The sequence below is a fragment of the Microtus oregoni genome, unplaced genomic scaffold, assembly GCF_018167655.1.
Source record: "Microtus oregoni isolate MIOR12 unplaced genomic scaffold, Mior012 000005F_ref0000423, whole genome shotgun sequence".
In the NCBI taxonomy this organism is placed as follows: domain Eukaryota; kingdom Metazoa; phylum Chordata; class Mammalia; order Rodentia; family Cricetidae; genus Microtus; species Microtus oregoni.
The window spans coordinates 1255859-1391791 of record NW_024543064.1 but is presented as its reverse complement, the minus strand read 5'-3'; the positions used below and the strand labels follow the sequence as shown (position 1 = coordinate 1391791).

The 135933-nt window shown below is 51.1% G+C and overlaps 2 protein-coding genes and 1 pseudogene across 3 annotated transcripts; 2 read left to right on the top strand and 1 right to left on the bottom strand.

Annotated features, from left to right (window-relative positions):
- The first annotated feature begins 11554 nt into the window (after positions 1–11554).
- Positions 11555–17301, top strand: LOC121448634 (Fanconi anemia core complex-associated protein 20-like). The gene is made up of 4 exons (XM_041652773.1): positions 11555–11626; positions 12113–12257; positions 12358–12638; positions 16369–17301. Exons 1-4 carry the CDS (start codon positions 11565–11567, stop codon positions 16439–16441), a joined length of 561 nt encoding a protein of 186 aa, XP_041508707.1. The 5' UTR covers positions 11555–11564; the 3' UTR covers positions 16442–17301.
- A 3119-nt stretch (positions 17302–20420) lies between these two features.
- LOC121448043 (protein kinase C zeta type) lies at positions 20421–125260 on the bottom strand. 2 transcript variants are annotated; one of them, XM_041651642.1, is made up of 18 exons: positions 125041–125260; positions 121246–121367; positions 120086–120172; positions 118379–118429; positions 58228–58313; positions 51873–52004; positions 51143–51224; positions 49148–49200; positions 48134–48322; positions 44509–44606; positions 31719–31805; positions 30080–30215; positions 29841–29928; positions 28249–28368; positions 27730–27809; positions 26966–27055; positions 21009–21124; positions 20421–20878 (listed from the first exon to the last, which is right to left on the bottom strand). In XM_041651642.1, the coding sequence occupies exons 1-18, from the start codon at positions 125109–125111 to the stop codon at positions 20791–20793; spliced, it is 1776 nt and encodes a 591-aa protein (XP_041507576.1). In that variant the 5' UTR covers positions 125112–125260; the 3' UTR covers positions 20421–20790. The 2 variants fall into 2 exon arrangements, with proteins under 2 accessions (XP_041507576.1, XP_041507577.1); XM_041651643.1 differs by lacking the exons at positions 118379–118429; positions 120086–120172; positions 121246–121367; positions 125041–125260 and adding an exon at positions 105374–105398.
- On the top strand, positions 73011–73617 carry LOC121448044 (annotated as a pseudogene).
- Positions 125261–135933: the final 10673 nt, after the last annotated feature.

The window sequence follows — 135933 nt, the reverse complement described above, 5'->3', positions numbered from 1 at the left end:
GGATTGCAATCTGCTTGCCAGGAGAGGAGGGAGGGAGAGGCATAAAGAGAGGACAAAGTTGAGAGGAAGAAAGGAGGGCAGGAAGCAGGGCATAGAGACAGGGCTCCATGGACCGCTCGAGCCAGGGAATTCAGGGCTGTGGTCTGAGTGTAGCCAAGGGCCCAGGGCCACAGGATCATTTTACCTCAGGAGTGGGGAATCTGAGGCCAGCTAGTGGTTAGACACACACTGGACATGTGGCTGAGCCTCCCAAGCCTTAGTTTCCCCTGCAGAAACCACCGTGGATTAAAGAGAAGTCTGGGAAGTTAATTCTGGGCAAAGACCACCATTACCACCACCACCACCACACACACACACACACACACACACACACACACACACCACACACACACCACGCACCACACACACACTACACCACACACCACACACACCCACACACACCACACACCACACCCACACACCACACACACCCACACACACACCACACACGCACACACACACACACACACTACACCACACACCACACACACACACACACATCACACACCACACACACACCACACACACACCACACACACACACACACCACACCCACACACACCCACACACACCACACACCACACACCACACACACACACACACCACACACACACACACACCACACACACGCACACACACACACTACACCACACACCACACACCACACACACACACACACACCACACACCACACACACACACTACACCACACACCACACACACACACCCCTGCCTGTAACTCTGAGGCTTCAACCCAAGGCTGGAAAAATCCATGAGGCTAGAACAAGAATGAGTTTCCACCCAGAGGGTGGGGAGCTGGGAAGACTCAGGCTAGAGCTAGGACAAGCTGCTGCAGAGGACCAGGACTTTCAGGGTTGATGGCCACAGATCTGGCGGTGCAAGGCCATGGCCATACGCCCTCACTTATCACAGGAAACAGTACGGATATTCCTGGGGGGACCTGCCTGGCATAATGTACCCCCCAAAACATGGACGACGAGTGAAAGTCGGAAGCCAGGCCAGTCTGCTATCACGAGTGTAGGGGGAGGGGAAGGCTGGGCTGGGAGTCAGAAGAGCCAAGCTTTTACGACTCCAACCAAACTCCCAGAGAGACCCAGGAGCTCTTTCCTGGCACTGGGGTGCTTTCTCACTCAGAAAAGAGGAAAGAGGCCTGTACCATTTTCTTGCCTCCAGAAGATTTCAGCTGCTCGTGCTGAAGGCCTTCCCCAGAGAGCCAGGGCAGGCCGCTCAGGACTCTGTGCTACTTGGGGCTGGACTACCAACCCCTTCTGGTAGCCTCGGAAGGCCTGGCTCCATTCTGTCTCAATTTCACACACACTCACCTCTATTCCGGAGCGTGGTGTGGGTTTTGTTTGTTTGGTCGGTTTTTGTTTTTTGAAACAGGGTTTCTCTGTGTAGCCTTGGCCATCCTGGAACTCACTCGGTAGACCAGGCTGGCCTTGAGCTAACAGAGATCCTCCTGTTTCTCTCCCTCCTGGGTACATCACAATGTCTGGCCCTATACCTAGGTTTTTGAATGATACTGTTTTTCAGTGATGTGTACTTTCACAGGGAAAAGAATTTTTTTCCCCACTCTTGGGGCTGTTTGAGATTTGACAGTGACTGTTGGGTACGGAGTAGAAATGGCATCTTTATCCAGGCAGGGCACACTCTGAGTCGCTCCCAGAGCCTCAGTGTGACAAAGTCACACCCACAAAATGGGAGATGCCCTTCCGACTCCTTTACCACTGCCCTCTGCAACAGTTTGTTTCAGAAAGCTGACCTGGAAAGATGGCTCAGTGGTTAAGGGGTTCAGGGGTCCTGAGTTCAATTCCTGGTAACCACATGGTAGCTCACAACCATCTGTAATGAGAGCTGATGCCCTCTTCTGGTGCATATGAAGACAGAGCACTCATGTACAGAAAATATGTAAACAAATAAATCTTAAAAAAAAAAAAGAAAAGAAAGCTAAACTGTTCTGTTTTTAACTGTTCTGTTTTTCAGCTCCATGGCCTGGGATGGATGCGTCTCAGCCACAGCTTTCCAACTCATAAGAGAAGAACCTTCCTCATCTTGAAAAGGACTGGACAAATAAAGCCTTTCCTCTCCAAGGAGGCTCTTGATAGGGGAAGGGCAGGGTTTCACAGGTCTCCCAGGGCCCTTCTTCATCCTTCACACTTTATTTCTCAGGGGGAAAACCAGCCACTACCATCCCAATACACCCACAGAGGACTAGCGCCCAGGGTAGGTGGGCTGCAGACCTACGGCGGCGTCTGTGGTCCTGAGCAGAGTCCTCACATGTTAGTGTGGCACTTCTGGGGACAGAGAGACACCCCAGACCCTATAGCATCCTTGGACTAGAATGAGCCCATACTGAAGACCGCTTGCACCCCAGTGGGAGCCCCTCATCTTTCTGGTCTGTAGAGAGGACAGGTCTTCTAGCTGATGGTCACTTAGTGCCAGCCCTGAGGGTCACACCCTTGAAATATGTCCAAGCCAACATGAAATTCACTCTGCATGCAAAACACACTGCATTCTCAAAACCTAGGGAGAACAGAAGCGTACTGAGGAGCAGGCTTATAATGTGTGTGCCGGCTGCTTCCATGTAAGGCACTATGTTTAACATGCACACCATACTTGATTTTAACTTCACCTACCTCCTTCTTTCTATAGGAGGTTATGCTAAATTTAATGTGACCTATGTGTGCTTTCTGTTTCTACCCTGTAAAGTGTATTGGGATCCCTTCTGACTGGGAAGTGTCTGAGCCAGAAGACTTCAGACTCAGGTGTTGGACCTAAAGGAAATTAGAGCTAAGGAGGCCTTACAGTATTGTAAACTGCCCCACCTGGTGCTCTGAGGCCCACAGGGATCCACACCGTTGAGGAAGCGTGGGGCGTGGGAGAACTGAGGTACGGCAGGCTCTGGAGAGGAGTTAGGTGTGGGAGGCACAGGGCAGCAGATGGACAGAGGGCTAGGAGTGAGTGCAGGTCACAGGAGAGGTTGACCGGGGTGCCAGCCAACAGAAGGCAGCGCCGGCAGGTGACCGTGGGTAGAGATTGGCCAAGACTGCTCTGCTCAGTGCCTCTTTCCGTTCCCCAGGCCATTTTAACTGCTAGTCCAGAAAACTGGGCAGTGGGCACAAGACCTTCATGCCTACTGAGTGCCCACCAACTTCTGGTCACACTGGGCAGCGGGCAGACCCCTGAGAGGAGGCAGGGCCTCCTGAAATCCTGGATGTGCGGGATTTCTAAGTCCCTGCTCACGTGGCCTAGTGCTCGTCCCTGGTGCTCCCACCTCCTGTACCCATGTGAACTCACAGTCGGGCAATGGTGGCACACACCTTTAATCCCAGCACTTGGGAGGCAGAGGCAGATGGATCTCTGTGATTTAGAGGCCATCCTGGTCTACAAAGCAAATTCTAGGACAGCTAGAACTCTGTTACATAGAGAAACTCTGTCTTGAAAAGCCAAACCAAATCAAATTAAAAAAAAAAAAAAAGAAGAAGAATGGGAAAAAAAAAACTACTTCTGGAGCTAATTGTCTCCAAGGAATGGGGTCCCTCCAAAGAGCTGAGCAGAGGAGGTGCAGGGGTGGCTTCCACAAGTCCATTCCGGATGTGCCAGGGTGACAGGCTATGGCCAGAGCCCAGCACGGGATCGCAGCACTGGCAGAATTAATGGCATGCCAAGCACCCAAGCTTGGGGACAGCGAAGGACACCAGCCTGTGACCTGGCTGCAGAGGTGGTAGACTATGAGCATTTGGATCGGCTTAGTTTGGCTGTCTGTGGGAGATGACAAGGGGTGGCTAGGCACAAGAGCAGAGTGGAGGTGCACAGCCCTCTCCCAGTAAGTTTCTGGGGTCTTCCACAACCAGGAAGGCAGCTCGTAAAAGATGTAAGGAGACCAGATGGCAGGATGCAGCCACACAGGCTACCTAGCCTTGTTTCTGTCACCATGTAAAAAAACACCATGTCCAAAAGCAGCTTGGGAGGAAGGGACTTATTTCACTTTACAGCTTTTGGCCCATCATCCAGAGAGTAGGAACTCAAGGCAGGACACAGAGGCAAAACTGAAGCGGAAGTCATGGAGGAACACTGCTTACTGGCTTGCTCAGCCTGCGTTCTTATAACATCCAGGACCACCAGCCCAGGGGTGGTGAACCAGCCCACAGTGAGCTGGACCCTCCCACATCAATCATCAATTAAAAAAATTGTGTCGGGCCAGGAAGTGATCATGCACACCTTTAATCCCAGCACTCGGAGGCAGAGACAAGTTTCTCATAGATTTCTCACAGATCTCTGTGAGTTCAAGGCCAGCTTGGGCTACAGAGCAAGTTCCAGGACAGGCTCCAAAGCTACAGAGAAAAAAGTCTCATAGGTTGCCTATCTGGTGGGGGCATTTTCTCTCTTCTCAAATGACTCTATCTTGTGTCAAGTTGACTGAAAACTACCCAGAACACCTTGGTTAGGTCTTCCAGGATGGGGACTCCAGTCTCAGGTCCTAGAGAGGGCTACTTCATCCCCTGACCCCTGATATCCAGATGGACCTCACTCATTGCTAATAAGCAGGGAAGACTTGGCTTCAATGCCAGCTTGGTCAGTCACTGTCATGTGTCCCGTGACATTTGGTGCATGCCTTGGGCCTCAGTTGGGCTCATCTGTACATGTATCAATCCACAGTACCTCCACCACACACAGGTCATGGAAAGCACACATAGGTCACAAGGTTGGATGTGGCGGGGAACAGCAGTTCTTAGGAAGAGGATCACATGGCTGTGGTGAGGGTTGAGATCCCAGGGGGCAGGGCGTATGGGATGTGGCTTGAAGAGGATAGACCCAGCAGTCACCCTCAGCTTGACATGTCCCCTCTGCTCAGGCCCCAGGTGTAGACTCTTACCTGTTGCCATTTTGAGGAATCAGGGTACTGCCCCTACCTCCATCCCAGACAAAGTCTTGGGGCACAGGCCGGCTCCAAATCTGGAAAGTGAGACACTGCTCCTACCCAAGCAGCCCATCCTGGCTGAAGGGGTAAGCGGGCCAGCATCCGGTTGACCCCAGAGAGAACAGCCATGCTGAGTGGAGCTGACTACAAAGAGAGGAACACCTGACTCAGCCAGGTCTCAGTCAGGCAGATTAGCCTTAAGTGCGGAGATCTGTAAGGAGAGTGACCTCGCCACAGAACGGCCCACAGAAAAGAGGCAACAGAGTGGAAGGTAGAACATGAGGTGGGGTGTGTTTCGACTCCACCCTGAGCTGTGTGTTGGTCGTAGTTATGGGGCAGAGCCGTAGATTCAGCCAGGTATCAGACACTCTCTGTGGACAGAAAGCCCCGCTGAGGGCGACTCACAGTCCCTAACCAGCTCCGCACAGGAGGCCCCTAGCGAGGAAGACAAAAGCTATCCATCCCATAACTACCTTACACAGAAGTGGGGTAATGTAGACCTGATGATACTCTTGGTGCTGGGTTTCAGGGTGGCACATGGTGAGTAAGCTGGGAAAAGGCACCTCCTTGGGCACCAGGGAAAAGATGTGGCTGAGGGAATGCAGGATAGTATCTGGGATCAAGGCCTGGGAGTCACACAGTGCTCAAGTTTACTGGGACAGCCCTACTAAGCCTGCTTCTCCAGTCTACAAGGAGCACAAGGTGGGGAAATATAGAAACTTTGGGTCAAGGGGCTAGGGAGACTGCGCAATCAGAAAGTACTTGCTGTACAAGCATAAAAGGACCCGAGTTTGATCTCCAAAACCCATCTAAGAAGATAGCCACATTTGCAATTCCAGCACAGGGGAGGTAGAGACCGCTGTATTCTTGGGGTTCACTGGCCAGTCAGCCTAGCCTAACCGGCAAACTTAGTCCCACCGTCTCAGAAAATAAGGTGGACAGCTGCGAGCTCCTGTAATTGACCCCTGACCTTGACAAGCACATACACATGTGGAACCCACAACACAATTATGAATGTACACTTGCACGTGCGCACACACACACACACACACACACACACACGTGTGCGCGCACACACACATTAGTTGAGCTGAACGCATTTCAGATAATTTTTTTTCCCTATAACATACAATTCTTCCAGGTGAGCAAATAAGACAGACCCCTAGGCAATGCCTTTTCAATTCCCTGCTCACTGGGTTCTGGTTTCTTCTAGAAAGTGCTATGAAGCCCAAAGAAGATGCTCTTGTCCTTGTGTTCCTGGATCTCAGGAGCCTGAGCTTTGTGCCAAGCCCGGATGGCTCACCTGCTTGATTTTCTAGCGCAAGTAGTAGTGTCCACGCGGTGTCATTCCAAGTCAGACTACATGCAGGGGTGCAGCTCAGCAACACAGCATTCAACTAGCATGCCTTGGGTTCTATCCCCAGAAGCAAGGGCAGAAAAAAAGAAATCACAAAAAAAACCCAAACCAGAAAGTTAGAGTGTAGCGGCCACAGCCCGAAACTGATGGCGGAGATAAACACCACCCATGATCTATGCACTTCAGATGCTGCTGGAAACCTGAACCCCACCTGGCTGAGGGGCCCAGAAGCTCGAGGGACCTCCAGCATCTGGGTCAAGGGCCTTCCCATGAGCAGGTTTCCTGTAAATGCTCTTGGATCCGGGTCAAGGCTGACTCTGTGGGAGCTGAGAAACCACAGCCTCCCTGGGGAGTCCCCTGGGGTTCCCACTCACCCCTTACACCAGGAAAGCTTGGTTTCTGCTTGACTTGTTGTCTCCACAGGAGGGGCCCCCAGTTTTCCCCTTCTGCTGCCCCTGCTCTGTAGGGCTTGGTCCCTATCTCTGCTGTACCCGTGGTCCCGCAGTTCCTCTGAAGCTCCGGACACAGCTGGGGCACAGCATATAGGACTGCCTTCTGGAAATTACCATGCAGTAATTCAGGAAAACCTAGAAGGGCAGGGGGGGGGCAGGGCTGGGAGGCTTCTTGTTAAGGCTGGGCCTTAGGGCTGCAGGAGGTAGCCACCTGGGGAAGGGCTGACAAAGGCACAGGCCCTGGACTGAGCGTGAACTGGGTCATAAGAAGGTTTTGTAAAAGTGCGTCAGAAGGACCGCCGTGAACAGACAGGAGTGGCCAGGTAGAAGCATTGGCCAGAAGGGGGGCCAAGGAGTGAGAGCTGAAACAGGCAAGGTCTAGTCCCCCAGTGCACTCTCTCTTAGCATCTCTTGGCATTTTGGGTAAGGTTGCCCCACCCTTGGCTTTGACCCGCCGACCACATGCAGGTTCTAGCCATGATCCTAGGCTGGAGGCATGAGGAGGTACCATATGGGAACTGTAATGTCTGAGCCTCCCCCTTCCCCGCAAACCCTTGCCCCCACACCCCATGTGCAGGCCTGAACAACCACTCTGCTGCCTGACGGATCCTGCGATGTTTCCCAGGCAACTGTCTCATACAGCCTGTCTGCCTGGCATTCCCACACCCCATAAATGCCACCGTGCCTGGCTCCAGGCAGCTTTGCCTGCTTGGCATACACAGACCAAATGCAGCCCGCTGCCTGACTCTGTTGAGGATGTCTGTTGGACATCCTCACACAGCCGGTGAGCATTGCTGGGGTACCCCATGCAGCGAGTGTCCTGCCGTTCTGCCATACAGAAGAATGAGGATAGCTGAGTGGCACCAGCAAGTACCCAAGCGTGCTCGCCTACCACGGGTCCCACTTGAAAGCTAGAGCCCGTGTTCCTTTCCGGGCTCAGTCACAGACAGATGCTGTCATGGCCCACATGTAAGGTAAATTAATGGTAAACCTGTCTCCAAGAAGGCAATGAGGGTATAGAGAGCCGAGTAGGACTCGGACTACCCAGCAGCTGAAGACTGGGGCCTGATGGACCGCTTCATCTAGTCCAGCAGCTGAGAAGCCCCTGTTAGTGGCAGAGACCAACTCTGGGACCAGCCTAGCATAGTGAGGAGTTAGAACCCTGTTAGCACCACCCTGAGAAAACGGCTGTGGAGACACCAACCTCAGAACCTCCTCATTTCTGAGACTAACTTTGGAGGGTGGAGTTTGGGCTCTTCCTCCAAAAAATATGGTCTGCCGGGGTTGTGGTGGCGCACGCTTTTAATCCCAGCACTCGGGAGGTTGAGACAGGTGGATCTCTTTGAGTTTGAGGCCAGCCTGGTCTACAGAGTGAGTTCCAGGACAGGCTTCAAAGCTACAGAGAAATCCTGTCTTGAAAAACAAACAAACAGCCGGGCGGTGGTGGCGCACGCCTTTAATCCCAGCACTCGGGAGGCAGAGGCAGGCGGATCTCTGTGAGTTCGAGACCAGCCTGGTCTACAAGAGCTAGTTCCAGGACAGGCTCCAAAACCACAGAGAAACCCTGTCTCGAAAAACCAAAAAAAAAAAAAAAGAAAAACAAACAAACAAATAAACAAAAAAAAACCCAACAAAACCAAACAAACAAAATGTCTAATGGTGGACAAAGCCCAGGAGATGGAGGTCTTCACCGTGAGGCACTTTTTGGATGCAGGAGGCTTCATTGCTTCCCACACTGGAGAGCACTTTCTGCTTCCCCCGTGTGTCTCCTCCAAAGGGCTGAAATATCCTTTTGTAAATGTGAATTTTCATCTCAAAGTTGTTTCTGCAGTGCAAGGGTCATTCCCAACCAGAAAAATTATTTTCCAATAACATTAATCCCTTTCACCACAGCACATGGCTCAGGAGATGGGTCTTCTCATCAAGTTCAACTTTTACTCTTTAATTGCTCCCCTCTGTGGCGGTGTGAGGATGGACATGAGCACCACAGGGCGGGCATTGAGGTCAGCTGACCTCCATTGGTGGTCCTCACCTTCTGCCTTGTTTGAGACAGTCTCCTGTTTGGCACTGGATATACAAGGCTAGCTGGCTCAGAAGCTTTAGGGAGGGGCATGGATCTCCTGTCCCTGTCCCTGTCCCTGTCTCAGAGCAGCACTGGGATTACATACATACATACATTTCATACATACATTACATTACATACACATACACTCATGCTGTCATGCCTGGCTTCACGTGAATTCAGCTCCTTACCTTTGCACAGCCAGAAAGGATTTACCACACCGCTCCATCTCTCCAGACCCAATTCAACTCTTTGTTTGGTTTAATTTTTGAGACAGGGTCTTTCTACAGAGCCCGGGCTGTCCTGGAACTCACTCTGTAGACCAGGCTGGCCTCGAACTCACAGAAATCCACCTGCCTCTGCCTCCCAAGTGCTGGGATTAAAGATGTGAACCACCACTGCCCAAATTCGATTTTTAAAGCCTGTTGTGATACTTTGCAGACAGCTGGGACAAAGTAGGTTTGTTGGGGTTGCCCATCACCCCTATTTCTGCCTCCTCAGGTTCTAAAAATGGTTGGATTGGGCCTAGAGAGACGGCACAGTGGTTAAGAGCACTTGCCGCTCTTGCAAAGAACCTGGGTTCATTTCCCAGCACTCACATGGTAGTGCACAACTCACCCCACTTCTAGGGAACCAAGACCTTCTTTCGACCTCTGTGGGCAACAGACACACTTGGCATAAATACATGTATGAAGACAAAACAATGACACAGATAAAAAAATCAATTTTTTTTTCTTTAGAAATGGCTGGATCCTATAATTCCTGGGTGAACTCAAGCCTCAGGGACAGTGGTCAACAAGAGGGATTCAGATGTGGGCAGAGCTTCACTCGCTCGGCACAGAGCAGCAGACCTCCCTTTATTCCGTCCTCTGCTGAGGAGTTCCAGGTTGCTGGCCACAAGGCCTTTGCTGGCCCCTGCCCTGGTGGCAATGAAGAAGGACAATCCAGGGGATGCAGCAAGTCCCAGAAGAACGGCGTTTCACACCTGCCTGAGTGTCAAACCTGGAGGACCTGTGTTCTGCAGCTGGGGCAGGCTATCCTGGGGTCAGTGCCCCTTTCTTCTAACAGCCAAACGTCTATCAGAGCGGCCAAGGCCGAAAGATAATGGGGTACCCTCACTCTCTGTGTCCTTAGCCTCAGGGTGCTTGAAGAGAGAACTCCTTCAGGTGTCCGCAGTTTGGGGGTAAGTCTGCCTGGGTAGCCACACAGGCTCCGCCCCTGCTTCACGCTGACCCTCTGGGCCAGCTGGTGTTGCACCTGTGCAGGCAGGCCGGCCATCTGGGCTCTGTAGAGGGGTACGGAAGAGGCTGGAATGCAGAAAATCTCAGGGAGGCCCCTGCGCTCTGGTTTTAGGGTGTGCCCGAGCTGGGCCTTCTTGCCCACACAGGGCCCTTTCAGCACTTGGCTGGGCACCCTCCTCAGGCCTTCCTCCTGCTTGGAGGTTGGAGCCAGACCTCCTAGAGTCCTCAAGGTTCCCTGCAAAAGTACAGTGATACTTTCATCAAAAGCCTAGGAGCCAGGTCAGTGGGAGCCAGGGCCAGGCCGACTGGAAGTGTTCCATCAGCATGCGCTTCTTAGACCTGGGACTCCTCACAACTGCCTTCTCACCTGGGTGGCCCAGTCCCAGGTCACCCCTGATGGTTCAACACCCCACCCTGGCCCTTTCTGCGTGGGCAGCCATCGGCTGCACCTTTGGCCATCGCTCTGGGTTCTTCAGCCTAGTAGAGGCAGGTTCCCAAGATGGCCACTCTCTAAAAAGACCTCAGAACAGAACCTGGTGTGTGATCTGGGATCCTTTAGAGATTAAACTTCTCATCCTCTTCAAATCTGCAGAGATAAAAAGCAACCTCAGTCCAGAATCCATCCCCTGCTTCTAGGCTGGACCACACACGGGGGTGGGGGTGGGTGGGGGTGGGGGGTGACCTTGCCTAGGGATGGGAGGCAAGGTTCTGATGAGGGGAGAGCGGGGGGGGGGGGGAGGGAAGAGGACCTAGGAAGAGGGAGGGGTCAGGGAGTCAGATGGTTGCCAACGGGGCTTTTGGAACAGCCCTGACCCCTGGGGGCTGTGGAGAAATAGCCACTAGTGTACGCCAATATAAACACTAAAGTCCCTGGGCGTCTGCTGCCACCAAGTGACGGACTTCAGAATTGCAGGGCGGGTTTATTGGCTGGATAGGAAGCCCGGGTTTCTGTGCTTGGTCCCCTGAGCTTTGCGGCTCCGTTGCCTCTTTGGTGGAGAAACCCAGGTCCTTCCATAATAAGAAAAAAAATGGTGGTAAAGTTGGATCTGGAAGTCCTGTCCTTGGGACCATCCTGGGAAAGGCTGCAGAACTGGAAACTGAGGCAGAGCATTGTCTAGTACCGCCGGGAGGTGGCACGGGCAGGGCAAGCCTGACAGCTATCTGCACGTGCTGTTAACAGAAGGGCACACCAGGCTCCAGAGTGGCCTGCACAGGGTCGGGTGGGCCCAGCCTCGCACGCCTGCAAGCTGGGGGGGGGGGCAGCTCTACCGTCCCGCCCCTCCCTCAAGGCGGCAGCGTAGCGCCCCCCAAAAGGTTAGGATTCCGGCGCCTTAATTCTCAAGTGCCACAAAGGGGAGATGGCACTCGGCAGAGTGGGCAGTGGGGGAGTCTGGAGGCCAAGAGAGCTGGTCCGGGTCGGAGGGCGGGTCGGGTTGCACGTCTCACTTCCGCCGGACGCTCTTGGGAGAAGGATGGAGGAGGAGCAGAGGCTCCGGGGGAGGCTGAGCCGCCGCAGGCCGCCCGCAGGGGGCGGGTGAGGCGGGATGGAAGGGAGAGGGTGGGAACGCTGGGGATTCGGGCAGGCGGTGGGGCCGCGGGAAGACAAGGGGGGATACCGCGACTTTCCCGTCGAGGTGCGGGGTTCCTTGCACACTTGCACCCCGCCACTGTGAGGCCTGCCTCCAGCAACGCTCCGCCTTTCTCCGGGCGCGGTCGCTTCTTCCGCCCAACCCTGCGGTCCCCCCCCCCCCCCCCCAACGCACACACAGCCCCTCCACCCCTCTTCCCGTCGCCTTTCGAGGCTCTCCCTGAGAGCCAGCCCCGGGCTCCATCGCCCCTAGAGCCCACTTAGCCTCCAACGTGAACTGCACTCCTGATCCCTTACTTCGGACTGCCCCCCTCCATGACTCCACCGTCGTTTCCTTCCGCTCCCCTCCCCCAGTCTTGCTACCCCTCCCTGTAGAGCCCCTCGTGACCTCCCTTTCGGGATTCCCTGGCTGACACTTCTTGTGCTTCCCAGGGCCCCCAACTGCCCGCCCTGGTTTCTCTTGGAGGACCGTCAGAGAGAGCCATGGGCTGCCCTGCTGCGTAGCACTGTGAGCGGGAACGTGCATTTGACCCCGAAAGTCGAGCCATTGCCAACACTGCCAGCTTTGCCCAGCCAGGTGTGTCCAGAAGCACTGAGGGAAGTCGTAGGAGAGGGTTCCCAGGCCCTGGGAGGTCATGGTGGCGGCGGCTATGACCTCATGGGCTTCTGTTTTTCAGGAGTCTCTGCCTGACCCAGAGCCCACAGTGCCTCCTGAGGTCTTCACTGTGGGATCCAAGACTTTTTCCTGGACGCCTTTTCCGCCTGCCCTTGGTGGTTCTGGAAACTCCTACGAGTTGTTCCGCGGGATTGGAGGCTCCCTGGGGTCACCCACTCCACCCCTGAAAGGATATTCTGCACCAGATTCCCGTCAGACTCCCAGCACGGAAGAGTGTGTGTCCGTGCAGAGTCCACCCGTGTTGCTGAACTGCCCATTGTGCCAGAAAGCATTTGACCCGAAGTGAGTGTTCCACCCCAGACGTTAGGCTTAAGATTTAGCCCGAGGTAAAACCTCCTGCTTGGGAGGCTGAGAGAGTGCCTGGATGTGGCTCTTTTTATTTATTTAACTAATTTTTTTGTTGTTCTTTGTTTTTTTTGAGATAGAATTTCTCTGTGTAGCCCCAGCTGTCCTGGAGCTCAGGGCTGTAGACAAGGCTGGCCTCGAACTCACTGAGATCTGCCTGCCTCTGCCTCCAGAGTGCTGGGATTAAAGGTATGGGCCACCACCGCCAGGTTTATTTAATATTTTTTTTAAATATTTATTTATTTATTAGGTATACATTATTCTGTTTGCTTGTATGCCTGCAGGCCAGAAGAGGGCACCAGACCTCATTACAGATGGTTGTGAGCCACCATATGGTTGCTGGGAATTGAGCTCAGGACCTTTGGAAGAGCAGGCAATGCTCTTAACCACTGAGCCATCTCTCCAGCCCTATTTAACTAATATTTAAGTTAAAAATAGTTACATGTATGTGTCATGGTGCACATGCATGTGGAGGTCAGAGGAAAGTTTGCTGAAGTCTGTCCTCACGTTTCACCGTGTGACCCTCGGAACTGAATTTACTACTCAGGCTTGGCAACAGGTGCCTCTTCTTGCTGAGCCATTTTGCTAGCCCCCCCCCCTTTTTTTTTTTTGGACTCTCGGTGATGCTCTTTATTCTGCCTCCCAAATGCTGGGATTTCAAAAATGTACCACCACATTTGGTTAGCTTTGGTTACTTAAAGTGACCCAGAAACTTGCAGAACTTGAGCCCACTGTTGCCGGCTCGCAAGGCAGTGTGTTTTAGATGGTATTTAGCTGGGTGTACCTGTATCCCCTGTGTGACGTAGAAACAGCCTGGGAAGGAAATGGATTCTCCCAAGTTCGCTGCTAAGTTGACAAAACCAGAAGTGAACCACAAAGTTAGCTTGGTTATCAGAAGATAAGGCAGGTGGAACCCTAGTTCAGAGCCCAACAGGTCCGCCAAATATTCTTTAAAAGGATTTGTCCTGAGCCGTGAGTGTTGCCCACGTCTTTAATCCCAGCACTCAGGAGACAGACGTCTGTGAGTTTAAGGTCAGCCTGGTCTACGTAGTGAGCTCCAGAACAGCCAGTGATATGTAGAGAGGCCCTCTCTCAAAAAAACAAAGCAAACCAAAATGTTCTTATTACTGTTTGTGTGATGTATGTATATGTCCATGTAGGTTTGTGTGCAGACGTGCCCATGTATATGGAGGCCACGTCAAGTGTTTTTCCTGATCACTTTTAACCTTATTTTTTTATTTTTAATTTTTAAAAAAATATTATTATGTATAGTGCTCTGCCTGCAGGTATGCCTACAGACCAGAAGAGGGCACCAGACCTCATTCTGGATGGTTGTGAGCCACTGTGTGGTTGCTGGAAATTGAACTCAGGACCTCTGGAAGAACAGCCAGTGCTCTTAACCGCTGAGCCATCTCTCCAGTCCCCTTTTGAATTTTATTCTTTCTTTCTATCTATCTGTCTGTCTGTCTGTCTTTGGTTTCTTGAGACAGGGTTTTTCTGTGTAACAGCCCCAGTTGTCCTGGAACTAGCTGTGTAGACCAGATTGGCCTCGAACTCACAGAGATTCACCTGCCTCTGCCTCATGAGTGCTGGGATTAGAGGTGTGCGCTACCACTGCCCAGCCCCACCTTATTCTTTGAGGCAGTTTCTCACTGAACCTAGACTCATTGTTTTGGCTAGGCTGGCCAGATGAGTTCGAGGGACCCACCCCTGTCTGCTGCCACCCCCAGTGCTTGCCCTTTTATGTGGATGATGTTTGCCCAGCAGGTACTTTATCAAAGGAGCTGTTTCCCCAGCCTCCAGACTGTGGCTTTTTATCAGAATCAAGTCTTTATGAATTTGGGAGGGGCCCCAATCCCAACCCTCAGCAACAAGTATCTCTACCCATAACCACATAGCTCAGACAAAGGGATGTTGGGTGTGGGCTGGCTCGAGGCAGGTTGTGGTTATCCCTGAGTGGGTCCTGTTTATGTGACAGTGAACGGTTTGCAAAGTTGGCATCTCCATGCTTCTTACCCATCAGGAGAACCAGGGGCAGAAGCTGGGGTTGGGAGCCCTTTTGGGAAATCCATTCTCGCAGAACCCGTGTGATCTTGCCAGGGTTCCCAGCCCCTCTCGTTCCAGGAGGGCTTTTTACCTGTGCCGTCTTTGCATTTCAAGGCTAAGACTCCTGAAGACAGGACTACTGAAGGGGGAAGCTCTGCCCACTGGGCGCCTCTCAAGTGGCTGTCCAAAGTGGGTATCAACAAGGCAGGCTCAAGTCTGCAATGACTATGACAAGCTGTTACATCAAACTGTACAGCAGCTAGGATGTATTGGGCCAGCCTCACTCCTGGAGGTGGCAGCCACATCGTCGGGCTGCCTGGGGGGAACTCATGTCTCATGCTCTTGAAGGAGCCCTCTTTCATTTCTGCCCCTGTGCAGGATGTTGTCACAGTGGGCAAGACCCAGGCCAGGAGGCAGACTGGCGTTGGGTGGGTCAGCAGCTAGACCCAGAACGAGCTGTCCTGTTGTCCCCTGAGGGCAGTCTGTGCAGCCATTGCTGCCCACCCTCAAATGAGCCTGGGATGCCCTTCAGGGAGGCCAGGCAATCTTCTTGCTCAGCCTTCAGAGTAGCTGGGAAGACAGGTGTGTACCACGCCTGGCTCATAGCTGTGACTCTATAGTTTGTTCATATTCCGATTCTGGGCCTGACATCCCTGAATCCATGCTGGTTAGTCATAGCCAGGACTCAGCTGTGGCTGGGAGTTAGCAGAAGCCCCGCTGTGAAAACAGCTCTGGAGGAATCCCTGAGAACCCACTTGAGGGATGCTGCCTGGGAACTCCCAACAGATGGCTGAGATGCACACGGAACCTTGACGTTCCTTGGAGAAAGCCAGAGGGAGGAAGTGCTAATACCTTGGTTAGATTGGCCGAGGGGCTCTCAGGGACTTCAGAGACCATTTGCCGGGGACTGCCAAGTTAGGGGGCCACTGGACGTCACGGGAACTGGGACTCAGGCGAGGGACCTTGCTGTCCGTCCATTCTCTGTTGTTCATCTTAGGGGAGGTCTGTTTCCATTCTGGCATGGATCCGGGTGGACTAGGATGAGGTGAGCAGGCCAAGGCCTGGGGTGCCGTGACGGCAGGTAACGGGCATCAGGTTGGCCAGCAGGATGTCCAGAGGATACTTGGGACTCCTGTGGGTAAGCTCACCAGCCTCAGACATTCAAGCTGAGCTGGCTGCTGCGAGAATTCTTTTCTTTTATTGTGTGGGTTCTGGGATTGAACTCAGGTCATCGGTCGCTATCTTGCTAGCTCCAGAGAGTCTTTGGGTCTAGCTTTTGGCATGGCCAGGATGAGTGATCCAACAGATGAGGTGGGAGCTTCTCAGACATTGGTTAGGGTAGGAGTCTGTAGGACCAAGAATCTCTGGTGTAAAGAAGAGTTCTCAGGCAACAAGGCCTAACTCAACCCTACTGACCATTTCCTCCAACTGACTAGCCATGGAAGAGTCCAGGATTCTCCTCAGTGGTTCAGAAATAGGTGGAGTTGCCAGGCGGTGTTGGCACACACCTTTAATCCCAGCACTCGGGAGGCAGAGGCAGATGGATCTCTGTGAGTCCGAGGCCAGCCTGGTCTACAGAGCGAGTTCGGGAGGCCTTGTGACTGTTTCCTCCCTCTTACAGGCTAGCCCAGCTGGATGTGGATAGCCACCTTGCTCAGTGCCTGGCTGAAAGCACAGAAGACGTGGTGTGGTGAGCAGCAGGAGATGTAGCGTGGTGATGTGACTGCTGGGACGTGTTCGTGTGGACATCCGAGCACGGGCGTCTTCTGGTTTCGCTCGTGGGCACTGAGAATAATGCTGATCGCTGTGGTGCAGACAGCAGCAGGTCCCTACCATGGTTCCTCTCATTGCCGACTTAACTGGGTTTAGAATCACCTATCAGACAGACCTCAGGCTGTGTCTGTGGAGCTGTCTCCAGGGATTAACTGAGAATGGAAGACCCACCTTGGATGTGGGTGGTGCTGTCCTGTGGCCTGGGGTCTCACTGAATGAAAAGGGAAAAAGGAGAAATTGAGCTGCTTCCTTACTGGGGACGGATGCTCTTCTGACCTGGCCACCAGAGCTACAGCAACATTTGCTGCTGTGCCTTCCCTGCCGCGATGGACCGCACTTCAGCCATGAGCCAGAATAAATCTTTTCTTAAAAAATTATTTATTTATTAATTATGTATACTACATTCTGCCTCCATGTATGCCTGCAGGCCAGAAGAGGGCACCAGATATCATTACAGATGGCTGTGAGCCACCATGTGGTTGCTGGGAATTGAACTCAGAACCTCTGGAAGAGCAGCCAGTGCTCTTAGCCACTGAGCCATCCCTCCAGCACCCCCAAGTAAATCTTAAGTTGCTTTGATCAAGTATTTTGTCATATCAAGAAGAACCCCACCCAGGCAGGGGAGCCAGGCTCTGTCACGAGGCAGAATTGGGTATCTCTACCCAAGTCAGCATTTATACACAGGTAATGCCCTTCTCCTGACTAAGAGTGACATACTGGATTACATTCCACAGACATTAATAATAATAATAAAAAAAAGCTAATGATGTGTATTCGTGTGTCTATGTGCATGTGAATATGGTTGCCCAGAGGCCAGAGGAGGGTGTTGGATTCCCTGTAGTTTTATGGGCAGCTTTGAACTGCTGGGAACCAAACTTGGGTCCTTTGCGAGAGCAGTGTGTCCTAACCATTGAAGCCTGTCAGTAGCCCCAGTCACGCTTTTACTTCCCCAAATGCACTCAGCTCTCCATTCAGAAACACAGTGCTGCAGGCTGAAAGCTTCGCTCTCACTGACTGTGCTGAGGTCCTCACCCCTAGAGACAGTGGTGTGGAGATGGAGCCCTAGGGAGGTGACAGGTCATGAGGGCCAAGCAGCCTAGCAGACAGGAACCCCAGTGGACATGGACCTCCACCAGAACTCAGTTGGCACCTTGGTTTCCAGGACCAACCATGTTGGAAGCATGGTGTCTACCTATGGCACGGCATTTGCTCAGCCTGAACCAACCCCTGGTTCTAGTAGGGCACTGGGCGGCAAGGAATGTGTCCTGGGCAGCTAGATCTGACTTCCACAGCATGTAGGGTTTCTGCAACCCTACCTACCGCTAAGGGGCGGGGCTCAGAGCACTTCACATCAAATCGGTTCCTGAAGAATGGAATTTAAGGGAGCGCTATGGGCCACATCTTGCCACCCACACGTGAAATGTGGCTGACATACAAAAGCAAATTTAGTTTTGTTTTTTTTTTCTTCTTGTGCTAAAGCCCAGATTCTAGATAGGGGCTCCAATACCAGCCTGGTACCCTTCCTTCCCCCTTTGTGTTTGAACTCATTGTGTGGCTGAGGACAACTTGATTTTCCTGTTACTACCTTCCAAGTCCTGGGATTACAATGTCCACTACTAAATTTGTTCGTGTCTAACCTTCTTGTCTACGGAAACTAGCGTTGGCCTGGGGTTAGCGGTAGGCGTGGCTTGAAAGCTCGAGTTAACCAGAAAATCCGTATTTTCCTTTGAAGAACGGTTTCCATGAGTTGGATATGGTGGCCACGTGGAGTCTCAGCACTTGGCAGGGGAAGGCAAAGGAGTTCACGTCTTCAGTTTTGAGGACGGACTCACTTCATGGGGATGTTGACAGTGGCACTGAGTATCTGGGACACTTACTTGTTCTTCTGTTTTGTGTTGTGAGCCTAAATGTCTTCTAGGAAGGGACTTCTAGGGAACAGAGTAAAACCCTTCACTCTCCCCAGACGCCTACGTCGAACACAATAACAGTAAGGGCGTTTTCATCAAAGTTTTTAATAGATGTGCAAGAATACGAACGACCTTGGCCATGGAGGGCGAGAACAGCATCCACAGAAGGAACGCCGGCCGGCGATGGGCTCCACCGATCAATTGTACAAAACCACATGGTCATGGTTACTGCTTTACAATCGTGAGAGTCACCAGTGTTCGCGAACCATTGTTAAAAGACACGCGCTCTCTTGCCCGGAGCCGTTTGCAAACGTTAGGGTATTTCCCACCCCACCCCCCAGTCACATTTCAATACATCCTTCACTTTCTTTAGTTTATAAAACAAATTACTATATATAAAAATCTCCCCTTCTGGTGGGCACAATATTATTCACACATTTGTACATGAGCAGCCGAACCAGTAACCAGTAAGTCATTTGGCAATAGGGCAGTATCCAAGTATACACCCCCATTTCTAACAAACCAAGGGCCCCTGTGCTGTTTGGGCAAAGGAGTTGTTGCTGTCCCTAGGCAGCACACTGGGAGGAAAGGAGCTAGCAGGAGCCAGTTTGCTCTTGGACCACTTGTGGGCTCTTCATCATAGCAGTGTGGCTCATAGGCAAGTGTGACCGCACAGCCCTCAGATTGGGGCTCCAGCCACTTGGACATCCCCAGGCTGGGCTGGGCACCACTGGGAGGCCCAAACATTGGCTCTTAGGCTGTGTTTGCATTTTTTTTTCTGACCGGTTGCTGGGAGTTAGTCTTACTGATGGACACTAGGAGTGCTGGTTGAAATGTGTCCACGTTCAATGGGTGTTACAGAGCCACCCAGAAGCCTGGGCTGTCTGCTCTGTCCCAGCACCTGGGTGTGGCTCTGATGTGTTCAGCGCCAGACATGGCGATGGCCTGAGAAACCTGAGTGCATTGGGGCGAGGGCTGCGGGCGGCTACGGGGCAGCATGGCAGACAGCGCCTCTGAGTTTTCATTTTCTCTGACTTCAATTTTCAACAGGGCCGCCAGCCCCCGAGGCCTGCATGAAGCAGCCATGACTGGACTCCACCCTGCCTCGTGTGGAGATGCCAGGTCTCGCTCTGGCAGGGTTGGGGGGTATGTAGCCTGTTTGCTACCTGGGTCAGCCTGGCTCAGGGAGACCTGGGGTACTCCGTCACTGTAGTGCGGCGTCTGTCTCCGGCCCACTCCCAAGGTGCTTAAATGATGGCTCCTGACCTGACCTGACCTGAGGACTTAGCTAACCTCTTTCCAGAAAGCCTTGGGCTAGCCTCCTGACTGCCTCTAATCTGAGGAGGAGGATGGCCGAGCACAACAGTTATGGAAGCGGACACGCTTCCTCAGTAAGAGTACAGGATTATGGGTATTCTGTCACGTTAAGGCTAGGGTCCGTCACACAAGTCTTTAAATTTTTCTAATCTGGAGTATTAGTGATAAAAATATTTTCCAAAAAATCTAATGTATAACACAAGACATCTTGGAGGCACTGGCTAGTGTTTTCAGAAATATATTTTTTTTTTTTTGCGGATTTAGTTTTCAATTATTCTTTCCCTTTTTATTTATTTACCTATTTATTTGGTTTTACTGGTGCTTTGGTAAGCAATGTTTTAGAATCGCTATAATCCAGTTTCCCCCATCAGAGTCCACGGGGCTGGTGGGAACAGCATCACCAACCTGGCCAGGATGTCACTGCAGCCTTGGACTACCATGGCTAGCTGCGCTGGGTATGAAAATACATGTTAAATATTAACAACAAAACTTACCGGGATTTAGAAAAAAGTTCCGAATCTGTAACAATTCTCGTTGCAGTGCATTCCTGCAGGCACTTGGGTGCCCGTCCCCTGCCTACGTTCTGCCTGCTCGGAACACGCAGCTCCTCCTCACGTGGGGGCTGCGCTGGGGACATCAGGCGGGTGCCACTCAGAAAAAAGGCAGCAGAGGAAGCTTCGACATCATCGGTACATTTTATTCCTCAGGGCATTACACGCTAACTTTCCTGGAGCGGGTCAGTGCATCGAGTTCTGTTTCTGTGGAAAATGTGCACCTTCGAAATGGCGTGACTGTCTTGCCCTCTGGTAGGGCTGCCACGGGCACAGGAAGCTATTCCTCCAGCACAAAGCCAGCCTCTGGGGCCTGGACACAAGAGACTGCTCTGTCCAGAAGTGCCTGCTGGGTGCCCCTCTGCGGTCTCGGTGGCCAGCATCCCTCCTTGGCTGCTCGGAGCCTCGTGCCCAGCCTGGCATGCATATGCTGTGGTTAAGGGTAAAGTGACAGGGTCATTCACAGGCGTGTCCACAAGGGAGACGCTCATGGCCTCACACGGACTCCTCAGCAGACAGCAGAAGCGGGTTGATGTACTCAAAGCCTTCAAACTCAGACTGGTCAATCCTCTTTATGACGTCCCTAGGAGCACAGGGAGGAGGTGAAGAGTGGCACCCGTGTCCCTCCCTCGGGTACTATCCTTCCCACCAGCCCACGCAGCAGAAACAGGAACCCAGGTCTGGAGCCTTGCAGGGTCGTGCCCGGGACTTACTCGTCATCTGGAGTCAGCTGCACGGGCTCGCTGGTGAACTGCGTATCAAAGTTATCCAGGCCATAGTCGTCTGTGATCTGGGGCTGGAAGGGAGGCAGGGCCTGCTTCTTTTCCAGCTGAGAATATCGACAAGGGCGTGTCAGACAGTGAGATGGTCAGATGGGTGTCAGCACCCTCTGCCCTCTTCTCGTCTTTGTATGCACATAAATCACGGAATAAAACGGGAAGCTCAGCTTTTCAACAGGCCTGGCATTTCAATGCCAGTCCCGCCCCCATCAAAGTATAGAATCTAGGAGAAAATATCCAATGCCAGGAAAAGTCTACTTCAGTTAAAAAGTGATGGATGTACAGGCCCTGGAGACATGTGCCAGGGGAACAATGTTACTGCCAGTGGCTGGAAGCTTGCTTGCTCTCTCTCTCTCTCTCCCTCCCTCTCTCTCCTTATTCTTCTCTCTCTCTCTCTCTTTTTTTTTTTTTGTTTTTTTTGAGACAGGGTTTCTCTGTGTAACTTTGGTGCCTGTCCTGGAACTAGCTCTTGTAGATCAGGCTGGCCTCGAACTCACAGAGATCCACCTGCCTCTGCCTCCCGAGTGCACCACTGCCCGGCAGGATTGGTTATTTATAATACAGCTGTTCAACCAGGTAGTGGTGCACACCTTTAATCTCAGCACTCGGGAGACAGAGGCAGGCGGATCTCTGTGAGTTCGAGGCCAGCCAGGGCTACATAGAGAAACCTGATCTTGAAAAACAAAAATCAACCAACTAAAATATATAGCTGTTCTTCTTTATCAAGCAGGGTCCTTGGGCCACACAGGGGCAACACAGGTAGGGTATTTCTCAGCATTCGGTGCCCAGTGCGAGAGCTTTCTTTCCAGCATTCATTCGGCTCTTCCAGGGGAAGGTGGGTGACAGCTGGTCCCAGAACAATGTATGTATCTGTCCTATGAGCCCCACTGCCCTGCCTGAGCTAGGGCTGCAGGCCTTGAAGAGACTGCATGCATCTGCACTTGACCTCACATGTGGCTGGCATGGGAGCTGATGTCTAACACTCCTCTAGTCTATCTGATGCTGGCTCAGTGTCTTGGTTATAGCTGCATCTCTGTATTCTTAGAAACAACAAACCTCACCCAACAATGGCGCACAGCATGCATGGGTGGGTGAGTCAGAGAGTAAGCGAGAAAAATGGATGGAGGTGTGGAGAAGGGCTGGATTCATGGCTGAATAAGAGACTAAGAGCAAGCGAGGGTCCCAGCCTGCTAGGACAAGAGAAGACCCGGGACTGCGTAGCCTGTGAGGTTTGTCCTTGTGTTCAGAGGGCGACTCTTTCCCAGCACTGCTGTGGGCAGGGAGATTAGCAGAGAGTACATGGACGGCACAGGCTATGCTGACTTTTAGTGTCCAAGCAAAGAAATGCCCCGAAGGCCAGGACAGTGTTGCCACCATTGCCTTCTGAAGGCTGGGCAGTGAGGGGAGCTGGTCCTATTCAGTCTTAAGGGCAGAGAGGCCCACAGCAGCTGTGACCCCATTTCTGATGCCCCCACCTGGCTGTGGTTCCCACAACTGCCTGTTTGTCCCTGGAGCCCCGTGCCTGGGCCTTCAATGGGTGGCCCTTTATCCTATCCCCCTAGATCTTCCTTTCTTTTCTCTCCTGGCCACAGGCACACGCCACGACCAAGGACTCAGTCCTTTCCTTTTTCTTTGGCAGGTTGCCTGGGAAACCAGAGGGTTTTGTGACAGTCTGTCCTCCTACTTGCTTCCCTCTCTGGAGTCTTTCTCCTAGAAGCCTTGGACCTATTATTTAAACTTTAAAATATTACATTTATTTAACTGTGTGTGAGTGAGTGGGCACACATGAGCCAGAGGACGACTTTTAGGAGACAGCGCTCCCATTTCATCCTGGAAGTCTAACCCAGGCTGTCAGCTTGGTGGGAAGTACCTTTACCCGAGGACTGGTCTGGGCCCATTTAATTTGCCCGACAGAGGGCAGGAGTGGAGGCCATCAACTTCCTGTCAGCTCTCACAGGTCAGGTCTCGCTGATGTCAAGAAAGCTTGTTTTAGCCACACTCTGACTCACTCCTCAGGGTGGACTTGCCATGGCACCTGCCAGTAACCCGGAACACAGTAGGTTTGATGGCAGGGGGTAGCAATGCCCAGATGGCTTCTTCAACTCTGTCCGGTTCATGGTGGGTCAGGGATTTGCAGCCATTGGAAAGATCCGACATGCTGTCAAACCATGTCTGACGGAGCACCAGACAGAGGGTCTGTGGACAGACCCTTGTGGTAAGTAGCCTAGTCAAGTTTCCAAAGACTTTGCTGTATAGACTCATTTCTCTCAGAACCAATCTACTGACCAGTCACAACCCTGCCTGGGACTGTGTCCAACAACTTTCCCACGGTCTTCATGCTACCATCTAAACCTTCTGGTGGAGACTTGGCAGCGGAGGGTGTGCCGGATGGCCCGTGATGGACTCTGTGTGCTCAGTGGAGCATATGCTCCTATCCTCACATCCCAGAGCGGGGCAGGAGGACTGGCCCCACAGGCCATCCCTGTACCCCTAGAGATAGATGGCTGGCAGGTGACTCCCTTCTGACTGTCTCTCTCTCCAGAGCAGTGGAGGGGGATGGGAGACGAGCCCACGGCTAAGGTCCAGGGAGGACCCTGAACACCAAACTCTAGGGTGGGTGGCCGCTGCTGTGAGGCTTAAAGGCTCTGGTAGCGCCAAGGTCGCTATCAGGGATGGCTTGCCATGCAGACAGTAGTTCTCAGATCAGCCAGCCACTGGAGTAGGCAGATGGATCTCTGTCCCCAGAAGAGGGTCTCTCTCTCTCTCTCTCTCTCTCTCTCTCTCTCTCTGAGACAGGGTTTTTCTGTGAAATAGCCCTAGCCATCCTGGAACTAGCTCTTATAGACCCGGCTGGCCTCGAACTCACAGAGATCCGCCTGCCTTTGCCTCCCAAGTGCTGGGATTAAAGGCGTGCACAACCATTGTCCAGCTGAGGGTCTCATTTGTATCTTTACCCACTTACATTCATCAAGACCACCCCCCTGGACTTGTCTGAAGCAGAAACCTTGGATTCAGGTGGAACCTTCCCTCCCCCGGTCTGTGAGGACAGCCAGTGTTATGACGATTTGAGCCTGCCATGATGCCCTCTACCCCATGGCACTCAGGATGGAGGATGGTCCTGGGGGACCTTAGAACAGGCTGTGCCATAAGAACAGTGTTAATTCAGGGAGGAGGCAGGTGTAGTAGGCTGGCTCCTGCCAGTCTACCAGGCTACTCACAGGGACCTTACCCCATAAATAAGCCATTCCAGAGCCTGGATCTCCTCAGCTCTGGCGTCCCAGAGTCTCAAGTTACAGGAGTTTGGGTGTCGTTCCTGTCTCTCAAAACCCAAGCTCACAAGGGTCAAAAAAAAAGGCGGGGGGAGGACACCAGGGACAAGCCTGGCTTTCCTCTGGCCACATAGCCTTTAATCCCTGAAGGAGACCCATGCCAGCTGGCTTTGTGCAAATCTTAAGAGGATGGCAGAGGTGGCCTCAGGTCCAGTTACCACCATGGCCGCCCTGACGGTGCTGACAGGAGTGGCGCTGGGTCAGCTAGGGGAGGGCTGGGTCGGCGAGGGGAGGAGGGCTGGGATTAGGAGCCTCTCCAGTGCTGTCACGGGGGGCTCACGGCAGGGCCCAGTTCCGATTCTCCTTGCTGTCCACATCTGTCTCCTCCTTCACAGCACCAGACCTGCACCAGGGACCAGCATCCTGAGTTCCACGGTGACATCTCTAGACCTGAGCTCCCCCCTCAGACGAACAGTCCTGACACTGTAATCCCTGGAGCTGTTGCTGGGCTGTGCAGTCCTCAGGTCCTAAGAAGTCATGGGGTACAGCCCCTCAGGAGGTGGGATACCCAGTGACAGCCTGGACAGTGGCTCATCTGGAGGAAGATCCCCCAGAAAACTAGACAAGAGCCCCAACAGACAGGCTACGCAGGTCGCTCAACAATCTAAGAACCAGAAGTGGACCCTGCCCACGTGACCACCAGTGGGTGAGTGGACAAACACGTGGTCCATCTGCGCAATGCAACACCAGATAACTGTGAAGGCATGTAACATGTTTATCACCACGACAAAGATGATCCTGGAAGATGCTTCACCGAGCGGAGCGTGCCATAATGCAAGGTCACCTCCTGGATGGACGTCCTTTCAAGGCAGAGTTGTGAATCAAATCGCAAGACAGAGCACAGTTGGCTATGGTCAGGGAAGGGGATGGAAGTATAGACGTGATGACCCATGGCATGAGTCCGCTGGGCTGGGGTGGAGAGGCTCTGTGACAAGACTCCAGGCCCACAAGATGTACTAAGAACCACTGAGCCATGGGAATGATGCAGAGGAAGACCTCCTCCGTCCTCCCCTCTTGCTGCTCAGAACCACTTGGCTGGCCGGCCTAGAGGCGGCTGGGCTGAAATAAGACACTATTTATACCATATCCACTCTCTTACGGTGAGGCAAGGGTGGACAGCTACTGATGCCATGTGGGAGGCCAGGGCCAGGGCCAGGGCCAGGGCCAGAGGAAGAACTCAGATTCTACAGGCTCAGAAGAAGGCGGATCATGGCAAGGCAGGCTCAGAGGAGGAACAAGGATGCAGGATTCTCCCTGTACCCCACTCTTAGATCTGACTCCGTGTCCGAGTGGGGGTAACAGGTTTCAAAGACTGGGGAGTCAGTGAGCCTGTTGGTAACATTTGCCACTACTGGGCCTGGGCCAAGACTGAGTTAGAAAGAAACCCAGGCTTCCCTCTGATGCTACCAGAGCTAGAAAATGAAATTAAAAGCTGACAGAATTGGTTCTTAAGTATCAAGGCGAGTGAGATGGTTCAGCAGATAATGGTGCTTGGTGCCAAAACTGATGGCCTGAGTTTGTCCCTAGACCTATATCGTGGGAGGGGAGAAGCGACTCTCAAAAGCTGTCCTCTGAGAACCAACTCTCAAAAGCTGTCCTCTGACCTCCATATGTCACACCCACACCCACACACCACACACACAGACGCCCCCCAGATACACACACATACACAGACACCCCCCCAGACAGACAGACAGACACACACACACACAGAGATACACACACACCCCAAGTTAAAAAACATCAATGCACCGAATAGACATTTACACCCAAACAAGGGAGTGAACGAGAGGTTCTGGTTTTGTGGCTCTAGAAGGGCCATGGGTTGTGGGCATCGCCTGTCCTGACCACCTGCTGCCCCTGCAGCCTGGTCCCTCCCCATTCCGCACAGTACGCTAGACACAAACAGTCCTGTAAATAGAGTGACTGGTTGTACCGGGTAGTGGTGGCCTACACCCTTTGATTCCAGAAGCAGGCAAAGCTATGAGTTCGAGGCCAGCCTGGTCAACAGAGAGAGAGAGAGAGAGCTGCAGGACAGCGAAACCCTGTTTTGAAAAACAAAAACAACAACAAACACGTGGCTGGTTAAATGATAAGATCCTTCCCCGGGGATTAGACGTTAGTGCTGGTGGGGGCCATCTGAAAAGGTCAAGATGGGTTGGGGAGGAGGGTGTCCAGTGTGCCACAGCCAGGCAAGTTCCAGATTTACTCAATGGGTTAGCTTTTATATTTTCCCTCAAAAGGGTGTATTATTTCGACACAGGGTTTCTCTGTGTAACAACCCTGACTGTCCTAGAAATCTCTCTGTAGACCAGGCTGGCCTCAAACTCACAAGAGATCCGCCTGCCTAATATCAGGAATGGACGCGACTCAGAAGCTCAAAGTCTGTGCCTGCTACCCTGCCAGTAACTAGTGATACAGATGGGGTTTGGGCAGCTTTGGGTAACTAACCACACCAAAGAAAGTGCCCTCGGGGCCCAGATACCATTACCAGGCACCCAAGTGCACACGGGGCCACTCTGACTACGGGCACAACCCATCTCACAGACCCCTGAGGCTTACCAGGTCCCAGTCTATGCTGCGGAAGAAGGCATGGGACTTGATGTCAGAAAATCCAGTCTGCGGCCGGCAGCCAAGCCTCTCTTTGGGATCCTGGGGGGTCAGAGTGCAAATAACGGTGAGTCAGGACTCCCAAGAAAACCCCTGATTCAGCCCCTACCCAATGGGATGACCCAGCTTCCCCCACGGGAGCTCACTGTCTCCAGCCGCCCTCCTGTCCTGCGGGGTGTGACCGTCCCTCTGTTGGGATCCCTTCCCCAAAGGGCTACTTTCTCACTGTTTGTTATGCTAAGTATCAATAAAAATTAAACTCACTGGGCAGTGGTGGCACATACTGTTAATCCCAGCATTCAGGAGGCAGAGGCAGGAGGATCTCTGTGAGTTCAAGGCCAGCTTGGTGTACAAAGAGAAACCCTGTCATGAAGAAAAAAAAAAAGAAGCAAACTTTGGACTCTCATTCTTTTGGGGTTAGAGATATGGCTCTCGGTGGTTAAGAGCACTGACTGCTCTTCCAGAGGACCAGGGTTCAATTCCCAGCACCCACATGGCAGCTCACAACTGTCTGTAACGCCAGTTCCAGGGGACCAGACACATCCATGGTACAACATCAATACACATGAAACAATAAATAAATAAGTAATAAAGTCTCTGAGTGCAGAGAGCCCCAGTGCCAACGCCTATGACCAAACACAGAGAACAGCTTCAGTAGGGGGACTCTGCCCACCCGCTCCCTCCCAGAGTATTCTGTCACCAAGGCCAGAGCATACCTTATTTAAAAACCCTTTCAGGACGTGTGAGGCCTTGACGGACAGGAAGCGGGGGATCCGGATTGGCTTTTCCAGGATCACTGTGTGGATAGAACCCAAGTGAGATGACCCTTGGCAGTATTCACTCTTCCTGGAAGCCTACAGGACTCCTGAACTCTGTCTTTTGGTCCCAGACACGTGGAGGCCTCTGCACCGGTCACCAGAGGGCGCTGAGGGACAGCCCTGAGGGCATACTAAAGGCCATTAACTCTGGGCAGGAGTAAGGTGTGTGTGGGGTGTGTGTGTGTGGGGGGGGGGTGGCTACCAGGGGCCACAGGGAATGAACCTGGCTGGGCAGAGGGGGGCTCTGGCTACATCAGAGCATTCTCCCTCTAGGTGACTGACGGTGAACTATGGTCACCTCACCACATTCTCTGCCGGAGGAATGGCTCTGTGCAGGCTTCACCAGCCTGGGCACCGCCTCCCAACCTCACCTTTGACGAGGGAAGAAAGGGGGTGGACACGCTGCGGGCCACCAACCTTGGAAAAGGTAATCTTCAGTGTTCATGTCCGGGTTGTCCGTGATGATATCAAAGGGGGAGCGTCCAGCCATCATCTCAAACATGAGGACGCCCAGCGCCCACCAGTCCACGCTGAACCCTGGGGAAAAGTGGGTAGTCACTAGGCGGGAGGTGGCTGGGAAGCTGACACACTCAGCCCGTGACTGTGAATGTGCCAAAGGATGCGGCATCCATCTCTGCGGGCGGCTGGACCGCCGGGCATCCTTTTCCTTAGAAGCTGCGGAGCTGGCGCGTGGCTGTGACTCCTCCAGCTCACTGTGGGTTACCCTGGCTGTTACCCGGCCCGCCAGCTCTGCTGGGATTGCTGCACAAACATGCAGAATGGGTCCAAGAACGAACCCTGTTTTGCTCTGGTTATTACTGTTATTATTATTATTATTATGTGGATCTTGCTGGCCTTCAAACTGTGACTGCTGCCCCAGGCTCTGGAGTGCATGCCACCATAACCGGCTTTCTTCTTGTTTTCATTTAAGGTTACAAAGTCCCCTTCTCACTGAGGAGCGCAGCTCAGTGGGAGAGAACTCTAGCTTCAATCCCCAGTGCTGCCCAAACAGAACTGGCCGGAACCCACTTTTCTGAGGTAAGAATCAGTTTGCTATAGTCCCTTCTGCCTTCACTACTTTGTCTTTCTCTGCTTTTTTTCAGCTCTGTTCTAGACAGCCTGGCCATCCCTGTGGTCTCTGAACATCTGCTCCACCACACATAGAATCAGGTTGGAACCATGGCTGGTTCTAGACTGGTTTCTGGCTCCAACCTGCCATCTTTCCTTCTCTGGTTCCTGAGCAGCTGCAACTGAAGCAGCTTCTAGGAGCCCAGTCATTCTCTCAGGTCAGTGATCTGCACACGCTGCTGGCACACTCGTGCATTTATGACTGCTTTCACCAACGCCACCAACATGAGTCAGGGATAGACAGCACATGTCTGTAATCCCACCTGCGAGACAGAAAACTCTAGGATGCAAAGGTGTGTAGGTGCACAAGCACATACATACCATGTATGTGTTCATACGTAATGCACACACACACACCTACTGCATGCTCTATACTCTCCCCTACCACGTGGATGTATATGTACCTGTATATGTGTGCCACCCCATCTCCACACATGGAGAAAGAGGAGGAGCAGACGTATACCATTGTGTCTACAGGGTTTCCCAGATCGGTCGCCCTCTGCTTTGGATCCTGACTGGGGGCACTTCTACCATACCCAAGGATACTATGATTCTTCTACACACGCATGGCCAGTGGCCGTCAACCTGGGGGCCTGTCTTGTCTTTGTTTCAGGCTCCTTTTCATCCTCCCCACCCTGGCTCGCCAGGGAGAGGACATTGTTCAGGGTCACCTGGTGGGCTTGAGAAGGTATGAAGGGGGTAACAGGCATCCGGGAGACACCAAGGGGTGTGGTGTGTTGTCTCTGGGTGTCACATGGCCATGGTGCTCTCCCTGCCTATTGTTGACAGGGCGGGTTCCTGCTCCGGGTGAACATGCCAGGTGGCAGCGACTTCTGTAGCGTGTCTGCCTACATTTACCTCCTATGGGTCCCTGTACTCACCGTATTCTTCTCCTCGCAGGATTTCAGGGGCAATATAGTTCGGGGTCCCACAGAAAGTGCTTGTCGTGTCACCGGGGCCTAGGCCTTCCTGTGGGGACACAGTTATCAGGAGGGTGACCCTCGCGTGCAGTGGCGCCCCTTAGGAGTGAACGGTTACGGGCAGGGGTGCCTTGGCTGAGCTGTGCCCAGTTGGGATGACAAGGGCAGACAGGCAAGGCGGGGGAGGGCAGGGCAGGCACCTTGCACATGCCGTAGTCTGTCAACTTAATGTGTCCGTCAGCATCAAGGAGGACGTTGTCCAGTTTCAGGTCCCGGTAGATGATCCCTCTCTCATGTAGGAAGTTGAGAGCAATACAGATCTCAGCAGCATAGAACCTGAGGTGGGGGCATTCTGCAGTGAGCAGAGGGACTGTGGCAGCCAGCCAGCCAGGGAGCTGCCACACACAGAGCCCCACAATGCATCCTGGTCACCAGGGAAATGCAAATTTAAATTATAGTGGGAGTCTACCTCCTAGCCACCAGAATGTCTATTTAACACGACCAGAGTAAGTGGTGAGGACATAGGAAACTGGAGCCCTGTGTACCACTGTATGGAATTCAATGAATGAAAAATGTGACCCTCAGAACATGAAAACTGGGGCTGAGTGCAACTCGATGGGAAAGCTCCTGCCTAGCTTCATCAGTATGGTCTACAGCACCAGAACAAACAATCATGAAAAAGAGAAAGAAGACGTGCTAAACACCTCTACTAATGCACATGTGTCCAGGGCTGGAGACAGCAGGACCAATAAGAACAATGTATATGTGAAAAATGCCATTATGAAGTCCATTACTTTGTATGCTAATTTAAAAGTAATTTGAAAGTAAAAAAAAATTGTAAGCAGGGCCTTAAACACGTATGTTTAATACTATGTCCACAGCGACCCTATTCATAAAGAATAAAATGCGGGAGTAAGCACTGACGGGGGAGTGGATAGAGGATGCATGGGTGGGGAAGGATGGCTCATGGCTGCAAGTCTGAGGCCCGTCTAGGTAACAGGAGAAAGAGATGGCTACACAGTGAATCATGGAGACCTTGTATCCAGTCATATAGAAAGACAGGTAGCCTGAGATTCCGCTCAGGGAGGACTCTGGAATCAGACAGAGGGAGGGAGGTGCCAGGGCTGGGGATCAGGAGCCTGGGAAGTCACAGGGTACAGGTTCCGTTGTGGGAAATAAAGAAGGGCTCTGTGCATTGCGGCTGTGTGGCAGCGTGGTCAGCTTTATGGCTCTGAACTACCCATATACTTAAAATGTCTGAAATGGTAACACCAATGCTGTGTGCATTTTACCATGAGTTTTATAAAAGGCAAGTGGAAAGGCAATAAATGGTTGCTGCTTCTGCCCACTTCCCTCGGAGGGAACCTAGGTGATGATTCACAGGACTTCATGGGGGGATAACTAAGGTGGATAAGAAGGGACCACCCAAATTTAAATCTCCCCAGCCTTCCTTCAAGGCCTGGGCTGCAGGGGAGGTACCAGGACAGTGGGCTGGATGGCAACCGTCCAAGGCCAGAAGCAGGACCAGTGGGTTCTCTCCTGATGCCAGCAGAGACCTGCTGTGCTCTGCCACTGAAAGAGTGTGGGACTTAACAGAGGGAGAAGGGCAATGCCAAGATGTCACGACTGTGAAAACAGCCCAGAGGGCCTGCTCTCCTGAGTGGGGGCTTCTGCTCAAGGTCTGGGAGGGGTCAGCTTCCCCAGCGGTTCGGGAATCCCTTACACCATGGCAAAGTCCCATCTTTGCCACCTTCTGCCCAAACTCCACCCTGCTCTTTTCACTGCTGGCATGAGGGAGGGGGGTTCCGCAGGCCATGCTCTCCGTGGACCTGGACCCACCTGGCGTGCTCCTCTGGTAGCTTCCTCTGCCTCTGCATGTGGAACATGAGGTCCCCGCCATTGACGTATTCTATGACCAGGAACAACCTAGGAGGAGAGAAGGGCAAAGGATCAGGGACCGAAACTGCCCTAAAGCCCGTGCTAAGTTCATTCCAGTCAAAGGCACCAGAAAGGTGGCCAGAGTGAGTGGAACCTCCACAGGGGGTCCCCTCTGGGTGCTAGCCTGCTGCCTCTCAGGGTGATTCCTAAGTACCTACAAGAAGGGGGTGTGGGCTACCTAGGAGCTTAGGGGGTCAGCAGGAAAAAACCTAGGGTGAAAGGGAAGGTGAGGCTGAGTTTGGCATTTGGATCGGTGAGGCATGAGGCATGGGTTCAGATCCTGACATCTGGGATCCAATACCATGTTGGATGTGAGTTTATCACAGATACTAAGGTAGGACACTGTTTTTATGAAAGAAGAAAGAGACTTAGGTATTTGTTTGCCTATCATTTGTCTCTGTGTTTCCAATGGTGCTAGGTCTGTTTTAGGGCGCACGCAAGGGCACATACACACAAAAAGGCAGAGATGTGGCAGTCCCCGGGGTTAGGGATGGATGAGCAGGTGACCAAAGAAGGAGCAGAGGACTAACAGAGCCTGAGGTAAGGAAAGAGCAAAAAGCTGGGGGCCGTCCTGGAGGTGGGACAAGTCTAGCTCAGATGGTCTAAGGGCACCCACGGGGCAGGTGTGGAAATGTATCAGGGGACATGGCTTAGGGGTTGGCTGCTCTAGTCTCTGCATGCGGATGGACCTCAGGAACATGTAAATGGGCAGGGCCAGGAACCACAGAGTTGCCTGTCCACCTGGTGAGAGAGGGTCAGCGTGGATCAGGGAGAAGAGTGAGGAGAAGCCAGGCTGAGCTGAATGGATCTGCCAGTAGCTGGACACGGGGAAGATGGACAAGAATGGGCTTGCCTCAGGGGTGCAGCCTGGCTGCTGGGGACTATAGGTAAGAGGAAGGGCAGCAGGGGTCAGGCAGAGGTCAGGATCCAGCACACGGCCCTCACGTCTCCTCACACTGGCCATGTGTTTTCTTTCACTAATGAGATCTTTGCTGCATTTAATAAGACTTAATTTTCAAAATCCAATTCACAATAATTTCCCGAGATGCCCCGCTGAGGGCACCTTGGGGACATCTGGGCTGGCAGCTCACATGTGCCTGGACTGTTTATCTGCAGTCTGCGGCTCACGGTTTGCAGGCCCACCAGCAGAGGGTGGGAGCCAGTGTTGGAAGGAACAAGCAAACCCTTCACCTCCTGGCTCCTGTAAGGGCTCTCAGCACACACTGGACTGAATGAACCTCGCTGGCTAACTGTGACTCTGCTGTGGGCAGATGCCAGCATTCAGCCTCCAAAGCTTGGGCAGGGAAGATGGCAAGTTAAATGGCGATAAACCACTCGCCAAATTTCAAATTACATACTTAGATGAGAAACAATTCCTAATATGTGGAAATTAAAACAAAAGACCTCGGCACCAGATGAGGAGCTATATAGTTCCCCTAAGTCAGCCCTAGATGTCCTGATCCCAAAGAAAACCTAGTATGCTTGTGTTAGGGCTGAGGACACCTCCTTCCTCCAATCGTATTCAATATTCCAGCCTCTATGGAAGGCTTTTCAGTCTCCTATGGAACCCCTTGCTTTGCCCCTGGGGATTCACAGGCCTGCTGCAGACTACTTTGAAAGTAAAGTTTTACTGAAACATTGTCATACTGTTTATGTATATAGTCGGCTCTTGGTATTTCCGGGGAACTGATTGCATGACCCTCTTCAATGGCAAAATCATTGTTGCTCAAGCCTTGTATGTAAAACGGACCCTCTGCTACAGTGTAAATCAGGTCTGCATTGCTCACAACCCTCAACACAATGAGAAAACCATGCAAATTGTTACCTTGTATTGTTAGGGAATAAAGGCAAGGGAAGTCAGAACCTGACCTGGGGTGCCGTTCAGCAGTAGCGTGTTGCCTAGCGTGTGTGCAGCCATAGCTCCACCCCAGCACCACACGTGCCAGCACATGTTCAGCACAGACACACGCTCCCCACAGGGACTTCTGACACCGCGGCTGAAGCTGCAGAGGAGAACCCACGGAACACGGCAGAACCAGCGCGTGCCAACTGCGGCAGCTTTTCTGTTGCTGTTCACAAAGGCAAAGGTGTTTGTGCTCTGGCCCTTAGAGATGCAGCCTCCCTGGTGCAGACAAGCAGGGCATGCAACCCTGAGCCGCAAAGAAGCGTTCAAGTGTCAACTCTCATAACCACCATGGCACCATAGGAGGCGGGTCCCGTGATGCTTGTCAGACTCTGCAAGACGCCTAACATCTCAAAACTAGTAGGAGGGATCTCCTCCAGACTCTCTGCACGGCCACAAAGCACAGCACAAGTGTTTTTCCCCCTACTCGGAATCGCAAACGTGACAGGTCCTGCCATCAGGGAGGGGCCGAGCCCTTCCCTTGGGTGCCAACACTTCTAGCAGACATTGGTGATAATGGTGTCCCATAATAGGGAGAAACTTCAGTCACTTCCAGGAAACACAGGCAAACATCCTAGCCTGGAGGATGTTAAGCTCCCCAAAAAGCGGAAAGGCAGAATCTCTGTCTAGAGAGGCCACGGTGGATTTCTGTCTCTGTGCCGGGGCTGTGTCTCTCTTCCTTCCCTCCCTCTCGAGGAACTCACAACACAGACCAAGACGCTCTCTCTGTTCCTCCTGCCTTGGGCTCCTGAGTGCTGAGATTACACCACGATGCCTAACTTTCTTTCACCTATTTGGCGGGGTGTATGCGGTATTTCTAGGGGTGCACTGTCAACAACATGCATGTGAGGGCTGGGGACAACTTTCAGGGGTCGGTTCTCTCCCTCTACCTAGGCTAACAGCTAAGCCATCCTGCTGCCTCCCTGCCCCCTTCTTCCCGTTCCTGTCGTAAAAGCAGCTGTGACACTAAGGACTCTGGAGGGGAGGGTTCCGCAGACGAAACCTCAGTACTGTTCTCAACATTTTTTCACAGCAGAAATCCCCAGGAGTACCGTGTGGACTGCCCCGTCGGCGACTTGGGTTGGTTTGGGTGTTTGTGGCCATGACAACACAAGGTCCTATCTGCTCCCACAGCTCGCTCTGTATGCCTGGCAGGTACTTCCTGCACCAAGTTCTTCAGCCTCAGATGCTGTCTTGGGCCATGGCCATGTTTCTCAGTCAGGTTGAGGTCAACACCTGAACACAGGCACCTGTCACTGTCCACAGTCCCTTGGTCACACAGCCACACCAACCCTCAAGGGAGAGGTATTAGGATGGGCAGGGGTCTGTTGAGGGCACTGCCCTCAACACTCTACAGTCAGATCTCTAACGCTTTTAAGGCCACACCACTGTAGGAAGGAAGCAAGTAATGGCTCAGATGGTGGATATTATCACTTATTCTTAGCAAAACGTGCAAAAGTTACTAACACCCAGTAGAAACGGATCCGTCCGCACAAGCACATGGGGGAAGGGTATAAAGAGAAGCAGTGAGCGCCCGGATCCTGGGCCAGAGAGTGGCAGAGTTGCAGGCAGTGGCCAAGTCCACTGCTCCCCTCACCAGGAGAGGACCCAGATGGGACCCTGTTCCCCAGCAACCTAAGCACCCAGCCCTGACTTGGTCTAGAGGGAAAACCTGATGGCACAAGACAACGTGGGGACAATCAAGAAGCACCTGGCTGGCTGTTTACTGCCTTGTGTTTTATCTGAACAAACCATGCACATTTTCTTCCTTTCTTCTTCCCTCCCTTTCTCCCTCCCTCCCTTCCTTCCTTCTTTCCTTCCTTCCCTCCCTCCCTCCCTCCTTCCCGGTGGTGGGGAGGGGCTTAAAGTAGCCCAGGGAGGTCTTGAACTTTTGATCTGCCTCTGCCTCCAGATTGCTGAGATTACAACCACACACACCACCGTGTCTCGCCGTGCCACTTCTTAACATTTGTCTGTGGCTTTTGGGCCGGAACAAGCAGCCACAATGAAGACTATATGGCTGAGAAAGTGAAATTGGTCATGAGCCACAGCTGTCACCAAGTGACGTCACAGCCTAGCCTGTATAAGCTATGACAGTCAGGAACACACTTGTCTAATGACAAGTTCCCCAGATCACATCGCTGCTGTCAAGATACTGTGCTACGCTGATTAGTCATTTGAAAAAGGCTGCTAACTCTTGGTATAAATAGGAACAGCGACACAAAAGTTTCGGGGGCCCACACTCTATGGAGAATTCATTTGTTCCCAAAACTATGAGATAAATTCTGCCATTTTCCTGATTATATGGAGAGAGACACAGGCACCAAAGGTTACACAGTCCTGATATCAGACAGTCTATTCATGGGGACCTCATGGTCTGGCCTCTGTTTCCAACAGATGAGCCATGCAGATGACAGAGCAACGGCAAGGGGGAGAGGGACGTGGAGTATCAGCCTAGAATCCAGCCGGTGTCTCAGAGAACAAGGAGGAGAGGGATGTGGAGAGTCAGCCTAGAATCCAGCTGGTGTCGCAGAGAACAAGAGGCCTAGAGAACAGAGGTGAGGCTCAAACTCCTGCCACACCAAAGACAACCCCCGAGCAGCACAGTGGGAAGGAGGCGTCAGATTCCACTTCCCTGGCCCAGACAAAGCTCTGTGTTCCAAGAAAGATGTGGACAGACAAGGAAACCCGAAACGGCTGATCCAACAAGAGGATTTTAATCTTGTGCAAAGAAACCGAGCAGGGTGGGGAGCGGGCAAACTGACTTAGGCGTCTACAGGGACAGATGCAGGCAGAGCGTGCCGTGAACTGTGACTCAGAGGGGCTGGTATCCTCAACACCACAGGATACAAGACACACACTCTTCCCAGGGTCAGAAACAGTGTTTGACAGAGAAACTGAGGGACAGGAGAAAGCAACCAAATGGCTTGGGAGAAAGCCGTCATTTAGAAACCCCCAGATAGCAGGGGCAAAGGCACTGAGGAAAATTCCCACAGTATCTACCATGAGGTAATCCTGGGCCTGTGGTTCAGAGTGCTCACCTGTCATGTATGAGACTCTGGCCTCTCAACCCAGTACCAAAAAGGGATGGGGAGGGGGTTGGCTGGAAAGGTGACTTACTGATTATGAGTATATACTGCTTGTGCACAGGACCCAAGTTCAGTTCCCAGCACCCACATCAGGTGGCTCAGACTCTATAACTCCCGCTCCACAGAATCTGCTGCCCTCTGCTGGTACCTGTATGTACACACACACACACACACACACACACACACACATCTTAAAAGCAGTTGTAGCTGATAATTGCCATTATTTAAGATTTTCTAAAGAATAAAATATTGAATCTAATAAAGATTGCCTAAAAAAACTATAGATCAATTATACATCACGATAGATAGCAATGAAAAAAATCCTTAACAACAGCAAAGTTTGAAAGCATGTCAGACTAATACCGGGCATGGCTATCTCTGAGCATCCAGGGACAGCCTAGCATCAGAACCATTTTTGCAGTGTTTAGGTGACACAGTTCATTTCAGGAGGCTCCAGGGAGTCAAAATTCAGCCATCTTCAGAACTGGTGACCTTCCAAGGAAATATGCATTCTTTTTCTTTTGCAGGGGACTCCTTTTCATGTGTATCCATATGTGATGTGTTTATACATGTGTACACATGCTTGCATATGTGTGGACACATGTGTGTTTAGAGATCTTAGACTGGTGTTGAACGTCTTCCTCTATTCCTCTTCCACCTTATTCACTAAGGTAGGGTCTCTCAATCAAACCCAGATTTCACTGATTGATACTGCTCCTGTTGGGTCTCTCAGTCAAACTCAGATTTCACTGATGGACACTGCTCCTGTTGCTAGCCAGCTTGCTTCGGCCAAGGCTTGAACTGGAATTGCAGGTGAACGGCCCCAGTCACCCAGCATTTACATGGGTTTTGGGGATCCAAACTTCAGTCCTCTTGGCCTGTGCAGCTTTAACTGCTGAGCCATCTCCCCAGCCCATAATGCTCTCCTAACAGGATATAATCTCCCTGACAAGATATAACCACCTTTCTGAGCCGTTCACAGGTTCCTCTTCTTGCCCACACTGCCCTCTTAGTGTCTCTAGAACATTCTACCACCTGCAGGACTTCAGGTGGCCGGGTCTAGGATCGGAGGGATGGTTCCTCGTCTCTTACAACTACTGCTGCAGCTCTCCTGGGAACCAGAGCCTGGAGCAACAGCCGAGGGTGGAGCTCGCTATTGTCCCTTCCAGTCTCACACTCGGTGAGCACCTCTCACCCCCTTTCTGTCTGTCTTTCTCAGTTGTTTTTTCTGATGGCATGTGACTGATGCTTGGGGCTAGCACTGTACCGTCTTAGTCTTCTATCCCTGGCAGAGGACAGTGCTGTCGTTCTTGCCAGGCACCTGGAAGGAGGAGAGCCCAGTTGGCACCAGCAGCCTGAGGGAGATGCCCTGTGGGGGAGGCAGTGTCTGCCACCCAAAATAAAAAAGGAGGGGGCGTGGAAGTCAATTCTGGCCTTAACACGCGCGCACGCACGCACGCACGCACGTCTACCAGCGTATACACACATACGCCCCCCACCCCACAAGGAATCTGAACTAGGGTGTGGCTCAGTAGTGGAGCACCTGCTCTGCAGGCGGGTTTGACCCTCTGCACCAACCAATCCACAACACAAGGAGCTGAATGCTAGGCAGGGTAGCACATGTGTGTTTGTGAACCTAACACTCAGCAGATGGAGGCAGGAGGACAGAAAGTTCCAGGTATAGCCTATGCTTCACGGTAAGACTATGGGGAGTGGGGGGAGAAACTGACTTTCAGGGCTGACCCTGAGAGTCACATTAACAAAAGCAAAGCCTGGCACTGTCCCCAGGGCAAGGCGGAACACTGCAAGAAGAGTGTTCAGCTCTGAACGGAGAGAGAAGCACACTGCAATCTCATATCCACCTGGGTAGCAGGACCACCTTTAGGTCTGTCAGTCAAGGCCACTGGCTCAAGGGCGGGGCTGTGGAGAGTGTGACCTCACTCCCACCCCCCAGCAATACACCCAAAAGCAGCCAGTCACTTCCTAGCTGGGAGCAGACCACTAATCTCTCTCATAGATGGTGGAGGGCATGCCCTAATGAGAGAAACACCTCTGTGTTGTTCAGTGGACACATGCTACATCACAGGGTCCCAAGGGTCCCTCTGCTGCCTGGAGCTTCATGATGACTCACAATAAGCTACCCCATGTTCCTAAGATGGCAGAGAAAGCTAACATTCAACAAAAACTTCCCCGGAACTTCTATATCTGGGTGAGCCGCCATTCATCTGCCTAGTGGCCTGGGCTGTGTTCTACAGTAAGGGGCTGCTGGGGCTGCCCTAGAACCACTTCAGGGCTTGCGATGTTACACCGTCGGCATCAAGGCTGCTCTAGAACCACTTCGGGGTTTGCGATGTTAGACTCTCGACATGAAGGCTGCCCTAGAACCACTTCAGGGCTTGCGATGTTACGCTCTCAGCATCAAGGCTGACGTGGCTCCCACGCTCAGCTCCACGGCTGCCACTCAGCACTCATTCTTTCTATTCTGGGCTCCAGTGTGACGACAGCGAGTGTACAGGAGCCTGACAGAGCCTGAGTCACCACCTGCCTGCCCTCCCTCCCTCCCACGGCCTCTGAGTGATGCTTGCCCAGTTCACGGGAGTGTGGGCCCTGTCCCTCCAACTTGCAGGAGGAAGTGGTTCTGAAGGCTGGACCTGGTCCGCCCTGCCCACTGTCACTTCCTGGTTCTTATCACGACGACCTCATCTGCTCTGTCTCCCACACCCACTGGGCTTCTCTTTACATCCAGCTCAGCCCTGCCCAGGGATCACTGGGCTGCTTTGCTTATTCCTGGGGAGTTAGGTAGGCCCAAGTTGGGGGACTTCCTCTCTCTCCACTGTGGCACGGGATAGGTACCTGAGGCCCTGTGGCTGCTCAGTCCCAATGTGTCACCTAGCCAAGCTTTTCCTCCTTCCCAGGCATACCTGTGGACCCATAGGCATCTTCTTCACTCCTATGTTCTCGTCTGGATGCCAATCTCTGTGCCCCCGCCTCCTGATACATCTATGACCTATTCCAGGGGGATTACTTCCTGATCTCCTAAGAGAAGAATCTCTGTCCTGCTTTTGCACCGTGGCTGATTTTATCGTTATCCATAAATACACACAGAGGATCAAGTGGTATTTAATACCCAGAAGCCACTTTAGGCAGAACGAGTTTCCTCAAGTATGGAAGACAAGATACCTTTGGGGAGCTTCTCTAAGAACAAACAGTGAGCAGGTCTGTCCTTCCTTAAAAGTAAGAGCTGGGTGGCAGCAATAGGCTTGCAGAGCAAGCCTGGTGACCTGAGTTTGAACCCCACAACCCACATAAAGGTAAACGGAAAGAAACAACTCTCTAGAATTGTCCTCTGACTTCCAGAAAGGCTGGCACACCCCTCCTCCCACACACAATGGTAATAAAAAACTCCACAGCAGGCCAAGGAACTTTTTTTTTTTGTTTTTTTTTTTTTTGGTGCTCAGAACTGAACCTAAGGCTCTGCCCATGTTAAACCTACACTCAGCTGGGCGGTGGTGGTGCACTCCTTTAATCCCAGCACTCGGGAGGCAGAGGTAGGTGGATCTCTGTGAGTTTGAGGCCAGCCTGGTCTACAGGATAGGTAGGACCCTTACACAGAGAAACCCTGCCTTGAAAAACAAAACGACAAAACAAAAACACACACAAAAAACCCCTATTCTCTGTCTCAAGCAAGTCTGTAGCCAGCAACAGACACTCCAGTGGCGGCCTGCATCCCTGTCCCAGGCCACACTTAAATTGGGGGCACATACCAAAGGGTTCAAAAGGTGGCCTTTTTGGTTGCCATTTTTCCTGGAATAGTGCCAGCTGAAAGGATTTCCCTGTTTTTAAGAGGTTTTGTGGCAGATTTTTAATTTTGGTTACTGTTGGAAAAAACCATGGAGCCATGGGGTATGGTTCCTCGTACACAGATGCTTAGTGTTACAAATGCTCCATCCTTGTAACCCGCGTTACACACATCCTGGAAGAGGAGCTGGCCTATGAGAGCAAGGGTTCTGTGAGGCCCACCAGAACAGGCACCACTAGATCAGGGAAGGGAAGAAAGAAATCCTTATCCCTCGATCCCCCAAGCCTGAAGAGGCCTCTTTATAATCACCAGGCACATGTGGAAACCATTGTCTTTTATTTACTAGATTTCCACTCGCGGCTGCCAGCGAGTGCTCGCGCGCATCCTGTCTGGAGTTTCATTGGTTTCCTGTTGTGTGTGATCTGCCGGGATGCAGAACACACTGACATTCATCCAGCCCCTAGCAACAGGCTCGGCGAGACCTCAGGCTGACTTTCTGGGAGACGTCTTTATAAGCCGCGTGGTCACGAGGTGGGTGAGGCAGGGCAAGCAGGCATCAGGTGTATCCCATACCCAACTGCAGGCACCAGATTTTCTGTTCCTGGAAGCTCTGCCTCACCTTGTGACCAGAAGGAGGACCTGTGGTCAGTGTCTCTGAGGGAGAAGCTGGCTTCCCTTTCCTTGGGGCTGGCTCACAATGCTGCCACTGGCTTGTGCAAAAGACACAGCGCCAACCGGGAGAAGGGCTTCCCACATCAAGTACCTTCCAGAACTTTCCAGCTTTGTTCCCATTGGAAACACATGGGTGTTTGCGCAGGGCAGGAACCAAGAACTAGGAAGGGTGGGCTTCGGCCTTGACTGACTGCTGTCAGCAAATCTTCAGGGCAGACCAAGTGAGGATAAGACATCTTAGGGGATCAGGAACTGTGTGGCTGGTGCTGTCTCTGATGCCTGTTTCTAGAGTTTTGTGGCCTGTGACAGAGGCCAGTCTGTGAGAGGGGCTTCATGGACAGTAACACGAAAGAAGTGTTTCCTAGACCTGCCAGTTAGGTCTGTTGAGTGAAGGAGCTTTGTCAACCCTGTTTCTGAGCCGTCGTGAATCCGCTGACATCCTAGCTGCCACTGTGCCAGGGCTGGCGGCAATGTCTTGCTGGTTCCCTTACAAGTCAGGAAATCTTGGTTTTGTTTGTTTTTTGAGACAGGGTCTTTCTGTGTAACAGCCCTGGATGTCCTGGAACTCTCTCTGTAGACCAGGCTGGCCTTGAACTCACAGAGACCCGCCTGCCTCTGCCTCCCGAGTGTTGGCGTTAAAGGTGTGTGCCACCACACCTGGCAACAAGTCATGAAATTTATGAGTGCACATTTTATGTTTGTACAGGAAACATGATTTTACCTTAAGTCTTCCCCACTTGGACCATCACAGTTTACTGAGAGGCACCCAAACGCTGGAGGTATAAAAACACATAGCAAGCCCTTCTCTGAGGGAGTTCACAGCAAGGGAGACATACATACATATACATCCGCTGAAGGTCAAAGTAGATGGACCCAAAGGAAAACACCACGGGAGAGATGCAAACCCTAAACAACCCAGGCCAGATGCTTCCAGGGTCAGTGAGGGAGCCAGCACAAAGAAACAGGGGCAAAGAAACTTGACAGTAGTGCCCGGGCGTTATTCCTGGGACCAGGCCTTACCGCTGTGGGTGCTGAAGCTGCTGTATGGCCATTGTCCCGGCATCACTTTCTGCACTGAGGTGACCTGGGTGGAGCTGCTGGGACTCCCGAGCCCTGCAAATGCTGACTAGACCAGACCAGTGCTTTGCGGTCTCACCCCTTGAGAGCTCCAAGGCTGGGCTGGGCTGCCTTCCCTCAGGCTTGTTCCCACTCACAAGAGACGTGGTCAGGGCCAGGGCAGTGTGGAGACAGGGCCATCGGGGTGCACAAAGGGGACCATTGACTGCTGAGCCTTTTTGGTGGCTCTGGCTCGGGGGCGGGGATGGAACAGGGAGAAAGGGCTCTATGAGGCAAGGGCAGGGGATGACTCTGGAGTGCGGAGATGGGGCCTGGGCACAATGTCCTTTCTCCCATGTACAGGAAACCTGCATTTCCTCCCAGTGGTGACTACAGAGTAATCAGAGCTGCCCCGGTCAGGAGACAGATCTCAGAATTCCTTGGTTCCATACCATGGAAGTAACAGTGTGGGGAGCTCAGGGCCTGGGCATCCTGAGGCAGCTGTGGCCAGGCTTCAAGCAGGAGAAAGGAAAGAATATCAGACACATTCAGGAGTGAGAAGCAGGGAGGGGATGACAACAGAATTCCCAATAGGTGACAGGAATGCTACCAGTCACAATAGACTTATACCCAACTGGTCTGGGAAAAGACCAGTTCAGTTCAGGGCTTCTCAGATAGAATCACACCAAAGGCCAAAGCTGGGGAACTTGAACCACAAATTGGTCCCTACAAAATGTGCCCTACGGCTGGGCAGTGATGGTACATGCCAGCACTCGGGAGGCAGAGGCAGGCGGGTCTCTGTGAGTATGAGGCCAGCCTGGTCTACAGAGCGAGTTCTAAGACAGGCTCCAAAGCTACAGAAAACAAAAACACACAAACAAAAAGTGCCCTATGTAGGCAGCATGGCTCATTGTGCCAACTGCACACAGCGAGGGCTTCAGCTTATGATTTTATATTAACTGTGCTGACCTAGCTAAGCAGTATCTGTGAGTGTATTTCTTAGTATGTTTCTATGTCACATGTGAAAACACAGAATAAGCAAAGCAGAGGTCCTTCCCTGAGTGGGGGAGATGGGAATCAGTGAACACCCATCCGCAGGGCTGAGGGGTTGGGCAGTCTGTCCTTGCCTTCCACAGCTGGCTTTCCTGGTCTCGAGTTCATGGTCCATGACAAGAATACTTCTAGATCAGGACTTTTGGCCTTTATAACCAGTCTGATAAAACTGCTGGAGGGCTGGGACAATGTCCCGAGATTTGTGTCTAGCTTCTTCTGGAGTTTGCCTTAAGCACCATTTTCCCTTTGCCCAGTTGGTTTTTAGATCGGATTTTATTATTTAGCTCAGGCTGGCCTCAAACTCATAATCCTCCTGCCTCTGTTTTCTGAGAGTCACATCTGGCTCAGCTTTGCCAGTTTTTATCCTTTTGGTTCGATAAATCCTAGCCTTGAGAAGGGGCTGCAAAGCTCCCACGAGTCCTGCTAGCGACAGACCGAGTGGGGGACGGCTGCAGGGACATTGTGGATAAACACGTTAGTCCAAGTCAGCTGGTCCCCAGATTCTCCACAGCGTACGGCTGTGCTCTTAGGCCACGGAAGTTCAAACTTTTTTTTTTTTTTTTTGGTTTTTCTCTGTGGCTTTGGAGCCTGTCCTGGAACCAGTTCTGTAGACCAGGCTGGTCTCGAACTCACAGAGATCCACCTGCCTCTGCCTCCCGAGTGCTGGGATTAAAGGCGTGCGCCACCATCGCCCGGCAAGTTCAAACATTTTTAAAGCAGCAGAATTTCAGCATATATCGTAAAGCTCAGAAGTGACACCTGTAGTGCTAAGTAATGCATGTCTCTGCTCAGCGAGCAGCAGCACAGGATATCCGCGATTGCTCCGGCACCCTGCGTCGGACCTACGACCTGCACTTGGTAGGGTGCCTTCAAGAAGGTCCCACGAATGGTGTCACATACACTCGGAGACGTGAAGTCTACTGAACATAACACCGACTAATGGGAACCACAAAATAAGTACGATGATCTAAAAATAACCCACGCTCGTGGTCGGAGGAGGCCCGTGTGGGACACCTGGGACTGCACCTATGCGGGACACCTGGGACTGCAGTTCAGCTTGGCTTCTGGGGGGTCCGTATCAGAAAGCAGCAGAACCTAAGGAAACCCGTTTCTCCTTACCGGCTTGTTGTCTGGAAACAGGAGTGTAAGCCAACCAGGAAGGGGTTGCTGGATGCCTGCTCGAACACGTGCTTCTCTGTCTGCACCCAGTCGATATCCTGAAACAGAGACCAAGCAGTGCCAGTGAGGCTCCTGAGCGCCGTGCAGGGTGCCCTGGAGAAGGCAGGGGTGAGACGGGAAAGGATTTCTTCTCTGAGGTCGAGAAGACAGTTTGCAGATGGAAAAGAAATGCATCACAAGCAGGTGTGGTGGCTCACACCTGTGGTCCCAGCACTGAGGCAGGCAAGGCAGGAAGATTGTTGCAAGTTCAATACCAGCTTGGGCTATACAGTAAGTTCCTAGGCAGCCTGCAGTCTGAGAGAGAATGATGCTGTCTCAAACAAGCAAAACAAAACAAAAAATACCAAACTATCACCATCACTACCATCATCCACCCTGTAATCCTCATCCTGACACCATCGTCCCTCAGGGTCATCGCCACCATCACCCATCCATCCCCGCTTCTGTCATCACCATTATCACCATCTCCACAGCACCTCCATCAGCCTCCCCCCGTCAAGATGCTTGCTGGGGTTGGCTCTCCATACCCTGGCTTGCGTTCCCCATCAAAGTTCTTGAAAGGTTGTTTCGTAATCAATTAGGACACACCAAAGGAAGACTAAGGAAGATTCCTAAGGCCCACGGTCACTGAGTCTGCAGACAAGCAGCAGTTAGGTCCAGGGCTCAGCTGCTGCCACAGGGCCATCTCCCCCAGCTCTGTGCAGCTCGGTGGGATTCTGCAAAGTCTGAGACTACAGCTTGGCTCCACCACAGCCCCAGGGAACAGAGTCGGGTGAGGCTCCCAACCCCATCTTGATATGCAGAAAAGTGAGAAGGTAGACATGTTCAAATAGTGCTGTCTTCACTGGAAGGTTTTTGGAAAAGAAGATAAGCACCCAATTAGTGGGCTGGAGACAGCCATGGTATGCCCTCTGTTGCTCCTGATCCCTAGAAGCTAAAGTATGAATATCAAAAACCCGGAGATAGACAGATATTAGGGTTCAAGCTGAAGATCAGAAGAGTAAAGCAGCCAGGCCACTAGAGTGTCTCAGTCTGCAGTCACTCTGAGAACAGGATCGCCCCTTTATTTGTCCAAGTCTTGGTAGTAGTAAGAACTCTCTAGTGGTTGGCTGCTTTGCTTTTCTGATCCTCAGCTTGAACCCCAACATCTATCTCTGGGCTTTTATTATTTGTGCTACAAGAAGATCCACCTGGTGGAACAGCTTCGGCCTTTCTCCACGCAGAAGACACCTAGGCATACTTCGTCCGGACTCTAGACCTGCTCACCCGGTGGCTACCCGACCTGATTGTCACACTCAGGCAGCCCACCCAGATTCCTGGGTGGAAACCCAGCGGGTTGGCTGTCTTCCACCTCTCCCAAGCCTGGGCCACCCTGCCCCAGAAGCTTCACTATAGGCTCTAATGAACACCTGGCACCATGCAGGGCTGACGCTGCCGCACAAAAAGAGGGGGCTTGACAGCAGCTTGGCAGGGAACAAGCTGGAAGGGCACCGGGAGAACCAATGCATTAGGAGATGATTTTACTTGAAACCAGCCAAGGCTTGGCAAACCAGCACCGCATAACAATGCCTGGGGCCAGGCGGGACAAAGCTGGTGAGTTCCCCTGGAGAGAAGCTGAGGGGCTGTGTGTCCCAAGAGTCTCAGCTCTGTGCAAGCAGAGACCAGGTTCAAGGACACCAGGAGCCACTGGGTGTTTGTCAATGGGGGACTCAGGCCTTGTTCAGATCCCAGACAAAGCAACCTGGGAAACGCAAGACACTTGGGAAGCAGTGGCTACGGTGCAGCCAGGGGCAAAGGTGACTCAAGAAAGAGAACCAGTTTTAGCTCAGGAGGGAGAGGTGACACCTGGTGGTGAGGACAGGCTTACGTCATGAGGACACCCACTCACTCAGCAGTTCAGCATCCAGGGACAGCCTGACAGGCTGTTGTAGCACAAAGAATAAAAACTCAGGGACAGATATTGGGTTCAACCTGAAGATCAGAAAAGCAAAGCGGCCAGGCCACTAGAGAGTTCTCACCTCTCTGACATCTTCAGACTGAAAGAGAGCGAGTTCCTGTCATATTCCACCTTACACTCCTCTCTAGTGCGGGGATTAAAGGTGTGCACCACCACTGCCTGGCCTGTATGGTTGACCAGTGTGGCTGTTTTACGCTCTGATCTTCAGGCAAGCTTTATTTAGTAAAACACAAGTTAAATATCACTACAGGCTGTGCACTGTACAAATGCACCCTTCACATGAAGGTCCCAAAACAACCTCAGCCCCAAGTCCTGACGGCCGGGGTGGGGGTGGAGATCCTTGATATGACCTGACAAACACGACACTGCTTAGTGTGGCAGCAGCCAATGGGCAGCATCACTGATATCACACACTGGCCTTTCTCTGCCCCTGAGAGACAGAACAGGCATTCAGGATAACAGCACAACAGCAAACAGACCTGAAGCAACAAGCAGACAGCAAAGAGTCAGCCCAGCCATCATCAGAGTTGCTGCAAGTCAAGGCCACAGTGGGTACTCACACACGTGACTGACACACGTACTGGGAGGGAAGGACACACAGTGGGTACTCACATACGTACTGGCAGGGAAAGGCACACAGTGGGTACTCACACACATACTGGCAGGGAAAGGCGCACAGTGGGTACTCATGTACGTACTGGGAGGGAAAGGCACACAGTGGGTACTCACATACGTACTGGCAGGGAAAGGCGCACAGTGGGTACTCACATACATACTGGCAGGGAAAGGCACACAGTGGGTACTCACATACGTACTGGCAGGGAAAGGCGCACAGTGGGTACTCACATACACACTGGGTAGGAAAGGCGCACAGTGGGTACTCACACACGTACTAGAAGGGAAGGGCACACAGTGGATACACACGTACTGGGAGGGAAAGACACACAGCGGGTACTCACATACGTACTGGGAGGGAAAGGCGCACAGTGGGTACTCACATACGTACTGGCAGGGAAAGGCGCACAGTGGGTACTCACACACGTACTGGGAGGGAAAGGCGCACAGTGGGTACTCACACACGTACTGGGAGGGAAAGGCGCACAGTGGGTACTCACACACGTACTGGGAGGGAAAGGCACACAGTGGGTACTCACACACATACTGGGAGGGAAAGACACACAGTGGGTACTCACACACGTACTGGGAGGGAAAGGCGCACAGTGGGTACTCACAAACGTACTGGGAGGGAAAGGCGCACAGTGGGTACTCACAAACGTACTGGGAGGGAAAGGCACACAGTGGGTACTCACATACACACTGGGTAGGAAAGGCGCACAGTGGGTACTCACACACGTACTAGAAGGGAAGGGCACACAGTGGATACTCACACACGTACTGGGAGGGAAAGACACACAGTGGGTACTCACACACGTACTGGGAGAGAAACAACAAAGTCAGAAAGTAAGTGTTGGTGAAGATGGAAGATGGAGCCCTGTGTCCCACTGGCAGGAACATAAAATGATACAACCATGTTGGACACAGTTTTGGAATATCTCCAGAAACTGCACCCAGAATTACCACGCGACTCTCTGGTGGGCCTGCACTCACCTCGTCGTCATGGACTAGTTCCTTCTTCACCACCTTCATGGCATAGATCTGGTCGTTCTTCTTCAGCCGCACCAGGAGGACCTTGGCATAGCTCCCACGCCCGATAACTCTGATGAGGTCGAAGTCCTGCAGCCCCAGCCCCTGAGAGATTTTGATCCCATCTACCCCGTCAATGACAGGCTTAAGGTCCTAGGGAGACCAGAGAGGGCAGGGGACACCATTGGCCAGAATCCAAGAATTGTTCACCCTCACACGGAAGGCAGCAAGGCCTAGTCTCCAGCGCGGAGTCAGGCCCATGCTCCAGCACCCGGTCCCATCTAACTCTGGTTAGAACAACTAGAGCCAAGACCGTGGGCTTCTAAAAGAAAACCAGAAACATAGCTGTGCCTCCGTGAGGGTTCTGGGGGACGCAGGGGCTGTTCACTAGGTGAGGCTGTTTAGGCTGTGAACCTGGGCGTGTTCTGTAAGAGTAGGAAGTTCAGTGACCTGGCTCCATGAGGGTGGGAGAGTGGGGACTTGCTTCAGGAGCATAAGGGAAGCAGCATGTGTTCCCTGAGGCTGAGGCAGGTGGAGAGAGCAGAGCCCATGGCCCCACTTGGTTCAGCGAGTGAGGGCAGAGAGGGTAGGGCCTGCTCTGTGAGGTGATCAGCAGAGGCCGTGAGCACAGCGTGTTCTTCTGCTACCCCAAACAGATTCATCCCCGGAGCTGCAGGTATAAGGCTGGACAGAGACAGATGGAGTCCGTGGGTCAGATTCCGGGAAAAAGTCCGACTGAGGGAGCAGCTGAGGGCTTGCCAGACCAGGAAGGACAAAGGAAGCCACAAAGAGGGGCAGCTTAGGAGCAGACAAAAGTGTGGCAAATTCATGACTGTCATCAGGCCATTGGTCTCATTGGAGCCCAGCTCAGGAACTTCCTAATATCCCTCGGCCATACTGAAATCCATGTAACTGCCCCAGAAGCAAACTAACAGGCTTCCTGAAAAGACCCCGGCAACACTAATTTTATTCACTTACCTCAGAATCATCTTTGATATTGTCATGTTTCCGAGATGAAGAAATATAAGCAACTAGGAAAGAGAAGGAAGGAAAGAAGAGTATTAAAAGGGTCACAGGAGCACAAGGACCCAGAGGACCCTCACCCCAGTGCAGGGAGCTGGGGCCTCAGACAGGACGGCAGCGCTCAGGGGCCAATCTGTCACACCAGACCCCAGTTTAAGGAGTGCTAGGCTGAATCAACATGGCTGTGTGACCATGGGGGAGGGTAGGATACTGGGAAGAAGCCACAAGTTCCTTGGCTTAAGACGAGGTCACGGCCTGATAAATCCATCAGGCTGGAAGTCCTAGGTGCTGAAAACACAGTGTGCATGGTTCGTTTAGAGCTGGGTGTTGTGGGGCGTGCCTGTACTCCTAGCACCTGGGAAGCTAAGCAGGATTGTACAGGGTCACGTAGTAAGACTGTCTCAAACAGATAAAGGGGGCTGGAGACGTAGCTCAGTTGGTAAAGTGCATGAAGCCCTGGCTTAATCACCAGGGCCACAGAAAGCAAGTAGGCATGACGGCAAATGCCTGTAATCCCGGCGTTCCGCTTGGGAGACAGAGGCAGGAGGATCAGACGCTTATGGTCATCCTTGTCTACATACTGAATCTGAGGGCAAGCTGGGCTACAGAAGACCTTCCCCCAACAAACAAAACCATGGGGTGAAGAAGATAGTTAAATGCTTGCCACACGATTCTGAGGCTCTGGGTTTGGATCTGTAGCACACCATAAAAGCCAGGTGTGGTGGAACATGCTTGTAACCCAAGCACCAGGGACTGGAGACAGGAGGATCCCTAGCAACAACATATAAACATACACACACACACTCTGTGTGCATACACATGTGCACACACACAGAGAAAGAGAGAGAGAGAGAAGAGTATTGAAGGAGGAGGAGCAAAAGAAGAAAATACATTCAATATACCATCTAATAATGACTGAACATATACCCACAGTGGAAATACGGATGTGTGGGTAGACTTTTGCACTACCGTAAAGTAAAAAATCTTAAGTAAAATCATTGAACGTCTGGGACCATATGGAGGCACAAGGTTTTGGTGCATCATCTTCCAGTTTTTCTTAGGAGGGTGTGGATAGAGGGGACACAGGTCAGTTCACGGCAGAACGGGGGAGGGCAGATGTGGGAAAGGCAGACAATGGATGGACAATGGATGGTGGTGGGTGAGGGATGGATACGTGGGAGGGGAAATGATAAATAGATGGACAGACGGATGATAGACGGTTACAGGAATGAATAAGTGAGTGCTAGACATGATGGACAGGTGGACGGATAATGGGTAAGTAGAGAGCTGATGGACAGTGTATGGACAGTGTGTGTGTGTGTGTGTGTGTGTGAGAGAGAGAGAGAGAGAGAGAGAGAGAGAGAGAGAGAGAAAATGATGTATGGATGGGTGGGTAGGTAGGAAGAGTACCTGAAGGAACAATCTCTCTCTCTCTCTCTCTCTCTCTCTCTCTCTCTCTCTCTCTCTCTCTCTGAGACGGGTCTCACTATACAGCCCTAGCTGACCTGGAACTTGCCAGTAGACCAGGCTGGCTTTGAACTCATGAAAAAATCTACTTGCCTCTGCCTCCCAAGTGCTTAGACTAAACGCATATGTCACCGAACCTGACTTTTAATTTTTTTTTCTTTTAAGCAGCTACGTGTCATACAGAGCCCACCTCCATGGAGGTCAGCTCTGTGTGGTGCCCCATACGTGGGAGGTGCCTGGCCTGGGGGGGGTCACATATCAAGTGCTGTGCAGAGCAACTGGAATCGGCACAGAGGAAGACGCTCTCAGCCTCAGGTTCCCAGCGATGAGGGGATTACTGCCCAGTAGCTACCAGGGAAGGCCGGCAGCCTGGGGACAGAGGGGTGGCTGCCTACAGTGCAGCTTCCCAGCCCAGCCCACCCACACTGACTGTCGGAGAGCAGGAAGAGGGGGACCCGCTCAGCTGGGGAAAGGGGCACCTACTTCCATCGGTTTCCTCTGAAGGAAGGTCTACACCATCGTTCTTGTCATCTACTGGAGGCTCTTGGGAAGGCATGACAGAATCCTGCAAGAAAACGGCGGTGTTGGAGTGATGGGGCAGGAGTTCCAACCCCGCTTTGATGTCATGACTACAAACGGCACCGCTGTGCGTGTGAGTGTGTGTGCGTGTGTGTGTACATACAATGTCTGCCACCTGTGAGTCTACAGGGTGGCGGTCGAGGTGGTCACTCAGTCAGGCTCTTAGGGTACTGCCTTCCCAGCAGTTGTTAGATAGAGGGGATGCTTTTCAGCACTTCTGGCAATACCCCCTTGTTACACCGTGGACATCGTGCTGGCAGCCAGGCTCCCAATCATCAGTCTAAAGGCCCTGGGACCCCGCGTAGCTGAAGTTATATCAGAGACAGCTTATAGTGATGGCCCTTAGGGTCCAACCGCTGACCTCACTGAGCTCTGATAGGTCATATTTCTGGGTTCATTTCATTATCTTAAGGTTAATGTGGTCCTGTAGGGTCAAAGGTCATGTGTGCCGTCAGGATTTGGAGCAGACGCAGCAGAAAGGAGCTCTAGGGAGAATGGTGTTGTGGGACACTCATGCCCCAGTCTGGATCCTGTTCTTACTTTGATACATAAAATACAGATATGCCACCTCGGGGGCATCTTTCTTCCTCACTCTGGCAAGATGAAGATGAGCCCTCCCCAGGTCCCGACTCACCATATGCTTCCTGCAGGTCAGCGGGACGAGGACGTGGCAGCGTTTATGGACCAGCAGCTTGCAGTTGATGCACCTGTAGCCCTGCCTCGCGAGACCCCATATCCTTTGGCTGCACTGGCCACAGTAAGCTCTCTGCGGACGGGAACAGCAGTGGTCAGGCCCAGCCGGCCCTCCTGGGAGCCCAGGCCACACTTAAAACTCAGGCAGACAACAACTTCGCTGGGAAGATACTACACAAGAGGGGTCGGACGCCTCCTTTCTGAGTGCAGGCCCGGCCTAGCCCAGTAGTTCCCTGAAGGTCAGAGGCGGTGAGTGAGACCAGGCTGTGGTGCCTGCCACAGTCAAGAGGAGCACAGTGGAAGCCCCTATGACTCTCTTTCCAACCGACTGTCACCACCCCAAAGGGCACCGCTGACATTCGGACTTGGGAGAACTGTGAATGGCTGCGGCAAATCCTTTATTATTCACGATTTCAATGAATCCGAAAGCAGCGACTGTTGGCTCCTCTGGTGGGACTTCCATGACTTTTGTAATTTTATAAGCTCTGTGCGAGAAGAACCGTGTTCAGAATCTGGCCACACTCTGGCAACAGGACATACCTCTGGCATCTAATTGTGGCCTCTGCATCTACAAATAGAAATGTGGGTCCCCTGCTGTCCCAGAAATAGCAGCTCCCTTAGCCGCTTTGACTTCCAACCTTTTTGAGACAGGGTCTCACGTAGCCCAGGCTGGCCTCAAACTGCTATGTTACCGAGAACAACCATGACAACCCGCCTCCCCGCAGCGCGTGGTGTCTGCACTGGTGTCCACCTCTATCGCTCTCTGCCTTCTTCCTCCGAGGCAGGGTCCTTCCTGAACCTGGAGCTCATTTGGGGGGAGCCCAGGGACCCTTCTGTCTCTGTCTCACTCAGAGCCTGCATGACCATGCCTACCTAGCTTGTCATGCAGGTACTGGGATCCGGACTCAGCTTCTGAGCGTTGTGCAGCAAGCCCTTGCCGTCGCAGAGCCATCTCTCTACCCCAACCTAAACTTCTGCTTCTCCTGCCTCCATTTCCTGAGTGCTGGGATCACAGGCATGCACAACAATGCCCCGTCTGTCATGTGCTGCTGGGGTGGGACTCACGGCCTTGTGCATGCTGGGCAAACATTCTACCAACTGAGCTATGTTCCCAGCCTCTGATCATTCTGAGAAAAGGTCTTGACGTGTAGCCCAGCCTGGCCTCGGCCCCCCCCAGTTCGCATCACCTGTAGTCCAGCCTGGCCTCCCCAGTTCTGTGATTATAGCTCTGCCTCACCGTATTTGGACAAGAGCTACTCTGACCAGGGTCAGCACAGGCAACTGCTGACCAAGGGCAGCATGGACTTGTCAACATGAACTGGACTGAGACCTCATGTATGTTTCTCAGGGGAGCCACCAAAACTGTACCAATGGCTTTTTTTCTTATTTTATTTTCTTCTTATTTTTATTTTTTTCCCCCTGAGACAGGGTATCTCTATGTAGCCTTCCTGGCTTGGAACTTGCTATGCTGAACAGGCTGATCTCGAAGTCACAGCGAGCTGCTAGTCTCTCTGTGTCTACAGTGCTGGGATTAAAGGTGTGTACCACCACACCTAGCAAGGGGCTCTCTATTAAAAGAAAGCTATACTTAAATCATCAACGTTTCTGAAAACGTGCCATTGAAACAATACAGCAAACCCAAAGCCCCAGGCTTCTATTCTCAGGAACTCACAGGAAACGGATTAATGGGATAAAAACATTTTAAAGTCTGTCTCACATGCTGCCAATTTGTTCCTTGTTCTTAATTTTTAATCATGTGTTTTAATTTTTCACAGATATCAAGCGCTCGTTTTTTGCACTGGGCCAGGCCGCGCCTTCCAGCTCGGCTTCCGCTGGCTTCTGACCAGAAGGACCAGTCTCCTACGAGGTTTTTTACGTTGCTGATTGTGAGCCCAGATGTCCAATTTACTATCTGTGGGAATCCTTTCACACTTCCTCAAGAGGGACGGTGCTTGCTTCTGCCAGCCGCCTGGGGACGCTGCTGGGCTGGACCCTCTGAGGGGGCATAAATCTGGCTGTAAGGATGCGTGAGGTCCGGTGTGAGCCTTCAAATTCCCAGAAAGAGAATCCCTTCTCCTCTGGGTTACTCGACCTGGGAAGGGTGGGGCACATGGGGGGGGGGGCCCAGATCTGTTTCTCTCAGGGCCTCGATTCCAAGTTCCTAGCGAAAGGGTGTGCAAACCACAGCAGAAGGTGAACCCTCGCTCATGGCCACCACTCCCCCCTTTTTCGGTACATGAAATTTTACCGGAATATAGCTGCACCTATGGGCACACGTACTATCTGCAGCTCTTGGGCCACAGCGGCAGCACTGAATGCTGCAGTAGAGGTGTGTGTGTCTTTAAAAACGGAAAATACAGACTCCGGTCTCTTACAGGAAACGTTTGCGAACCATTTTAGTTTCTTCAGACAAAAGATCTTAGAAGAAACCTTTGACGGTCCTACGGGTGGCATGTCCTAAACCTGTCTTCCTGCCCACTCCGAGAAGCTTCTTTTCTTGAGATCCCGGAGACAGAGGGCAAGGTACATGATCTCCCCAGCCTGCCCTGTAGCACGAGGACCCATGTGCAGCGCACAGGGCCATGTGGCCATCACAAGGAAGGAACCATCAACGGCCAGGGTTTGTGTGCAAGAACAGCGTGGGCTGACTGCAGGGGGTGGGTCCTCTCGGACAGAAGCAGGGCAGAAAACATCCTACAAGGCAGAGTCCGTTTCTGCACCCCACCATGGGGCTATCCAGACCCCACTGCAGCTCACACAGTGAACCCTAAGCAATGATTACATTCAGTTCCCTTGACACTGTCTGAGGAAGATGTCTGCCTTTAAAAGATGTTTGTAAGAGTCAAGCTGTCTGTATTTATAAGCAATTACACTCGTCAGACACCCACAGCCCTGCTCTGTCCTGACATTTATCAAAGGCTGACTTGAAGAGGGTGGGGACTGGTCGCTCTGGTATACCTCCAGTTCCAGAGGATCCGACTCCCCCTTCTGGCTTCTGTTGGCACTGCATGCCCAGGTCGCATAGGCATACAGGAAGGCAAAACTCCCGAATGCAAAACATTAAAAATAAGTATCTCAAAGAAAGAAAGTCAAAGAAAAAAGGGTAATTTGCAGGAAGTCCAAAATGGCAACCATTTGTGTTCCTTTGATCCTAAAGGGATAACTTTAGGTTTTATTTGTAACACGCATTTTTCCCCTAGGACCGGGAGATGGCTCAGTTTGTAAAGTACTTGCCTTGCAAATACAAAGTTTGATGTCAATCACCTATGTGGGGAAAAATCCCAACACTGAGGAGGTAGAGGCTGGCAGGGTCCTGGGATCGGTGGCTAGCTCGGCTAGCCTACCTTATGAATATTACCCTGAGAGTCCCTATCCCAATAGATGGGCATCTGAGAAATGACATCCGAAGTTGCCCTGTGGTCTGAGCGCACAAACACACAGATTTTCCTATGCGGTTTCTGCATTTAGTTTGTTTAGAAACCAAGGAAATCTGAATTGTCTAATGTGGCTAAGTCTAAAAACCCCTTTGGTCCCCGGTGCCTGCTTTTTCCCTGGAGGATGCGTCACTTCTGGTTTTTATCGTTTTCTTAACCTCGCTCTCTCTGCAACTGGTGGGCAAGAGAGCTCGGATCTTCCATTTCCTTAACCAACATTCTCCGCATAAGGGGCAGGAGAGTACGTCTCCCATTGCGTAAATGCTAGGCCTCGGGTCCACAAGGCAGGCCCTGCCTTCTCTGTCAGATGGCCAAGATGTCACTTCTAGATCCTCCTTTTGAGTCTCACAGAGGAACGTTTTCCTTCTGAGAGCCAGAGTGAGGTTGGAGGGCAAACACGGGGTGGCACAGCTCCTAAGAACTCACACCACATCCCTCTGGTTTGCCAATAAAAAACACGGGAAGGGGCGAGGGAGATGGCAGAGTCGGGAGATAAAGAGCGTGTGATATAAGCATGAGGGTCTGAGTCTGACCCCCTAGCGCCCACATAAGGAAGGTAGGTATAGTGCATGCCTATAATCCAAGCACCGGGAACAGACACAGGAGGGTCCTTGGGGTTCACTGGCCAGGCGCTCCAGGTGAATTGAGTTCCAGGCTTACCAAGAGACCCTGTCTCAAGGATTAAAGTGGGAATGACAAAGGGATAACTTGATGCCAACTTGAGGCCTCCACCCAAACCTGTGTATATGTATATGCATATCTGTCTGCACATGGACACACACGTGACCACACACTGTGGGAAGAGGCTCCTGGTGCTGCCGGAGTTCTGGCCTGTGTGCCCGGTGGATGGGCGAGTGTATGGGCTTCGTCCTGGCCATCGGTCATCCGTTAGTGAGGGAAACACGCACAGGTGACAACAGCACTTTCTGATCCTCTCCAGTGCCCTGGGAGGAGGTGGCTGCCTGAGACTCCTGCTCTGGTCCGTGATAGGTTCACAGGAGAGAGGGCACCTGGCTGTCCAGATGGCCAGTTGCTTGTTTTGCAGACAAATGCTGGGGCTGGCACTGGATGCTCTTAGGCCAGGTGCCTCCACTTCTCCATATTCCCAGAGACAACGTGTACCCCGGCTATCTGGTTGGCTTACTGCAAAATCCCATGAACATATTCTGCCGGGCAGCATCATTCCAGCCCCTGCTGTCCTCTGAGCACCTGGGCTAGCATGCTAATACTCGACATTTGGAACCCCTTTTACCTCTGTCCTGATGACACCAGGCCTCTCCGAGGTGAGCGGCTGTCTGTGGTCTCTCTACTGCCCATGCTGGCTCCCAGAACTCTGCTCATTCTCAGAAAATACAGCCTATTTTTTTGTTCCCCACTCTGCGTCTGCCCAGCTGCCCAACCCCAGTCTCCCTGAATAACCTTCCAATCGTCGGTCACAGTAAAGAGCAAGGCAGTGTGTTCAGTAGGCGCCTACTACGTGTCAGGCCTAAGGAGTACCAGGAGCGTCTTAACGGGATAGCAGAGACGCAGGGTCATTGGAATCGTCCCCAGCCTGGGTCTCAGTGTACCCTGATACTATTTGGGTTCTACTGTGCCTGCTGTATCCTGGATTCTCAGCATCTTCTCTGGGCTGACTTCCCAGACACCTCCTTCCAGGAAGTCTCTAGGATCTCTGGGCAGTATCTGGCTGTCTTCCGAGGCACTGACCCATGTCTCTCCCCAGCCCAGCGCTGTCTGAGGTCCGGTTCATTGCTTCTCAGCCTTCTGGCCGAGATCAAGTGTACATACACTCCCGAGTGGTTGTTCAGGAGCTTTTCCTCTGCCCCATTACCACTCCAGACTCACTAGCCACCAGGGGAGGGGGGCAGCCCCAACTTCTTGAGGCATGATGGGCGCAAGAGGTACAACCCACACTCCCAGGATCACCCGGGAGTACAGCTATAGCCTTGAGAAGAGACCAGAGAGGTGCAGGTCAGTGGCTGCCCTGAAGATGCAGATGACTCTCACACCATGACAAAGGTCGACTGGACCTGTGCTCCTTCCTCATCCCTCCCACCGGTGTTCATAGGTCACAGACCAGGAAACAAGACAGAAGGGAGCTCTTGTCTAAGACGCAGCAGCACTGGGGCTGACCCCACAGCTCACTGTTAGGCCTGTGGCCACTCAAGGCTAAAGAGTCGTTCCAGCCTGGGAACAGAGAGTGGAAAAGTACAGGGCTGGCTGGGCAGTGGCACTTGAGCATAATGGCTCCGTGCTGTCCCCGTGTGTTCACAGGACCTACACTCCTCTAAAGTATGCTTCCTGGGCACAGCGGACAACAGGCACTGCCCTTGGTTGTGAGAGGGAGCCACCACAGAGTCACCCGGTCCCTGCACACTCGAGAACAAAGAACCTCTGTGACGAAGAGACCCGAGGGACTGAGCCAAGTGTCACTGGGAAAGGACTGGCCACTGGAGTAACAGGAGACAAGAAGGTAGAGGCATCTGGGACTTTTGGGGTCCAAGGACACCCTTAGAGCCCTCCAGAAGCACCATGTGTCCAAACAGGCAGGCAGGCCAGGTCCTCAGGGCCAGAGACAATGAGCAAAGGCTACATAATCAGGAGCAGAAAAGGATACCCAAGACACAGCCGCGTTCTCATGCAGCCGCTGCCATTCAGCGGACTGGCTGGAGAGGATCCGAGCACATCTCCACGGCCCCGCAATACTGGTTAGGCTGGTGGCTCAGGACTTTTTTTTCCCAGGGCATGGCATTAGCCCAGACCTGCACAGCAGGAGCAAGGACCCTTCCCCCTTTTTCTCCACTTGTACAAGCAATAAAAACGACCCGTGCAAGGGAGTCATTGTTGGAGGGACACACTCACCCGGTTAAAGCGCTTGGCTTGGAAGAGGTGGCCGTTGGCGCGGTATAGCTTCCTCCATCTTCTGGCCCCGCGGCGGTAGATGGATTCTACAGAGGATGTAAAATCGGGTAAGGAAGTAGTATTGTGATGCAGGAGCCCGTGCCCCGAACCCAAGGTATAGATGGGAATGGGCCATTCCCGTCCGGGTTGGCTAAGGCTGCAGTCCTGGCTGGGGGATGCCAGAACTGAAACGGCAGCTTTTCCGGGTAAAGGCTCCTTTCACCTTTCCTCACATGACTCTCATGTTCTCAAAGCTGTGGCTGCTGGAGCCGGCCGCTCAGGTGGGAGAGGCCCCACACGGTAGCGGAGATACCCGGCATCCGGCGGTCAGGATATCAGGTCCTCCGTCCTGGGCCACTCAGTTCCCTGACTGCTTATTCCCTGCTGGTTTTCCTTCACCCTCCTTCCCTCTGGGCAGCTTCTAAAAACCAGGCCCTTTTTTCCACACAGGGACAAGGTTCAAATGGACCATGATATTTACATACGACCATCCAAGGAGGGAAAGTGGAGGGCTAGGCTGGAGGCTAAAGTCAGCCCGTGTACCAGTACGGTGACTCACGCAGGCCCAAGGTCCCTCTAGCCCAGCAGACCTCGGGGCAGAGGGAGGTCCAGTTTCCTTGAGTATTTTACTTTGTGACACACAGAACAGCTCTTTTTTTTTTTAAAAAAAAAAAACTCCACTAAGGTTCCAACCAGAACCGTACATAGCCTGATGGTTTCCATTCCACGACCCCCAAGTGCCACAAGGGCCAGCATACAGAGACAAAACCTCCAGAAACACAAGGTACAATGGGAAGCTTTGTGCTTTTATAAAATCCTGCAGCAAGAGAGACTTTCAGGAGCCGAGTCAAAGTGCTGAGAATATTCCAGAGTGGAGAGTGTAACGGAATGTTTTTAAAACAAGCAAATTACCAGCTCGAGCTGGAAACGGCTGAAATCAGGTCACAGGGACTGCAAAAATATGCTTCTCTCACTTTAAAGGGGAGATTCAGTGAGGAGCCGGAAGCCGTGGTTGGTTCCTCTGGGAGCTCAGGAGGAACGAAGGCTGGCCCACCACACCCAAGTGTAGCTCCCTCAGAGGCCCGACTCCTGGCTCTGAGGCTCCCAGGGAGCAGCGTGAGAGGTATTTGATAAAAGCCAAGCACTGACGGTGACCCCTGCAGCCCCATAGGAGACCAGGAGAGAGGCAGCCAGGCTCTGTCCTCTCCCAGTTTAACCACCTGGTAGCGTCAGGTCCACGGGAAGGACGTCCAGGCGGGAGGGGCACAACCAGGGTCTGCCTGCCCCACAGTGACAGGGCATGGCCTGTCCCCCCTGGCCCACCCACATTCCTAGGGAAACCTAGTCAAGGGAGCCCAGGTCCACGCTCCAAACAGCCAGGCCTTGCTGTGCTCCTGTATGGCTCCCACCCATCTCATATCTGAAGGGAAGGGGAAGAGTACCAAGTGACCAGAGAACAGAGAGGTAAACTCAGGAGGCAACATGAGGACAATCTAGGACTTGTGGGTCGGGTCCTCCTGTCCTGTAGTTCCCGTTACAGCACTGAAAAGTGAAGGACCGTTTAATACCACCCCGGACTACACAGAAACGAGAGGAAATTTAAGGCACCCTAGCAGAGGCCGAGGCTGACCAGAGCCCCTCGACATGACAAACTTAGCAGTGGGGCAGGAAGGAGGACACTGTATTAGCCCCGGGGTTGAGAGCACAGAAATGACAAATGACTAGGGTTGATGGCAGTGCCTTGTCACCGACAGCAGGGAAGCCCGGACTTTACTGCTGAGGGATGGTGGAGTCCCGACTACCAGCGGGGTGGTATCTGGAGACAAGGCTGAGAAGGTGATTGACGTGAGAAGAGGGCGTGGGGGCGGGACCCCAGTTAGTGCCTCCCCAGAAGGGAGCAGCGCTAGCTCTCTGAAACATAAGGACACTCAAAAATGGGCTGTCTGAGATCTGGAAGCAGACTACCATGTGCCGGCTCCTGACCCCGGGCCCCCAGCTTACACCAGGGGAGGACGAGCTCCTGCAGTCTATGTCCTTGACAGGGGCGTCTCATCACGGCAGTCAGAATGGACCAAGACCCTTGCCTTCCGCCACGCATACACCTGGCCTTTTAGAGAATAAAGGGGTGAGTGTGGACAGCAGGATGACAAAGAGCTTATGGAGGAGGATGTGGGGAACACTCTGAACCTGTGGGGAGAGTCTGAAGATCCTAAGGGCAGGGGTGAACACATGTGGACACATTTACACACGTTTACAAGCGCGGGTCCAAGCAGAGATAGGGTCCCTGGGGCAAGCTGGCTAGCTAGACTAGATGGAAGTAGCAATTCATATATGATATATCACGCTATATGTATAATATTATATACATTATTTACTATAAATTAGAGAGTAAGCTAGATGACACAAAACCCAGCCTTGATACACATGTACACACGTGTATCAAGTGTGTGTACTCCCACATTCACATGTACTTCCGCACACGCAAGTGCACACACACACACACATACATAGGAGAAACAGAAATCCACAAAAGGTTCACTCTATGTATGAGGGATCAGACAAATTAGTATCACACAGCCTGCCAGGGTATCAAGGAAGAAGGGCACCCAGGCTATCACTCAGGCTCCTGAAGAAGGCTTAGGTTGGCATAAAAAACCAGGTCTGTGAAGAGGAACACTTGCTCCTGTGGTGCAGAAATTCCATCACTCCTTGATCAGCCTGTGGAGGGGTCCCACAGTGGCTTCCCAAGCATCTGAGAATGCTGCAAGCCAGGTGTGGGATGGTGCACACCTATAATCCCAGCACTGAGGAGGCAGAGGCAAGAGAATGGAAAGTCAGGGCTAGCCTGGGCTACAAAAGGACTCTTTAAACAAACAAAGAAACAAAAACCCAACCAAACAAAAACAACGATTTTCTTGGTTTTGTTTTGTTCAAAATAGGGTTCTCTTTGTAGCCCCCTGGCTGTCCTGAAACCTGCTCTGTAGACCAGGCTGGCCATGAACTCAGAGATCCACCTGCTCTGCCTCCCAAGTGCTGCAGTTAAAGGCAGGTGCCATCACCTCCTGGAAACAATAATGGAGCATACCTTTAACATCAGCACTCAGGAGACAGAGGTAGGCAGATCTCTTGTGAGTTCAAGGTCAGCCTTGTGAGTGCAAGTTCTAGGACAGCCAAGGCTACACAGAGAAAAGTGCCTCAAGGAAACAGGAAAAGAAAGAAATAGATTTATTTATTTAGTATGTGCATAGGAGCATGTGCACGCCACGGCACACGTGTAAGCTGGAGGACAACCTGAAGGAGGGGGTCCTCTTCTGTCACCATGTGGATTCTGGGGATCAAACTCGGGTCTTTAGGCTTGGCGGCGAGTACCTTCACCCTTGCAGGCCCCTTTAATGTGCATGTTTATGTGCTTGAGTGGACACATGCGTACCACGTGCATGCAGGAGCCCACACCCCTGGGACTGGAGTTACAGACAGTTATGAGCTGCCCTGAGGGTGCAGGGAACCAAACCCAGCCCTCTGCCAGAGCAGTGAGAACGTTTAACTGCTGAGTCAGCGCCAGCCTTCCGCCGCACTTCTTAACTTTAAGGATTTGCTATGGGTTGGGTTCGTCCCCAAAAGCTCAAGTGTTGGAATCTCCATCACCAGAGTTACAGGCTGATGGCATTTGGGGAGGCAGCTGGGGTGAGGTGAGGTCAGGTGTAACTGGGGCCATCTACACTAGGGCATTAGTGGCTTCACAGAGGGGAAAGACAGGCTAGCAAGCTGCTCGGTCCCCCATGTGGCCCTCACCGGAGGCTGACACAGCTTTCTGCTGACACCCTCTAAAACTTCTGAAATAAACTCTGTTCCCTGCAAACCACCCCGTATCAGGCACTCTGAGCTGCAACGCAAAAACGAACCAAAACTTGTTGTGAATGGCAATTGTGCAGGTCTTGGAAGCACACCCTGCACCTGCAGGCCAGGCCAGTGTGCTTCAGGTCGCTCGGGATTCTGTCAGGGTGAGTAGCCTCTGGGGGAGTCACAAGCACTTATAATGTTGGCCCCTTCACCTCAGAAAGAAAAGTTGAAACTGAGAGAAAAGAAGGGAGAAACGGGGGATTGAAATGGTAGGGAAACCACTGAGAGGCCATGACTTTCTGTTGGGGGTTGACCAGAAGGCCCAAGATGACCGTGCCCTTTCCCGAGGAAATGGGCCAGTGCCGGAAGATGTCCACACAGCTCAGTCCTGCTCGGTAAGGGGGAAGCCTTGTTATTGTCGTTTTTTCAGGCTGAAATTGTTTTAAGGAGTTGCATATGGATGTCAACTTGACGAAAGGTAGACCTCTAGAGTTCCTGTGTCAACTCTGTCAGATCGAATATTGTTCTGGATGTTTCCATGAGGGTGTATAGGGATGAGGCTAACCCTCATTAACTCTGACCTTGAATATGGCCCTTCTTATTGGATGGGCCTCCTCTAGTCAATCAAAGCAATGAAAGACTGCTATCCTTTAATAGATGTGGGCTCTGAGCTTGACATGAAGTCTACATTGACTGCTTTGGACTTCCTAGCCTCCATATTCCTGTGGGCCAAGCCTTTTCACTATACGCATCCTGTTGGGTGTCCCTAGAGCGCCCTGACTTACACAGGGCCCTCTTGGACAGCTATACACCTTGGAGTTCCACAGGAAAGTAATTCACAGTTGTGGCAGTGGGTACCCCAGTAAATCACGGGTGCTGGCCCATGCCTGGGTCACTGACCAGGTGAGTAAGAAGGAATCACAGTAACAGCCAGTGATCGTCACGTAAAAAAATAAACACTTCAAATATTTTTTTTTACCATACTCTAAATTTTCTAAAAATTTATTTTATGTGTGTGTGTGTGTTTTGCCTGAATACACATACATACACACACACACACACACACACACACACACACACGTTTGATGCGCATGGAGGCCAGGAGACTGAGTCAGACTCCCCTGGAGCCACAGTTAAGACAGTTGGGAGACAGATTGTGGGTGCTGGGAACTGGACCGGGTCCTCTGTACTAGCATTAAGTGCCCTTAATTGCTGAGCCATTTTTCTAGCCCCTGGTACATCCTAAGGGGCTGGAAAGGCAATGGGATAATTCTTGTGCTGTGGAGGTTTGAATAAGAATGGCCCCCAGAGGCTCACACACTTGAATACCGAGTCCTCAGGGAGGGGAGGGATACTATCTCAAAGGATGAGAAGGTGCTGCCTCCTGGAGGAAGGGCAGATGGGCGTCACTGGGAGGTGGGGGGTGTGGGCCCTGGGATTTCAAAGCCCAAGGCAGTCCCAGTGTCTCTCTCTGCCTGTTGCCATTGGATGAGATGGAGATTGTTCAGCTACTTCTCCAGCACCATGCCTGCCTGTGTACCACCGTGCTTTCCCCAGTGATGATGACGCACTAAGCCTCTGAACCGAAAGCCAGCCCCAAGAAAATGCTTTCTTGTGTGAGTTGTTCTGGTCATGGTGTCTCTTCACAGCAACAGGACACTGGCTAAGAACACGTGCTGCCCCCTCATCAATGCCGACTAAGACTGGGGTCAGCATCTCGTCTCTCCTGATGGTGCTAGTCAGGCCCCCTCAACTTCTTCAGTGAGCAAAGCTACAGAGGATATCGTGTTTCATGGGACTTTTTGCCTGGGCTCTGTCACACTCATCCCCTTCTGCATTTCACCTTTGTCACAATCGGTGAAGGAAAAAGAATGTCCATACTGTTCAGATTTTCTTAATTTTCTCCAATGTCCTCTTTCCTCCCAGAACCCCACCTAAAACTTACAGTATATAATATAGTCCCCCATTTCCTTGGGCTCCTTGGGGCTGGGACTGTATTTTAGAGTTCTTGCCCTTAATAGCCTTGCTGGTGCTGAGGATTCTGGTCAGGAACCTACGGAGCATTTCCTAGTAGTAACTGCCTATGGTTTCTTAGGGTAACAACTAGGGTTGTGACATCCTTGGTTCCTGAATCAACAACGGAGCCTTTCTGGAAATCCTCGCTCTCACAAGGACTACAACTAAAACCCAAACTTTCAAACTGTACAGATTTACTAAAAGATTCCCTAAGAGCAATGTAGCCCTCTGGACAAAGCCACACCGAGTCCCTTATGGTTTTCTAGGCCTGTGGCCTGGGACCCTGGAGGCCCTGGGGGAATCCAGCTGCCTCTGCCACATTCAGGCCAAGTTGCACTTTCACAACCTGGTTTTGTCTGAGAAATGAAAACTCTACTCCTGACCTAAGCGAGGGTCACCATTATACGCACAGGATATGAGCGAGTCACGTTGCCGAAGAGGGAGGGGTGCTCTGGCGAAGGGGAACAAGTATGGATGGGACTCTAGCATAAGGAAGCCCTGGAGGGTAGGGATAAAGTCTGCTGGGACTGTGTGATGCTCCCAGCACAATGTAGGAGCTGTCCTTGGTAGTCTGCCGCTTCTGTCACGAATGCAGGTGTCAGAGCTGAGCTCTGGCCTGGTGAGAGTTGGTGGTGTCACATGCCCACTGGGGACTCAGCTGCCAACCTCCCTGGTGGCTGGCACACAGTGAACAGCAAGTCCCGGAGAGTGTGTGGGCTGCCTTCCTGACAACCTCAGGGAGCTCTCTGCTTGTCTTTGAAATTCTATAATTAGGCTGGTCACAGGAATCTTAACAAGCTCTGTTTCCATGGTAATCTAGCATCTTGAGCACTGACAAGGTGGGGGAAAAAACCCTGCTTTTTAAAAAAGCTAAACTCTGATCGACTTGACTGTGGACAAACCCGCCTCTTCCAGGCTTGGGGATGAGCAGGTGGGCTGGACTCCGGCAGCAGATCAGAATGAAGCTGGGGGGCTCCTCACATGTGGGACGTGGAAGGAACAGTGTAACGAGCACAGGTCACACGGTGCCAAAGGGTGACCCCGTGTTGCCAAGGACGGAACATGTGCTAGCAATTAAGCCTCATAGAGAGCCTTGGGTCTTCGTCGGCAACCCCAGGCCAGCGGCCAGCAAAGGTAAGAAGGCAGTTAGAATCCTGAGGCTCAAAGAGGGTCCACAGAGCTTGAGAAAGATGCTGTGGAGGGCAGGGGTACAACAGACATTGCCACCTCTACCTCAGGGCCACAGGGATTTCTGTTGGGATTCTATCTGTCTCTCTCCACCACACACATATGCAGACCAGCTTATCCCAGGACCTCAGATGTCCAGCTGGAGGGTGACTGTGCCCTGGGAAGGCAGCATGGAGGAGCCAGACTGCTTCATTACAGCTGTAAGGCTGCAGGTATCCAGGCCTACTATGCAGCACGGGTAACAAAAACCCAGAGATAGATATTGGGGTTCAACCCGGAAACCAGACAGAAAGGCAGCCAAGTCAGTAGAGAAGAAGCCTCACCTCTATCAAGGCTGGGTGACCACGAAACTAAGCAGACTCAGCCTCTCTCTCCTCCCATTTTATATTCCCTCTCCCTAGTACTGGGATTAAAGGTGTAGGCCACCACCACCTGGATTAGTTTCTACATTAATATTGTGTAGCCCAGGGTGGTATTGAACTCACAAAGATCCATCTGGCTCTGTCTCCCAAATTCTGGGGTTAAAGGTGTGTGTCACCACTGCCTGACCTCTAGTGGCTTTAGCTTTGCCTCTGGTCTTCAGGCAAGATTTATTTATCAAAATACAAATAATATACCACTACAAAATTCTGTCTCTTTGTCTTCAGAGCCAAATTCTCTCTTTAGTTCCTGAATCTGGACCCTCACACTACTGTACTTTAGAATGTCCTGGATTCGCCAGGGCTCCCAGAATACTGTGAGAATAAGGGTCTTCATTCCTTCTACATTGCCAGGTAGGCACCATCCCAGTGGTTGGGGGTGGAACGGCCCTTCAAAGGTGGGAAAGCTGGGTAGGTAGCACATCTGAGTGTGTAGTCACCTCCTCCCGCTAGGGACTTTCCCATCCCAGGCCTGCAACTCAAACTTCCTGTTTCTAACCACCGATCTATTTCCCAGCTGAAAGGATGACTTATACATGCCACACTTTGAGAGGTAAGTGAAGAATAACGTTGAAATCACAAAAGCAGGCCTGGGTAGAGGTATGGGAACTGCTGCCGGGGGAAGTTACGGTTGCGTGGGAGATGAGGCTGTTTGTGAACAGCAGGCACAACCGTGGCTCCCACGCGGGCTTTCCACCCTTTCAGCTACTCCATCGTACACTGTCCAGGGAGTGTCCCTGTGTAACCACAGCGCACCAGAGACACAGCCAAACAGTTGGCCCACACAGGGGAGCTGCCCCGGTCCCCTCGTCTATATGGAGCCTTGGTGTATCAGTGACGGGTGAAAACCACACGAGCTGCTGCCCTACAGACGATGAGGACAAACACGCAAGAACGCGGGATTGCAGGCTCCCCAGGGTGACGCACGAGCCTCAGCGGAGACTAGCCCAGGCCACACACACTGGAAAGAGACCCAGACGGTGTGTGTGTGTGGGGGGGGGATAAGCTGTAATACCAGGCATGGTGGCTCACACTTGTGACCCCATTTCTTAGTTGGCTAAAACAGGAGAATTGCTATGTGTCCAAGGTCAGCCTGGCCTGCACAGCAAGATCCCATCTAAAACAAAATGAACAAACAAAAAAGCAAATCAAATCAGACAGAGAGAGGGTAACAGAAACAAGGGGATGGACACGCACGGAACACACTATGCACACGTATGAAAATGTTATAATAAAGTTCATTACCGTGTATAACTGATATGTGCTAATGAAAACACTTAAAAAGCTAAAAAATAAACCCAAACAAACAAAAAACAAAAAAACTGACCCAGGGTTGGTGGATTTCTGTTAGAGGGCCTCAACTTTCTTTTCTGAGCAGAACCCCGGGACAAGGCTCCTGCCTATGGATTCCAGGGTTCTGGTGGCCCCGCCCATCCCAGCCTTGACATTGCTCACTAGTCAAGAGAAGGGCATTCTAGTGACCTCAGAGGCCAGCACACGTCCCCAAGAGAAGGACAGCAAGTCAGGCTGGCTGATTAGGCATGGTGGGCCACCCTGTGGTCACTGCTCTTTGCCCACAGGCATGATAACCGGTCTGCGGTTTCTGCATCTATCCGCCATGGTGCCCAAACTGCATCAATGCCCCCATTATCACAGACACATCACTGAGGCAGCCTGTCTCACGGGGAAAAGGACATGGGACTTGGAGCTTGTTTCTTAGGTGCTGGTGCAGACACAAAAGGACCTCTGACAGTAACCAGGCAGCAAGGTCCCTGTGCCCCGGGAGGTCTACCTGCAGGAAGATACCAGATGCCCTTCCCAGCAGCCAGACACTGCCCACAGGCTGTGTGGGGCCATCGTAGCAAGGACTGGGGAAGCTGTGCTGCCGTCTGGGGCGGCGGTGAAATGAATTCCCCCGACAGCTACCCCATGGCACCGAGGGAAAGCAAGGGAAAGGCTTACACTGGTGTGAGACAGTGGGCGGCTCCTTCCAGAGGAAAAATGGTCCACGTGGATAGTGGTGCTGTGGCTGGATCTTGGGGGCCCCCTGCTGGACGGTCATGTCTTGACAGGGTTTCTCAAAGTGCCTGGCTAAACCTTGCAAAAGAGAAAGGCCCCGCCCATGTCTGAGCCCCTCCCAAGGAATGGGGTCAGAAAGCAGGCAGCCAGAGTAGGGGTGTGAGTGAGGAAACCGAGCTTTGGAGAAACTGTGTGGGGAGCTGAAGAGACCGAGCAGCTTCTATGTTAACAGTGCCCCACACAGGCCCAGGGGATGCAGGAGGTGTGAGAAGAGGAGCTGCCTCTGGATCCCAGGAACCCTGGTACTTCTGTGTAGAAGCATCCTCTTGTGATCAGTGATTACAGTTGTTTGTGAGTCAGTGAGAGGCCATCTGAGGAGACAACTGCCTTACGTCCCTCATGGTAGGGAGTGAGGGGAGAGCAAAGTCTCTCAAGGTCTCTTCATGTAGGACATCGACCTCCCTGCGGACCCACCAGCACGACCCGCATCACCTCCACAGGCCTCAGCTCTGAGCCCTGCCACAATAAAGTACAGTTTCAAAATATGAATGAGGGGCCCACAAACCTTCAGTCCTTAACATTCCGCCCCTGAGACTCCCAAAACGCATGTCCTCAAAGGCGGAACATGTCCACTCCATCCTGCCTGATCCTTGTGTTAAGGTTGATGAAATGGAAGGGCACGGGAACTGGAGGAAAGAGAGAGCAGCCGGAAGGGAAAAACAGCGCTGTGTGAGGGCATTTCCAGGATGAAACACGCGGCGTAGGCCCTCCACTGTGACAGGACCTTGTCCCAGTAAACCCACCAGAAGCTGAAAATGCTGTAAGCCGAAAGGTGTTGGGCACCCCTGACCCGGCGAACTCAGGTGGAGACAGATCTGAAGCTGGGAGAGGGAGGCGCAACCTACTAGGAGCCCACACTGAGCAGGAAACAGGGTTCGTTCCTACAGGAAGGGGAATGCAGATCACACTAACAAAGTCCAGATAATTAGCTGTCTGCAAATCAGCGTTTTTTAAAAAATATTACTCATAAGAACAGTCCAGGCAGAAGGAAGACTTTCACAGGCAGACAAGATGAAGCAGAGCACACTGGAAGGGAAGCTCAGCCTGAGGCGCATGGGGGAGGTTTGGGTGATTATGTACAAATGCTAGGGAGTCTTATACGTGGGACCAGAGCGCCCGCAGATCCAGGAGGTGGGGAGTGCACTCAGGCAGTAAGCCCCCCTTCCTCAGCACACACAGCAACCTGAGCAGTCATCTTTTATGGGACAAGGGAGGCAAGTGTGACTTTAAGGACAGTACACACAACACCCTCCAGCTTACAATGGGCTCACTCGGGACTTTCTGACTTACGATAGAGTGAGATCGATATGAATTCGGCAGGAAACCTGGTTTGAACATGGTATGCCCCCCTGGCTAACAGTGTATGTATAGTCCAATCCTCTTGTAACACTTGACGTGGCTGAGAGCAACAGTTCCCAGTCCACCTGAGCTCCCGAGGTGAACAACTGGTCAGGCGGACCACCTCAACTTAGAGTAACGTCAATTTCCGGTGGGCTTACTGGGACAAGTACATCGCACTGGGGGGGGGGGGGGCATACGTGACATGTTTCACCTTGAAAAGGGACACTTTCAGGAGGATGAAAGTGTTCAAAAGGAAGGCACAGAAGCCAAACGTGGGGGGGAGGGCATGTATGGAACCCCAGCTCTTAGGAGACAGAAGTAGGAGAATGAGAGTTCCACGCCGGCCTGAACTGCAGAACGAGATTGGGCTCAAAATTTGAAAAGGGCTGATGATGTAATCTGGTGGCACAGCACTTGGCTAGCATACACGAAGCCCTGGGGGGAAATGCGGGAGATGGGGATGCCGGAACCACTATACTGCTAATACTAACACAAAATACCCAAGCGAAGAAACAACAAAAATCATGGAGAGAAGAGGAAAATTTCAGTTAAACTTGGAGATGTGCAACACGTTGTTTTCAATTACACAAGATGTAAATCCAAAAGGGGCAGGGCAGATTTGAACCAAACTGATCAACTCCATTAGAATACTCGGCCCGACGTACGCACCTCGTACTGCTTTGCAAACTGAACACGTCAAAAGTCATCCATATGCTGGGCCTTGACAACGGTCAGGAACGGAATCTTGACTTCTCTACCCATAGCGAAATAAAGCTAAGAATGGCGGGAGAACAAATGGCTGTGGATCAAACAGCAATGCATTTCTGGTTCTCGAAATATGGTTTTGTTAAATTGGATGGGCTGGGCTCTAACTCATGGCAATTCCCCTGCCACAGGTGTCTGACTCCCTGGACCAAGCAGCCACAGAGTTCTGTACATTTTTGTGAACCTAGGGCCTGGCACACGCTAGGTAAGCACACCACTACCTAGCAGTGTCCCAGCTTCTCAATAACCCAGCTGGGTGTAGTATTTGAAGGAGAATGGTCCCATCGGCTCACGTGTTTGTGTAATTGGTCCCCGGTTGATGGAACTGCTTGGGAAGGACTAAACAGTGTGACCTTGGGGGAGGTGTGTCACTGAGGTTGGGCTTTGACGTGTCAAAAGATTGGCACCATTCCCAGTGGATTCTCTGCCTCCTAATTTTGGATCAAGATATGAGCTCTCAGCTGTTCCTGCCACCATGGACTCTAACTTCTGAAACTCTAAGCCCAGTTAAATGCTTTCTCTTTTAAGTTGCCTTGGTCACGGTGTTTAGTCACGGCAAGGGAAAAGTCACTATGACGCAGGGCTTGTTGGATCATGCCCTGGGAAGGCTGAGGCAGGAGGATCCTGAGTTCCAGACCAGCTTGAGCTACATACACAGTCAGATCTTGTCTCAAAATGCCACAAGAGCACAAAAAATCCCTCCTTAAATCAGGTCTAAGAAAGAGGGCAAAAGGAACTAAACTATCCCAACTACTTGATGATAGTTATTCTAAACTTGGGGGCACAGATACAGCACACTTAGAGAAAAAACTAGCAGGGTGGAAGAACATAGCAGAAAGGGGGGAAAAACTAAAAAAAAAAATGATTTGTGCATCAATCTGTATGAACAAAAAACAGCAAATAGGCGGGGCGAGGTGGTACACACCTGTAATCCCAGATATGGGAGGTTGAGGCAGGAGGATTGTGAACTGGAGGTCAGTTTATTTAAGGAAAAATATCAAAGGACAGCAATTTAAACACAAAGAACACCAAAGAAGAAAATAATAAAGAGAGAAGTAGAAACAGAACACATAGCTGGGTGGTGATGGTGCACACCTTTAATCCCAGCACTCAGGAGGCAGAGACAGGAGGATCTCTGTGAGTTCGAGGCCAGCCGGTCTACAGAGCATGGTCCAGGACAGCCAGGGTTACAGAGAGAAATCTTGTCTTGATCCCCTTGCAACTTCCCCCCAAAACAAAGAAATACATACAAAAACATCAGAAAAGAAAAAATAAAATTTGACTGTTTGAAGAGATGGCCAGATTTGGTAAATATCTTACAAGACCTACAACAGTAACAGAGTGTGAAGTTCTAAAAGCAGGAATCGATGCTGCGGTTTCTACAGGTTTCGTGGCTGTTTATAGGATGTGCACTACAACGTCACGAGGTCCTGAGAACACGGCTTACCAAAAGTGACCAATGAAACACAAAATCTGTACAGTTGACTTTCATTTGAAAAACTGAGCCTGCAACGTAGAGAAAACATACCCGTAAGGCACACCAGACTCATGTGAGTGACTTCACGGATGAACGTGCCAAGGAGAAAAAAGCCGAATATTAGTCTGTCATAAAAAAATCCTCTTGAATATAAAAAAAGCGTTCTTTTTTAAATTTTGTAAGGCCAACAACCCCAACAGTTGACAGCATCACAAAAAAGGAAAATCACAGCTCCACCTTCTCATAAACATAATTACAGAAACTGCAAACACGGAATTAGCAGATTGAATTGCTGAAGTATGAAATGGGGCGTGCAGGCTGAAGAAGCCAGTCAGACGGCGTGAAGAACCAACGATACAATTCTGTACGAACAGAACAAAAGAGGAGACTTCGCTCATGTCAGAAGAAGAAAGGAAACAGCCTTTACCGGGAGTCAACGACCACAGAGGAAAAGGATGGCGGCGTCACCTTACTGCCAGAGTGGGGATTTACAACAGAACACACGGCTAACAGATTCCTTAACGGTGACTTCTGTCACAGCGGAGGTGCCCGATGTCACCGGTCTTGTCCCACAAGGTTTCTGGAAAATAAACAGTACTAGGAAACAAAGGGGGCAATAGCACTATCACAGGTGAAATGGCAGTGTCTACAGGACACAGGGCGTGCAGTGGGACCCTTGCTCTGACTGCCAATGGCAGGTCTGTGAAGTGGGACAAAGGGCAGAATTAAACAGTTAAATCTCCCACACAGCTCTATAACCAAACAGGACACAAAATTCTATAAGTAAAAACAGCATTAAAATATCACTATTAATCTAAGAGAAAATGTTCTGGGATCATTACACCGAACACATACTACATGTGATTACGAATGTCCCTGAAGTAGCTGAATGAAGGCATAAACACACACATGCTCACGGAATACGAGCCTGAACATTGCAGAGATTTTCCCAAGATCAATCCATAAATTGATCTTCAATTTAAATAAAACTTAAAACAAAAAAACAGTGTATTATGGAGCCCAGGCTAGCCTCAAACTTGATACTGGCCTTGAACACCTAATTTACTGCCTCAATCTCCCTCGTGTTAGGATTGTGGGTATGCACAACCATGCCCATCTTCCAAACAGAACACCCATGTGTATGCGGGGGTCGGGGGGAATGATGGACGGACTGGGAATGGACCTTAGGGCCTTGAGTGTGGGGAGGGGTGGGGGGGTGGGGGGGACGATGGACAGACTGGGGATGGAACTTAGGCCTTGATTGCTAGGGTGGGGTGGGGGGGACGATGGACAGACTGGGGATGGAACTTAGGCCTTGAGTTGCTAGACGAGTGCTCTACCACTGATCTTCACCCTGGCTGGTGTTCTGAAAACTAAGAAGCCAACTATAAACTTTGTATAGAAATGTCAAAGAATAGCAAATACAGTCTTGAGGGAAAATAAAGCTGGAAGCCTTTACAAGTTAAAAAAACATCACGGGTCACCCTCCCTGGCGTCCCAGGATCCTCGAGGCCCCGGGTCCTTCCCGGGAACCGGAAGAGACGTAAGGAAGGCGGGGCTGAATTTTAGAAACCGGACTGTGAAGCTTTGTGCTTCCTCTTTCCTGCCAGCGCCGAGCGATGGGCATCTCTCGGGACAACTGGCGCAAGCGCCGCAAAAGCCCTACCACAAGAAGCGGAAGTACGAGCTGGGACGGCCTGCGGCTAACACTAAGATTGGCCCTCGTCGCATCCACATGGTCCGTGTGCGAGGAGGCAATAAGAAGTACCGTGCCCTAAGATTGGATGTGGGGAACTTTTCCTGGGGTTCTGAGTGCCGTACTCGCAAAACAAGGATCATTGACGTCTGCGTCCAATAACGAGCTGGTCCGCACCAAGACTCTGGTCAAGAACTGCATTGTGCTCATTGACAGCACCCCGTACCGACAGTGGTACGAGTCCCACTATGCACTGCCCCTGGGCTGCAAGAAGGGGGCCAAGCTGACTCCTGAGGAGGAAGAAATATTAAACAAAAAACAATCAAAGAAAATTCAGAAGAAATACAATGAAAGGAAAAAGAACGCCAAGATCAGCAGTCTTCTGAAGGAGCAGTTCCAGCAGGGCAAGCTTCTGGCCTGTATCGCCTCAAGACCAGGCCAGTGTGGCAGAGCCGATGGCTATGTGCTAGAAGACAAGGAGCTGGATGGAGTTCTATCTGAGGAAGATCAAAGCCCGGAAAGGCAAATAAACCATCCGTCATAGCTCATGTAATAAAGGTGTTTATTATTCTGTAAAAAAAAAAAAAATCACGGGGCACTGATTACCAAGCTCAAGAGGTCAAGATAGTGTGGTGTGGGGAGGCTGAGGGAAGTCACACAGAGGCCCCACAGACGGCCTCGTTAGCAACAGGCCTTTAGTAAATTAGCTAGAACCCCACACCTTACACTACTTAGAAAATTCACTCGTATTACTTGGAGAACTCACTAAAGCCTACAAAGTACGGCATGGAAGAATATGTTAGTGGTCTTGGACTAGGGAGCATTTCCTCAGCAGGATAAAAAAAAAAAAAAAAAACAAAAAACCAAGCACTAAATATAAAGATTTCATTTTATGTTCATCTAAAGACATCATCAGAATGAAGGACTGAGTAGGGAAAGGCATTTGTAATACAAAATCAAAGACTCAGGGTCTGGACAGACAGCTCAGGGGTTAAAATGCATCACTGTTTGGTTCCCAGAACCCATATTGGGTAGCTCCAACAGGATCTGACATCTAGCACCAGCACCTGCACATACCTGTATTTGGCACGCGTGTGTGCATGCACGTGCACTCCCGCACACACGCGCGCGCGCACACACACACACACACACACACACACAAGAGGAGAAAAGGGCAGGTGTGATGGTGTGTACCTTTAATTCCAGCAGGAAGTGGAGGTCGGCAGATCTCTTTAAGTTTGAGGCCAGTGTGGTCTGTGTAGGAGCTCCAGACAAGTCAGAACTACATAATGAGACCCTATCTCAACAAATAAACAAAACCCGAAGAAGAAAAAAGACACTGTCCCACAAATATTTTTTTTAAAAAAGTATCTATGAATCAACAAACATTATCACCCCAGTTTAACTAGTTTAATAAAAATTAAAGGAAGCTATAATCGCTGCACTCAGGAGTTCATGGACAACCTAAACTACATAGAAGACACTGTCTCAAAACAAAACAAAACAAAAACTATTTAAAAATGCAGGAGGTGCCTGCACTGGGCCCCAAGAAGACAGAAATTACCAAAAGAACCCAGTGTTGTAGCTTTAAGTAGAAACCCCCGTCCTTTGCAACAATGGCGACCTGGACTGCCTGATCTACATCAGCCTGGGAATTTTATTTGGTTCCCTCTCCCTGTCTGTCCCCACCTTACAACAAAAGCAACTCTGAGAGGATAGTCGTCCCTTTCTTATGCTGATAGGAACACGTACTGTCTCGGGGGATGAGGTGCCCTGGGATTCTGGGGCTGCACATAGTCAACGCAAGTCTTTGGCTGGACCTGGTACCTACAGTTTTCCAGGCGGAAGCTGGAGCCCAGGAACCCAAGATTCTGTCTCAAAACAAAACAAAATAAAACTTTAAATCTATGACAATTTTGTCTTTTGATATAACCCAGCTTTGAAAATGGGCAGGCAGGGCTAGGTGTGGTAGTGCACCCCCCTTAAACCTAGCACTTGGAAGGCAAAGTCAGACGATCTCTGGAGGCCAGCCTGGTCTACAGAGCCAGTTCCAGGATACCCAGGGCTACACAGAGAAACCCTGTCCTACCTAAAAACAAACCAACAAACAAAAAAGGGGGGAAAGGAAGGAAATGTGAATAGGTGTGTTTACAGAACAGAATCCTAAACAGCCAGATACAGGACACTATGAGAGAGTAGATTGGTCGGTCTTGGGGGTGATGAGCCAGAGTTCTTGGGGCCACAGTCTGGTTTTTTGATGCAAACCAAGAGTTCCGGGAAGGATGTGGATCTGGAGAGGGCAGGTATGGTACATAAAGGTTACTCTTATCCCCAGGGCTCTAGAGATCCTCAGATTCTCTAGAAGAATGGATTTCATATGGTAAAGAGCAACCTCAAGACCAAGATAGCTTCAGGATTTGCTATACCACAGACACGGCTACCATTAGAGAGGGACGGTGACTTTGAGCCAGACCCCCAGTCCAATTACTTCAGTCATGTGACCCCATGCCTATGGGTACTTCCAGGAGTATCCTAAAACGACTTATTGGGACTGAGCTAAAATAAACCCTCTCTCCGTTATATCAGGGTGTTATATCAGCAACAGAAATGATGTTGGAATAAGCCCCAGACTCTGACAAGGAAGCCACAGCAGGAACCCCTATCCTCAGCTGGTGCACAGGAGAGAAAGCACAGACCCCCACGAGGAGATTATATGATGCTGGGAGCCGCTGACTTCGTGCACCCCAAAGAAGCCTTCAAAAAAGATCTGGACTGGGCTTAGTGTCTCCATAGCACGCTTTGTCACACAAAGACAAACAAACCAAACAACAACAAAAAGCATGTAAGGACAGCACATCCATCCGCTCGCAGGAGTGGATGCTGGCACGCTGCAGAGTCGCAACAAGCGGGGGAGGGACACAATGCCCAGGCAGAGTGGCTGACTGGGGAACGGTCAGCACAGTGTGGACTGACCACGGATGCTGTGGCATGAAGAGGAACCAGCTGAGCACACAGTAGCAACCTGGGGTGTGCCCCTGCAACCTGGGGTGTGCCCCTACAACCTGGGGTGTGCCCCTGGAGCTCAGCTACAATGAAGAGCCAACTCTGAAGCCCTCGGCAGCATGATTCTGTTTCTATGATTGTTGAAATGACCTCAGGGGAACAGGTGGGTGGCTCGCGAAAGGGGAGTGGCTGTTTAAGGGACAGGAGGAAATGGATCCTTGTGGAGTTGGGACAGTTCTCTGTGAAGACTGTTTACGGGGACTACACATGCCTTGGTACGCTGCACACATGATAATTTCAGGGTTTGACGCGGCTGTAAGCTAGTCACCTTGACCATGCATGAAGGACAAACCTCTCTTGCCCCAAAGCTGCTCTCCTCTGTTGGAAGATGGCACCCGTCCCCTTCTCTATACTCACCTGTTCACACCCCTCAGCCTGCTTCTCTTCCTGAACTCTTTATGGCGACTGTCCTTGACCAGGGTATGGAAGAAAGGTATTGCAACCCTTGTCCTCCCCAAGTTCTGCATCCTTCACACAAACCTCCAGGCTGTGTCAGGCTAGTCCCACTCTGTGACCTTTCTCCTACCCTCTCCTCACCCCCACTCCTGGTCCCCATGGTTGGCCATGGGTCCCTGCCCATCTGGGTGGATGCTCCTCCCCTTTGTCAGGTCTCAGCTGTGGTCACCTCTGTGGAAGGCACAGACTCCCTTCCTGCCACCTCCAAGATGTGACTCTCACGTGGCCCTTCTAACCACCTGCCAGCTCAATGCTCTAGTTGCTCATTCTTTTCCCCTAAGACACAGATTCCTTGGGATCAGGTGACGCACCTGGCCCCTGTATATACGCAGCCTCGAGGTCAGGGTGACTTCTGGCTGACAGAGCTCAGTTTCCCCCTGTAGCCCCTGCATGGGTGCCTGCATTCACCTGGTCATTGACGACAGCCTCCCTTCAGCGACCTCCCTTACTAAGTGAGGTTTTGGAGGAAAAGCTCAGCGCCTGGTTCCACTGCTGATGCTCAGCTGACATCCTGTGAGCATCCCCACCTCCCCACCTTCAGCTGATAAGCAAGCCCTGGGCTTTTCTGCTCTGTTGGGGGGGAGGGATATCAAAAGTCCTGGGTCAGTCCTACCAAGAAGCTCCAGTTATCCCCAGAAGGTCTCTTAATGAAGCAACAAATTATTTTCCTTTTACTGTAAATGGCATCCTTGAGTCAGATGTGCAGGGTCTATCCCTGTTCTACAGGGATCGTGGATGTAGATGCAACTTGGGTGGGTGCAGGTATTCCAGAAGTGCGGAGCTCACCTTACAGCCTCCTAGGAGGTCTGCAGAGCAGTGTCCAGACTACAGGTTGGTCCTGTATTTCCAAAGCCAGTCAGATCCTTAAACTTCAAATAACAAGCACACAGGACATACCCACCCCAGCTCAAATCCATCCTCCGGGATGAAGGCAGGCCCGGGTCCTGGCATACATGTCTCCCATTCCCTAGGTCCTGGTCTACTGAGATCAGAGAACAAACAAGACCCAGAACAAGTAAGTGCTACAACAATGACCACCTCTGGGAAAGAGACAAGTCGAGCAAGCGAAGGGGCTCTCAAGAACAGGCACACATACTGGATAGCTCACTAGAAGTCAAGACCCCCTGACATCCTCTTCCTACCAGAAAGGGAAGTGAAGCCTGGTGGATCCGGCGTTCTGGGCCCTGGGTCCTGCAGTCAGTGGCTGGCCCAGGAGAGACTGTAGGAACGCCACAGCACACGGTGCAGATGGCCGAGATAGGACGAATGGATGGACGCCACATCACGAGAATTAACGCAAGGACAGGCAAATCAGCAGGAATCCAGGGAGCTTCCCCTGGGGGTTTGTAGGGCGGGAAATAAGCACATGAGTGAGACCACTGGGGAATCAGAACGGTGCTCACTTGTCTCCCTCCACACGGCAGACATGGCCAATATATGGTTTTATATTTCCTATATTGTATGTGAGAATCAAAACAGCTTTTGGAAAAATGAACCCAGAGAAGGAGCTAAACCTCCCTGAAATGCAGCCTAAGGAGGTTTGGGAAATGTGCTAAGGGAGGCAGGGAGCTGGAGAGATGGCGCAGAGGTTAAGAGCACAGGCTCTTCTGGAGGACCCGGATTCCATTCTCAGTACCCACGGGGAGTGGGGGGGCGGGGCTAAAAACTGTCACTCTGGTTCCAGAGGATGACTCCCTCTTGTGGCCTCCTCTGACATCGGAAGGACATACATGAAGACAACACACCCATACACAATAAACAACAACACTAGAGTACCTGGAAAAATAAGAAAGAATGCACTGGGGAGGTGGTGTGTTGTTTTGTGGGGGTGGAGTCAGGAGGACAGTGGGCTCAAGACCTGCCCGGGCCACACACTGAGACCCTACCAGCCTGGTCCACAGAATGAGTTTCAGGACAGCCAGAGATAAACAGAGAAAACCTGTCTCAAAAAACATGAGGGAGGCCGTCCACTCCACAAGCTTATGTAAGGGAGGAGCCGCTGGGTGGAGTCGTGGGTCACTCAGGTTGGCCAGGCGGGAAGGACAATAGCCAACAGGCCTGTCCCCTCCTCCATCTCTCACTGGCTCCACCCAGCCTGTGGAGTGGTCTGCCTCATGGTGCAGCCACACTTTGCGGTGGTGAGGGTAAGGAAGCCGTACTGGACTCTCGCACTGGACGGTGTGGTCAGGAAAGCAGCATTGTTGAGGACTGATGCCACCAGAGCAGACCAAAGGGGATGCCTGTTCCTCTGTCCTGTCTCCCCCAGGGCAGGTTTGCCTATTTGCTATGCTCCAAGCTCCTGAGCTAGGGACTCTCCATAAAGGTTCTCCACTTTCTGTTCAGACGTGTGAACTACTTGCGAGCTCCTATGTTTCTGTCATCGTGGTCACTGTTCCCAGAACCTGATTTCACTTACCAGTGAGAAAGGACACGGTATTTAGATACCAAGCCAAGGCAGGCCCAGGACCTCATAGGCCAGTAAGACAAAGAAGGTAAAGAATCACTAGGCGGGGCTGCTGAGCAGAAACAGAGAACAAATCACTGCCTTAGGAACCTCAGTGCCCGGATGTGTCTCTCCATGTGGCAGATCTCCCAACTGTTTGGCAAAGTAACTTTACCACAGCCAAGAAACACTAGGCCCAGGAAAATCTGGGGGTGTTGGTGAGCACGGGGCCAGCTGGGTCCCAGGTTTATAATTTGAGCTACAGCAAGAACCTAAAGTCTGCGGACACCCCACAGTCACAGGAAGGACGAAAAGGAGCAAGCGTGAACTAGAAGGTTCCAAGCAGGTCTTTGTGTCACACCCAGTTACGGAGATGCACAGTCCTGAGCCCCGCCTTCACTCTCAGGTACCCTCAGTGAGCACCTGTTAGCCTGAAAGTGTGCTTCGAGATTTTTCTAAACGATCCCATTTAACTTGACAAACGACCTTCAACTTAATTGGAACAGAAAATAGGTCACAGTTAGGTCTCCACAAATTAACTCCTTTGGCTTTACAGAATTAACTCAGGGGAGGGGGGTGCCTCATCCTCCCATCCCTCATGTCTGTTTTGTTCCCCTTCAGCCCCTCAAGGCATCCTCCCCACCCTCCTAGCTGTCTTTCCCCCCTCCCCCGTTACTCCTATGTTTGCCTGACTTCCGCTGTCCATCACATCCGCCTCATTTCCCTCACGCATGGCTTGTTTGCCAAGCAAGGTCTTCCTGGTTACCTTAACAGACCAGAGCCCTCACGGCCTTTGGAGCGTCTGCCCCTCCACCTATGAACCCTCAGCCACCCTCTACTGCCGTGGTCAGGTCATCTGGTCTACTGAACCCTGCCTTGACGTCATTCATTGGTGCTGCCCTGCCTGTCCTGGACCCTCCGCGGTGGATAATGTTAATCGCGGCTGGAATCGTAAGCCACCGTCTGTGTGAGAGATCTCTGCTTTGTGCTTTACCTGTCTACCTCTTTAAAAAAAAAAAAATTTATTTATTTATTATGTATACTATATTATGTCTGTGTGTATGTCTGCAGGCCAGAAGAGGGCACCAGACCTCATTACAGATGGTTGTGAACCACCATGTGGTTGCTGGGAATTGAACTCAGGACCTTTGGAAGGGCAGGCAGTACTCTTAACCACTGAGCCATCTCTCCAGACTTGTCTACCTCTTAATACAGGACAGTTCAGGGGAACGTTGTTCCCATTGTGCCCCGGTGTTGCCAGCCCAGCCCTCGGAGGGCAAATTAACTATGGAAGGGACAGAGTGAATGAATTACAGGGCTCTAAGCAGAAAAACTCAGAATGTCCCTGAGGGTAGCTGAAGAGAGTAAATAAATAAATAAATAAATAAAGCTACATTGTCACATTTATTTCTTGATTTAATGTCCCAGCAGCTCAGGATAAGATATACCACCCCACTCCCTCCAGTGACTGGGGATGAGGGAACTTCTAGGTCACACACAACTGGGTCTCCATCTAAGAAACAACCCAGCTGGTGGTGGTGGCGCACACTTTTAATCTCAGCACTCGTGGGGCAGAGGCAGGCGGATCTCTGGTCTACAGAGTGAGTTCCAGGACAACCCAGAAGCAGCAGGGTACAGACAGGTGCAAAACAAGCCCTTTCTGGTTGAGTGAGGACCTTGCTCTAGGCCCCCAGGTCGCAGCAGTACATGATCCCACCACCTCAGTGCTCAGGCCCCATCTTGCTGGCTGAGTGAACTTGATTCAGCAGCAACCTGCAGCAAATTCAGACACCTTCATCAAACTGACCGGAAGGAAGTGCCAGGGCAGGAGTAGGGGCCTGAAGCAAGTTCATCATGCCAAGCCTGGAGCCCAAGCACACTGAAAGCATGCCCGACCAGGAGCCAAGGAATGGTGGCAAGTATCTACCTACCTACCTACCTACACACACACACACACTGTTAAAAAGGAGGTCAGAATCTGCCGAGTACCTCTACCCCCATGCAGCAGACAGCTGCCTAGATCTGCCCCATCGGTCAGGACGCCGCTGGAGACATCAAAGTGGCATGAATACTCACTGTTCTGACCTCTGTGACTACCTATGCAGCGAAGTTCTGCATGCCTATTAGCTAGTTAACTTTTCTTTTTGATTTTTCACCCCAGCTGCTGTGATATATGTAGAAAATATATGTAGAAAAAGCAGTTTCTAGCATAGAAATCGCTGTCCAGCCCACAAGTGAGCCTGGCCCATGAACATCCAACTTCAGGGGGAGTTCAGCCTCTCAGGAACCTGTCTGGAGGCTTCCTGGGGCTACAAGGTAACTTGGTTGGGGACTGTGCTCACAGCAGGGTCAAGGTTGAACTCCCCCCCTTCAGCAGTACCCCAGGTCTTACTGGGGAGATGTGCTCACTCTGTTCTGGACCTCACATGTAACTAGCCACCACACAGCTACTATTCCAACATCACAGGTTCAGAGTTACTGTGGAGTGCCTTGGGGGGTAGATGGTCATTGTTCACAATCGCTGGGGACATGTTTTAATGAAAGACCAGCTTGGGGCTGGACACTTTTACACACTGTTGCATTGGAGCCTTAGGAAATCCAATCAATTATCTGTCTTCACCCCTGGCATCTGAGGAACCTGAGGCCCAGAGCACAGACATTGTTTGCCTAAGGTGAAAGTGAGAAGTAGGGTCAGCTGGGTGGTGGCACTATTCTTAGCTGCTTGGCAGCAGCTACTTCAAACATGAATCAGCCTCTGATGTCACCAGAACACTGAGACCTAAGGTGCTGGGTGTACCCCTCGGGCACACTGAGTCCAACACCACTAGACAGGATGAGACACTTGGTCCACTGGAGACCCACCCTGGCCTCCATGACCTGTTTGGCCCCTGCCCCCACACAATGTTTATTCAGGAACTCCAGGCTGTGTCCCAAGCCAAGCCCTGGTCTTTGCCGAAACAACCATGTAATACATACTCTGGCCAGGTCAAGGAGAAAGACCATAAGAACACAGGAGGAGGAGGAAGTTCAACTGGGTACAATGTAACACTTTGTGATGGGTAATCTTGACTGCCAACTTGACAAGATTTAGAATCACCATGGAAACAAACCTCCAGGCATTATCTGTGAGGGATTTTTCCGGATTAGGTTACATCCCACTGAGGTGGGCAGATGATGTACCCTAAATGTGGGCAGCATCATGTTATGGGCTGAAGTGGGAAGATGTACCCTAAATGTGGGAAGCATCGTCCCATGGGCTGAGGTGGGAAGATATACCCTAAATGTGGGCAGCATCATCCCGTGGGCTGAGGTGGGTAGATGTACCCTAAATGTGGGCAGCATCATGCTATGGGCTGAGGTCCTGGGCTGAGTAAAACGGAGAAAGTGAACCGCACAGCTGCCTCCTGCCTCTTCCTTCTTCCTGACTGTGGATGCAAGGTGACCGGAGGCCATGGCCGTGTTTTTGCTGCTATGTCTTCCCCCACCACGATGGAGTACACCCTCGATCCGTGAGCCAATACAAGCCCTTCCTTCCGTCGCTTTGTCAGGTGTTTGGCTACAGAGAGACAAGCAGCTAACATGAAAGTGTTGCAGTGGTGTTGGGGATCTGGGCACCAGCTTAGGGGTGCCCCAGGTCTAGGAGTGGCGCCATCAGCTGACTCATGCGTCCACAAACAAAACCACAAGACACACTTTTCCTTGCATACCCAGTAATGACAGTAAAGCAGAAATCTGACTTTCAGGAGTTTCAGGGCAAAGGCTGTGGCTTTGGGAGTCCCGGTAGGGTAGGCATGACCAGCTGTCCTGATATGCCAGGTATAGACACAAGTCAATGAAGATTTAATAATGAATCCACACCGGGGAGAGAAACACGAATGGGGTCCAGTGACTTCAAGTCCACCTTCTGGTCACGGGCATAAGTTTTAGGTTTAAGCAGGGCAGGGGCAGAAGGCACGCATAATCACGCCGTTCTGGTGAGGGCGTGGTCTGGTTGATCATTATCTCGGTTCTGGTTCTGCGTGGTGGACACGGGGAAGTTCTTATTGCTTGGGGGAGGGGAGCAATCTGGCTCACGTGAGAGGGCTGCTCCTGCTCCTGCTCCAGGTGCAGCCTGGCCATCACGGATAATTGCCCTCACCTCCGGGCAGTCCTTCCTGCTGACTGCAGGTTTGGGAGGATGACCAGGGGCCTCTGGAAACCTTTTTAGAGCTAGAACAGCACCTTGCAAAAACTGACGGTAAGAGGCTCAGCTGCTCTTTGAGCCTTCAGCTTGAAGGGACACGAGATTGGCTAGGTATCCCCGACTCCTCTTGAGGTGTTCTCTGTGTGCGCAGACGGTAAAGGTAAAGACTCACCAGGCTTTGAGCATGTTGTGCTCCGGGCGGAAAACCGCGAACGCTGTGTTCCTGGCCCCTCTTTGGTGTCTAACTCTCCCAGCTCCAAAGTGGGCATTTGATTCTCAGCTACTGGGCAGTGGTCACAGCCGCTTACAATGGCATCTCAGGGAAGTGGGTGGTGGGAAGGGAGGGGAAGGGAGAGGTGTGAAGAGAGCGATATATACCTCAAATTTAGAAATAACCATGTCGATCACGGCAGTGCCTCCTCCCACGCCCAGGGCCTGGTGCTGCCCATGCGGCTGCTGTTTCCCAGGAACTCCCACCCCTCTGCCCTGGGCCCTCGTGTTGCAGCCACTTACACTGTGTGTCTGCAATCCTGACTAGAAGCAACCATTCAGGTCTATGTCTGGACTCATCTGCTCTCCCTTCCCCATCCACTCACAGCGTAGAAAGGCTGGGATCGTGTCTTTCTGTGCCCCCCTAATCTCTGTACACTATTCTCTAAGACAAGGGCAGCAGATGAGCCTGGGCATTAAGGGGAGCAGTTTCTGGGTGCCACAGAGAGCGCTGGTCACGCCCGATTACCGAGGCCAGAGGCCAGTGGGACCAGAGCTGTCAAGGGCCATGTAATGGCTAGAGTGCTTCCAGAGAAACAGAGTGGAACTCCCCCCTCACCCCTCGTCCATAATGTGCAGATGTGGGGGGGTGGCTTGCAGGGCTCGGCTGCAGGTTCTCTCCTAAGCAGCTCCTCACAGGCCCTGCCCTTCCCCCTCGCCAACATTTCCACAGCACTGCAGGGTGCCTGACCCCAGGCTTCCTGGTGTTGGGTCTGGCCCTGTGCAGCGTAGTGACCTGGGGTCCATTATGCATGTCCTAGGTATTTTTAATGGCGCTGCTGAGAATAAAATTTAGTCTCTCACCCCCAGCTGACCACCTGAGCCTGATGCATTAAGCCTCCGCCCACTCCCAGGGGTTACGACCCTGTTCACTCCAGATAATCTGAGCAAGAGGATCTAACTGCTCACACTTGATCCCTGTGTCTGCTCATGCTGAGAACAGACCTCAGGCTTCCTTTAATGCTTAAAAACAATTTTAAAAAGCTCCCCTTTCTCCCCTAACCAAAAACAGAGCAGCTAATCTTGGAAGAACACCTCTAAGCTAGAAGTTTACATCCTGAAAAAGAAACACACAAAGCTTCACATCCCCCTGGCCTCACAGCACCTCCTGAAGGGGTGAAGATTCGGAGAGAAGGACCTTCCGACACCTCTGGCCCAGGCGCAAAAGCTGCGCCAGGAGCTGGAGTCTGCTGCTCCGCCCCATGGGGTATTCTGGGCTCAGGTGACCCATGTGTCTAACCCCCTCCTTACTACTACAATAGGTTTCTTCCTGCACAGACTCCCTGTGGAATGGTGGGGCTGCCTCACGCATGTGCTCCCATCGGAAGGAAGGAGCACACGGGATAACAGAACATACAGAACACGTATTACAAAGGGGGGCCTGGACCAGGAGTCCCAAGAGCAGTGGCCCCTGACTGGATTGTGCATGAGATCTGGGGAAGGGATGAAAGGCTCACATTCTTCCATCTCATTTCTACACCACGGGCGAGGAGGAAGAAGTTACCTGTGACCTGAGACACGCGTCCCGAGAGCTGTGGAATGTCCCCTGACAACACTTCTCTAACACAAACCTTGTCCTTTATCTTTTATTTTTGTTTTTTGTCTTGTTTTGTCTTTTCAAGACAGGGTTTCTCTGCGTAGCCCTGACTGTCCTAGAACTCATTCTGTAGCCCAGGCTGGCCTTGAACTGGGAGATCCATCTGCTTCTGCCTCCCAAGTGCTGGGGTTAAAGCCATGAGTCATTAGTACCCAGCCAAACCTTATTATTCCTTAGAGATGATTTTTCATACTATAAAATTATCTGTAAAGACATGTTTTATTATTTGCAATTTTTAATCATAAAGTTAAAAATATTTCTTAAAAAAATTTAGCCAGGTACAGTGGTGTTTACTTGCAGTTGTAACACTCCAGAGGCTGAGGCAGGAGGATTTTGGGTTCAAGGGCAGCCTGAGTTACAAGGTAAGACTCTCTCAAAACAGCAAACCACCTCATACCCCCACTTACAAAATAAGTAAGTAAAAAATAAGCATCGTCAAAAGATTATAGCAGGGCACACACAGATGGCATGCACACCTTTGATCCCAGCATTCAGGAGGCAAAGGCAGATAGATCTCTGTGAGCTCCAGGCCAGCCTGGTCTGCAGAGCTAGTTCTAGGACAGTTAGGGCTACACAGAGAAACCCTGTCTTGAAAAACAAAAAAGATGTGTAGAAGGCTGAAGAGAGGACTCGGGGTGATGACCTGAGTTTGAGCCCCAGAATCTACACGGTAGGAAAAGAACTGACTCCTGTGAACTGTCCTCTGATCTCCACACGCAACACGCATGCTGAGCACCCAAACGTCCACCTACCCAGAGCAAACCAATAAATATTGATTACGTAGATAAACATGAAAAAATATGTTGAAAAACCTGGAACCACTGTATGCTGTGGGGTAAGGATGTCAAATAGTACAGCTACTATGGACCACAGTACAGAGCTCTCGGGAAATAAAAATAGCACCGCCATATGATGCAGCAGTTCCACTCCTGGGCACGTGTGCCCGAGGACAGAGGACGGGGTCCTGAATAGCTGTGTGCACATCCCCGTCCACAGCAGCCAAGAGGTGGGAGCAACCCAGCAACTATTTACAGATGAACGTACAAAGAAAATGTGATGGCCACACACAATGCAATGCTGTTCAGCCTTGAGACGGCAGGAAATTCCGACAGAAGCCCCAACATGGATGAGCCCTGCAGACATTACCCTAAAATTAGTCAGCTACAAAAGGACGGGTCCTGTGTAAAGGCCTTATGGGAAGTATGCCAGTTGGCTCACAATGCAGAGCAGTGGTGCCAGGGCGGGGTGAGGGGAGCTGGTACTTACAGTACAGTCGGGGGTTTTCTGTAGGATGAAAAATCATAGAGACTGATTGCATAACGCTGGTTTTAACCTTTTACTTAGTTAAAATGTTCAGTTTTACATTATGTGTATTTTTTTTAAATATTTATTTATTTATTATGTACACAATATTCTGTCTGTGTGTATGCCTGCAGGCCAGAAGAGGGCACCAGACCCCATTATAGATAGTTGTGAGCCACCATGTGGTTGCTGGGAATTGAACTCAGGACCTTTGGAAGAGCAGGCAATGCTCTTAACCTCTAAGCCATCTCTCCAGCCCTCCATTATGTGTATTTTTGAGCATTTACTTTATTTATGTGTATTTTTGTGTATTTGTGCATGCACACTATGGATGTACAGGTGTCCAGGGAGGCTGGAACAGGAGGTTGGATTACCTCAGGCTGGAGTTAAAGGTAGCTGTAAGTCGACCAGTGTGAGTGTTGGACACCAAGCAAGCGCTCTTTATTCACGTGTATTTTACCACGATCAGCAGGCCAACCAACACAACAACAAGTCTCCATGACAGCACCCTTCTGGGAAGGCACACTGGCATTCTTGAAGAACGACATTTACGAAGTGGTCTCTGTCTCTGCTTAGATCCAGAGTTTAGACTGGTGTAAAGAAAGATTCGTCTGCACGTTGAACGTGTGATAGGGATGAAATATTTGCATGTAACAAGGTTTAAAAATAAATAAACCCAAAAGAACTAAATCCCACAGCCAGGACTCCTAGAGCCCTGGACTGCCGCTCTGTCTGAGCTGGATGTGGCCCCCAAGCTCTTCTGCTGACTTCAGGGCCACATTATGTCCACTGAGTAAAGCCATGGATGCGGGCAGGAATGCTAAACGGGGCTGAAGAAGACACAGCTTCAGGTGGGCGTGTGCAATGGCAGAACGTTTGCCGAGCGCGTGCAATGCCCTGTGTTCATCCTCAGCACTGCAAAAAATAAAACCAGTATGCAAGGGTCCATGTCTAAGTATCCAGAGAAGTCTTTGGACAGCACTAGGAGGGGAGGGAGCCGGCTGAGGGGAAAGTGCTCTCATGATGGGTGGGGTAAGGGTCGAGAGCAGACTACAGAGATGCTGAGTCAAGGCCTGCCACACAGACCTCAGGGTAACAGTGTATGGTCAGCTGCATGATTGCTGATGGGTGGACAGTTTTGAAGCATCTACGACAGAAGGCCTAGGGGCAGCTGAGATGAAAGACTTCTCAGCCCATGACATGACCAGCGGGTGTCTCACCTCTCAACGGCCCTGCTAGGAGCTGAACTTGTGAAAAGACAAAGGCAGCTATCTACAAGCCGAGGAAAGATGAAGCGTCTTCCTCAAGCCCTGCCCATACCTGGGTTGTGAGGTAGGAGGCAAAACCCTCTGCTGGTGTGGCACCAAATGTGTACCCTTCTTTCCTGCAGCCTTGGTACTGTGGCCGAGCAGGTAACCATCTACAAGTCTGTGTCAAATTCTAACTTCCTGGGAGGGTGCTCAACTTTCTGGAAGGTGAGTAGACCAGGGAGATAGACCCTTTAGGGAGGGATTGTCTTATGAAAGGGGTCCTTGGGAAGCAGACCTCAGTGGACACCAATGCCCTGACCCTGGTGCCATCCTTCAGCCTGGAGAAATGTCTATCTGCAATCTCTCAGCGTCCAGCTGTGGTGTTTTATTTTGGGAGCCCACACGAAGAAGACGCCCGAAAGGCTGAACTCTGCCTTCCTCTACCCTAAGTGTTGCCTCCACTCAGACCTCACTCCAGGCTCCAGACGTCACAATCCCCACCTCCCAGGGAGCAACTGTGCCTGGGACCTTGAAGAACAGGATAAGGAGAGTAAACCCCAGAATGGACTGGGTGAGAAGCTCTATGGTAGGTACCGCTGCTCTCACGACAGAGACAGATTTGGAACAAAGTTCACCTGTGTTGCTATCTTTGACACTAGACTGCTGAGGCAGCCACCAGGCTCGGGTCTGTCTTACACTCAGACATAAGCACAGCAGCACCGTGTCCATGAACACAGGAATATTGGAAAACTGGGAGGATCTTTGAGCCCAGGCCAGCAGAGGGTCAACTCCCAGTATCACCTTGTTTGGCAGATATTGCAGGCCCAGTGAACACCAGGGCCCGTGGGTCGCAAAGCCTCCTAATCTTGACTGTGGTCACACTGCCCAGCCTCCCTCGTCCCCCAAGCGGTCATTGTAGAACTGTGTTGGGTTACAGAGTGACTCCCAGATACAGACCAATGGCCTTCTTTCTAGCAACACAATCCTGGCTTCTCTGGTCTGCACAGGATTTTAAGGCTTGAGGGCCCTTTGTGGGCTGTTTCAGGAGGAGGGTATTAGCAGCCTGGACTCTGTTCTAAGAAGTATGGCCAGAGGACAGAAAAGACGGCAGTGGATGTGGGCTCTGCAGGCTACCTAGTTACCTTTCTATTGCCCTGACAAAACAACACCATCAAAGCAACTTTTTAAAGAAAGGGTTTGAGGCACATGGTTCCAGCAGGTCAGATTCCACGGTGAACGTGGAGGGAGCAGGGCAGCAGGCAAACCAGAATGGAGCTGGAGCAGCAGCGGAGAGCTTACATTTGATCCACACGCCTGAGGCAAAGAACTGGGAACAGAGTGAGCTTTTGAAACCTCAAAGCCCCACCCCCAGTGACACAAACTCCTCCAATAAGGTCACACCTCCTAATCCTTTTTAAACAGTTCTTCCAACTGGGGATCAGGTATCCAAACGTGTAATTCAAATAAGCGAGCCTATGGGGGCCATTCTACCACACTGGGATCCCATGATCCAACCTGAAGGCCATTTCCGATTCCCCCATTCATCTGAACCATACTGATCCGAGGGTGCCACTCTGCCCACCTACCCATGTAGAAGCCCCTGGCTTAGTCTCTTTCCCTTTTCCCACCTCCACAGGGTATCTCAATTGGTTCTCTTTTGTTGTTGTTGTTGTTTGTTTTCTGAGACAGCATTTCTCTGATTAGCCCTAACTGTCCTGGAATTCACTTTACAGTAGAGTTCTACCTGGCTGACCTCAAACTCACAAAGATCCTCCTGCCTCTGCCTCCCGAAGTGCTGCAATTAAAGGTGTGTGCCAACACTGCCCAGCTAACACCCAGTCTTCTTAGCAACTCCTGGCCACCCTCCAGCAGCCCTTCCTGGTCTCCAGGGTCCACACAGTCTATACACTGAGAAACCAGGAGGAGAGTGGTTCCTACATCCTTCCCCTGGCTCCAGTTCATCACAGGACTTAGGATGACCACCAATGGGGATAAGACTATCAAGGAGGCATTGCTGGGAAGGCAGGTGACACACCATCATTACAAAGTCTAATGAGGGAACCGGATGGCGTATTTGTTTCTTTTCTATTGCTGTGATAGATACCACGGCCAGGGCAACTTATCGAATTTATTCCCAAGGGTAAGAGTTTGTGATGGCAGAACAGAGGCATGGCAGGTAGAGCCGGAAGGGAAGCGCTGACATCGAGAACCGCGAGCAGGAAGCGGAGAGCAAGGTGGGGATGGCAAGGGTCTCCTCCGCTAGGACAACTTCCTGAGCAAAGCCACACCTCCTAACAGTGCCACACCTGGGGATAAACGAAAGCCTGAGACCACGAGGGACACTTCATTCAAACCACCACAGATGGCGACTTCCTAGGGACGTCAGAGCCTATGGGGTCCTGGCCGTCTTCTCCCAGCCTGGAGTGGGGGTCAGGGGAGACAGAGAAATGACACACTTCTGCTTTGCTGCAGACAAGTTAACCATATATGCTGGTTGGTTTCATTTTCTCAGCTTTTGGTGGGGGACGGGGCCAGGTAGCACATGCTGGTCAAGATCCCTGAGCTAGATCCTCAGAACCTTCTTAAACCTCCGGAAAATAAAACACACCGATGTCCTTCCAGAGAAGTTCAACTCCTGTACCCAGGAAAGGAAGCTTGGTGGAATAATCACTGGGAGAAAGGACTGTGGGCCTTCGCCAAGGACGCGGGAGCTGTTAGCCAGTAACTGGGAGGTTTAAGTAGCGCTCTATCACAGAAAGGCTCTCTTAGAACCAAAGAAAGGTGTGCCCTCCAGAGGGCACCAGCAGAGACGGGTTTAGTTTTCTAACGCTTTGCTGTGTGTTTCAGGGTCTGTGCAATTGGCATGTATTGCTTTTACTGTTTTAAAATACAAATGTAGAAGACCTTTCTCTGCTGCCACTGTGGCCCTGGAGACGTGAGGGGAGCACATGTAACCTGCTCCAAGCTGGCTCCACGCTGCCCACAGCCTGACCTAGACAGCGGAGGTGACACCATGCGCGGGGCAGCAGAAAGGTGAGGCCCAGCTCCTCCTGGAAGACCTGGTTCTGGGGCCTTTGGAGGCAGCTCCTGGTGGGCAGGCCATCCCTCACCACCATCTTCACTGAAGGATGCTTAGCTCAAGATAGGGAGCCTGGGGAGGAGCGGTTGTGGGGGATCCCAGGCATGGACTTTTAGACCTAGGGCTGCACCAAGATCAAAGCAGATGGACCCCATCCTTTAAAACCTTCATGTGGTGGGGGCACAGTAGGGGATGAGACTTCTCAAAAAGAGACTGGAGAACAAGGTCTCTGAGCAGACTCTGGAGGAAGAGAACCTATAGGACCACTGCGATCTCTGGTTGGGAGGAACTGTCCAAGCAGAAAAGTAAAGTCCAAAGCAGAAGGCCCCAATTTTGTCTTGACTACACACAACGGAGGTGGAAGGGCACGGAGTCTGGTAAGGAGGTGCTGTCGCCCTGGTTTCGTTAATCCAGGATCCACTGCAGGGAGGGGTGACCTAAGGAGAGGGAGGTACCTGAACCAGCCAGCTAAGCAACCCCATAAAGTGACCTTCCTACGGCTGCAGAAGCAGAGGCCGTGGAATCACCACTACAAACCAAGGTCCTGAACCCCCACAGCAGGAGAAAGCACTATTCAGATCTGTCAACGCTCACTGTCAGAACAAAGGACGCCTTCAAGCCAAGTGTCCAGGCAGCCAGCACGTGCCAGTCACCAAGCAGCCTGCCCTTTACACCCATCTCCAGCATCCCCCAGCCTCAAGGCTGGGCCTTCTGACCACTACGCTAAACCGCAGGTCCTCAGAGAAAAGAGGACCCAGCTCTGCTCTGCATAGTGGATCAGCCCACTGAACTATGAGCAAAGCACGGTAAGTTCTCTAAGAGGCTGTTTCAGGAAAAGAAAGAAAGAAACAAAGCCCCAAACCACCCAGACTGTGCTTTGGTATTTACACAACAGATTATATGGGTGCCACAATCACATGCTGCTCAGATACTGGGATGTTCTTGACAATACGACACCAAACTTTTACAGAAAGGATGAGATCAAAATAATAAATTCAAAAATAATAAATGCAAAGATTTTTTTTTAAAAAAAAAAACAACCCTCTGAATACATGTTTTATGAACAGAGCCACGTAAGCGACCTGGCGTCTCAGGACACAGGCCAACATGCTGATGTGGTGTTGGGGGGCGCCACAGTCCCAGCCATCAGCAGGTCTAGTCTTTACCCCCAACATGGAACACCCCAAATCCATCCTGTATCTGTTTTTTACAGAATCCCCTTTGTTTAATGGAATGGACAGGATATAGCTCAGGGTTAGAGCACTTGCCTGGCACACACAAGGCCCCGGGGTTCTATCGAGAAATACTAAAGAGGAGTTGGAGATAAGGCTCAGTAGTTAAGTGCTTGACGAAGCACAAAAACCGGAGTCTGGTTCCCCAGAAACCCACATAAATGCTGGGAGGCACAGAAGCCACCCATAATCGCAGTCTCAGGAAGGCAAAGACGGGAGTCTCCTGAGCAGGCTGGCCTCTGAGTGAGTCTGGGTTTGACTAAGAGAGCGTGTCTTGAAGAATGGAGTGGAAGAGAGATAGAGGATTTTTTTCCTATTTAAATGCATGTACACACATGTGGACATGCCCAATCCATGCAGACACAGACACACACACACCCCAAAAAATCTGCCCCCCCCCCAAAAAAAACCAGAAAAAGAAATAAAGAGCTGGAAATGATGGCACATACCTAACCCTGTATTCATGAGGCTGAGACAGGAAGCCTGTGAGTCCTGGGCCAGAGTGGGCTACACAGTGAGACCCTGTCTCCAAACAAAACAAACCAAAACAAAACTTCTCCATCCTCCAACCTTAACAGTGGCTGGTAAGATGGTCTGACATAAAGTTTTAGGATTGTTTTCAAATTTGGGGGGAAAGCTCTTGTGTGTGTGTGTCTGTGTGCACATGTGTGTATGTGTTCATGATCATGTGTGTTTGTGTTCAGACATGCATGTGTGCTCTTGTATCTGGAGACTAGAGGTTAACCTTGGGCAGCACTGCTCAGGAGTTGCTCACCTGTGTTTTGAGACAGGGCCTCTCCCTGGGACTTCAGGCTGACCAACTGGGCTGCACAGGTCAGCCAGTGAGACCCGAGTTTCCTCTTGCCTGGTCCTCTCCGGCGCTGGACTAGTGTGCCACCATGCCCAGCTTTCCTTTTTGTTCCGACAGTTCTGACAGGAACACTCTGGGGAAATCTCGCTCATTCTCTCCACTGGAGACCCGCAGGTTGGTGGGGTATTCTGAGATTCCTCGTGCAGTGACTCATCTTAACACCTTTGTTGAAGCACTAACTGCACGCACCAGGCTGGCCTCGAATGGCTCATCCTCCTTTCTCAGTTTCCTAAGAGCTGGGGTTTTAGCAGCACACGCTATGATGCCCAGTTTGAAAAGACTTTCTAACGAGTCATAAGTAATTTTCTTGTCTTTTGCTAACCCTATTATAAAAAAAAAAGCTGAATTCTCTGGAGATTTTTGCAAAAGAGAAAATATTGAAAAACTGTCAGTTGAGTAAAAATCAAATTGTTTGCCAGTAGAAAATATTGGGGGAAAATACAGCAACATGCCAGGCAGAAAATAAATGATGGGTCTAATTAATATCATTTTCCTGGATTACATCAAGTTTGAGGTCTTTGTTGGTATTTAAACGTGTTATTTTTATTTCTATTCTCATCCTACCTAAATACATACGAATAGTTATATTTTAGAAAAAGAGTTGACAGGGAGATGAGAAGGCTCAGTGGGCAGGCACTTGCTGTCGAGACCGAGGGTGTGAGCTCAACTCTCAGGACTCACATGGTGGAAGGAGAACGCGGCTCCTGCAAGTTGTCCTCTGGTCTCACATGCACAGTATGGCGTGCACACACACACACACACACACACACACACAAATACAACTAAATTTTTTAACTAAATGAGAGAAAGTAAAACACTGACAAGAACAAATGCTAGGCTACACTTTACAGAAAACTGCACACGTGCACACGCGTGTGTGACTTCTGTTTCGTTTTGTTGAGACAGGGTTTCTCTATGTAGCCCTGGAACTCACTCTGTGCTCTGCAGACCAGGTTGGCCTCAAACTCATAGATCGGCCTGCCTCTGCCTCTTGAGTGCTGGGATGAACGGTGTGCGTCAAATAAGAATATGAGGAAACAACCAAAACTACTGCAAACAGATGAATAAACCCAGCTGACCGCGATACCTAGGGCAGGGCCACCGAGAAGAACATCCTGAGAGCAAGCACAGCAAGAAGAATTCATTCCCCCAGGCCAGAGCCCCATGAATCCAGGTCTGTACACAGCGGTAGGGCTGCTCCAGAGTCTGTGTCTGCCTATGGAGCCAGAGCACAGGGCTGGATATGACTGGCTAATGGCTCAGCGGGGAGATTAAAACAAAGAGCAGAGGAACTGGGCTAGGGGAAGTCCTGGTCCAGCACAGGACAGGGAGACCTTGCACATCTAACACTCAGCTCAGCCCGACCCACAGCCCACAGGGCCCAGCGGCCAAGAACACTTGGGAGGGCTTTTAAATGCCTCTCTCCACCAGCAGAAGAAAGCCAGACACCTCAGAGGCCAGGTTCATTTCAGGCAAGTGCAAGGTGATCATCACGTCAGAAAAAAGAGAAACGTGTCAAAGCGCACGGGCTGCCAAATGTGGTGAAATCAATGGCTCTGACGAGATGGTTCGGTGGATAAAGGCACCTGCCACAAACTGACGACCTGCATTTGATTACTGAATTCCCACATAGTGGAAGGAGAGAACCAGTTCTTGAAAGCTGTTCCCTGACCTACACAGGCACGCATACAGGAACACACACACACACATATACACAGGCACGCACACAGGAACACACACACACACAGGCACGCAAAGACACCCTCGTACACACACAAACACAAATTAATTATTAAAATTTTCTTTTATTTTTGTTTTTTCGAGATAGGGTTTCTCTGTAGCTTTGAAGCCTGTCCTGGAACTCACTCCGTAGACCAGGCTGGCCTCAAACTCACAGAGATCCGCTTGCCTCTGCCTCCCTAGTACTGGGATTATAGGCGTGCGCCATGACCACCTAGCAGTTAAAAATTTTTAAATGGTGACAGGTGTAGATTATAACAAATTTAACTTCAAGAAAATCCTTGGGGGCTAAAGAGACGGCTCAGCAGTTAGGAGCACTTGTTGATCTTGCAGAAGATTCAGACTTGGTTCCCAGCATCTGCATGATGACTCACAACCTCCTTTAACTCCAGTTCCACAGGATTTGACACCGTCTTCTGTCCTCTGAACGCACCAGGCACACATGTGGTGCACGTACATCTATCTATGCAGGCAAAACACCCATACGTAAAATTAGAGAAACGAAACTCCTTGGGCTGGTAGATGGCTCAGTCAATAAAGTGCATGTCTTGTAATCATGAGGGCCCGAGTTAGATCTTTAGAAACTGTCTTTTGTTTTCGTTTTTTATAGACAGGTTTAGTGGCCTGTCACTTATAACTTCAGCAGTGGGGAAAGATACACAAGAGAATCCATAAGACTGAGGACCTGCCAGCCTAATCTGTTTGGAAATTTCAGGCCAGTGAAGACCCTGCCTCAAAAAAAAAATTTTTTTTTCATCTACAAAATAAATAAAATCCAAGGTGAATGGTGTCCAAGGAATGACAGCTCAGGCATCTGAGACAAGCATGCATGTGTGTGGCGCGCGCGCGCACACACACACACACACACACTCCTGACTTAATAATGTCAGTTTTCATTTTTAACAGGAAGGAGAGAAAGAACAGCTCCTTAAACGACACTGTTACCACAACACAAACTAAAGCAGAAAAGAAACCTTTGCTCTGCAAGCTCTCGGCAGCCAGGTAGGATTTGGAAAACCCACCCATGATGCTGATACCGCCAGGGGGGACGGGGGATGGAGGACCAGGGTCAGCAGCCTCCCCACCATTCAGTCTCGCTCTCTGCACCTGCAGATGTCCCTCTGTGTGACAGAGTCACTATGGGCCTGGCTCTAAGCAGACAGTCGGACGACAAGTGATTTATTTTTAAACAAATATATAGGGATTGGAGCCTATAATCCCAGAGCTCAGTAGGCCTGGGAGTTCTGGGCCAGTCTGGGCTTTACAGCAAGACTCTAGCTCAACCACCAAAACAACAAACACAAAAACAAACAAAGTCATCCACGCACTGGCAAACAGGGAGATATACACACTGTGGTTACATGAGAGCTGGTTCCGGACTCTCTGGCTGGCAAGCAGTGGCACCGCGGCTAAGAGGCCTGAGCCTGGATTCTGAGACGCGGTGCAGAGCATTGCACACGTGAGCAGAGGGGTGTTGGGTGTGCCACCTAGCACGGCTCCAGGTAGGGCAGCTATGAGGGACCCTGTGAACATCCCCGAAAGGCAGACTTCATCCGCTCTCTGCATCCTTACTTTCTCTTTAAATGAGTGTGCAGAGATTTTGAAAAATACTACTGATACATTTTTGCTAGAACATATATTTCCCAAGGATTACAATTCCACAACCGGGAATTATGGCAGGTTCACGGGCCACATACAACCGGGCCACATACAACCGAAGCAGAGGGTGACAGAGCTCACGGCATCCAGGTCCTCTGCCCCTTCCACTGTCCTGCCTCAAGACCCGACCTGAGCTCATTTAGACTCCTAGCTCAGCTTACAGGTGACCCCTACCTACAACCTACCTATGACTGATGTAGGAGGTCCTTCTTTCTATGTGTTGCTTGTATTGGTTAATGAATAAAGAAACTGCCTTGGCCTGATAGGGCAGAACTTAGGTAGGCAGAGAAGACAGAAATGAATTCTGGAAGGAAGAAAGCAGAATAAGGGAGGCACCATGGAACCACCAGAGACAGATGCTGGGAATTTTACCCAGTAAGCCACTGCCACGTGGTGATATACAGATTAATAGAAATGGGTTAGATTAAGATGTAAGAATTAGCCAATAAGAAACCAGAACAAATAGGCCAAGCAGCGGTTTAATTAATACAATTTCTGTGTGGTTATTTCTGGGCTAAGCTGGCTGGGTAGCTGGGATGAACAAGTGGCCTCGCCCTCCTTGCAACATATGACATCTGTCCTTCACTCTGTGCCTGACCCTCCTGGGTGATGTGGAATACCCTTCACAGGCCTGGGTTACCTGGGTAAGATGAGGCCAGAAGATAAAGGACTCCGACTGTTTCACTGCCCTGCTCGTCCACCCACAGTCCCTGGGGCTCAGCTGACCATGTATAGAGCTGCAGACCCCTGACACAAGGACTGCACATCTGTGGCCAGATACGTGTTGGAACACAATGGACAGAGGCAACTAGCTAAGCCCGTAAGGTATGCGGATCCTTGGATCCTCAGATCCTCAGAGGGAACCATGAGTTCACTGTATCCAGAAGAAGGCAACATTCGCTTCCCAGGTTGGTGTGGAAGGGCCTTCTGTCTATGTGTTTCTTTTCTTTTTTTTTTCTTTTTCTTTTTCTTTTTTTTTTAAGACAGGGTTTCTCTGTGGTTTTGGAGCCTGTCCTGGAACTAGCTCTGTAGACCAGGCTGGTCTCGAACTCACAGAGATCCGCCTGCCTCTGACTCCCGAGTGCTGGGATTAAAGGCGTGCGCCACCATCGCCCGGCTATGTGTTTCTTTTATTGGTTAATGAACAAAGAAACTGGCTTGGCCTGTTGATAGGGCAGAACTTAGGTAGGCAGGGAAAACTAAACTGAATGCTGGGAGAAAGAAGGGCGGGGTCAGAGAGAAGCCATGGAGCCACTGCCAGAGTCAGACATGCCGAAACTTTGCCGGTAAGCCACTGCCACATGGCGATACACAGATTAATGGAGATGGGTTAAATTAATATGTAAGAGATAGCCAATAAGAAGCTACAGCTAGTGGGCCAAGCAGTGATTTAAATAATATGGTTTCTGTGTGATTATTTTGGAGCTGAACAGCTGGAAACCAGCTAGTGGCTTCCTCCAACATCCAGCGAGCATGACGATGGATGGAATCGTCTCATGAAGGTAGAGGAACCAACCCTCCATGGCACTGCCAGAATCGGTGAGGCCTTCCCAGACCAACTGTGGTAAGGGAAGAAATCATCCCAACACCACTACCCTAGAGGAACCAATAGGCGGGTTTTAGGGAAACACAGAAGAATGTCCGTGTTTATCTAGGATTAAAATACTCTGAGCTGCTCTTCATGATGCCAACCAAAACCAGCACCTAAACAGACTGAATCCAGAGGCAGGTACAAGAATCCATCTGTTCCTACTGAATCAGATGTAAAGATATGACCACCTTGACATTAATTTCTGTTAGTGTGTTTGTGCCTGAGAACAACTGTACAGCCAGGCTTGGTGGCAAAGGCCCGAAATCTCAGCTACAGGGAAGGCTGAGGTAGGAGGATCCAGAGTTCAATGCCAGTCTGGGCAGCTTAGCAAAAATACCGTCTCGATTTAGACAATGTAAGAAGAGCTGGGGCGTAGCTCAGAGGTAGGACACTTGCCTGCCGTGTAACAACTCCAGGTTTGAGCCCTGCACTACAAAAATTAATAAAAAGAAAGCAGATTCCATTAAATATTGTTATGTGTATAAATAAATCATGGATTTTTAAAAGAGACTTATTTATGCATGAGCATTTCACCTGCACGTATGTATGTTCACCACAGTGCCAGAAGAGGTAAGAAGAAACCTGGTCCCCTGGAACCAAAGTTAACAGATGATTGTGAGCTACCATTTGGGTACTAGTGACTGAACCCAACTCCTCTGCAAGAACAACACGAACTCTCAGTCACTGAGCCAACTCTCCAATCCTGGGGTTATACTTTTAAAATGAATAAATAAAAATAATTTTATTTAAAATTTCTTCTTTTTCATTTTCTTTCTTTCCTTTTGTTTTTTTAGAAAAATTCATGAAACAAAGGGTAGCATTGAGTTTTTGATGCTCCTGATTGCTGGGATTCTAGGGGTGTGCCAGCGATGGGCTCTACAATGGGCCCTACAAACCCATTATAAATTGAGGACTTGCTGTGATTTCAGAGGGGCCTAAAATGTAGTCAAGAACCCGAAGATCTTAAGGCCAGTGACACAGGAGAAAGCTATGTCATGGAGAACTGGGTCTGGGGAACTTAAAACTGACCTTAACTCCAAACTGAGTAAGACAAGAGATGAAAAGAACAAAGGAGCTATCCGAGGTGGGCACCTACCACCCAGCTGGCCATCCCCACTATGAAGGTGAGGGGCAGCCCACAGCCAACCGAAGAGATACAACTCTTGATGGCTCACTATGTGAGTCCCTCGGTGTGCAAAGCCTGGAGTTGGCCTGGCAGAAGGATTTAAATCAGGGAGACAGGCCACGGGCATAACTCCTGACTCCCCGCCTGTGCTGAACACTTAATCACGTGTTTTATATTTACAAAATGATTAATTACAGTCTCTGTTCAAAGTCATTTTCTTCTGTTGCCTTTTGGCTCCAAGGTTGAGCTTTACCAAGTCTGTCCTTGAAGGACTCAGGACGCCTGCAGCCTCTCTGCACACACCTGGACACACCTGGACACACGCAAGACCCCACATCCCTCTCTCCCAGACACGTAGCCTCTGGAGGAAAAGGCAGCCACCCAGGACAGAAGGGACGAGTGGCAGTGGCAGCAACATCACTGTGGATCCACTGAGGGCTCACATCTCTACTTTTTATTTTTATTTTTTTATTTTTTGTTTTTTCAATACATGTTTTCTCTATCTTTGGTTGTCCTGGAACTCTGCTTTGTAGACCAGGCTGGCCTTGAACTCACTGAAACTCACCTGCCTCTGCCTCCTAAGGGCTGGGATTAAAGGCGTGCACCACCACCACCACGCCCGGCCCTGAGAGCTCACAATCTTGATGGAAGAGAGAGCACAGGAATTGGGAATGGAGTTGAGTCTTTTGAAACCTTAAAGCTTGTCCCCAGTGATAATTCTAATCCTTTCCAAACAATCCCACCAAATGGGCATCAAGCATTTGAACAGGAGCTTATAGGGGCCACTGTCATTCAAGCCACCACATCTAGCCAGAGATCCATGATCTCCTGGCCCTCTGTCACCATTCCAGAGCAAACTTGAGGGGGCTCCAGAGCCCAAGGCTGGGTCACCTGGGGCAGTAGAACAAGTAGAAGACTAACCCAGACGCTAACGTGCTAACGTGACACAGGCGGGAATCCAACCAATTAGTAACCGCCGAGAAGAGACAAGATTCTCACAGAGGAGACTGGGTGTTATTTGTGTAGCTTCTCCTTCCCTCCCTCCCCCTCAAGAAGGACGATGAGAACCACCTTGTGCATGGGCTGTGCTAACAACCTTCTCCAATGCAGTGAGTCTCTCTTGGTGGAGAGACACTGTCAGCAAGGCCGAGCTGTACAAAAGCTGGACATTCTGAGATGATAAGGAGGGCAAGGGGGGCCCTTCACCTCCAAGTCTTCCATCCCAAGCCCCGAGATACCAGGTGAGAACGTACCAGACAAACCCAAGTGTAGGATGTCACACATCCAGTCAGCACCTTCCAGTTCTCACAAAACAGAAGCAAGGGCCGCCTGAGGAACGGTCCCTGCCAAGAAAAGCCAGGAGACAACTGCAATATGGGATCTTGATCCTCCCACTCCCAAATACTCCTATTAAAGATACGCATCATGATACTCAGTCTCGTTGGGTGCTGGGGGTTAAACTCAGGACACCTGCATGCTAACCAAACCCAGGAGATGGACACAGTTTTAAAGAGGACAATCAGAGAACAGCAAAGATCTCTTGAAAGTTAAAAGGGTAAGAAGGGGCTAGGAGCGGTGACCAGCCCAGCACTGAGGAGACCGAGGCAGGCGGACTGTTTAAAGTCTGAGGCCAGCCTGGCTTACACAGTAAGTACCAGGGCAGCCTGGGGCACGTATCAAGATTCTATAAATACCTAAGGAGGTGGGATAGCATTTAAGGAGCTAAGGGATAGTTTGGACAAGAAGACCTGGTGGTCTCTGGAAGAGAGAAACACAGATGGGAGATAGGAGACAGGGAAGACTGGAGGACCAACCTAGGAGGCCCAACCAGTGACCAGAGGGAACCCCTAAAGACAGCAGAAAGGAAGTCAGTCACGCAAGAAAACACAACTAGGAAGCGAAGCATCTCACATCCAAACAGTGTGTGCCTCCCCCCCCACAAAGTTCCTGGTACAGGAGACCTAAGAGCCCCACATCAGGGGACGTTAACAGGAAACTTGAGAACACACAGACAAGTAAAAAGATACTAAGATCCTTAAGGAGAAACACACATGCACACACATGAACACGCGTGTGAGTGCACATACACACACACACACCTACACCATACACACATGCACACACCCTCCAAAATGTCTGACTTTAGAAGCCAGAAGCTAACGTGAGAGTCATCACAAACACATCTTATACCTACAAGCACTGATGCCAAAGGAACAGCAGGCAGGCTGGATCAAGAGAGCCAGCAGGGGAGAGGGCAGCATTTCTGTGTTGGACACAGAAGGCCCTGAAACAGGCACGAGGGGAGTGGCAGTGCCTGAGAACTGGAGCACGGAAGGAAGTCTCCACAGCCGGGAAGACAGAACTCCCCAAAAACGCTGAAAGTGGTCTGATGAGATAGATGCCTCAGTGGTCAAGACCTGAGTCTGAGTCCCACAACCCAAACTCGCTCTGTAGACCAGGCTGGCCTGGAACTCATGAAGATCTACCCGCCTCTGCCTTCTGAGTGCTGGGATTCACGCCGCACTGGGGAAAGGTGGGAGGGATATAATTTACGAGAGGAGAATTTAAGAAAAGAAGGCGGAACAAGCAAACCAAAATGACCACCACTAAAATAAAGCCCAACCAGGGAACAATAATAAACAAACATACAGAAAGAACCCTTCTTTAGCACAGGTGTGCAAATAAAGGATTTCTGCTAACCTCGCGTGCTAACCCTACCAGGGCAAGTGACTGGACAAAGCGCTAGTTCCTAGAGGCTGAGAAAGTGAGGCACACCCATCACCATAGCTGAGAGAGGACTTTATCTCCTTTTTCTCTTAGAAGAAGAGATTGAGAAACCACAGTACTAGCCTGAAGTATTCTTCATTCTAAGTGGCAAAAAATAAAATTGAACTACACAAAAAAATAGAAAGAACTGACTCTGACTTCAAAAAGTTGCCTTCCACACCCGCCACAGCACACTCACCCCCATACCGAATCATATGCATTATCTTGCGCGCGCGCACACACACACACACACACACACACTAATAAATTTTAAAATTTTTAAAGCTGAGAGAAGCTAGGATATAGCTCAGCTGGCAGAGATCCAGCTTGAACCCAACCTGGGAAGCATGAGACCCTGTCCAAACCAAACCAATAAAAACAAAACAAAACTCTGGCAGACAAATCAGGAATGCTCCAAGGAAGACTGAAAGTTTCCTGGAAGTGGGAAAATGGCTGTATGGCTAATAGCATGCAGGGTGGGACGGTAAACGGGGGAGAGAGAGGTGGTTCAACAGTTAGGAGTGCTTGCTTAATTCTTGCAGGCCTATGTTTGATTCCCAGCACCCACATGGTCGCCCACAACTGTCTTTATTTGTAATTTCAGGGGATTTGATGCCCTCTTCTGATATCCCTGGACGCTGCATCCATACGGGTAACATGCAATCTTTAACAAACAAACAAAAACCTCAACCATATTGGTGGAGGGGCAGAGACAGGTCCAGGGAGGGCAGCAAACGAGAACCAGCTCAGATTAAAAAGTCTATAAATAACTGCACAGATGTGCTACAGAGAAACTTGGAAATAAAAGTCAAAAAGAAACTGCCATGGTGGAAATAATCCCAAGAAGAAATCAGAGTCAGACTAGGTTGAGAGAAACGGGGCCCTGGCCCCTTCCATCCTCAGCAGTAAAACAGAAATATGCAAAGCTCAATATAAACATTTAGCTACAGCCAAGCACGCTGATATATACCTTCAAACCCAGCACCCAGGAGGCAGAAGTGAGTTTGAGGCCTGTCTGGTCTTCATACTGAGTAAGTAGACAGGCCAGGAATACACAGTGAGACCTTGTCTTTAAAAAACAAAACTAAACTAAAAACTGAGCAAAAATAATGCACAATGCTGAGTTTGCAAACGAGCATTCGCCAGGACAGCTTTCTGACCAGGACGAGACACAGGCTCTGCCCACCATGAACCTATTTTACGGCAGAGCAAGTGAGGCAGTGGTCCAGGGACTGTGACCAGGACAGCCGGAGGTAGGCACTGGCAGCCTGTATCCCACTCAGATCCTTCATTGCTTGCCAACATATGGTGGCTCCATCTTGTTAGAAACCAGACTTTTCAGAACCTCCAGTAAAAAAGATGTTTAAAAAGGAGATGATTCAAGGTAAAGTCCTTGTCACGAGAGCACAGGGATCCGAGTCTGGATTCCTGGTTACCCAAGAGTCTGGAACGAGTCTAGTGCTGGGGAGGCAGAGGCAGGTAGGTCCCCAGAGTGCTGTGGCCAGCGGTCTAGATAAACTGATGAGTTCTAGGTTCAGTAAGAGAAGGTGAAAAGAGAAGACACCTGATGTTGGCTTTGGTCTCCACAGACACACACACACACACTCGCACGCACGCGCGCGCACACGCACTCATACACACAAGTACACACACACACACAAGATCAGACACATTCAAACCCCCACACCATAAAAACAAAACAATAAAGAAACCAACGGGAACTGAGGCAGCCTCCTGACACCGTGTGCAACGGAAACGCTCCGCTGTCACACTGGAGACTGTCTCACACTGTCACACACCTGTCTCTCTGTTCAAACGGGCACCTGGTTCCCTGTGGCCACCCTGAGAGGGGTGGAATCTGGCAGGTTCTGCAGAGGCCTCAGAGACAGAAGCAGGAAGGCAGCTAGCTTGCCATAACGAGGTGCCCTACTCCACATATTTAGGGTAGTCCTAAAAATAAAACACGGTGTCCAAACATACTGGGGCAGGGGGATGCCAGGTTGTCTCTCGATCAGAACTGAAGAAGTGACAGACTGAGACAGCCCACTTTGGACAAGGCTTTTCTGACCCTTCTAAAAGCAACACATCTGAGCCTGCTCCCTGCGTGACCCCTTAGCAGAGAGCTTCACTCCTTGAGGTTCTTGACTTTCCTAGGAAGTGAATTTGTGGGAACGACAGCCCGAGAACCATTTCTCCCACCAGGAAGGGAGGACACAGAACAAGCAAAGGCCCTGGGGCATGAGACAGCAAGAGGCCGTAAGTGAACAAGACGATGCCAGAACCATCAATGCCTTGGAGCACCACAGCACAAGTTCAAAAATGAAATAGTCTCGGTTCTTCAGATACTGCCCCACGAAACAGCCCACTCAGAGGTGTTCCCCTCACCCAAGATGGTCCCTGCTTAGTAACATCCTCACAACAGATCCAGGTCAGCAAAGAGAACAACAACCACTCCATATTAGGACAGTTCGGAGCCCAAACCCCTGGACAGTCTCCTTGTGGTCAGACCTTGGCTCATTTGCGGTGCCCAGAACACTCCACAGACGTATCAGAGATTAGACAACACGATGTGGGAAAACTTCCAAGAACATTCACTGGCCCCGCGGCCAACTTTAATGGTTCCTACACCCCAGCCGGAGGCCCGAAGCTACCGGGGCACCTACCTGCAGCTCTTGGAATGAACCGACAGGAGCTCCAGGGACCCCATGGACACTCTGACCTGCATGACAGGAATGACAGGCAGGCCAGCAAGTGCTGCAGGGTAGCACAGCCTGAGATCAGGGATGAAGTCTAGGAGGCAGGAATATAGCTCACAGCTAAGTTCTTACATAACTACCGGTGCCTCAGAACTTTACAGAGACGGGAAAGGGGTCCGCTGGAAGCCGGTGACGCTTAGATAAGAAGGTGGTCTCCATGCAGACTTGGTCAGGACACAAACACCGTTAACAACGCAGCCACGACCCACTCTGTGTTCCGCCAGCATCCGTAGGGGATAGCTTTGCCAGGGGGATCCGTTGGTTCCTGGGAGCTGTCCCTGACCATGTTTCTGTGAAACTACCAAGGAGCACTGGGCCAAAACCTACCAGGGAGACCTCACGCCCCAGTGCCAGTCTGGAAGCCCTGGTTACCGGTCCACTTGCTGAGGATTCAAGTTGGCTATGCACCGCAAGCAAGCCCTCTGGCAAACGGAAAGAGGCCACGACACTCATGCATCTCAGAGAACTATGACACAGCTCGTTTCTCCTTCCTAGCAAGCAAGCAAGCACCCCTGTTGCCGTTCTTGTCTCAAACCCATCCACAGGCCACATTTGATAATTCTAGGGCCCAAAACAAACAAGCCACCCTTGAGACCCATTCTGGTTGCATGGAACAGCCCATGCCTGGGGGAAGGGCAGTCTATACACCCCCCCCCATGGGGGGGGATGTCTCTCTGCACACTCCAAACGAGGGAGCGATACCTTTGGACAACCTGGCTCTCCAGGCCCCAAGGCCCCTGCCAGCTTGGTAGGGGAAGCTGGTAGTTGTTTTTGTTTTTTTTTTTTTTAAAAAAAAAAAAAGCAAAAACCCTTGCAAAATGGTCGTCAGAAAAGCATTCCCATTCCCATGCATGCCCCTCACCCTCAATCTCCGAACAGCCCTCAGACCCATCTCAATCTACCTCCAACCATCTCAGGGCAGAAAATGGGGCGCCGAGGCCGCACTGCCTGCCGACATCCGAGAACCCGGGTGCACGTCAGTACCTTTCGTGTCACCCAGACTCCAGCACGAGGCTGCTGCCCATGCAAAGCCACGGCTCAGAAAGGCAGGGCAGGCTCGCCCCTGTAAGCCGACCAGCCAGAGATGCGCTTGTTTATGGAAACAGGTGCTGGTTGTTTGAGTGCCAGGCGGGAGACCAGACCTCACCATTGTGGTCCCACTAATCCAGCCGCTAGCAGCAATGCAGGGAGAGGAGGAAGCGGCGGAGATGCATGTTCCCTCCGACCACGACACAGATTCCTGGCTGCAAAATCCCAGTCACAGCAACACACTGCCCAGTTGCTGGAGGCTCCCCAGGGCTAGGCTAAGTGAGGGGAGAGGCTTCCCGGGGACCTCGCCGGGCTCTGCAGCAGCTCTGCCCACCCCAGGCCTCCAGCATGTACACCCGTGCACCATCTCCTTCCCTCGCATTCCCGTCAGCTGCACAGGCAGCTCGGCATGCTTCACTATATGGCTTATTTTTCTGAAAACCTGTCACCAGGGAAGACAACAGCCTCTCGGCGTCCTTCTCCCGACATCACTGCTGCCGCGAGATGCTGCGGCAGCATCCATGCCCTGGTCGACTCGGTGCTGGAACAGCTGTGCAACACGCAGGCTGTGGCGGAGCCAAGATGAGACCTGAAGCATTGGCTTGAGCTCCGCGGCCCCGGCCACCGCATCCATGAGGCCTGCAACACCACCACCTTAGGCCTGGTGGAAAACCCACAGGAGAGCCGTGCGTTACTTACCGGCTTTCTCGGCGTCCTCCCCAGCACAGGATTCTTTATGCTCTACCGAAGGTGGGCGTGCAAGGAGGCATCTTCCGTCCCTTTAAGGAGCCGATGCTGCGACCCTGGCCTCCTGGACCGACAATAGGCGGGGTGGGTCTCCAGATCGACAAAAGGCAGGGTGGGCTGCTGCCGGAGGAGCAGACATCTAATACAAGGTTGGCTGTCCTGCTCCCCGCCTCTCACATCTCTGCCTCCTCATGTCTCCAGGCCCGGGTGGTACCCAGCTCCCCTGGGAAGCTACAGCCGGCAGCTGAGGCACAAACTAAAACACGGCATGGATACGGAGGAGCTGACGTCACACGAAAACAAGCGTCTCTGTGCTGAGCCTGCCGGACAGGAGGAGAGCCAGCCAGAGCCCAGCCGAGGAGGGCTCGTACTTAGCAGTCTTTAAAATGCCACATCTGGGGAAACACCCCAGGTGACTGGGGTCCTCCTGATTAGCACCAGGCTGGGATTCTGGGTGCAGCAACTCCAGGCGTAACAATGGCCTATGATATGCAATCAGATGGACTCGGGTCCCAAGCACTGAAGGGCTGTCCAGTACCCAGGATGAGAGGACTACGGCCCATTCAATGCAGGCCAAATCCTAGGTCAAACGGCCTTTGCAATATTGTAGGTGCAACCATTACATGGACCCAACCACATGGAGAATACAGTGGGCTACCCTCCATGTAGGAACGGGAAAGAGTTTTCCCAGGGATCTGAGCGAATCTCGCTGGCCTGGTACCACCCTCAAGGAGGCCAAGGTGAGGGGGTGATCCATCACACAGTGTGAACGATGTGGGACCTAACACACGGTGCTGTGCCTTGCCGGGCTACAGCCAACCTGGTGCCCCAGACAGACTGGGAGTCAGTGATGGACCGCTTGACCCCATGCCTTCCCACGAAGACCCCCTCCTCGGGGCTGGCCCATCCTGACCTAATGGCTATGCCATGTCCGCAGCACAGAGGCATCGGCTCACAGGTCTGTGTTTGTTTGCCTGAGCTCTGGGTTCAGATCCAGCTCCTTCAGTCAGACCCTGGAGAGAGGGAAGCCACGCCTCCAGGGACAAAGCTTCCCTCTTTTGGCAGCTGACCAGCTGTGCAAAGGCACTTCAGAAAAGGGGAAACTTATAAACACGGCACTCAAGGCCCCTCTTCTACAAACAAGGCAAGGCAGAGCATGGCACCTGGTGCTCCAGCCAAGCAGGGTAAGAATGACTCTTGAGCCAGTTGTGGTGGTGGCAGACCTGCAATTCTACCACTTGAGAGGCTAAGGCAGGAGGAGGATTGCAAATGGAAAGCCGGCCTAGGGTTGTGGGTGTCGTTCAGTGGTACAACGCTTGCCTACTCTGTACGAAGCTGTGGGCTAAATTTCCAGCCCTTAAAAATACAAACAAACAAAAAACAAAACAAAAACCCCAAAACCTTATATTTTTAATTGGTTAAATAAGATAATAATATTTTAAAAATCATGACCATATCTGAACTAGTCTTTGGTGTCTGTGAAAGTTTTATCGGGACACTCACTGAGGTACAATACAATGACATTCACTGAGGTACAATACAATGACATTCACTGAGGTACAATACAATGACATTCACTGAGGTACAATACAATGACATTCACTGAGGTACAATACAATGACACTCACTGAGGTACAATACAATGAGAGGAGCTGTTGGTTACGACAGAGGTTTTACAGACCACAGAGCCCACTTAGGTCCTGGCCCTGTGCTAGAAACCTGGCAAGCCCTTGACTCAGATTATAAAATCATACGATAACTGAACTGTGACATCCATGAGGGACCTCAACAAGAAAAAAAAATGTGTCTAACATAAAAATTAGCACCACATCACAAACACTGTCTGGCCAATCTCTCTCCTCCAGTCCAGCCCAAAATATCCAGCTTTGCAAAAAAACTCTAGAAAATGCAGGCTGCATGGCTTGGTGGCTAATTTTGTTAGGAGCCTATTTTAAGAGCAAAAGTAGCTTTCCCAATTTGTCACAAATAATTTGAGACAAGTCTGAACGAAAGGAGACTTTTAACGAAACAATAGGCCCTACCTATAAATACTCGCCAGTCGTGCGGGACGGGAGGAGACTCTGCATGTTTGCTCAGGGCAACAGTCCACCAAGATCTATCTCGGTTTACCTGCCAGCTCCCACCCTGAGCCTGGCTCACTTCCTCCCAGGACAAGGGAAGGACCAGGCAAAAGTTTAATTGCCGGCACTGGGTCGGGAACTCCCGTTTGCACCTGATCACCCCTGGTAGGTACAGCGGGCTATCAGAGAATTGGCTTCCCTGAACGTATTTCAGCGAAGCCTTTGTTTTTATGGCTCTTTGTTCTGTTTTTCTGAGACAGGGTCTCGACTAGTCAAGGCTAGCCTCAAACTCATTAGAGAACACTTGGGAGCTTACCTCTCAAGTGCTGGGAACATAGGCATGTACCCTTCTAAAGGTCATGAGTTTCACAGTCCTCGCTTAGAGAGGGGGAAACTGAGGCACTACACACTTCCCCTACCTGCACAGTCACACTGCATGTATGGTAGCCAATAAGGTGGTAGCCACACGAATGTCACACAAATTCATTTTCTTGTCGTCTCTCCAATACTAGGGATGGAACCAAAGCCTTCTGAAGACCAGGCCACTGCCCTCCTACTGAGCCCCCCCCCCCAATCTGGTCCCAGCACCTTAGGGTTACACACAGCATGCCCCAAGAGCTCCAGTGATGTGGGAGTGTCATATATCAATCTGTTGATTTCATTGGTTAAGCAATAAAGAAACTGCTTGGCCCTGATAGGTTAAAACATAGGTGGGAGGAGTAAACAGAACAGAATGCTGGGAGGAAGAGGAAGTGAGCTCAGAGACGATAGCTCTGCTCTCTGAGGCACACGCGATGAAGCTCCGACCCAGGATGGACATAGGCTAGAATCTTCCCGGTAAGCGCACCTAGCGGTGCTACACAGATGATTAGAAATGGGCTAAATTAATACGTGAGAATTAGCCTAGAAGAGGCTAGATAGAAATAGGCCAAGCAGTGTTTAAATGAATACACTTTGTGTGTTGTTATTTCTGGTGTAAAGCTAGCCGGGCGGGAGCCCGGTGGGACGAAAAGCAGGCCCGCAGCTCCCACAACACTCCAGGCTGTTCCCTGAACAGGTTACCACTTTGGCTTCCTTTGGCAACCACACCCCTGCCAAGGTGTCATCTGCCCAAGCCTGCTGCTGGCCCACAGTTATGATGACCTCTAGGAAGCACGTAAAGGGGAGGGGGGGAATAGCAGCCAGAGCAGCTCCCAGGTTGGGAGCACAGACGGAAACCAAGAGGGAGGTGAACTGAGATGAGAGACAGACCTGGAAGTTTTTCCTGCCCTGCATGAATCTGATATCCACTTCAGAACCCCGGGGACCCAACCCCAAGAGGTGCCCCACTGTCACCCCAGTCACACACAGCCTCTAGCACAACAGTGTAAGTCCACCCACAAAGTGGGACTGGAAAAGAAGTCAGAGCAGCTCACCAACCTACAGGAGCAGAGGGCAGATGGACTTCAATGTAGCCACCAGCTGAGGGTGTCTGAACAATGGCGTGCTCACTGTGATGTGCCCACACCCTTCCCCTAAAACTTACTGGTAAGACCTAATTTGTAGATGTGGTTAAATCAGAAGCCCAAGATGGGTGTCTTTATCATTGTCCCAGTGGGCCCTGAATCTCATGATCAGCATCAATGGCCATTTAAAAAAAAATCCCCAATAAAACACTAGCAAAACAAATTTAGCAACCTAGTAAAAAAACACTATATATCATGACCAAGAGGAACTCACTCATAGGATCCAAGGAAAATTCAAATTAAAAAATTGATTAGTTTCAGACTGAAGAGATGACTCAGTAGTTAAGAGAATTTCCTGCAAGCTGGGTAGTGGTGGCCTTTAATCCCAGCACTTGGGAGGCTGAGGCAGAGTGGATCTCTGTGAGTTCGAAGCCAGTCTGGTCTACATAGTGAGTTCCAAGACAGTTAAGGACTGTTACACAGAGAAACCCTGTCTTGAAAATCAATAATAACAACAACAACAACCTTTTTGCTTTCTCCAAGGACCCAGTTCGGTGCTCAGCACCCACACTCAGGTCAGGAGGATAACAGCTTCCTGTAACTCCAGCTACAGGGGATCTGATGCCCTCTTCTGGTCTCCACGGGTCCCTGCACTCATGGCCACACCACCCTCCACGTCAGTAAACAGCACTGGTCAGTGTAGTGGACACATTAACAGGAGTTTTGAAAATAAACAAACAAACATGATCATCTCAATAAGTACAGAACAACCCAATGACAAAATCTAGTATCTAGTCAACCAAAAAAACAAACAAAAAAAAAATCAAACAAAAAAAAAAAAAGAAAAAAATCCCATTTTAAAATTAAGAAAAAAAAGAGTCGGGTGGTTGTGGCGCACACCTTTAACCCCAGCACTCAGGAAGCAGAGGCAGGTGGATATCTGTGAGTTCAAGGCCAGCCTGATCTAGAGAGCAAGTTCCAGGACAGGATCCAAAGCTACAGTGAAACCCTGTCTTGAAAAACCAAAAAAGAAAAGAAAGAAAGAAATATTAAGTTTCCCAGAAGTCAAAACAATTCTGATAAAGCAGACTGCATGGGGAGTGTGTGTGTGTGTGTGTGTGTGTGTGTGTGTGTGTTACTGGTGACTGAATGTAGGCCCTTACATATCGCGGACAAGTACTCTGCCACCGTGTTATATGCCCAGTGCCCTGCACTTCTCCAGTCTGGGCACACACCTGTAATCCCAGAGGCAGAAAGACCAGCATTCAGTGTCATCCTTTGCTACATAGCAAGTTTGAGACCAACCTCGGCTGCAGGAGACCTTATCTCAAAGGAAAAAAATAACAAAACCACCTCACTGCAAAGTTACAGCAACCATATCAGTCACTTTATGCTCAGGCCAGCGGAACGGTGTGGTCGGTTATCACTTTCCAGATAAGAGCTATGTGTGGGAGAAGAGATGTGTTTGGTTTGACAAGGCAGAGTCCACCACGTGGGCAGAGGCATGGCAGCTCCATGGTGGCAGGAGCGTGTGAGCTATAACACTAACCCTACTCAAGTCATCTAGGTCCAGTGTCCAAAAGGTTTCCAAACTTCCCAAGTAGCTCACTGAGTTATAAGAGCTAGTGGGACAAGCCCAAGCTATTGACCAAGTCTTCAAACACATGAGCCTACGGCTGGCATTTCATAATCGAACCATGGCAAACAGAAAGCCAAGAAACAACTCCTTTCGTATACACGAAAACAGTTAACAAGTGTGACAAGACCTTCATCAGGCAAAGGAAAATCTTTTCAATAGTGTGGGCAAAAGTTAGACTCTTACCAGACATGAAACATGGGAACTAATCTAATATGGATCAACGACTCAAAGATGAAACAAAACCCACAAAACTTTAAGACCGTGGGTGAGGCTTTGCAGTGAAGTTCTTACCTAGCCCGTGATACGCCATGGTTGCATTGGTGCACCAGACACATGCACCCAAACACACAATTAGGGCTCAAACTATAAAGCAGTAGAAGAAAATTCAAGCAAAGACATTATGCCAGGGTGCAGGCAACAGAGGAGAAAATAGGCCAACTCCAAGAAAACTTTAAAACACTGAATGTCAAAAGGAACTTTCAACCCCCCCCCCCAACAAAAAAAAAGGCAACACACAGAAAGAGAAAGTATTTGGAAATCAACATTGACCAGAGATGAAAATCCAGAGTATACAAACAGATCCTCACACCCACAAACAAAAACAGCACAGTTCAAATACAGGCAAAGGATGCTGCAGTCCCAGCTACTCCAGAAGCTGGGGCAGGAACACTGCTTGAATCCAAGAATTCAAAGGCAACCTGGATCACTGAGATCACCATGTCAGGAGGGAAAAAAAAGAAAAAGAAAGGAAAAAAGAAAAAGATTGGGTGATAAAAATTTAATAACGTGTTTCTGCCAGAAATTTAAAATTAAAAACAAACAAACAAACAAAAGGGACAGATTGCTAACACGCTATAACACAGAAGAACCTCTGTGCTACTGACAGAAAGTGGGGCATAAGCCCACGGATCACGTGAGTCTCTTTATACGAAATGTCCAGAGCAGACAAACCCAGAGACAGGAAGCAGGTCAGGGGCCCAAGCTAGAGCCAGCGAGTAGCTGCTGGAGGGGTGGGGTGCATTCTGGAATGGGCTTGGGGTGGTGGCAGCCGAGCAATGGGAACTCTAAATGCTGCTAGGGAGTTTGCTTCCTCGTGGTAAATGTTAATTATGCAGTTTACAATTCAGAGAGTTAGTTTAGAAGTCAGCTAGAGCCTGGCCAGTCCCAAGGGTGAAGGGGTTGGAGAGGAGACCTGCTGAGAAAGGACATTGTGAATGTATTGCTTACTTGATAACTGTTCTTAATGTATATGGTTGTATTATATTAGAGCTCAAACCTTTCCTCTTTATTTAGACGAAAAGGGGAAATGTTGTGGAATGTTCCTTTACACTGTGAAGATGTGTCACTGTGACTGGTTTAATAAAGAGCTGAATGGCCAACAGCTAGGCAGGAAGAGGTTAGGCAGGGCTTCTGGGGACAGAGAAATCTTAGGGAAGAAATGGGGAGTCGCCAGTCAGATGCAGAGAGCAAGACATGCAGGAGGTCAGGTCAAAGCCACGCATCATGTGGTAACACACAGATGAGTAGAAATGGGTTAATTTACGTTGTAAGAGCAAGTGGGACATACCTAAGTTATAGGCCAAGCTTTTATAATACGTCTCTGTGTTGTTTTGTTTTGTTTGTGAGCTGGTACCCCCTCCCCAAAAATTCTTCTACATATAGCATCCAACATGGTGCCCAAATATCCAAACACAGGGCTTGAGAAAGATAAGAAAAGCTCTGAACAAGAAGCTGGATGTAGCTTCCTAGTCAGGCAGTCTCTCAGGCAGGCTGGTGTTCACCAGCACAAATAGATATGGCTACTGGAAGTTACCTGCAGGCTGGAGCCAGCCGCCAGCGCCATGCACTAAGCTAAGCAGGGCTGCAGTTGACATAGCAGATTTGCCTCGTGTGGTCAGAGATATCTGCAGATGCTTAGTAAAGCCAGGAACAGACACACACACACACACACACACACACACACACAACCACTCTAAAAAGGTATAGTAGGTTTTAAAATGTGCTTTGATGCTGAAGAAAGAAAAGAAAATGGGTTCAGAGAGTCATAAAAAATAGTTTAAAAATAATAAAAGTCTTTAAAAGAGAACAAAGTAAAATAAAAAAGTTACATACGAATAAAAAATATTACAACACAGGGAGTTTGGACCTTGTATGGTGCTTTGTTAACTTTCAATTCTTTGAATGCTAACGAACAGAGAATGACAGCGGCTGAGAGACACGGGATTGTGGAAGGCACTGCTGAATTAAACCAGCCTGGATACTTTAGAAATGCCTTAACCCTAAAATGGAAGTCAGAAAATGTATTGCTTTGGAGAAGAGACTAAACAAAAAGGCTGTGGATCCATTCAAGAGACTTGGGTTTGACTGGGGGAGAGCCCCTGAAAATCCTGGCTATAGACATAAAGAAATAAACCTGGAAAACCTACAAGACAGGAGATGTATATTCCACCCGCTCAAACATTAAACAAAATATCATCTTTGGCTGGTCAGTGTACAAGAGGCAGTCCATACTTGTGCTAATATAGATATGCATGTTACCTTTGAAAGTCTGTGTGTTTTCAGAGCAAGGAGATCAGCCACCAATGAAAACAGGCGGCCCAGGTGGCCCAGCCTCTCAAGCCTCTGTTGCCTTTTCCTCAGAATTCTAGGTCCAGACCAGCTTCAAGGCCGCTGGCTGAGATGGTCCAGCCTCACAGACTGCTCCAGCCAGGACTGTCCCATTGCACAGAGACTGAACAACAATTGTCATGGCTGGTGTTCTCAGTTTTCTCATGGTCCCCCAAAGATGCCATCACCCCCAGACAACAGAAAGCAGTCCAGAGAATATGATGCCCACATTCCCAAGAGATGGGATAGATGGGTCATGAATGTTTGTCATTGTTTGGGGGGCGGTAGTTACAAGTTGTCAGTGGCCACGGCCAGGAGAAAAGCTGAACAAAGGAGATTAGATTCAGGGATCTCTTTCTTTGTATGTTGATACAAATTTAAGGTTATAGCTATACTTGTATATATGTGTCTACTCTAATTTAAAGTATTATACCTATGCAGTTCATTTAAGATTATAATGTAAAGTTTTAATCCTTGAAAGCTATTTAGGATAATAAAAAAGACAGGTTAATAGTTATCTATAACATCAAACTTATAGCCATGTTAGGTATGTTTTCAAGGTTATACAGAGACATATTTTAGATAATAGGAGATCTTCAAAAACTTAAAAGACCTACAGAATATGGCATTTAAATGTTTTAATAACACAAGGCTTTCATGACAGTGAGACACGTCTGCTCCTGGCAGCACCAATTTACTTCAAAAAATGATGATGGACATCAAAGAACCTCCATACAAAGTTTGCTTTCACTGTGGCAAAAGTTAGCTATTTGGGCAAGCAACTCCCTTTGCCTTGACCGCTGACAGTATGCTGTCCAAACTGGACAAGCAGGACACAAAAGAAAGAAACTGCCAGACTTTGCCAGGACAAGTAGGTTAGTCCTTCAAAAACTCCTGCTTCACAGAAAAATTGGTCAGACATTCTAGGCCTGTAGACTGCAGATGGATGCCCCAACGTTGCAGAGGAACCTGGCAGTCAGATGTCTCTGTCATTTCTATAGTTTTAGAAGTTGCTTTCTCTACACTTCCTGTTTACTCAAGTAATATTTTATCCTTCTCAGGTCTCTGGTGGGAATCAAAGACTAGATAGCTACAGTTTTACAGTTTTCCTTGTTATCAAATTCAGAAAAGAAACTTACAAAAGAGGTGTAAAGTTTATGACTGAGAAACAGAAAAGCTTAAGTAGTTTATCTAAAAGGATGTTTAAAAGATCTTTTTAGGAATGGTAATACAATTTGTGACAAGAAATGGTTTAGGTATAAAACTGTGGACTAAGATAAGATACACAGTGGAGTATTTTCTCTAAATTTGCCAAATGTAAATGAAATGGACGTTGTAACTGTAATTCTTACTGATAATTGCTCTTATTGTATATAGTTTTACTGTCTTAGACATGCGGAATATTCCTTTACAGTGTGAAGATGTGTCTCTGTTGTTGGTGTAATATAAAGCTGAACAGCCAATAGCTAGGCAGGAAGTATAGGCGGGACTTCTGGACAGAGAGAGCTCTGACAAGGAGAAAGGTGGAGTTGCCTGACGCAGAGGGAGCAGAACAGGCAAGAGGAGAGGTGCAAGCCATGAGACACATGGCAGCATGAAGATCGACAGAAGTGGGTTAACTTAAGTTATAAGAGCTGGTTAGAAACAAGCCTAAGCAAACATTAAGTCTCTATGTCATGATTTGGGGACTGGTGGTCCCTAAAAGCCTGTTCCACGGCAACCAGGTCCTGCAAAGTTTTCAAACTGGTATCCACCACCGGCTGTGATCTACCCATGTGTCTGTTCATCCATCTTACACGGAAGCTCAAGGAGATTCACCCTTGTCATTTACATCCCACCAGCACGCCGGGCGGTGGTGGCGCACGCCTTTAATCCCAGCACTCAGGAGGCAGAGGCAGGCAGATCTCTGTGAGTTCGAGGCCAGCCTGGTCTACAGAGCGAGTTCCAGGAGAGGCTCCAAAGCTACACAGGGAAACCCTGTCTCAAAAAACAAACAAACATCCCACCACGCAGACCCTCCTCATTGATCCTCAGCAAAACTATAAACACAAATGTTCTTGCGGGCAGCAAAGTCACGCGGTTTTGGCATGTCAGAGACAGGTACAAACATCAGGTGGGAAGGGTTACACGCTGGGGAAAACAGAACATCAGCACACAGAGTAGGAGACCCTGTGTCAGGATCCTATTGTTTCACACGGTCCAGACCGCAAGGAGACGAAGGCCTTTCTATACCCCGGTGCACCAGCCAGCCAGGGAAGGGACAGTCCTAAGTGCGAGAGGAAGACCCTGGCTTGTCAACCATCCATCCATCTCCTGTGGTACTCAGCAAAGGTTCCATGGAATGTTCTGACAAAACTGAGTGTCTATCAGAGGCGGAGCCACCCCAGCAAGCATCTCAAGGACCTACTCGTGTGACCGGGTCAGCCCTTCTTAAGGCTTAGCCACATTTTCTGCATGCCCACAGGACAAAACGGACCCACCTCGTCACACCCAGCTTCCACTTCAAAAGAGACCCCAAGATCTTCGACATCCAGTGGCAGTACTGTATGGTGACAGGCCACCCACTCGAGGGACCCTCCCTACAGCACCTACACGCAAACCAACAGGCTTGCACCCTGGGACAGAGCTGAGACAGAGCCGAGACAGAAGCACAAACCCTCTAGCTCCTGTGGTTTACAGGGGCCGCCTGGATGTAAGGCAAAACACATGAACATAATCTTGTTACCACGGCCAAAAATCCACCCAGGTGACAGCCAGGCACCACCCGAAATGTCCCTGCTGACCCCGCAGTGTGAAGGTCAAGGAGGGAGATGGACAGGACGACCTCATCTTCCCTCCTCGCTGCTTCAGCTTGTTCTTTTTTAAAATGGCGTTTGTTGAGCTATACATTTTTTTCCTGATCCTTTTTTTAAATTTTAGAACTTTGTTATCATTGTGTGAGCATACATATGCGTGTATGATGTATGTGAGTGCAGATATATGTGTGCCACAGTGTGACGTGTATGAGCATATGATGTGAGTACCATGTTCGCTGTGTGTTTGGAGGCTGTCTCCATGAGAAGCAGGGATTGTACTCAGGTCATCAGGCGAGAACTGAACCATCTTGCCAGCCCACGCTTTATGTTACTGTTTTACATACTCATACACACGCTGTCCAGATGCCTGTCCCTCCGTGGGACGCAGGCACCCCAGAGGGAGGGTCCTGGAGCATTAGGGAGTATTCCACAAGGACAAGGAAACAACATGCTGGCCACTTGCCCTAAGGACTCTGCACGGGCTACCTGGGACTTGGGCTAGAAAGTCCCGTGTCACGGGTTCCACACCACCCAGTCTGTCAAAGTCCTCTTCGGGCAACCCCATACACACATATACACGCCTGACTGATAATCTCACCTGCTGTCCTACCCTGTGGCCCTAGGCCAGTTCCCCATCCCACCAGAGGCAAAACACATGAGCTGAGCACCTGCCTCCTAATCACACTGGGTTGTGCAACCTCAGATACTTCTTCATCGGCCGGGGAAGCCAAGAGTTGTCACCCCCAGGAGCCTTGTCACCCCTTAGCACCCAAGCACGGCCTCCAGGGCACAACCAGAAGCAAGAACAAAACCCCCCTTGGATCCCGCCACTCCTGGACCTGCTTCCTTCATCTTCAACCAACAGACGGGGGGCGGGGTGGGGGGGGTCAACAGATCAACACAAGACAGGAAGAGGACAGAAAGGCGCCCCGAGTGGTCTGCGTGGAGCAGATACAGCGATACAGACGCATAGGAGCAGTATCCGGGCGTCCTGGCCTGGGCATTTTCCTCATGGAACAAACCAGGACGCTTTGTAGACCTTCTACTGTGCCACCTGACAACCAGGCCGACCACACCTCTTTCCCTCACCTCCCCCACTGCCGACAAAGCACCAGTCAGCCGCAACATATCCATGGAAACCGGGGGAGCCAGCCAAAGTGAAAAGAGCTCTCGAGGTTACGGTCCCGTTCACGCTGAGGTTGGATTCCTCATCGACTCGGGGTCCCCCGGCTTTACACGAGGCACCCACCCACCACCCTGATACGACGGACCAGCTACCCATAGCACATGGCGCGTGTTAGAAATTTAAAAATGGAGCACTCAGGCTGGAGGGATGGCTCAGGGGTTAAGAGCACTGGTTGCTCTTGCAGAGAATCTGGGTTTGATTCCCAGCGCCCACATGGGGGGCTGATAACTATGATTCCAGTTTCAGGGGATCCGACGCCCTCTTCTGGCCTCTGCAGGTACCAGGTGCTCACGTGGCTCAAAGACACAGAAGCCGGCAGAAAACATCATATCACATAAAGTAAAACAAAGTAAAATTGAGAGGAAACTGAACACTCACTGTCTTCCCCAGGACAAGGCATGCCTGGCTGTTCCGGGATGCTTGGGAAAACTGGACAGAAAGAAAGAAAAGGACAAGATTAGTAACAGTGGACCATTAACACCGTCTCTCAGGCAAAGTCCTGCCCTGGTCAAAGCGCTCTCCACAGTCCCCATGAGACCACTCTTGGAAGACCTTCCTCAGCAGAACCTCAAAAGCCCATGTGGTCAAACCCTACTTGTAAGTTCCAGGAGAAAAAATGCTTTTGGAGAGCAGAGCTATCAAAGGAAAACCAGCAGTTCTCGTGAATAAAGTAACCCAGATGCAATAAAGCACAGCGATTATCTAGAAAACCGACCTTTAAAAGCCACGCTAAGAACTCAACCTGGGGTCTTGAGAACGCTAGGTAGGCTCTGTTCCATTGAGTCTACGTCCTTGGCTCTGCCCTTTCTACTTTTTATTTTGAAGCCAAGTCTCGCTAAGCTGTCCACGCGGGCATTCATGAACTCGACAGCACGAGTTGTTGTCTTGAATGTTCTCAGTCTGTCTACGAGCCTGTGCCACGAGGCCCAGCAGAACGTAAGTGTGTGTGTCAGATGATGGCTCAGGGTGTAAGGTGCCTACCATCAAGCCTGAGCTCCGATCCCAGGGACCTACGTCATGAGGAATCAACTCATGGAAGCTCTCCTCTGATCTCGACACACGGATTGTGGCACCCATGCATACACACAATAGATAAATACATGAAACGATACATTTCTAATTAATTTATTTATTTTTATGTGTACGTGCGTGTCTCTGATTCAATGTGGGTGTACCACATGAATGTGGGAGCCTGCATAAGTCAGAAGAGGCACTGGTTAGCCACCATGTGTGTGCTGGGAACAGAACCCAGGTCCTCTGTAAGAACAAGTGTTCTTAACCACTAAGCTATCTCTTCAATCCCATAAATTTACTTTTAAAAATACATAAGTGCTAAGGGATGCTTATGTATGCTACAAATATGCACCAATATATTATTGGTGAATAATAAAAGCTATTTGACCAATAGCCAGGCAGGACAGGGTTAGGTGGAACAATCAAACTAAGGAATAGGATGAGGAGGGGTAGAGTAGAGAGAGACGTGAGCAGCGCCCAAGGAACAACATGCCAGCAGATGGGTAAAAGCCATGGCCATGTGGCAATAGATTAATAGAAATGGGCTGATTTAGATGTAAGAGCTAGTTAGTAATAGAACTGAACTATAGGCCAAACGGTTTGTAATTAATATGTTTCTGTTGCTGTCTCCGTTCACACATAAGAACATCATCATGTTTTCTACTGCCAGGCTCCATGTGCCTTCCCAATCATCAGGCAATCAGACAAAGATCCCCATAGCTGAGGAGAGCCCCTCAGGCTATGTTCTGGTTAGTTTTGTACACTTGACACAAGCCACGGTTATCTGGGAACTGAGAGAAAGCCTCCATCAGATTGGCCTCAGGCAAGTCTGTGTGACGTCTTCTTGACTGGTGTGGGAGGACCTCCGCCACTGTAGGCAGTACTGCTCCTGGGTAGGTATGTCTGCTTCAGCTCCTGCCTCCAGGTTCCCGCCCTGGCTTCTCACAAAGATGGACGGTGATCAGGATGTGTAAGCTAAATGAACCCTTTCCTCCCATGTGGCTTTGGTTATGGTGTTTGCCACAGCAGACCAAGAGGACAGAGGAAGGGTCTGACCTCCAGCTCACCCACCATGGATGATGAGCACTTCCCGGCCCTGACACACCAGGCGGAAGGCCTCCTCCAGCTCCATCTGCGAGGACACGGTACAAGGGTCGCCTAGGGGGAGGAGGCAAGAGGCACCAATGAAGCGACCGAGGCACGAAGGCAAAGAGGTCTGAGCTACTCAGCACTTCAGACAGAGGTCTGGGTGGGCAAAGTCTCACTGCTCATGGTCAGCACAGAGCAAGCGTGAGAGACTCCACAACAGCCGTCCAAACCAATGAGTTAATTTTCCCTCGTGGGACCTCAGCTTCCCATGTAAGAACCCATGTATCAACCCCAGAAGGAAGTCATGTTTACTCACAGCCTTGGGAGCTCTAAGAGCCTGCTAGGCAGCAAGCAAGAGCTAGAACTTCCTCCCAGGTGGCCTAGGTAAAGGAAAAGGTCCTTGCCTTCTAGGCTTGATGGATAGAGAGGCGTACAAGCAGCCCCATGTATCTGTAATTCTGCTGAAATGGGGGAAGCCAACTGTTCTGCCTGCCCCACGGTGCTTCCGACTGGCAGCTGTAGTCGGTTGTGCAAAAGGAGTCTCTCCCGACACCCCCCCCCCCCCGTCTCATCCCAGTTTCTATGAGTCTGAATGTGGGAAGGAAAGAGGAGGAAGGAAGAAACAGAGACAAGGATAGAGGGACTCAGAGAAAGCAAGAGAGGCGGAGGAGGGGCAGAAAGGAGGGAGAGAAGAAAGAGAAAGGGAAGAAGAGAGAGAGAGGAGAAGGGGGAAAAGGAAGTAAGAAAGTAAGAGACGGGAAAAAAGGGGAGGAGAGAAAGAGAAATCAAGAGGTGGGAAACAGATGCCTCGCTGTTCTTCTATGGAAATGAAGAGCCAGGCCTTCCTCAAGCAGCTGCCAGAACACCCCAGGATAAGGCAAGTCAGAGAAGGAGCTGTGTAGGCTGGGGGCCAGGAGGGGCTCAAAGCTTCCCCTGCAGCTGAGCTGAATCCCCGACGAAGCAGGAACACCCCCTTCCTGCCTTGCTTTTAGTGCGGGCCCCGACTGCCTCAGGTCCTATCTACCCTGTTTGCAGCCACCCTATTCAGGAACTGTTGGATCTAGCGAGTTCAGCGGTACTTGGGGGAGGCTGCCTAGCCAAAGCCCTGGAGTTCAGGCTGATCATCCCAAGACGGGGGCTACCTTCGCTGTCCACCCACTTGAGGGTGAGCGGGTGCTGCTGGTGCAGGCCGCACATGTCTCGCACTTCCTCACAGAGGTCCTTGAACGTTGTCATGGCATCCACGCTAGTGATCAGGATGTCCCTGGGACAAAGAGGACAGAGGTATCTGTCACCAGATCTCATCTGAAGTAGACCAAACGCTGCTTTTGGTTGGACAAGTTACTGACTAGAAAAATAAAAATCTTCCCCAAAGATGGTATGACAGCCCCGCCCCCAACACGAAACAGAACCAATGACCAGTTTTTAAAACGACCCGCATGGGCTGGAGAGATGGCTCAGCTGACTGCTCTTCTGGACGACCTGGGTTCAATTCCCAGCACCCACATGGCAGCTCACAGCTATCTGTAACTCTAAGATGTGACACCTTCACACAGACATACATACAGGCAAAATACTAATGCAAATAAAATAACATCTTAAACAAAACCAGCCACCATGAGTGGATGAAGGACCAAGTTTAAGTGACCAATGGCGCCCCCTAGTGGAGGCCTGGGGGCCAGGCAACAGCACCTATGGGGCACAAAACGAAACCCCAGGTCCATTTGCCTCATTTAGGTAAAACACCATAGTCAAGCCTTTCCCCAAAGCCTTGACGATGACAACCAGGGTGTGTTGTCCAGAAAAAAGGGAGAGGAGGATAATTAATTAGTTAATTAAAGCAGCTCTTGGATGTCTCGGCAGGACCCGACCCACCTCCATCCGGCGTAGCTGTGAAAATTCTAAAAGGAATGCTTTTTGGCAACCTCAAATCTCAGAATGCCCTTGCCTTAAAAGATAAATCTTCTCATTCCCAAATGGGATTCAGATCTCTGTAGCAGGAGATGGCTCAGAGACGTGCCCTGGAGGAGGAAAATGAGAAGCGGAGGGAGGTGGCTCCCCTATATTCCTTATAAGGAAGGGCAGCAGCAACAGGTTTCCATGGGAACTAAGCAGGAACCACACCCTCACTGGAGTCTCAGTAAAAAGCAAAACTCACGCCTCACATCCGTGGAAAAAGAACGGACTCTGAAGCAGGGTTATCTAAACTGGGTCACACAACTGTCTATAAACAAAGTCTTTGTCCACTGATGACAAGGATCCAGCACTCACCCAGCCCCCCACATGCCATCCAGGGCCTTCAGGGACCTGCCTGGCCTATGGATCTCACCCACTTTGTAGGGCCAGGTAGAGATGTCCCCAGATACCCCGCCCCCTTTTCTACCAAGACCAGCCAGCCAGCCACCTTCACAGGCCCCACATAGGAACTGACCCTGCTCCTACCCACCACACCCTGTAGAAACTGAGGCACGGAGAGCCTCCAACATCTAAGCCCCCATCCCCAGATGCCTGTCACCTGGGGTCACCCTGACACAGTGCCCACACTGCCCATGGCACTGGCCAGCCTTGGAAATGGGAACTCTGGAAATCAGGTCTGCAATCCCTCTCTTGGATCTCTTCCTGAACCCAGGTGGATGGCATCCTCCACCCACACCCTTTAGTGCCCAGAGGACAAGCGTGGACTGCTCCTGTGAGACCCCAATGCTTCGGAGGTGCCACACGAGGCTGAACTGTATCACCCTGGACACATCTCGCCTGTCAGAAGGGTGAGCCTTCCTCACAACACAGCTCTAAGCGAGAGTGTCTCCCAGAAGTTAGGGCCAGCCTGGAAGGACCACCCATCCCTGACTCTGCCTCTTGCATCTTCCAGGGCCACAGCAGGTCCTCCACATTAAAGTTCTGAGGCGAGATCCTCAGAAGAGAAGACATCACCACTGTCTGTGATGTCTGAAGCTTCAGAAAAGCAGGCACCTCGGCTCTGAATGTCAGGCTCACCTGTAATCCCCCTGAGAACGCGGTGTTGCCTGACACCCCTGGAATATAGGTGACCACGGGTGGCAGTACTCTGATGTCAAGCCTCAAACGGACAACGGACAATAGGAAGACAGACGGCTGTCACGTTACACTGCTCTAAGGACAGGACTGTATCTCTGACTCTCAGCTGTGGCTCTAATACCTCCCTCAGGGCGGTGTCTTACCTCACGCCCCCAGAACATTGTCTTCCGAGACAGAAGGCCCCCTCAACCCACAACCTTCACAGCGGAGACAGTATCTGCGTTTCTTACATCACTGTCTGGGGGGGGGGGGCTCAAGCTCTAGAGAGGGACCTAGATGGCAGATTTCAGGGTAAGTGGGGAGGAAGGCTGGGAAAGAGCCCTGTCTAAGGGGAGATGAAGGGGGGGGGGGACAGAGCGAGCAGGGAGTGGAGTAGACAGAAAGGGAAGAGGGCAGGAAGGGGTGGAGAAAGGGAGAGAGGGGAGGTAGGGAAAGGAAGAGGAAGGGGGGGGCTCCACTTTTGTCAACTGAGGAAACCGGAGTCAACAGGTTGAATTACAGAGCCAGTAACCAAAGTGCTCCCCAGGGGCAAAAGGGAGGGAGGAGTGGGCAAGACAGACAAGTCCAGGAAAGGGGGCACTGTCCAAAGTGAGCCGTGACCCCCAAGGTGCCGGCTGAAGCTGCCCTAAGGAAAGGATGGATCCCCCATCCCATCCAGGGGCCTTGGCTTTAGTAAGGGCCAATCCTGAGCATGCTCAGCTTGGGGGTTCCACGCAGGAGACACGGTCTCTCTGCATCAACATTCACTACGGAATCATGGGGTACTCCAGGCCTGAGGCAGGCCCCCCAGAAACCCTTCTTCTTCCTGCAAGTCCAGGATCACCAGAAGTTGGCCATATTTCCGTAACAACCTGTGGGGCCAGGCAGTTCCTGAGGCTGGAAAGCCAACCTCTCCTTTCTTGTCTCTGTGGCTGGGACCGGCCACTAATAAAACTCCCAGGAATGCCGAGAGCCCAGTTCAGCCACAGGGCCAGCATTCCACTCCACTCCCTTCCTCCTTTCCAAGAGCAGTGACCCTTGACCCTTGACCTGGGAGTACCCAGGTCAGTTCCAGGAGGCAGGGCACCGTTGGAAGCAGCCAAAGTGTTAGGGCCTCCACCGCCTTCTGTCTACACAATCGAGGCGACAAGACCATGGGATTTCCAGACGAGCCTGGGTGGACCAGCCACCAGAACACCGACGCCATCACTCCGCTTCCCAACACTCAATGCTCCCGGGCAACTATAACTGACCACGGTCAAGTGCCGATGCCCCCATTTCTCCTGAAAGCAAGGTGGAATCCAGGGCTCAGGGCCGAGTCCAGCCCTGCAAAACCACCTCCAGGGAAGAGACGAAGGGTTCATCATGCCCGTCCTTAAAGGAGGGCAGGGTTGTAGTCTTTCTGGACATCTCCAAAAAGTTCTCCTCTCCCGCAAACAAAAGCCGCAAAAAGTGCCCCTATGTTCCTACAACCCAAGGCATTCTTGCGGGTGCCTTCACCTGGCTCAAAGGTTTCCCTTACACTTAAACGGAGACCAAGTTAAATAGCCTTGGTTTGTTGTTGTTGTTTGTTTGTTTGTTTGTTTTGACGTACCAAAAGTTTCCATAATCTGGTGAAAACTTTTAGACGTACAAATCTGTCCTTAACACCCCTGACCAACTGCGTGCGACCAGGGCGAGGAGCGCAACAACACCGGCCCGCTGCGCGCGCCCCGGAGAGACCCAGAGACCCGGAGCGCGCCCCGCCCTCGAGGCTTCCCTCCGGCCACCTCCAAGGGCGCCGCAGCAGACGCAGCCGCCGCCTCCTCCCCGCCCTGCCTCCCGCGCGCGGCGCCCCCGACGGCCCCGAAGCTGCACCGCCGCGCGCCCCGCCTTGCCCACCGTCGGGCGCCGCGCGCGCTCACCCGCCGTAGTGCGCCTTCAGACGGACGCGGCCGCCGCTCCCGTCCATCTTGGGGTCCGTCCTGCTGGGCATGGCGCGCTCCGCCGGCCGCCGTCAGCGCCGCGTCCAGGGCGCTCAGGCCATGGCTAGCGGCCCCCCACGCAGGGCCGGGTTGCCAGGCGGGGCGGCGGACGGCGGAACGCGGAAGGGAGCGCGCAGCGCGGGACCGACGGCGCCGGCCGCGCCAACTCCGCGGAACTTGGGCGGCGCGCGGGGCGGGGGGCGCGCTGGGCAGGGGCGGAACCTGGCCGTCCCGAAGGCCAATCCACGGGGGCAGGCGGCACCTGTGGCCAATGGGAGCTCCTCGGGGCCACCACCTGAGCCAATCCTCGGGGGGCCGCACGGCCCGGCCCAATGATGAGCGCGCAGGACGGACTACCTGTCGGGCGGAGCGCGGCCACCTGCGGCCAATGGGAGCGCGCGCGGTGTGGCTTTGCCCGGCAACGGGCGGCGACCTGTGTAGCCCGGGGACTGTCGGGCCCCCGGGCGCCGAGCTTCTGAGTCTCCCGGGGCTGTGGTGCCGAAGAGCCGGGCAAACTTGTTAGAAGTGCAACTTGTCCGGCGCTCTCAGGCCCTCGGCGTGTGAACTCCGCGGGGTCCCCGAGGCTGCGAGCAGCTGAGCGCCTGGTGGCGATGCGAGCTGGTCTGACTCTCCGGTTCTAGCCCGCGACTGCAGCGGCATCCCGCGTCCCGGCCAAGGGATGGCTGCCTGCACTCGCTGCCTCTGCTCTAGCTCGCTTCTCTGCAGACAGATCTGGACAATCGTAAGGCATTCGTACTCCTTCGCGCTTTACATTCCACACGTGAGCCTGGTTCTCCTTGGTGCCAGGCACTGGGGTGACCCTGAAGGGCGGGGGGAAAAAAAACAAAAACACAAACCCGCAGCCGCCCTGATCTTGGATCCTGTGTTCTCCCTAGAAGACACCCTTTGGCAGCCTGCTGGTCGTCTACTTCAAGTGCTCACCCCCACCCCCCAAGACGGGATTTCTCTGGGTGTCCAGGAACTCACTCTGTAGACCAGGAGGGTCTCCAACTCAGAGATCCGAGTGCTGGGATTAAAGGAGTGCTCCACCACCTCCCGGCTTCAAGTGCTTTTTTTTTAAAGGTGTGTGTGGGGGGGGGGGGGGGAGCACACCTGTGATCCCAGCATTAGGGAAGCTGAGACAGGAAGACCTGGAGCCATAGGCCAGCCTGGTGTGTCTCAGATAATTAAAAAACAACAACAAAAGAAAACCTTGTAGCCTCTAAATGGCTTCTCCATAACCTCTGTATAGACGCCTGCCAGCGCTGTGTACCCTGCTTATCGTCACCCCATCTCCGCTTTCTTTAGGACCCTTACTTCACCCCACTTTCACTACCGACTCCAAGGCTATACATGTAACTGTCAGTTCTCAACTTAAAAAACAGTTATGAGCCAGCCTCTCTCTGTGCAGCCCAGGCTCTCGAGTGCTGAGATTACCAATGCCTGTGACCACTCTGAGCTCTCAGACTCCGGTTTATTTTAGCGTTGGGAACTGAACCTGGGACCTTGCACTTGTTAGGCAAGTGCTCTGCCACCAGCTACCTCCCTTGATTGCCTTTCGACTTTTTGGTTTTTTTTTTTAAGATTTATCTTTATTTTATGTATGTGCAGATTGTTTGCCAGCGTGTGTCTCCGTGAGTATTTGCACAGCTCATAGATGTAGAAATGGGGATTGGGCCCACCCTGGAACTGGAGTTACAGACAATTGTGAGGTGCTGTGTGGGCGTGGGAATCAAACTCAGGTCCTCTGCAAGAACAGCCCATGCTGGTGACCGCTGAGCCATCACTGAAGCTCCTCAACCCTTATTTTATTTGTTTATTTTTGAGACGGCATCTCACTAAACCGCCTGGGCCAGCGCTGAACCGTCTGTGCCTCAATCTTCCAAGAAGCTAAAATGACAGGTCTGGTCTGGGTTTTGCTGCTCAGACTGTTTCTTACTTTTTTTTTATTTGTTTGTTTTTTGAGACAGGCTTTCTCTGTGTAGCCCTGGCTGTCATAGAGCTCGCTCAGTAGATCAGGGTGGTCTGAAACTCAGAAATCTATCTGCCTGCCCCTGCCTCCCAAGTGCTGGAATTAAAGGTGTGCTCTACCATGCCCGGTTCACCTTTGACAGCCACAGACAGCCAATGGGTGCTGTTCTCCCCTCTCTTGCTGGGTGTTCCCGTGGTCTCTCCAGGCACCTGACACCCAGTGTACCGAGTGGGATTTCTGGGGCCGCGTGGGCCCCAGGGCCACAGGCTCCATCTGCCAAGGGAGGACAGGGTTACCACCAGCTTCCACAGATACCAGACCACACTGGGCACCGTGTAGTAAAATGGCAGGCTTCAAGAACTCCCTCCAGGGTGGGTAGGGTGTGGAGGTGATCCCAGGAGCAGACAGAGGAGACTGCCTGGGCAGGTGAGGGCAGATCCTTTCCGACCCACCTCCTACAGTTTCTGTGGTTCTCCAAATTTCTACAGACACCGTGTACTGCCATAGTCACAAACACGGACTGTTTCCCAAATGAAGAGGGTCAGCTGGTTGTAAAAATATAAATAGATTTTTACAGATTCGGTGTCGAAGAAGGTGGGTTAGCCACCTGAAGTCCCTTCCCCACTGCCTTGGTAGGTGGGGACACTCCCATCTCTTGGGACTGGCTTATGGAAGGTTTCTATTGCTCCATGACCACAAAACTTGGGAAGGAAAGGGTTTATTTTGCTTACATGTCCCTGTAACAGTTAATCATTGAAAGCAGTCAGGTCAGGAACTCAAACAGAGAAGGAACCTGGAGGAAGGAGCTGCTACAGAGGCCAGGGAGTTCTGCTTACTGGCTTGCTCAGACTGCTTACTGTACGCAGACCCAGGGGTGGCACCGCCCACAGTGGGCGGGGCGGGCCCGCCCCCGCCCACCTCACTAATTAAGAAAATGTCCTCCAGGCCTGCGCACCGCCCAATCTTCTGGAGGCAATTTCTCAGTTGAGGTGCCCTCCCCTCAGAAGACTACAGCTTGTGTTAAGTTGACATAAAACCATCCAGTACAGAGGAACCGAGTAGACACCTTCCACCAGGTGTGGAGAAGGGAAAGGACCGGTGTCCTCCAGAGAGTTAAGTGAGGGTTCCTCCCTGGAAGGCGTGGTTTTACCAGGCCCAGGCTCCCGTCTGGGTCTCTGTGTCTGAGTCTCCTGGAGCCCGTGGGGGAGGGGAAGCATTGCTCACCCTTCCAGATGTGAGGCTGACCTGAGTGGGGTGTGTGTGTGTGTCTGGCGGGGACCCACCTGCTACAGGAAGGGCCCAGAGCAGCTGATGACAGGCGCTGGGCCCTCAGCTGCGGGAGGCAGCTCAGCAGATGTTTCCGTTCTTTGTCAGGGATGTGGAGACAGAAGTGACAACACCCACTCCGTTCACTCATCCATCGGTATCGCTTGAGGTCCCAGTAAGCGCCAAAAGCTGTGCGGTCATAGGTCAGCATTGTCCCCTCGTGCAACCCGCATGCCAGTAGACACACACACACACGCACCGTCAGTTCTGTGGTACTGGAGCTGCGGCTCAGCAAAAAAGGTGGTTTGTCACACAGTCATGAGGACCGCACCCACGTTACAAACTGGCCGTCCAGAAGCTCTGCAAGAAAGGCAGACGCAGGAGGAGCACCGAGGCTTGCTGGTTTTCAGCCCAGCACATGGCCAGGGGTTCCTTTCCACTGTTGTGATACACCATGACCGAAAGCAACTTGGGGAGGAGAGTTTATTTGGTTTAGATTTTGTCCAAAGTCAGAGTCCAGCGTGGAAGTTGATCCAGGTAGGAGCCTAAAGAAAGCGTGGAGGGAACCTGCCCTTCTGACTCTCTGGGTTTGCTTTCAGACACACCCCAAGGCCACCTGCCCAGGATGGCACCTCCCACAGTGGGTTGGCCTCTTCTGCACCAATCTTTAGTCAAGAAAATGCCCCACATCCTGAGGGCAGTGGGGGATGCTGTCATGGTGCTCACCTTTAATCCAGAGGCAGGCAGATGTCTGAGTTACAGACCAGTCTGGTCTACAGAGGGAATTCCAGGACAGCAGGGTCTACACAGAAAAACCCTGGCTCAAAAAAAAAAAAAAAAAAAAAAGCCCATCAAATGACTCAAGCGTTGTCAAGTTGACTGAAAATCAACACACACAAATATACTCACACATAAGCAAACAAATAGGTGGCAGGGCCGGGTGTGGTGTGCACACCTTTGAGCTCTGGGGCAAAGGCAGGCAGTTCTCTGTGAATTCAAGGTCAGCCTGGTCTACAGAATGAATTCCGGGACAGCCAGGACAGAGAATCCGGGACAGAGAATCCCTGTCTCAGAAACCCTAAATATATAAATAAATTGATCGCAGCTCTGTTAGGTGGGAGGCAAGGCCCTGGAAGAGGCTGGCATGGAAACCTAACAGCGTATTGCAGGGGAAGGACATCGTAGACAAGCAAAAGCCCGTGACCCGGGAATGGGGGCGGGGGGATACTGGGATAACCAAGTCTGTGGAAGCAATGGGGAAGAGGAGGACAGGGAGTGGATGAAATGGTTGGGGAACACATCAGAAGTTCTATGTGTCCAAACACGGCTTTGCCTGGACTTTGCGTTTTGTCTACACTGCTAGCGATTAGAGACAAAAGTTTCTGTTTACCAGGTCCTTCCTGTCCACCACTGGCAAGTGTAATACCAAGAGTTTCCAGAAGAGGGCAGAGGAGGGACGCAGCTGAGGAAGGGCCTGGCTCTTTGTTCCTTACCCCATCCTGGTGCTGGCCTAGGAGATGGGGTGCGGTGTCCCTACTTCCTCAGTGACCACATCTCTGGCTGATTGGCCTCCCGACACTGCCATGTGAGCGTTGGGTGTCCGTCCCCACCCAATCCTACTTCTTCACGTTCCAGACCCGTAGGATGTCTTCTGTTCTTCGGTCCTGTCTCTCCAGCCATCCACCCTTCCGATGGTGTGCTAATCATCCCCGAGTTTATTGTTTTGTTGTGGTTTTTAAATCTATAGTCTGCTAAGACAGACCTCTTGGTGCAAGCCCACAATCCCCACCTGTTTAGGAGGCTGAGCCAGGAACACGGAGTGTTCCAGGCAGCCCAGACAGCAGAGTGAGTTTGAAGACAAACTGGACAACTTAAGACCCTGACCGTGACTCAGAGAGAACACTGAACATGTGGGGTGGGAGACGTAGCCCTGTGGCAGAGTGCTTGGCTCTCATGATGAGGCCCTAAGCTCAACTGTATTATTATCAATAATACCACAAGAAGCAAAATAATTTTTGCTCTTTTGATTTAAATAGTATTTTGGCTTTTATTAACTATGTCACCAGAAATTTATTCTATTAAAACCCTCCCAGAAATCGTTGCAAAGAATTATCCTATAGCCTTATACTTAATACCCAAACTGTAAATGTAATACTGTTCTTTGGGGACATAGCTCTGTCAGTAGAATGCTGAGAATGCAGACAGCCCAGGCTTCAACCCCGAGCACGGCATAAACTGGGCATGGCTGGGCACACCTGTAGTTCTGGCTCCAGGATGCACTGTGAGACCCCAAGAGGCCAACTGCTAGGTGTATCTCACATAGAGAGGGCTGGCAACACATTTGCTGAAAAAAGTAGGCCAGCGCCAGGTGCAGTGGTAACTGCCTTAATCCCAGCACTCAGGAGGCAGAGACAGGCAGATCTCCAGGACTTCAAGGCCAGCCTTGTCTACAAAGTGAGTTCCAGAACAGCCAAGGCTCTTATACAACCTATGGAAAAGAAAGGAAGGAAGGAAGAAAGAAAGAGAGAAAGAAAAGATAAGCCAGTGCAATATGGAATCTGAAACAAAAAAAAATGTTCAAAAATTGAGAAACCCAAATAAAATGTGTCCTTAAATAGCACGGAATGTTAAGTGTTTCGTACTGATAAGCATGCCACGGCTATGTGAGATATTAATATAGGGCCTTGTGGTCAAAGGATGAGCAGGAACCCTGTGTATCTTACAACTCTCCAAATTAAATTATGTAATCAATCCTTTATATTTTTTTCATTCGTTTATTGATGGAGGAAGGTCATTGGCTAATAAAGGAACTGCCTTGGCCCATTTTATTGGTTAGAAGATAGGTGGGAGGAGTAAACAGAACAGAACGCTGGGAGGAAGAGGAAGTGAGCTCAGACTCCACAGCTCTCCTCTCGGGAGCAGACGCCTCAGAGAGACGCCATGCCCCGCTCCTGGGCAGACACACGCCATGAAGCTCCGACCCAGGATGGACTAGGCTAGAATCTTCCCGGTGAGACCGGTTCTCACAGACTATTAGAGATGGGTTGATTGGGATGTGAGAATTAGCCTGTAAGTGCTAGAGCTAAAGGGCCAAGCAGTGTTTAAAAGAATACAGTGTCCGTGTAATTATTTCGGGGCATAAGCTAGCCGAGCAGGCAGCCGGGGTGCTGGGGACGCAGCCCCGCCGCTCATATTACTACAGTTTATTGTGCGTGTAGCGTGGGCTGGTGTGCGCCTGTAACACTGCACATGTGGGGGTCAAAAGACAACCCGTGGGGATCCATTCTCTCCTTCCGCCATGGAGACCAGGGATGGAGATCAGGTGGTCAGGTTTGGTGGCAAGCACCTTTACCCTCCGAGCCATCACAACACCGGCCCTGGTTTTGCGTAATTCTCTAAGTAAAACTATTTTTCATAAAAATAAAAATCCATGGGCACTAGAGCCCATGGCACTGAGTGTACACATGTTCTTGTGTGTGTATGTACAGTTCCTCCTCGTGTGTGTGTGTGCATGTGTGTTGTGCACAGGCATGCGTGCGCACACTCCGTATCTGGATATTTTAAGTGTGGGTGATGCTAGGTCAGCAGAGGCAGAAGAGCTAAGAAAAGTTGTGGGTTTCTGGGTCAGAAGCCAGAGAGAGGGAAGCCAGGTAAAGGGATAGAGGACTGTGCAGTAACTAACAGCAAACCAGAGCCTTCCCACATCCTTGCCAGCCAAACTCAAAAGAGGCCCAGGCTGCTGTTTAGGGCCATGCACCGGGCACAATTATGACTCCCTTCGCACCAGAGCCTCAGCGTCTCCCTGGGACGTGGAGTCATGACTATTCTGTAGGCCTGCGAGGCTCTGTACTTGTTTCCTGCCATGTGTTCCCAGGGTACAGGTAAGGTCTGAGAGGCGCTGGACCTGCTCCAGGGTCACATGGCTACAGAAGGCAAAGCTGATCCCGAGGTCCCGGCAAGACACACAGTACAAACACATGTACTCTCTTGTTTTTCTCTACCTGGGCACAGGTGCTCCTGCCTTGAGGCCTGCTTGGGACCAGGACCCAAGCCCAAGGTTAGGGGCATAGTCAGAGCGTGTGAACAGAAAGGACGACTGTGTTGCACCAGTCTGGAGGGCTCTGAGAACAGACTGGGTCCCACTGCACCTTCCTGAGGACTGGGGTTATTTAAGACCCAGTGGAGGATGAGGGGGCTCTGCCAGAACCATGTCACCATGGCAATGACGGCAACAGCGCCAGAACCGCAAGCACTATTTTAGCCCCGTGAAAAGAGAGTCAAATTAACTCCAACAATCACAGGAGACGCTAAAAGGTTTCACAGCCCTCGGCCCGAGCCCCTTAATGGCTTTATGCAACCTGAGCTCCGGGGGCCTGTACATTAAGCTGCTGGGGTCGGGCCCAGAATGTGTGTGAACCGTTCCTGGGTCAGGCTGGCAAGCTGTAGACTGACAGACAGCCAAACATTGTCCAGCAGGTCCTCTGGTCCGGCAGGGCCGTGGAGGGGAGAAGCCCCACTCCCCTGCTCCCTACCAGGGACTAGTTTCATAAAGCAAGTTGACAGAGGCAGCAGAACCTAAGCAGCACCCATGTCATCTTTCTGATAGTGCCACCTTGGGGGCTGGGCTCAAGGAAAGACCTGAAAGTACAGACAGCAACACTTGTACCATGTGTTGCCTGCAAATTTCTGTGATGGCCGGGGGGGGGGGGGGAAGAGGTGTATGGGGGGGTCGTGACAAGCAGCAAAGGGGAGCCCAAAGCTGCAATGGACTTCACTTGACCAGTGGCCTCTGACCTTTGAGATGGAAGGTTGCACGTTTGGACGCATCAACCCACCGCCACATGCGGCCCTGGCCCAGGCAGGAACTACCCTGCCAGGATATAAGGAGGCATGCCCCTGCTGGGTGGCACTGGCTCCAGCAACCTAGCAGATGGAGGAGAAGTTGCCACTCTGCAGGGAGGCTCCAGACCGAGGCCTTGCAGCTTGGCTGTGTCCAGCTGTCTTACTCTTTGCAGAGAGAAGCTCAAGATCTCATACCACCAAAGGTCAGGAGCCTCCCAGGGGCAGGGCCTGCGGACTTCCCTTACCTTTCCGGGGACGGGGTGGCCCCGTGAGCACCAGGAACGCAGATTCCTTTGCACCCTCAGACATGGCAGCCGTGGGGCCATCCCAGGCATATGAATTCAGAGCTCCCACACCCCAACCCCAACCAAGGAGGCTGCACGGAACTTTGTGTCTTTGGGCTGTTGAGGGTAAGATACGGAGTAAGTTCCTGAACAAGGGGTTAATGGCCTCTTGTAAATGAGGGGCACACACAGACATGACACTCATCTAACAGGGACAGAGGGGCAGGAGTGAGGAGCCAGATGGACCAGAGGAGTTACCCCAACCTCCCCGGGCCTTGAGTTCCTCACATGTGGTGTGGGGGCTATTCTATCTCATCTGCAGTAGGTAAGCCTGCCGGGCACAGGGCCCTGTCCGCTCCACGCCAGAAGACCATTGCTGCGTCTCTTCCCAGAGGCTAGTGGCTCCTAAAAAGGAGACTTGAGCCAACTAACAAATAGAAGTGGTATCCACTGAGCGGCAGCGAGAGACAGACAATGTCCTAGATGCTACGAGGAAGAAGCCATATTGCATGGTTTTATGGGAAATGCTGACTTCCTGTTGTAACAAAATGTTTGAAAAAAAATCAACTTTTTTTTTTTTCACACAGAATCTCATTGTGTAGTCCAGGGTAGCCTGGAACTCACTATGGAACAGTTATTAGCACACTATGTTAGAAACATAGATGGACAGATACTTTGATATCTTTCCTCATGTCTGAACATACTGAATAACTAATAAATTCATGAGTTATGTTGATTTTTGGGTATAATTTGCTAAGTAGTCCTGATTTCCCTTGATAGCTGGCCGTTAGCAAACAGAGTCTTTATCTAACTAAATTACTAATATTAACTCCCAGGTAAAAAATACAAATCATATAGTAAATCTTTTTGTGGATGCACAGATGCACGCACACGCACAAGCTATAAAAGGTTTAAAGAGGTAATGACAGAGCTCAAAGGGTCCCAACGGTTCTTACTGGTGGCAAAGGCCTAAGACTCAGACACACGTAGCATCTCTGTGAATTAGATAATGAACTCCTTAGAGAGCTGCTGGAGACCCTGCCGCAGAGACAGACCTCAGGGTCGCAGGTTTGATTCCAGCCTTAAGGGTGGCTAGACCTGCAGAAGTGAGGGGCAGGACCATGGAAGACACGGAGGTTAAAAATCAATGAACATGCAGAAGGACAGAAGTGGGTTCAGACAGATGACTGGGCAGCCGAACAGATGGCAAACTGAGAAGGTTGTGTTAGCAGCAAGAGCCAAGCTGAAGACCCTGGGACAGCTGAGCGTCCTCTGCTGATGGTCATTTGAAGCGTCCACTAGATGAGCAGGTGACTAGTATGTGGGGGTGGTCATTGCCATTGCAATATGAGACGTCCTGCCCTTTACAGGTCCCCAGTGAGGATGTTGCACCCTCCCTCAACTTAGTACATTTGATAAGTTACCAGGGTTGGTTTTTCTGTTACGATTTTAATTTCTGTATGCTCATGTGGTCTAGTTTGCTTTGGTGAATGTTTAGGGTGATACCATGTTTACTTTTAGGAATAAGTTTGTTGTGAAAAATTATTTCAAGGTGTGTTCCATTTGTTTATGCTCTGGAGCATTTGTTTAACGATGTGAAGCTGTGACTCTAAAATACCTGATGGTCTAATAAAGAGCTGAACGGCCAATAGTGAGGCAGGAGCAAGGATAGGTGGGGCTGGCAGGCAGGGAGAATGGGAGGAGAACTCTGGGAGAAGTAGGAGCAAGAGAACAAGGAGAGGAGAACGTTGGGGGCCACACAGCCAGCCATGGAGTCAGAGTGAAAGGAAGATTACAGAAGTAAGAAAAGGGAAAAGCCCAGCGGCAAAGGATAGATGGGATAATTTAAGTTAAGAAAAGCCGGCTAGAAACAAGCCAAACTAAGGCCGGGCATTTATAAGAAAGACTAAGATTTACTCCGAGTGTGATTATTTGGGAGCTGGGTGATGGGCCCCCCAAAGAGTCCAAAGAGCCAAAAGAGTGAAAAAGCAAACAGCATACGTTACCAGTTTTTGCCTCTTGGGTGGTGATAGACAGGTGGTGCTTACACACACAGTGAGTTACAGTGTGAAGCTACAGTCAAACTGAAGTCGAATGCTGCTTGTACAACAAGTCTCTCAGGGTAAGGCACAGCTTGAAAACAAAACATAAAAAAACAAACCAGAGTTTTATACAGCGTGGCGCAGTGGTCCGATCTCAACAGAAACACAGAATGGCTTCCAGCTCTTAGCTTCAATCCTCAGTCCTCCTGCCTCTGTCTCCTGAGGTGTTACAAACCATGCCTGGCCAGGAAGGTGGGGAGCAAAGGAGATTTATTGTGGCTCACAGCATCAGAGGTTTCAGGTCGCGGTTGCTTGATCCCCTTGCTTTGGGCCCATATAGCAGGGCAGAGCAGGGAGCATGGTACAGCAAAGTTCTTCTTTTATAGCACCCAGCACACTGAGAGAGACGGATAGAGCACAACCCCAG

Coding starts and splice junctions, on each gene's coding strand:
- LOC121448043 (XM_041651642.1), bottom strand. CDS start 125,111: ATGCCCAGCAGGACGGACCCCAAGATGGACGGGAGCGGCGGCCGCGTC. Junction 58,314..118,378: donor GCCTTGTCCTGGGGAAGACA/GTGAGTGTTCAG, acceptor CATCCTCTGTAG/AATCCATCTACCGCCGCGGG. Junction 27,810..28,248: donor TGAAGATTACCTTTTCCAAG/GTTGGTGGCCCG, acceptor CTATCCACACAG/TGATCCTGGAAAAGCCAATC.
- LOC121448634 (XM_041652773.1), top strand. CDS start 11,565: ATGGAGGAGGAGCAGAGGCTCCGGGGGAGGCTGAGCCGCCGCAGGCCG. Junction 11,627..12,112: donor AGGCCGCCCGCAGGGGGCGG/GTGAGGCGGGAT, acceptor TGTGCTTCCCAG/GGCCCCCAACTGCCCGCCCT. Junction 12,258..12,357: donor TGCCAGCTTTGCCCAGCCAG/GTGTGTCCAGAA, acceptor TCTGTTTTTCAG/GAGTCTCTGCCTGACCCAGA.